At 44.0% G+C, this 140,732-nt stretch overlaps 3 protein-coding genes across 4 annotated transcripts; 2 read left to right on the plus strand and 1 right to left on the minus strand.

Annotated features, from left to right (window-relative positions):
• Positions 1-7,011: 7,011 nt before the first annotated feature.
• Positions 7,012-106,792, plus strand: LOC147014484 (uncharacterized). 2 transcript variants are annotated; one of them, XM_085852472.1, is made up of 26 exons: positions 7,012-7,075; positions 7,208-7,277; positions 19,769-19,839; positions 38,320-38,389; positions 40,784-40,890; positions 52,490-52,520; positions 53,230-53,346; positions 53,909-54,044; positions 54,346-54,571; positions 54,793-54,925; positions 55,011-55,138; positions 56,364-57,204; positions 62,576-62,764; positions 63,378-63,492; positions 66,574-66,735; positions 66,835-66,995; positions 74,008-74,062; positions 74,735-74,794; positions 76,774-76,802; positions 77,043-77,358; positions 78,778-78,960; positions 81,199-81,499; positions 86,336-86,398; positions 86,886-86,991; positions 105,440-105,536; positions 105,633-106,792. In XM_085852472.1, the coding sequence occupies exons 2-26, from the start codon at positions 7,212-7,214 to the stop codon at positions 105,671-105,673; spliced, it is 3,804 nt and encodes a 1,267-aa protein (XP_085708598.1). In that variant the 5' UTR covers positions 7,012-7,075; positions 7,208-7,211; the 3' UTR covers positions 105,674-106,792. The 2 variants fall into 2 exon arrangements, with proteins under 2 accessions (XP_085708598.1, XP_085708599.1); XM_085852473.1 differs by having other exon boundaries at positions 7,030-7,075; positions 40,758-40,890.
• LOC147014485 (uncharacterized) lies at positions 57,419-60,470 on the plus strand. Its single transcript, XM_085851422.1, has 2 exons — positions 57,419-57,439; positions 57,699-60,470. Exons 1-2 carry the CDS (start codon positions 57,419-57,421, stop codon positions 60,468-60,470), a joined length of 2,793 nt encoding a protein of 930 aa, XP_085707548.1.
• A 20,443-nt stretch (positions 106,793-127,235) lies between the features above and the next one.
• LOC147014486 (uncharacterized) lies at positions 127,236-131,515 on the minus strand. Its single transcript, XM_085852474.1, has 2 exons — positions 131,378-131,515; positions 127,236-131,204 (listed from the first exon to the last, which is right to left on the minus strand). Exon 2 carries the CDS (start codon positions 131,072-131,074, stop codon positions 128,801-128,803), a length of 2,274 nt encoding a protein of 757 aa, XP_085708600.1. The 5' UTR covers positions 131,075-131,204; positions 131,378-131,515; the 3' UTR covers positions 127,236-128,800.
• Positions 131,516-140,732: the final 9,217 nt, after the last annotated feature.

Raw genomic sequence — 140,732 nt, forward strand, 5'->3', positions numbered from 1 at the left:
ACACACTTCCTAAGGCGAAATACTTGTGACTCAGTCACACCAAGTTGTTCAGCCTTGAGGAGGAGACGTCTTGAAGAGGTTATAAAGCCAGACAGGTTCGGGAAGAAGGTTATAATCTTCACGTTTTTCTTTCGAAAAATGTCCTGAAGAAGCTGGAGAATTTCCAAGGGTGATAAATCATCATCACCCTCCAGTTCCTTGGCTATTGCTGGGTCATTCCAGACCTCGCTACCAGCACTAGAGGCAAACGACGAGGCCCCATCTGAGTCATAATCCGAATGGTTTTTATTTTTCTTTTCACACTGAAGTCGATGCTCTCACAACGGGAAAATCGTCTTCTGCTAAAGGTGAAGCTGTTTCCACAGCGGGAGTTTTAAAGACCGTAACAGGGATTACCGTTTTTGTATCAGAGGCTTCGCACTCTCCCTCTGGGGCTGTTACTTCTTCCTCCTCCATTACCTCAGACACTTCGTTCTCAGCAGGGCGCGCGACGACAGCAGGTTTGTGGTTCTTGATTTTAATGTCAGTGACCGGGGTGGTGACCACATCTTGGGGCGTTGTGCTCGGTTCTTGTTCGTGAGAGGAATGAACGGAAACGTCTCCTCCCTTTTCAGCGAACACACTGAACCTATTCTGCAGCAGAGGACCAGCTACAGGAGCTTCTGTTTCTAGGATAGAAACATTGCGTTCATTCGACGGCGCTATCTTTTTCGAACAGCTCGCCTGTGTGTCCTCACTTCCGCTTCCTCTTTTATAATTCCTCTTGGAGGACACGGTAATAAAACCCGCGTCATCAGCCGGGGAATTATCGGTTTCCGCGCTCAAATGTGAAGGTCGATCTCCCGTTGCAGACGCGCCATTATTATTTCGAATATCGACTCTAGATGTGCCACTAGGATCGGCGCTTGTTCCTAACTGTCTAGATGTGCCACCGGATATATACTTCGGGCAAGCACCTTTTAAATGTCCGAAGGCACCACACGTGAAACACGTCATTGTCTCTGTTACAATGTACATTCGGTAATTTCGATTTTCAACTACCAACGTAGCTGAGGCATCGAGCGATTGAGCGTTGTTTTTTAACACCATGTAACAGTGCCGCCGGAAGGTCATGATATGGCGGACTGTGGAATCCGAACACAAACGAAAAGGAATCATGGAGATTTTTGACACCACCGTGCCAAACTGTTTTAAAACGGACAAGATCTGCTCGCTTTTAACGAAAGGTGGCAAATTTGATAAAGTGATTTTCACCGCCGGTGAGTCCAACATACTAACGCCAACGAAAATATCTGGCGGTAAAGACAAACCGGTTTCAACCGCCTGAGCGACGAAGCGCTCCTCGGAAAGAAAAACAACAACTCGTTGGTTCATCTTTGATAGAGTCCCTTTATCGAGAGAGTTGCGACTGTGGTGTAGTCATGCCCATGGGGAGGGGCATGATGATGATGATGATCTACATTACATGACTACACCTCGCGGAGGGCGAGGCTCTGGCGGCGGGGGCCGCGTCGATGCAGCGGGAGCCACCGTTCGTTGCTGCCTGCGGCGATGATGTGCGCTCCAGGAGCGGCGAGAGCCATAGCAGCTCTCGCGATGAGTTCCCGCGCTTCGTTCGCGATGAGTTCCCGCGCTTCGGCAGGGTTCGTGAGGCAATGCGCATCGGTGTGGTTCAGGCAGCTTCAACAGGTGGCGGTGGGCCCGTGGCGTTAAAGGGAGTCGCGAGTCGCAGCATCAAGTCGACAACCAAGAAGCGGACTCGTGATGTGGGTTGTGGGTTGTTGTTCATGGCATATGTGCTTTTCCTTGCTCTAGTGATGCAGTTTAATGTTGTTGAAATAAATGCCAGCAGTTCTCGTGTAAAAGTGGATTTGGCGGAGATCAGTCAATGGAGTTGGTGTTATGATCAATGTGATGTGGGGGCGAATAAAGAAGGTTTGTTAGCCTCCAGTTGCTCCAGGCCGCAGGTAATTGCTTTGTCTTGTACTGGGATTTTATCAAAAAAGCGCGCTGTACGGAAAAATGAATTCGCAATGGTTCGAATGTTATTCCTATTGATTTATAACGAGCTTATGGTTGAAGTGGGGTTTAAATGGAATTACTACCGTCTAACTGTCGTGTGGGTCTCGGAGATCGACTCGGAGCCGGGGCTCGTGCGCTGGTCAGCGTTACCCCCACCTCTGCTTTCAGCGAGGTCAGACGTGCCTGGCGCCTGGGGCGTGGCTCTCTGGGTGCGCTCAAGGCCGTTTTGGCCATGCGGTGGAATCTTAACTGATTATGGTGCATGAAGGTTGGGGAGTGTTTGTTGCTTCCGGCAAAGGGTGCTGTTCAGCGCCCCCACCAAGGTCGGTTGGGTCTGTCGGTGGCGCCGCGGGTTCCAGACAGCGGGGGTCCGGCCTCGAAAGGTTTATCTGTTTCAGGTCTGCCTGGGGGCGGGTTTGCTGAGTCGTGCTGTTGTGCTTCTCCAGTAGCTCGCTTCCACGCATTATATGATGTGATGTGCTGTTATACTTCGCTGTTTTCATTTTATTTGCATGATTATTATACCGAGGTTCTTCGTGTTGTCTATGCTTCTTATAATACTGATCATGTAATAATCATACTTTTAGGAGGGAGGAGTGTGGTGTAGTCATGCCCACGGGGAGGGGCATGATGATGATGCATGATGGGCGTGATGGTGGAGGAGTGGCCGTGGGGGTCGGCAAGGGATATGAGGTGTGCACGCCGCCTGAGGCGTCGTAGTAATACTGGAGTCGGCCGGCTCGTGAGTGGACGGCGTACGGAATAAAGGGGAGCCGCGGGCACAGTACGCCCTGGCTCGCACTCGTGCAACACAGCCCGGCTCGACTGTTCCTCCGCTTCGTGTCTGCCTGCTAAGCATCTCCCAATTCAGTACAGCACAGCGACAACTAACGATTTGACGCCATTTTGAGTCCATTCAGTGCGGCGCACGTGCAGAGCCGCCGTATGGCGCAAGTTCATTGAACCGTGTATTCCATGATGTTCTATGTATGAGAGATGGGAATGGTCTTTTCCATGTTGATAATGGACAAATTATGTGAAGATGACAAAATAGAAGATTTATGACAACGAAGAGCCATATGATAAAGGAGAAATTCACAGAGCTGGTTGTGATTTAACAGTCACAGACATTTAGAATCATGACAAGTCCACGTGCTGCTTATTTCAGCCTCATTTTAATTTCAGGGAGGCGAGAGCGAGACTCGAACTCTCACCTCCCTGCTTATACATGTTCATGTACAATACAATGTTAAGAGTTATCTTTGTATTTCTGCAGTTGTTTGACCTTGTTTATCATGTGTGGGTATATATTTGTGTTTGTTTAATTTTCATATTTAAATTATTAACCTAAACTTTGCTGCATGTTGCCGATCATATATTAATCCCACCAAAAATAGAGTAGCCCACCCCACCCGGCCCCTCATTCCCCGTTTCCCTCATTTCCCTCATGTTTTCCTCATTCCCTGAAGGTAAAAGCCAGTCCCAACCATTCTACACTCAGAAGTTAGATGGGCTCCCTTCTATGCTTCTATGGGGTGTCGACCTGTTTCGTATCCTGAGATCTGGCAGTCTACACCCACACCAATACATTTTAAATCTTTGGTATAAACTACTCTTAAAAGTTAGGGTTAGGGTTAGATTTAGGTTTAGGGTCAGGTTTAGGGTTAGGGTCAGAATTAGGGTTAGTGTTGACCCTAACCCTGCCTTTGCATCATGGGCCGTGTTAGCCCGTGGGCAGAGTTAGCCCGGATCCGTTCTCCGTTCATTCGTCTTTGTTTTGACTTTGAGTCTGAGTCTGACTTTGGAGACATGATCTAGACCCTATATTAATTGATCTAGCTCGAAGACTCTAACTCAAACTTAATTTTAAATAAAGATGCCTTCCCCTTCAAGTGCTAATTAATCCACGAGCAATGGATAACAAGCGTGGAAAGCCAAAGCAAAGGCCAGTCTCACTCGCAGCACACAAATACACGCATATGGGAGCATTACCACCATCACACTGACCTGGCAGAGAACTGACCAAGAAGTTGCTTTCCATCCAACACGACTGACTCTGTCCTCCCAGATTTTCCGTCTTTTAGCATCAGATGGAAATCTATGCATCTTGAATCCCTTCTCCGTTCTATCTGTGCACCCAAAGGTGCAACAACCTGTCATTTTTTCGTAAAATCGATGTAAAACACGAATGAGAACGCTGCGTACAGCGGGAACGTTAAAACGCTGACCGACGTGCGTCCGATCCTGTCCGCGATGGACTCAAAATGGCTCCACGCAATCACGTGACTAGATTTTTCCGGACCCTCTATGTCGCTACTCTCTCTATAAAGGGACTCTAATCTTTGAAGCTGCTAACACATTTTCGAAACCAACGAGTACTCCCAAGCCCGTCACGACGTCCTCGACCCGAACTCCGTCGGGTGGACGAACTATCACCGCATTCTTGCGAGTAAGTGACTCGTAAACGCCATTCTGCAAACGACTGTTCGCCATAGCTGAAAACAAAGGAAGCAAAGACCTGTCACGAGCAGAATTCACAGGCGAAGGTAAAATAAAATAAAGAATGAAAATATAAGGAAAAAGAAGAGTACAAGGAAGAAGCTAAATCACCGGTAAACGGAAGGCCTATGAAAACAAGGCAGATGGAAAGTAGGCCCGAAAACCGAAGGTTTCAAGGAAAACCCACAAAGCACCAACCGTGCGTGCTCTCCCTCTCCCTCTCGTCTCAACAGGAAGGGAAAACAGGGGGGAAACGTCCACAAACACGAACAGTGATACAGAGGGAAACGAAATGGGGATAGGATCGACAACAACACAACACAGTACTCACAGCTGCACACACGAAGCCGCCATGACGCCACAACCACGCACGACTCACCAACGACAGAGGAGAGGAAAGAGGAAAGAGGAAAGAGGGAAAGGGAGAGGGAAAGGGAGAGGGAGAGGGAGAGGGAGAGGGGAAGAGGGGGAGGGGAGGGAGAGAAAGAGAGGAAGAGGAAAAGAGGGAAAGAGGGAGAGGGAGAGGGAGAGAGGTGAGGGAGAGGGAGAGGGAGAGGAAAAGGGAATGGGAGAGGGAGAGGGGAAGAGGGGAGGGGAGGGAGAGGGAGAGGGGAAGAGGGGGAGGGGAGGGAGAGAAAGAGAGGAAGAGGAAAAGAGGGAAAGAGGGAGAGGGAGAGGGAGAGAGGTGAGGGTGAGGGAGAGGGAAAGGGAGAGGGAGAGGGAGAGGGAGAGGGAGAGGGAGACGGAGACGGTGAGGGAGAGGGAAAGAGGGGGAGGGAGAGGGAGGGAAAGAGAGGAAGAGGAAAAGGGAGAGGAAGACGGAGAGAGGAAAAGAGGGAGAGGGAGAGGGAGAGGGAGAGGGAGAGGGAGAGGAAAAGGGAAAGGGAGAGGGAGAGGGGAAGAGGGGGAGGGGAGGGAGAGGGAGAGGGGAAGAGGGGGAGGGGAGGGAGAGAAAGAGAGGAAGAGGAAAAGAGGGAAAGAGGGAGAGGGAGAGGGAGAGAGGTGAGGGAGAGGGAAAGGGAGAGGGAGAGGGAGACGGAGACGGGGAGGGAGAGGGAGGGAAAGAGAGGAAGAGGAAAAGGGAGAGGAAGACGGAGAGAGGAAAAGAGGGAGAGGGAGAGGGAGAGGGAGAGGAAAAGGGAGACGGAGACGGTGAGGGAGAGGGAAATAGGGGGAGGGAGAGGGAGGGAAAGAGAGGAAGAGGAAAAGGGAGAGGAAGACGGAGAGAGGAAAAGAGGGAGAGAGGGAGAGAGGGAGAGAGGGAGAGAGGGAGAGAGGGAGAGAGGGAGAGAGGGAGAGAGGGAGAGAGGGAGACGGAGACGGAGACGGAGACGGAGACGGAGACGGAGACGGAGACGGAGACGGAGGGAGCAGGAGCAGGTTTTGGTGGAAGAATTCCCAGGCTGAGTTCACATCAGGTGCAGTAGATATGGGAGACCATTCCCAAATAGAGAGATGGCTGGTTGGCGTCCCTGCCATTGTGTTTGAGTAAATTGCCAGACTCGCCGGCATTGAGGCAGCTCTCTGAGAATAGCCAGAGATGTTACTTTTCAGTTCGTGCTCTGGTCTCTGTGGTCTGAAGGGCTCGTGAGGGAAACTTGCAGTTTGTACGTGTTATGTGGACGAACACCACGTGCCAATCAATAAACATCTGATCTCCTGCTTTGTTTTTTGACGTGGTGCACAAGACGTGCTGTATGGTCACGTGTTGTCAATGAAATCGATTTCTTTGCAACTTCTTACACCTCATGTAGTTACTGTACTGTTTATATTAAACTCTACTTAGTGACTGTTTGAACTAAACTTGACTCTCGTTAAACTTGACTCCATGACCGATATACAATCCGTTCATGTAGTTTTGTCCTATTTTTTTTCCCCTGAACATTTCGCTTTCATATTGTAGATATCTCTTGCTCGCGACATCATCTCAACCCGATCAAATCAGGGCTGTGATCGGCTAAATGCTGTTGCCATGGCAACCGTCTCGGTAACTTGGCTTGTTGTACGTCAAAACAAACCGACTTGCCTCCTGTACTTCAAAGCCAATTTATTAACTCGACTTGCTTGCTAAAGTTACTATTAATCGATTAATTTTAAACTAAAACGTGGAGCCATTATTAAGTTCAAGAAGTCGTTTTTTGGCACGACGGAGTCAGTTTGAACAGGTAACTGATCAGGGAAGAATATGTAACGGAACGAGCACCTGCAGACGAAGCACGAAGAACGAAAGGAATCTGTGACGTCAGGAATAATGGGAGGGGCACAATTCACTCCACGACTCGTTTGAGAATCCCTTTCACCCTCAGGCCCCGCCTGAGGTGCCGATGGGGGCGTGGCAGAATCCCATGACGTCACTGCAGGTGGGCATTTCCTTCGCGTGAAGGAGAAGTCGCGTTTCAAACTGAGACGGACGGACGGACGGACGGACGGTGTGTGCAGCGGCTTGCACGGGGTGGTTGTGGTTGTGGTTGTGGTTGTGGTTGTGGTTGTGGTTGTGGTTGTGGTTGTGGTTTGAAGGGGAGAGGTTTTGTGCCGTGAAAACAGGTGATAAAAGGTCGGTGAAAGTTTGTGCGAAACTCGCGTGAAGAACGTTGAACAGTGATTATGTTTGGTATTACAATCAGGAGAGATCGGGACTGGTATTTACGTTTACACCTCGACCCCCCACCCCCCCCCGTGCCCTCAGAGCCATGAGTCTCCTAACGGAGCCCTACACCTTACGTGAGGTGTGTGCGGAGGCGCAGCGATGGATCCAGGTGAAAGTGGAATTTAATAATTAATAAAAAATGTGACGAATTATAATTATCGGCTTTGTAGTTTGTTGTTGAACGAATCATTTGTTTAAACTCGTTGTGGTAGTTGTTTCCTTGATACCTCTGCCACCGAAGGTGGACGGAGGACGTGTTTTCGTACCTGTCTGTTTGTCTGAGCAGAATATTATCGAAAGAGGTTGAAGAGCGATTCGGTGAAACTTGATGGACGGGCTGGGAGTGGGGCAAGGACGGGCTGGGAGTGGGGCAAGGACGGGCTGGGAGTGGGGCAAGGACGGGCTGGGAGTGGGGCAAGGACGGGCTGGGAGTGGGGCAAGGACGGGCTGGGAGCGGGGCAAGGACGGGCTTGGAGCGGGGCAAGGACGGGCTTGGAGCGGGGCAAGGACGGGCTGGGAGCGGGGCAAGGACGGGCTTGGAGCGGGGCAAGGACGGGCTGGGAGCGGGGCAAGGACGGGCTGGGAGCGGGGCAAGGACGGGCTGGGAGCGGGGCAAGGACGGGCTGGGAGCGGGGCAAGGACGGGCTGGGAGCGGGGCAAGGACGGGCTGGGAGCGGGGCAAGGACGGGCTGGGAGCGGGGCAAGGACGGGCTGGGAGCGGGGCAAGGACGGGCTGGGAGCGGGGCAAGGACGGGCTGGGAGCGGGGCAAGGACGGGCTGGGAGCGGGGCAAGGACGGGCTGGGAGCGGGGCAAGGACGGGCTGGGAGCGGGGCAAGCACGGGCTGGGAGCGGGGCAAGGACGGGCTGGGAGCGGGGCAAGGACGGGCTGGGAGCGGGGCAAGGACGGGCTGGGAGCGGGGCAAGGACGGGCTGGGAGCGGGGCAAGGACGGGCTGGGAGCGGGGCAAGGACGGGCGGGGAGCGGGGCAAGGACGGGCTGGGAGCGGGGCAAGGACGGGCTGGGAGCGGGGCAAGGACGGGCTGGGAGCGGGGCAAGGACGGGCTGGGAGCGGGGCAAGGACGGGCTGGGAGCGGGGCAAGGACGGGCTGGGAGCGGGGCAAGGACGGGCTGGGAGCGGGGCAAGGACGGGCTGGGAGCGGGGCAAGGACGGGCTGGGAGCGGGGCAAGGACGGGCTGGGAGCGGGGCAAGGACGGGCTGGGAGCGGGGCAAGGACGGGCTGGGAGCGGGGCAAGGACGGGCTGGGAGCGGGGCAAGGACGGGCTGGGAGCGGGGCAAGGACGGGCTGGGAGCGGGGCAAGGACGGGCTGGGAGCGGGGCAAGGACGGGCTGGGAGCGGGGCAAGGACGGGCCGGGAGCGGGGCAAGGACGGGCCGGGAGCGGGGCAAGGACGGGCCGGGAGCGGGGCAAGGACGGGCCGGGAGCGGGGCAAGGACGGGCCGGGAGCGGGGCAAGGACGGGCCGGGAGCGGGGCAAGGACGGGCTGGGAGCGGGGCAAGGACGGGCTGGGAGCGGGGCAAGGACGGGCTGGGAGCGGGGCAAGGACGGGCTGGGAGCGGGGCAAGGACGGGCTGGGAGCGGGGCAAGGACGGGCTGGGAGCGGGGCAAGGACGGGCTGGGAGCGGGGCAAGGACGGGCTGGGAGCGGGGCAAGGACGGGCTGGGAGCGGGGCAAGGACGGGCTGGGAGCGGGGCAAGGACGGGCTGGGAGCGGGGCAAGGACGGGCTGGGAGCGGGGCAAGGACGGGCTGGGAGCGGGGCAAGGATGGGTTGGGAGTGTGGAAAGCACTGATTGATTCGATTTTTGGTGAAGATCCGAATCCGGATCCAAGGATTTTAATTAGTGATTCTTCAGCATTGAGAGATGGGACCAAAAAAACAAAAAAATAACATCGAGCAAGACATTTCAAAACGTTGTGGACGAGTTGTGATGAACCTTGGTGCATGAGTTTGGTAGGTGATGAGAACAAAATGATTAGGTGTTGGTTCAGTGGGATACAAAACGTAAACTGTTCAGCCTGGTGGAGGTATGCTCTCCACCGAGTACCCTTCGAATTTTCTAGTTTCTCCCTTTGGTTTACTGGACTATCTGTTATCTGTTCCGAACCCCTCTTCCACCCCCCCTTAAACATGGAAATGACCCGCGAACCCCGAACAGTGTGATGAAGCTGCAACCCCCCCCCCCACTCCACCGTGGGATGAAGCCGTGAACCCCCTCTCCACTGTGGGATGAAGCCATGAACCCCCTCTCCACTGTGGGATGAAGCCTTGAACCCCGTCCCCACCGTGGGATGAAGCCTTGAACCCCGTCCCCACCGTGGGATGAAGCGGTGAACCCCCTCCCCACCGAGGGATGAACCTGTGAACCCCCTCCCCGCCGTGGGATGAACCCGTGAACCCTCTCCCCACCGTGAGATGAAGCGGTGAACCCCCTCCCCACCGTGGGATGAAGCGGTGAACCCCCTCCCCACCGTGGGATGAAGCGGTGAACCCCCTCCCCACCGAGGGATGAACCCGTGAACCCCCCCCCCCCCGAGGGATCAACCCATGAACCCCCTCCCCACCGTGGGATGAACCCGTGAACCCCCTCCCCACCGTGGGATGAAGACGTGAACCCCCTCCCCACCGTAGGATGAAGCGGTAAACCCCCTCCCCACCGTGGGATGAACCCGTGAACCCCCTCCCCACCGTGGGATGAACCCGTGAACCCCCTCCCCACCGTGGGATGAACCCGTGAACCCCCTCCCCACCATGGGATGAACCCGTGAACCCCGTCCCCACCGTGGGATAAACCCGTGAACCCCGTCCCCACCATGGGATAAACCCATGAACCCTGTCCCCACCGTGGGATGAACCCGTGGACCCCGTCCCCACCGTGGGATGAAGCCGCCCCCCTCCCTCGCCGGATGAACCTGTGGACCCCCTTCCCTGCCGGATCCGCTGGATCTGAATTTGTCCTGATTGCCCCAACGCAGAGGGGAATGAAATAATTTTTTTCGTCTCGGTCTGCCTTTCAACCAAAATTGAAAATCATTCCAAACAGGAAACTCCAAAAAGTTTTTAGCGATGTCATGGAGGACACAAACTAGAGCAGGCATGAAGAACTGATGTCATGTGTTAAATAAGGTGGTGTAAAAGATGTTCCATCAACGGCGGAAAACTTCCGAATATATATATATATATATATATATATGTATATATATATATGTATGTATGTATATATATATATATATATATATATATATATATATATATATATATATATATATATATATATATATATATATATATTTTTTTTTTTTTTTTAACAGGCTTTAAAATCATTTTTGTCTTTCAATTGAATTATATACTTGAACAATGTAGACCACAAATCAATTTATTTGCACTTAAAAAAAACCCCAAAAAAACCTGTTTCGCCATTCTTGGACAAAATATTACATTATTTTACATCTCAACCAATCAAATTTGCTGCTTGCAAACCCCGTCCATTACCTTTTTATTATTTTTATTTTTTATTTTTATCTTGCCAAAACGAAGTTTTGCAAGATATGTTAGTCAGCTTGTATGTTTTTTATTTTTTTTATTTTTATTTTTATTTGTCTGTAATCACGTATAAAAAAAATTCTGCAGAGCACAGTTATCATTGGAAATTTTTGTAACTTCGCATATCAGAGGCCTATAGAGGTCCCTTTCAGTGCACAAAATTTTGAAGGTCAAGGTCAAAGGTCAAGGTCACTTTGTCGCAAATCAGGGAGTCGATGAAACCCTTATTTTTTGAGTAATTTTGATCGGATCGTCTTCAAACTTCATGGGAATATAGTTCATGTTCTGGTGCTCAGCTGATTACTTTTTGGTGGCGATTGGCCTTGACCTTCAGATGTTTTTTTTTTTTTTTTGGTCTGTAATCACGTATAAATCACTCTGCAGAGCACAGTTATCATTGGAAATTTTTGTAACTTCGCATATCAGAGGCCTATAGAGGTCCCTTTCAGCGCATAAAATTTTGAAGGTCAAGGTCAAAGGTCAAGGTCACTTTGTCGCAAATCAGGGGAGTCAACGAAACCCTTATTTTTTGAGTAATTTTGATCAGATCGTCTTCAAACTTCATGGGAATATAGTTCATGGTCTGGCGCTCAGCTGATTAATTTTTGGTGGCGATTGGCCTTGACCTTCATGGTAAGCGCCTCAGGTCAAACATATTTGACCCCAAGGTCAAATTTTCAAGTTTTAGGAACCATATTGTGCAGTACCTCAAATTGAACACCTCGATGAGTGCTTTCTAGATATGTCAAGCTTGAGACATTATGACGTCATTTGGTGACGTTATGAGGCAAAAGCATATTTTTCATGGTTACTCTAGAACGATTCTCATCGGAATCTCTCGTAGGCAGATATTCCTCAAGGAGCCGCTCCTGGTGGATAGCAGCTCTGTTCACCTCAGTGTGACCTTAAAGAAGTCACACGTGGTCACCTTTTGGCAAGATACGGGTCACCCTGTGGGTGACATTGGTTTATTTTTTCTTTTTTGTGCAGACTGTGCAGGATAAGATGTTCTATAAACTCTCTCTTTCTACAGTTTCTTCTTGACTCCTGACTGTCTTTGAGCCGCATATCACATGATCACTGTGTTACTCGAAGCATCTTCTCTGTCCATATTTTAAAGCGATATAACCGCTTCAATATTCGTTTGGTATGTCTGTCCTTCCATCCTTCCATCCATCTGCCCATCAAAAACATAGAAGAACCTTTCTAATCCACCTTGTTTGATTCTAAAGTGTAGTTCTGGAGGGTTCAAAGGGTAATTCTAATGAGTTCTACAGTCATTCTAATTGGTTCTGGATGGTTCTACAGAGCAATTCTAATTGGTTCTGGATGGTTCTACAGAGTAATTCTAATGGGTTCTGGATGGTTCTAATGGGTTCTAAAGGGTAATTTTCTAATGGGTTTCGTTCATTTCTTGGCTTTGCCTATTTCATATTAAAAATGCCAAACTGAACCGTTTCCTTCGGTCATGAGTGCAATTTATTTTTATTTTTATTTTATTTTATTTTATTTTCATTTTTGACATTTTAGCTCACCTGGACTTTAGTCAGGTGAGCTTATGTGATTGAGCAGTGTCTGTAGGTGTCAGTCAGTCAGTCAGCCACAGGATTCATATCTGATGCCTAACAAAGGTGTAATGACCGCATCAAAATCTGCGCTCATTATGGGGTCTCTGTAGGTGTTTTTTGACCCTCCCCCCCCACCCAAAAAAGTATTTGCTCTCTTCTCCAAAACTGCACACACAATTTCAATGAAACTTGGCGACAACCTTCATCACTCGTGATGTACTAAAGCTTATCGTCTGCAGAAATATCTGTGCTCATCAAGGGGGTCTACAGAGTGGGTGGGGGGGGCGTTTGACACCCCCCCCCCAAAATAGGTATTTGCTCTTTTCTTGGAAACTACAAACACCATTTCGACGATACATGACCACAACCTTCATCACCCTTGATGTACCAGAGTTTTTTTCATGGCATAAAAAATTCAGGGTCTATGGGAGTATGTGGGGGTTTGAGTGACTGTTGCTCTCAGATCCAGGTGAGCTTCAGCACAGGTGGTCCTATTTTTATAAATGCTTTTTCTCTTTTGTTCCTGCCATCATCTTGGTAACCACCTTTCTCCAAGGTTTATCATTTTATGTGATCACGTATCTCAGCTGGATCCAAGAGAGCACGTTGTGGTAGTGTGTGCAGACTGACATTGTTATTCCAAGATGTGTGCAAATTGTAACAACTTGACACTTTTGCAACTTCAAATTATATCCAGCATAGCGAGCCACTCAGGTGTTGGACCAACACCCCTATCAGCTTGAGACAATATTACAACTACCTACGACTACTTTTACCTCTAATTTAATGGCCCAAATGTATTCCTAAATTATGGGGTCATCCAGGGAACTTTTTTGGCCCCAGTCTTTCACAAACTGGCTGGTCAGGCCTGATATTTAAATGAAGGTGATTTCAGTAGGAAAATGTATTTGGTCAGGATGCCAGCTAGAACTCTTTCTTTTCATGAACTACCCCATAAGTTTTGATGTTGACCATTGACCAGTTCTGGCAGACTCGATCTCTGGCTCCGATCCTCCCAGTGGATAGTTTTCCACCTTAAAGTCTTTGACGTCCTTTTACATTGATCCATCATTCTGCCTATAAAACACCAATATGACATTTTGTGGTCGGGTCGACACTTTCACCCAGACTAGATAACTCGGAGGTGAGTGCACTACCTCTGAGTTGTGCTACCAGCTATAACAAGTCATGCTACTGGTAGCCACAGGAGAAGTAGCCTTCAAATTTGTTGTTTTGCCTGTATTTTTTGTTTATTATTTGTATATATAGTTGAAGCTCGTGGACGAGCTAGTACTAGTATGCTGAACAGATAAGGATGCAACAGGACAAAATGAACAGCAGAGAAAGGGGGAAACACCAACAGCAGTGTTTAATGCCAAGGTAGAGGGAGACTTGGACAAACAATAGGGGGGGAGGGGGCAGGAGAGGATGCATGGGGTGGACAAGATGATGGATACCGAAGGAAACTCTCAGGAGGGAAATGGGAATTTGGAAGATGGGATTGGGGTGGAGAGCGGGGTTAACGAGGGCAGAAAAGATCATAGTTTTGGATTGGGGACAATCTGAGATGGTGGTGAACAGTTGCCTTGAAGATTTGGGGTGAAGAATGAAATTGAAGAGGATGTGGAAGTTGGTTCCACAAGCAGGAAGAAGAGGAAGCAATGAGTGGAAGTGGGCAGCCATCTTTGATTTAGTTCGCTTCACCAGAAGGGGGTTGATATGGTGGACTGTATGTGCCCTGCAGAAACCTGGGGGTGGGGGGCGCAAAAGAGTACGGAAAGAGCAGAGAGTGCAAGAAAAGAAAGGAAGTGGTAAAAGACAGAGAGACCACCGACCTGTCTGTGATGGAAAAGTAATAGGCCCATAAACTCAGCTTCATCGTGGGGGATTCTAATACTCTTGAAGGCCTTGATTTCCACAGTGTCAAGCTGAGCAAGATGGGAGGCAGGGGAGCCAGCCCAGAGGGGAGAGCAGTACTCCATCAGGCTGCGGATGAAAGCTTTGTATAGTCAGGAGCTCAGGTGGGCTGAGAAAGGACTTTGCACGACGGAGGATTCCCAGTTGTCGACTGGCTTTGGAGGCCAGGTTGGAAATGTGGCTTTCCCAGGAAAGGTCATGGCAGATAGTGAGACCCAGAAGCTTGAAAGAAAGGACTTCTTTCAGAGGATTGTTGAGAAAGTGGATGGGGAGGGGGGGGGTTCTAAACGATCCTTTCGGAGAGACATCGTGAGAGTGTGAGATTTGTCAGGATTGAAAGACATGTTCAACGTGTTGGACCAGTTTGTGATTTTATCCAGATCTGCAGAGAGCGAAGAGGCTACTGCTTGCCGATCTGAGGGATGACAGATGTCACGGCAGAGGGTGGGGTCATTGGCAAAAAGACAAAGACGATTTTCCAGAGAGTCAGAGCGATCACTTTTGAAGAGCAGGAATATTATTGGGTCCAGAACATTACCTTTGGTCACTCCAGCCTTGACAGGGAGAGGAGACTAAAGGATTCCATTGAGCACCACACGGCTACGATAGTAGGGGAAGATAGGAAGCCATATGTGGAGTTGGCTTTGGATGCCAAAGACAAACAGTTTTGGAGAGAAAGGCAGGATGCCAGACTGTATCACAAGCACAATATATGTCCAGAGAGACGGCCCTGGTCTCACGGTTGACATTGAGGTTGTCCATCCATTGTTGGGTGGGTGAAAGTAATTTGTTCAGGATGCCAGCTCAAACTTGATTTTTAAGACAGCATCCTGGAAGAGCTTCAAATTAATTGTAATGTTTGTGCTCTTCCATGAGCCTCAACACCTGTAAATATGGTGTCGCAGTGCACGCACACACACACGCACACACACACACACACACACACACACACACACACACACACACACACACACACACACACACACACACACACACACACACACACACACACACACACACACACACACACACACACACACACACACACACACACAGTCTTGCGTGGTTCACTCTCTTCACACTGATTTAGTCATCCACATGTTTGAGTGAGTGATCAGGGATGTTGGAATGTATTTTCAGAAAGACCAAATCAAGGTACACACAAAAATGCTGAAATTATCTTACCTATCACCCGTCTTCATTCCTCGTTAGTGTTATAATCTACCTTTCCTTGCTCGTGTCGTCCACCAACTCTTTCCTTTTACCAAATCTCCATCGTCCTACGTGTTCTGTGACCTACTTACAGAGAAATGGAAAACTTTTAGTGGTTTGCATGAAAAATGATTGCTCGCAAGTGCACACAAACTTGCAACAGTTTGGGGGCATCAGCTGAGTTTCTTCGTCTTTGTGCTCGTAGTTGTAATCAATGTTAGGATAAAATATGCTTTTGGATAATGCACTGCTGATTAAGCTTTCACGAGAGATGGACGGTGGAATGCTTCATGGCGGTTGGTTTATCAAATGGAATCTTGTGTGCACCCTACCATTTACAAATCTGTTTTCCATGTCGTTTGTTTCACACTTCTCTTTATCCCTTTGTTTTGTCCCAATTAGGTGGCTAATTGAGGCTCTAATGGTCCTCGGCTTGCTGTGAGTGTCTGACCCTCCCAAGTAATGTAATTTGATTCCTGCAGCAGCGTTCCCATTCCAAAAGGGATGTAAGGATGGTGGGAGCGATGATGAACGGTTAGTCCAACCGTAGACGAGCAAAGTAATTCTCCCTCTCATGGAATCTCTCATCTTTACTTGGTCTTTTCCTTTTATCTCCTCTTGTGAGAATCCATAACCGAATGACATTCCTACAAAGGTATCATCTAAAATGATGTGAGATCTTGTGCTTGTTCTGTTCCATTTTATTTGTTACTTGCTGCTGTACAAATCTGTTTACCAAGACCTGACGTTTTTAATTTGAATTGGATGGGTACCTCAAAGCAGTGGGGATGGAGGGGTATGCGCATGTTTGCAGGATTTCGCAGGCTTTATGGGCGTAATGGCCGCCTCCTGTGTTGCAATTCCTTCTGTGAGCTCCGATTCACTGTACTGCTTCAACGTTTGAGCACCATGTCATTTTCACTATTTTTAATCCTTGCAAGACTTCTTCTCTGGAAGGGGGTGGTAGGTGTCGGATCACATTTCCCCCCTCCCCTCCCCTACCTCCACAATACCAACACTGCATACTGTTTTATACCCTGGATTTTCTCCATCTTTTCCCTGCCACCTTTGGGAGCAAATTTTAGCATGATATCTTCTGGGATGACACAAGTCTATTCGATGAATTTTCGAACCAAAACTTGGGAGAGGGATGTTAACCGGCATGATAAAGAATGTGAAGTGACATTTTTGGTCTGAGGCCTCTTGCTTTGAAGAAGGGGCTCACACCTGAAATGTCCTGACTCCATTCTTTATGAAGATTAGTTTTCCAGAAATTTATGAAATTATATCACCAGATTGGGTGGTGAAATGGTCATAGTGTCTGCCGTTGGTCTGGGAGGTTTGCAGATCAGACGCTGGCCAGGTCATCCCAAAGACTTTAAAAATGGTGCGTGCTGCTTCCTTGCTTGACGATCAGCTTTTAAAAGGTTAAGAACACGCACAGTCCCCATCGGTTGGCATCCATAAGGAGGAGGAAATTCCTCGCCGAGTCTGATGAGAAAAGCAGCACCATTGATGAGACGTTATTGGTACCTCGAGTAACCCCAGGAAGTGACGGCACTTCCCCCAAGCTCAGTTGTGTTTGTGTCATCTGACAGTCTTGTGTTGTCGTGTATGCTTATCTGTACGCCCATGTGTGGGTGTGTGACATCTCCACTACGAGCCCTAGATCATGTATTCTATGGAGCTGATGATCTACGTTCCCTGCATTTTGGGTGGTATGAGGAGTATCTGTGTACTCTCTCTCACTATCGAGTGCAGCCTGTGGCTGCTGGTTGCATCATTGGTTGGGACGCGGATATGCCGCTGATGCAGTGTCCCCCTTACCAGTACACTGGTGCTCATTTTGCCGACCTCGGAAGGATGACCGGCTGAGTCAACCTCCTGGTGTATTTTTAATTCAGCGGCCCAACGGGGCTTGAACTCAGGACCCTCGGATCTCAAGCCACCACCCTAACCACTAAGCCAACACCAGGCTATCTGTGTACTATGAAAGTTAAATCTTGAGCGGTTTTTGAAATGTTACATACACAAGCCGAGTTTCCGAGATGGTTTCCATAATGACCTAATGGGGCTCATTTTAATGTCCCTTGTCAAAGGTGTGGTGCACAAAACATTCTGGTGGCAGAAGGGAGTACAATTTAGTTTGCCTGTAGGGGTATGGGGGGGGGAGTTGTTGGAAGGGAGGGGTTGAAATGGATCTTGCTAATCGTTACTGTACGATTATGTTGGAATGAGGAGTGGTGAGGGAGGAGGGAAGTGTGAGCACGTAAAAGAAAAAGGGGTCTATGTATGGGTTTGGTGGAATTTCTGGCATTTACTGTGCCAACAGTTTTCTGCCAGATGCAGTTATCACGACCTTCTCAAGGTCTTCGCTGAGCATTTCACTTAGCCAAAATAGTTTTAACTGGGAAACCTTAAGATTGTCTTCTGGAAGATCTGCAGGTCCAGCAGGCTCATTTTGGGCTTTGGGTGCTTGACCAGCCCTGACCATCCCTCTGAATTATTTTTCAATATGATAAGCTCATCCCCTTTGAATATTTGACAAAGTTGTTCTGTTTGGAGGTTTAAAATTTTGGAAATCCTGAAAAGGAATTTTAGAGAATGCTAATGGTCGATTGTGAGGCTGGCAGGAAAGCTTAGTGGTTTGCACACTCACCTCTCAGATGTGAGCCTCTGTTCCTATCTAGACCCAGCTATAAACTGTCCTCCTGGTGTTTCCCATACAGAACGAGGGATCATCGTGTGCAGGCCGTCCATGGGATGGATCTTTGGCCGGAGGACTTATCTGCTGGTTGTTGGTGATTGTTTAAGATCCTGCGAAGCTTTTCACAGAATAGGCGGGTTATCTCTGGTACCCTGACCAAATTGCAAATTCCTGCCCAAATCACCTTCAGTCTGATGTCACACCTAGCCAATCGGTTCGTGAAAGACTTGGGCTAAAAACGTTCCCGACTGACCCCACGATGTGAAAATAATTAGGGTGGTGGTGGTGGTAGTTGTAGGTCTTGTTGCCGTTCCTCTTCCTCCATTTTAAAGGGGATTTAGAAAATGTGGCGATGCACAAACATAGAGACGTGGTGCTCTCGATGTCAGCACCAAGCTGCATTGTTTGCATTGATTACCTAAATTAGACCAGGCCATGTCAGGTGACCACCAGTCGAGAAAATTAATACAATGAGGAAGTTTTGTACCTTGTGCGTTCAGGGTGAATCCAGAGCCTCTCTGGGAATGATGAGGATAAATTAAATAAGCACGTACCTGTACTTGAGATCTTTCTTGCAAACCTTCAGCCTTTGGTGCCACTCGTTGTGGTGGTTTAGTTGTCCACTGTAATCGGATTGTACATGGTGAAATGGCTACAATTTTAGCTTTCTTGTCCCAGCTATCCTGCTCTGACTTGCAACCGGGATGATCAGATATCAATGTTTTAATTTAAAACAAAACCATCCAAGAGGAAAAGGACAAACTGCCCTGAAATTCCTGTATGGCCTTGTTTCTTCCTCTTGGATGCGAGAGACAGACAGACAGACAGACAGATACAGTATTAAAAGGAATTGCCATTCGGGGTCGTGAAGTGAACCTTCCATTCCGAGCTCCCTGCCGTTGTTCGTGCGGTCGCTTGTCTGGTTAACCTCCGCCATCGAAGATGGACGGAGGTTACTGTTTTCACTCCTGTCTGTTTGTTTGTTTGTGAACAGTATTACGGAAAAACTCCTCGACGGATTTCGACGAAACTTGGTGGGGGGATTAGGTCTGATCCACGGATCATGCCATTAGATTTTGGACTTAGTCCAAAGTCCAATATGGCCACTATGGCGGCCATTTTGAAAAAATATTAGAATTTTTGTTTTTTCATTTCTACATGTTATAAGTGATTTCCAACAAAAAACATGCTAAAATTATAATTTCAGCTGATTTTGGAACTTCAGGTGGATATACCCACGTAAAATCAATTTCTGTCTCAAGGAATCTAGTTATGACGAATGAATTGAGTATGTAAAAGGGAAAGTTGCAAACTATAACTCTGTGAGCACTGTTGACGTCAAATTGAATGAATAGGATATCAGGTTCACTTGAGTGACCAAGCAGTATTGGCGGCGGAGGTTTTGCACTCTACCGAGTGCTCCCCCTCGAGTTCTCTTTGTATCAGTTTCTGTGCAATTACCAGTTTGTTTTAGCAGCAGAGGGAGCTGTTTGAATGTTCCCATCATCCTCCCCAGTTTTGAATACCTGAACCTTCCTCCTTTGGTTGTAGATCCGTTTTGTATTTGTTTGGCATGCTGGATGATGCTTGATGATTTGGGCTTGAGGTTTCTTATTGGCATGACGTGCTTGCAGGCCGTGACGGAGTGCTCATTTGGGAAAGAAGGGTTCCGTGCAGCGCTGGAGGATGGACAGCTACTTTGCGAGTGAGTACATTGTTTGAAAGAGTGGGTATTATAAATCAGAATTGGTTTTATATGCTTTGATATACACGAGACTTGTATGTGGATACATTTAGGATAAATTGCTGATTTTTCTGGAGGATTTACCAAATCTCTGTCTTTGCTGTTCATAAAATGAGTGATACACAGTGGTTATGCGAAGCTTTTTTGCTCTTTGTTTGGGGAAGGGTAGAGGTAAATAAATTCCTTTTTCCACTCTTTACTTTGGTGGCAAAGAGGAAGGGATGCTGGTGTAAAGGGAGGAGGAGGAGGTAGTAGTAGTAGTATTTTATTTCCAATTCACTGATCAACACGATTTCTCTTGCATGGGGGTTTTCAACGGATTCTAGATAACTTTTGGGTGCTGAATCCAAATCTGTCATTAGTTTTTTCCGATCACATCAGGTTTTTTGAACGATGAAAAAAATCATTATTTTTGAGAAAACAGCAATTTTACACTCAAAGTTGAAAAACACTGTTGCATTAGAAGATCGATAGATGCAAAAATATTTACAATGAAAGGTACCTACTTCAATTACAATATTCAATCATACATTAACATATAATCCATGCTTGCTTGCACATATTTTTAGTGTATGAAAAGTTGACAAATTTCACTAAACTAAGTTAAATATATAGGTGGAAAAGGTTCCCCTTAACATGGTGTACATCACTTAAATACAAGGCATCACTCACGCTCAAAGCATTTTTCTGAGTTTTGTGACTTTTCACGACATTCAGAATGCAGCAATAAATGCAAAAATATGCAAATATAACAAAATAAGTACCAGTACTTGAAAGCGCAAGTATCCAAAGGCACAGGTGTAATCGTATTACAACATAGTAAACCTCGTCTTTGTGGACAATCTCTTATGTACAGCATCTGGGACATCCCTCATCAAACTCCAGCAGTAATCTGCCATCATATTTGAGTCCCAACGACCTTGATAACGTTCTTCCATCACTTTAATGTCTTGATGGAAACGTTCACCCTGTTCCTCGCTTTACATCTCCAAGGTTATCTGGAAACTCGCCCAGGTGACTGTGCAAGTAGTGCACCTTGATGCTCATTCTGCACCCCAGCGTTCGCAGACTAAGGAGCAGCTCCTCCACAATCTCTCGGTAGTTGTCATCTTTCTTGTTCCCAAGAAAATTCTGCACCACATTAGTGAATGCATTCCACGCTCGAGCTTTGACAGCGGTCATCGTCGTAACGAAGTGTGGGTCCTTGAGTAATGTTCTGATCTGAGGTCCGTCGAATATCCCTGCTTTTTTCTTCTCGTCGCTAAGACTCGGAAAGTTTGAACATATGTAGCCAAAGCAGTCTCCAGTGTGATCAAGAGCTTTAACAAACTGCTTCATCAGACCAAGTTTGATGTGCAATGGTGGAAGGATGATATTTTTTCCGATCAACCAGTGGTTCATTAATGATGTTCTTGTCACCAGGTATCAAACTATTCCTTGATGGCCATTCCTTTCTCACCCAGTGCTCCTCCTTCGCCCTACTGTCCCAGTAGCATAGGAAACAAGGTTATTTGGTGTAACCTCCTTGTTGCCCCAAAAGGAACTTCACCATTTTCAAATCCACACAGATCAACCATTCATGATCGTGGTACTTCAATCGTTCAAGTACAACCTTGATGTTTGCATACTTCTCCTTCAGGGTCACTGAGTGTCCTATAGGGATGGATCCATAGATGTTCCCATTGTGAAGTATAACACATGTCAAACTTCTTTTCGAACTGTCAATAAAGAGTCTCCACTCACTTCAATGATACGCAGGCAATCCCATAGTGAGAAGAAGCCCTTCAACATCATTGCAGTATACAAGTTGACCATCAGAGTGGAAGTACTTCCTCAGTTCTGCCTCTCTGTTGCGATAAAATGAGACACTTGTGCCTGGTTTGAGAAGGTTTTTCTCTTGCAGTCGGAAGCCAACAGCTCAGCAGATTGTTTTGGCAAATTCAAATCTCAGATCAGATCATTCAATTCAGGCTGACTATACAGAGAAGGTTGATCAAGAAACGAATCCAATGGCTTGTACTCCACATCTGCTTCTTCATCATCATCATCGGATAAAGATGTGGATGAAGCAAGTGCTTCCTCATCAATCTCTGTGAGCTCGGTAAAAACAGGTACAGCTATTTCGTCACAATGAGGAACTGGCCATATAGCAGAGGGTATGCTGGGGTAATTCATGTATTGCTTGTTTTTCTTATTGAATCCTTTGACATTTACAAGGCAGAAGTAGCAGTCATCTCGGTGGTTTTTTTTTGGTTCTCTCCAAACCATCGGCACACCAAACTTGAGCTTAGCATTCTTTCCTTGAGTCCATGATCTCAGAGATTCGACACAAGTCGTGCATACTTTATGAGGGGCCCAGTTTTTGTCCTGGTCTCCAAGCGGTACTTTAATGTAGGCACGGTACACTCTCGACGAATGTAGTGATGTTGCGTCTTTGAGGTGCTAAAGTGAAGCATCCACAGATATAGCAGAATATATCTGGGTCGTTACAGAACTTTCTTCTCTTTGAAGGTGTAGACATAGCTCGCTTCCAGTGTAAGGTACCAGGTACCGGTATAAACAAGCCCACTGAGTCAGCTGTGCCCGCCCACTGAGAATCGCGTAATACAGTAATGCTCACGACTCGCGAGATTAGATAGAGTCTTAACAGCAGATTAGGTAGTCTTCACAGCTGCAAGTCACAAATACGTCATAGATGTAAAATACTGATGCAGACGTTGATTCTTTTAAGAGAATCGGACAATAACCCCACTTTGCTCATGGCAGGCTGTTTACCATGGGGGCTGTTTACAGCTACGGGTACTTGGAATAATCAAGCTTTTGCTGTTTTATCCCCACCAAGATTGCCAGACTGGATGGTCAACTTTTGTAAAAATCCATGAATATGGAGCATACAGATTGCACAAAAACTTGATGTGATAGAGCAAATCTGAGCTCAGATTTGGATTCAGCAGCCAAAATTAGCCAAAAACAGTTTCCAAAGTCCATGCAAGAAAAAACAAAACGATTTTTGTAGACCAGTGGAATTATTTGACAAATTGTGTTTGAAATGAATATTTTTTTTATTTGGTGAAAACCGTGATCAAAGATCAAAGTGATTCGCAGCAGTCATTCACCGTTCCCTTATAACATCGTTTTACCTTGAATTTAGTACCAAACTAATGGTTTTCCTCGTTTTAATAATGCCACAGTATAAACCATACCATAAATACGGGTGTGTAAGCCCACCCAGAGTATGTGCAGTATCGGGCTTATATACACCGAGCTGTGCATTGATAAATTCAATGATGGGTCCAGGGCTGAAGTTATTATGGTGTGTGGTGGAGGTTGTTCCTTGAATGTGTCATTGACTTGATGGGATTTAAAGATGTTGTCCTCGCTATCAAGAAAATTATCCTCAGCTTGGTCAATGAAGCAGGTTTTGATGAGGTGGAAGAAGCTGACGTGGCACAACTTCTGCAATCGCATGGAGAGGGGCGAACCAATGAAGATCTGAAGCAATAAGAGATGAGAAAAATGTATCAAGAGATGAACCAACTTGAGATGATGAGAAAAAAGTGATGAGAGATTATATTCAATTGTTTGTTTGAAATTATTTAAAACTTGTACTCTAAATCTAAATTTTTTTTTTTATTGTACTCTAAATGTAAATAATCTCTTTTTTTTTGTCTGATGATAAAAAAAATTTCCCTGGAACCAATATCCCCCCCCCCCATAGTCATTTCAGTTGGGTCACACTTTTCAAGAACTTAACTCCAACATTAAGTGAGGATTTACTTTTCAATTTTTTGCAAAAGGAATTTTAATTTTTTATTTTTTATTTTTTTGGTCGTCATGAGTTTGTCACCATTCTTTTACAAAACAGTGTAATATCTGAGCCTTTTGTAAGAATTCTCAATTAGGGGTGGGGAGCGGAGATGGGTGAGACTGTTCCACAGGGGAGTGTCAGGGAGGGGCTTCCTCGCAAAAATATAGTGTGAGGGTGATCCAGAGGGTGGTGGAGGTTGATTCGGAGGGGGGGGGGAAGGGGGTCCATTGCCCAATGGAAACACTTTGAATTTGGAGGTATCAATGCCAACACATTCCACTCATCCCAGGGTCACAGCCCAGCAACCCCTTTCTTAGGTTCTCGTGGACCACCCCCCCCCTTCCCATGGTATCCATGCCCAGCAACCCCCTTCCTCGGTTCTCGTAGCCTAGCACCCCCTTCTTGGGTTATCAATGCTCAGCACCCCCCTTCCATGGTGTCTATGCCTAGCGTTTTTCCATGCCAATGATTTGTGCATTTCATTATAATGTTTATCTTTGAGCAGAACAGTTTATGGGGTAATTACCCTTGCCTGGGAAGATGGTATTGCATTTGGGTCAGTTTTCTTTGTTTGTTTGTTTGTTTCTGTCTGTCTGTCTGTCTCACAGAACATGATAATGCTTCTTAATTACTACTATTGAGTCTATTAATTACGTGCCATTAGAAGTGAATACGTCTACTAATTATGTACTATTGGAACCAACTATGTCTCTTAATACGTGATTTGAAATGACATCTGCCCCTGAATGCTCGGTGCACATGCCCAGAAATTTCTAGTAGTGGGGTCCATTGGGGGAGCCAGATGTATATCATGTGTGCCATATAAGGCTTGTCACATGAAACTGCTCACAACACTTTTAAAGAAGCTGAAAATGTTTGGAAACGTACCTGTGAGAAAGGGGAGTGCCCATACACACCAAAAAATTTGGATAACTTTCTGATCAACTTGTCCAAAAAGTTGATATCTTACAGCCCATACTGCAACTCCCGATCTTATGGGCCATGAAAGGACCGAAGGTTTGTGGACCAGTGTGTTCAACCAAGCCTTCATGCTTCTTTACACAGATGGGAAGGTCTTATCTGTGATCAATGCAAAGGGTACATTAGAAATTATGTTTACTATGAATCATGTTTGGGAGTGGAAGGAGGAGGAGAGGGAGGGGGTGGTTAGAAGTGGGAGTTGTGTGGGCTATGTGTGTCGCTTTAGTAAATATATTTGTGGTTTTGGAAAGAATACATGGACATGTAGGTGACCCAAGGATTAGTTATTTTATTAGTCTTTGTGTATATCTCTGTTCTTCATTGCATGCCCTGTGAGCTGCTGGCAGTTGCTGGTGGCCTAAAGTGTGGCCCCCTGACGTGCGGCCGATAATACACCAATGTGAAAACGCCCCATCATAATCCGCCATAAATGCTATCAAATTCACCCAATGATTTCAAATGAGTGTTCCAACATGAAGCATAAATATAACATAACTACATCAGATGGCAGTATACAAACAATGGTGCTTGCAACCCAGTTCACCATGCAACAAAGAGGAGTATGTGTTGCCGGGCCTAATAGCTGCCATTATGGAGTCCTGCAGTCTGTGTGGCAGCTCTCACACCGACGTCTTACCGGCAAAAGTGGCCCCCTTCTAAAACATGGTGAAGATCACTGGTGTAGATAGTCTTTGGTCCCTTGTCGAGGGGTTGTTTGCTGGGCATGCATTGGTTAGGATGTACTTCCTCAGTGTAATGTCTTCCCTCCCTCCACCCCTCCCCCACTGTGACTTTCAAGCTTACCGTCTTCACACCCTTGGTTTGTTTTCCCCCTCCGCCTTTATCAATCCACCAATAACCTCCCCTTCACCAAACATCCTTTCGATAATCCCTCCTTCACTTCATCAGTTTTACCTTCAACCCCATGACCATTCGGTCATCCCTCGGTCTGGCGGAATCTCTCTGTTTTTGCTCCATTCTTACATGCATGTTTGTGGTGCAACACATGACATTTGTTGTTCGTGGTCTGCGACGTGCGGCACTTTTCGCAGGCGTGGTACAGTGCAGGACTGTATGAGTGAATGCTGGCACATGAGGGAGGGGATGGGGGCTTCCGTTGCAGTCTTGGGCATGTGAAGGGAGAGGCGGGGCTGTGCCGGATATTCCGTCAGTGACCTGGTATTTTCCACGGGCCATGTTGTGCGCCTGCCCCCATTGGTTGCGGACCAATGAGGGACAGGCTCACACAAGCCAGGTCAAAAAGAGCTCATGAGAGGAAGAAGGAGAGACGCAGAAGGCTCAGGGAGTGGTAAGGCTCGTGAGAGAAGGAAGGAGCTCACGAGCGGAGGAAAGCGAGACACACAAGGTTCAGGCTGAATATAACATCATATGAAAGCACCTGTACACTGTGACTGCTGCTCTGGTTTCAGAATTAAAACGTTGTGAACTGTTTTTATGTGTTCTTGCTTCGTTAAGGATAGGTTTAAGGTAATTTATTGTATGGTTTATAATTAGGCTTGTTGGTGTTTGTTTGTTTGACTTGTATGCACTCCTAAACTGCTGGACGGAATTAGTTGAAATTTGGTGGTTGTACTTGGAGTGTTCCTGGGAAGGTTTAGGGTGTTTCATAGTCATGGAGTTTAGGAGTGGGGGGGGGAGGGGTGCAAATTCTCAATGTAAATTCATATCGTGTCGCCGGGAGAGTGTATTACAAGTCCCAGCGGTTTACGATGTTATGAAGTATCTCTGTATGAAAACCTTATTATAATTGGAAACTACTTTGCCAATTTATATATGTGCTCTGTGTTTTACACACTCCGAAACCGTAGGACGAAGTAAGTTGAAAAGTAGTGGTTGTAAAATCTGGGTGTGCCTCAGAACGTTGTACTCGGTTGGGATAGCAATCTCCGACTTGAGTTTTTATCCCCCCATGCTTTTTAACAAAAAAATGGGGTGGGGCGGGGATATTCTAATCAGCTCCTGTCTGTCTTTCTGTCTCCTCACGCTATCTACTCCTAAACAGTTGGGCAGAAATTCACGAAACTTGGTAGTTATTTTAAACACATTGCAAGAATGTGCAAGAGCAGTATCATTTTCGGCCCCACCCCCCCCCCCCCCCCAGAACACGGTCAAAAGGTCAAATACCAAAAAGTGCAATTGCGGGCGCATTTTCAAATGAAACCTTGTATGTGCAATCGACATTGGTGGGACTCATGAAATACAGTATAACAAAAAATTGGCTTTGGAGGTACCTTGGCTTGATGTACTCAAACCCATTATTTTTTCCCCATTTAGGTCCCTTTTCCAATTTTTATGTGGTCAGTCATATGTTTGAATCGATGGAGACTAGCATAACCCGCGCTTTGCGCGACATGTTGGGGTGGGTGTGTTTGAGAAAGGAACTGATGCAGAGTATCAGTATTAATTTTACTTTAATGCAGTGAGTGGAATACGATTTCACTGTTTGAGAATCATTTTATTTACTTTTTTTGTACCATGCACCTCATATGGTCTTTGAGATAATGTAAGCCGAATATCACGTTACTCGAGCGCAGAACAAAGTCAAAGATAGCGCGACACGAAACCACAAACTCAGAAATAATATATAAGATAGTATTTGGTACAATAGGTATTTTTCAAACAGGCCCATTGCTGATGCAGATAAACATTTGTGTTGGCCGTTTTAAGATTATACAAGGACCAAAGGTCAAAAATTGTCACAAAATGAAGGTTTTTGGATTTACCATGCCTCAGTATTTGAACCAATCCAGACAAGAAGTGGTGAAATGATACTGTGCCTCCACAGAGTAAAGTATCGACATTAGTTTGGTGCTTTTCTTTATAGGGGAGGTTGAAGGTCAAAATCTGAGGTTTCATTAATGTTCCTGGCCAGCAAAACTTTTACATTACAGCCAATCCAGGCAAGATTTGCAACAACACTTACAACAACGGATAGATTTTGGTCTGGTGCGTGTTTTCAATTCCACAGGGGTTAAAGGTCAAAATTGGTCATATTATTGATGGTTTTGGCATGCTGAGCCTTTAATATTTAAACCAATACAGACAAGACTTGGCACGAATCATCTTGCCAAAGCATGATCTTCAGACCAAAGCCGGAATATATTGGTCTTATGGCTTCCTTTTTGACTTTACAGGTGTTGAAGTGGATGGATGGGAATGGGGTGTGGGGGGCGGGGGGGGTGCAGTGCTGGGATTATGGAGGCATGAGACCTATTACATTTGTTTGTGATTCTTGTTACCCTCGCCGAAGCAGAGGGTATTGCATTTGGGTCCCTTTGTTCGTTTGTCCGCACAGAACTTTTGTGTTTTTCTCCGCAACCACTTGTTGGATTAAGACAAAATTTTCACCATTGGAGCGACTGTTCATGTAGAATGTTTTAACGATCGTTATTAACGTCATAAGTCACGTGATGTGGCAGCCATGTTGAAAAAAGTAAAACTGTGGACCTCTGTATCTCTGAAACTGCACCAAGGAAAAAATTGAAACTTGGCACATGGCAAGTACTCATCATGGGGAAAAAGGTGTGATTATTTTGATGACATCATAGATGCCTTCGTTGTGATGTCATAATTGCATATTTAGAACGCAACAACTGATCAATATGAAAAATTTTGGGGGTCATCTCGAGATGAAATTGTCCACAGGAAAAAAAAAATAAATGACGTTATCCGTCGCGTGATTCGGCAACCATATTGTTTAAGAATTTAATAAAACCTTCAAAAATCTTCTGAAGTGGCTGAACGGATCCAGGCGAAGCTTTGCACCTATGACCGCCTATCCATGAGGAGCAAAAGGTTCACACAAATGATGTCAAAGGTCATGTGGTTTTGCAGCCATATTGGATTTACCCTAAAACCTATAAAAACCTTCTTCTCCAGAATGTCTGGAGATATTGAGGGGAGACTTCACATAAATGATCCCCAAGCCTTGGGGATACCAGGGAATTCATGAATAATTGATGTCGCATGTTATGGCAGCCATATTGGATTGAGCGAAGAATCTTAAAAAAATTATTTCTCTTGAACCACTTAATCAATCAATGTGAAACTTCACAATTATGATCTAGAATTGATGGGGAATATATTTTAAGTTTCAACCTGATCGGTCACATGGTCAAGCAACCACAATTGTTTAATATTTTGATCCGGGTTCTTTTTGATATATATATATATATATATATATATATATATATATATATATATATATATATATATATATATATATATATATATATATATTGTTGCTTTTCGACAAAACCGCATGCCTCTAAGCAATGGCGCCCAACATAGTGATCTCCAGGCCTTTAATTTGTTTCGTGCGGTTAACCCACGACATGCGGGGGGTCCAACGGGACGAAGTGCATTGTGTGGGTCTCATCGGTAGGTCTATTAACTATCACATTCTGATTTCTACTCCAACCCTTTCCTTTCAGCCATGGTGCAAGCAAGCAAGCACACATGCCATGCAATATGCTATTAAATAGCAAGCACACCATGATGCCTCCCGTAGCTTGGAATCACCACAAGCCATGACACACTGCACCACACGGGCATCGTGCCCCATTATTTCATTCAAATCTGCACACCAATTTACAATGGCATCTCACCTTGCTCAACCTTCGCTCATGAAAAACTCACCACCTCGACCACCAACATCTCCCGCACACTGGCAAAATATTCCCGCACACCCTCGTACCACTGCATTGCTACAATTCGCCACCAACTGGAGGTGTGCTGCACGGCCCAGGCCACTCGGACCGCATGTTGCAGGGAATGGCCAAGCGCGTTAGCAGCACCGGCCATGTCTCGCCGGGGATGCCCCGGATGGGCGCGTGGGAGCGACACGACCCTTGTCCAGTCACCAGAAAATGACAGAATGGGTGGTGAGGGACGGGGCCATGTGGAGTGGGGGGGGGGATAACGGTGCGAGGCTCTGGGCCGTGTCGCACCGGATGTGCGCATGAGACCACTTCCAGCCCCAGGAGCCTGGCAGGGTGGGGCCATGATCGCCGTGGCCCAATAAGGAGGCACGATTCGGGTCACGACACGAAGTATCAGGTCGTCACTCCACCCTTCGCCCGGGGCTTATAAAAGGCTGACCGCGAAGCCATCCGCTCTCTCTGCTCTACTACGCCTGCCTGCCTCACCCACTTTCTCGTCTACCTGCCTCGTACTCATCTCCGCCTGTTTGCCTCATCCTCTCCTTCGCCTCTCTGCTCCATCCTCTCTTCACTGCACCTTGTCTGCTGTCGCTGCATCCATACTCGGGGTTGGTGTACGACAGACGTTCCTCTAGGACCAGTGTGGAGCACACGTTTCCACGAGCCCTGGCAAAGTGATTAAGCAGGAGATAATGTGCCGATTCAGGACTCCGCTCAAATCGAGCATCCCCCAAAGCGTACTGGGTTGCACGGTCGGCCGACCGCACCAGGTATTGTGAGGCCGTTGGCCCTCATTTGCTGTCCTTCCTAGTGTGTGTGTGTGTGTGTGTGTGTGTGTGTGTGTGTGTGTGTGTGTGTGTGTGTGTGTGTGTGTGTGTGTGTGAGATGGCACCTATCGTAGCATAAGTTAAGATTGTAGAAGATATAATGGGATAAGTCTGCTTTGTGGCTGCTTTTGTAAATTGCTTGCCTTTTGTTGCACCCCACAAATCCCTTGCTATCCCTGCTGTGTATAGCAATAAACCCCATTTACTGTGCCACATACCTTTCCTCGCTTAATTGTAAATAAATGCTTTGTTTAGAAATGTTCCCAGCTCATTTTCATCTCTTCCTTCATTAGTCCAGCATGGTCTGTATCCCAGTTTAGTTGGGACGTTATCACCAATGATCTGTTTTCCAGCCGGTACGTCCTTTGCAGTTACGCTCGGCTACATCTGATCCGGTAAGGTGATCCGGTTTGAACAAGGTGTACTGAGGGCGTGTCCCCCGGTAATTAGATCACGTGACCATTAGGTAACCGGTATCTGGTAGACGGAGGACCCGAAGTCACGTGGTTCAGTTATTGGCGTTCACGGTCGATGAGTGACCCACCGTGTCATGGAGTTATCCATGTGCGATGGCCTGCGATTCCGGAGAGTCTGGTGGAAACCGGTGGTAGCTTCCCCCCTCGTGGTCTTCTCGCCCCGACCCCAGGTCCGCAACAATATATGTATTGTTGTGGATTCTCACCACTCCGGCGTGCGGGCGACCGCTTTTAGATAATTGCGGCCACACGCCCACTGACCATGGCAATCCAGTCATAGCTTTTCGGATCAACGCCGAAACCCAGCTACGGGTGTTCTTAATCGTACCATAAATCAGCCAACTCTTCTGTCCACGCATGACAGGGTTGATCGCCGAATTGTCGATTTACCTAATTATTCGCGCAGACAGAAATGCCGGGGATTTACACCTCAACGGGACCCGTACGGACACGAGCCGCTTTAAGCAGCTCGCTCCGTTTGCGATTGCCGAGCGGTTTATTATCGCCAAGCCCCGTCGGACCCGATTATCTTATCGGCTATTAAAAACCAGCTATTATTCTGAACGCAATTATGGCAGTTCAATGGAGGAAGGGACGTTACGAGCAGGTGAATTTCAAACAATGACATTTATTCATACACGTATGCAAGCAATGGGGGTAAGGGACAAGACACGAGCAAGAAGACCTACAGCCGTTCTATTACGTAATGTACAGGCACTTAACAGTTCTACTTATAGGACAAGGTGCCACAGACTTCCATGCAAAAAACCCCAGAAAAGAACAGGGAGAACTGGGCCCATAGGCCTTTAATGTTCCTCGGAGCCGGGATGACCGCAAGGCTCTGAGAGGCCGTGCAGGTTACCTGCCACCCTCGTGGTGACTCGCTGGGCGACCCTCGATGTCTCCGCCCGCACTCGACTGGACTCCACTAGCTCCCGACTCCACTCTCGACTCCAACGGCACCTCCAACGGAGCCTTCAATGTCCAATAAGAGAGACCAAGGAGAGGGACTCTCTCACCCACTCGCCAACCGCCAGCTGCCAACTCCCTCCTCAACTCCCCGACCTCAGCTCGACTGCCTTCTCGACGTTCCAACCCTGCCCTTTTATTGTCCCGGAGCATTCGCCCTCCCTTCTCGGCGCGCTGGGGGACATTCCAGGGGGTTCAGCTTGGCTCTTGTTTTGGTCCGATTACGGACATTCTTTCTTTTCGTCGTTCTGAGGGAAAATTCCAACAGAGCTTGGCTTGGCTCTTTTGGTCCGGGCGGGAGTTGTTGATATGCTGTTGTGGTGGTGGTTGTAGTGTGGTTGGTGCTGTGGTGGGGATGGCGTGGTTGTTGAGATGCTGTTTTGGTTGAAATAAAAGACAGAACAGAATAACTGCTAACTCAAAGATGCACAGCCCGGTACATGAATAATGCCCTTTAGACATTGGTGGGAATCTAATCTGGACACACTTATCGACATAACTGATCTTCGGGGAACCTGAATGGTGATCTGTGAATTTCCACAACCATAACAATATATATATATATATATATATATGTATATATATATATATATATATATATATATATATATATATATATATATATATATATATATTGTATGTATGTATGTATATATTGTATGTATGTTTGTATGTATTTATGTATATGTATATATATATATATATGTATATGTATGTATATATATATATTTTGTATATATATATATATATATATATATATATATATGTATATATATATATATATATATATATATATATATATATATATATGTGTGTGTATATATATATATATATATATATATATATATATATATATATATATATATATATATATATATATATATTTTGTGTATATATAATATATTGTGTGTGTATATATGTATATATATATATATATATATATATATATATATATATATATATATTGTGTGTGTATGTATATGTATATGTATATATATGTATATGTATATATATATATATATATATATATATATATATATATATATATATATATATATATATATATATATATATATATATATATATATATATATATATATATATATACAGGGGGCTGCAAAAGTAGGTATACAGAAATGAAAAACAAAACGTGCGCACAAAAAGTATTTTATTGATTTATACAAGCGTATCAATAATGAACATATTAATCTAGTATTAAATGAATCCTAGCACCACTATTATAATACTGGTAATACTGGTATAATCCTTATAGGCCAGCGGTAAACCTCGATAAAGGGCTATATTTTAGGAGTTTAATCAACCGGCTTGACACAAAGCTACAACAGGTCTCATATGAAAGATGGTGATCTCAGTCACACATTTAGCCCTGTTGTCCTCATATTTTGCTTTTCGGTCCATGAAATATTCACATTTGAAGGATACACCCGTCTGAATATTTGGACCATTTCAGAAAATCACAATTTCCCATAAACTACAAGACAAAGATCCCTCTTCCTACACGTTTGGTATTGAAATGTGTCGATTGGACAGGAGAATAATGTAGTATCACAACCACATCATTGTATGTAAATTTATATGCCTTTATTGACAAAATACGATAATTTTCTAAATTTTTAGGACCGCCATACGGAAAATATCAGAGAAGGCGATTTTTTTAAAACCGATGTTGACATTGCTATGTTCAGTAGTCATCCATTACAATATTAAAGAAGATATGATAAAACGTGATTGCATAATTATCATGCACCGAGGTTGTCCTGCATGGTTGTGCAAAAATGGACACTACTGAAAGGCTATAGCTAAGCAATTGGTAAAACCTATGGAGCGATATGGGCGTTGACTCGACTGTCATTCGGGATGCTAAGAGCAGCGGTGGCATTGTTGGCCTAATGAGAAAGGAGTCTGCACTACTTCGGTGGACAATCACACGACAAAGCTTGGGAGAATATGCATCTGCCATATGATCCAGAAGTGGGACCATCCACAAGGACGACATGGGTCATGAACAAATGCGCCCTGCAGCTCTGAACCATGATGAACAGCATGTACAGCGATTGATTTGTCATGTCAAAGACAATATGACACATCTGTTCCGGACCACTGATCATCCAGATGAACATCTTGTGAATATATCAAGTGGTATCATCGCTTCCAAGGATATTCGGAAGTCCTTGTCTGTCCACGACCTGGGAAAAAGACAGATGGAAGAGTACATCACAGAATCTGTTTGCACTGGGGGGCAGAGAAGTATGTACCAGCCAATCCCAAAATCCAAACTCAAAACGTTTTCGATTTCCAAAAGGAAAACAAAAATCCTGATTTTGGGTCAGAAAGCATTGGTTGCAATCAACCTGGAAATGGTTTTCCGCCGTGCTTTGCTATTGACTCAAATCCGCCCTGACCTGAACATGAAGCACGTCCTGAGCTAGCCCATTACGTCTGTTCCGACATCTATCTTTCATGAAGATGGAGCTCCACCGAAGAACACCAAAGCAGAACTCGGGCATATTCTCGAGGGCCTAGTCGATGAAGAGCACGAAAACACTGCCAGTGATAACCAAAATCGCAGCGTGTACATCAGGGATGCTATGGCTGAACTCCATATCCTGGGTGGAAATGGCGGTACGTTTGGTAACTTGGCGCAGTGTTACCTAAACCAGTTGCTTCATTGCATCAAAACACACCACACCCTCATCGACATCTTCGACCAATATGATGATGTCAATTCTGTGAAGACAGATGAAAGAACGAGACTCGTTGATGGTGGATCCTGAAGCTACCAAGTCATTGCTGCACGCCCAGTATCACAATGGACGAAATTCATGGCTCCATCATCAAACAATTCCACCTTGACACATTTCATCTGTAGTCATGTCACGCAACATGCACCAGCAGCAAAAGAACTTTCAGATCACATAGAAAAGCGGATCTATTTGGCTGGTGGCTTATCTGATGGTTCGCTTACAGCATGCCTTTCATCTGCAGGAATGTGTCATGACAGTCAACTCGCATCAATGCAGGAAGAGGCAGATTCTCGGATATTTCTTCATGTGAAGCATGCCGATGATTAGTTCAGACGCAACAATGTGCGTGGGTCCATTACAATCAAATCAGCAGACACTGATGTGCTTGTCTTAGCAGTCCACTACTTTCCACAGTTGCGGGACACTGCCGAAATATGGATAGAGAAAAGAACATCAGCAGAATGCAAGCTTATCCCGGTCCATCAGATATGTTACAGCTTGCTTCCAGAAATGGGTACCTGGCTTCCTGCGTTTCATGCCTTGACTGGATGTGACTCTGTATCAGCATTCTTCGGCTATGGTAAAAAGAAAGCATGGAAAGCTATGAAGACACTGCATCTTCAGAATAATGGTCCACACCTCGAAGTCCTCACCACTGACAATATCCAGGAGGCAGTGGCTGCTTCAAGACATTTAGTCAGTGCCATGTATGATTCTCAAGGGAAATATATGGATGAACACACAAATTTGAATGATCTTCAGGAGAAACTCGCAGCGACCAAAGATGTCCCAGTGCATAAGTTGCCTCCGTCCGAACGAGCTTTTCTCGAACATGTGAAGAGATCCATTCACCAAACCCGAGTATGGATGAATGCCCACCTGGCAAATCCAGAAATTCCCACAACAGAGGGTCATGGATAGTACAGAGGAGAAGGTGTGCTGCATCCCACATTGTTTGATGGACCCACATCAGCGGAGATGTTAGATGGTCTTGTGTGTTCATGCCGTGGTAGTGAACCATGTACCAACAGCTGCAGCTGCTCACAAGACAATTTGCCTTGCACTAACGAGTGCATGTGTGCCACCGGTGACAGGCAGTGTGGCAACGAACTGTCACATGGTGACCAAAATGACACGGACAGTGATGGTTGAACATATCGATGAGACTCGCTCAAAATATATATTTAAGTTCATTTCTTGTAGAACAATGTGTATTGGTGTAACATATAGTTATCACATCACTTGTGCAAACTTCAGTCACTATATCGTATAATTTGCTAGTAGCAAATTGTTTCAAAATATTCTCATTATATTGATATGGTAAACTGAACACATAAAATAAAGAGAAAATATGACAATTGGCAGATGTTTGTTTCTGTAGTTGATTTTCGAAGTTAGCGGTCCGGAAATTACGTCTTTTTCTATTAAAAGCACTCAAATGTGCATATATTTTATCTCAAAGTATTCCATAAAGTAACTAGTAGTATTCCCCTGTTCATTCTGCACATTTCAATACCAATCATGTAAAAATAGGGCGCATTGCTTTGTAGTTATGGCTAATTCACTGATTTTCGGAAATGGTCAAAATTTTCTAATGAGGGTATCCTTCAGGTGTGAATATTTCATGGGCCGCACACCAAAAAAAATGAGGACAACAGGGCAAAATAAGTTACTGAGATCCCCAACTTTCATATGAGACCTCTTGTAGCTTTGTGTCAAGCCGATTTATTAAGTACCAAAAAATCAGACCTATACCGCTCGCCTATTACTGTATTCATACTTTTGCAGCCCCATATATATATATATATATATATATATATATATATATATATGTAAAAAAATTTTTGAATAAGGCTCACTTGGCTGTGCCTGGATGGGTTTGAGAGTTGAGGAGTAGCAGCTGAAATGCAAATCCTATCCAGGTTCCTCCTGATGACTTCATCTTTGCTTTTTTTTCTTTTTTGGGTGCCTTCTGTTTTCTCCAATGCACGACTGCACCTATTTGGTCTCCCATTTGATTTTAATGGAATTTACTCTAATTGGTTCACGGGCACCAGCAGTGACCACTATTTTCATTTTGTCTGTCTATCTGTCTGTCTGTCTGTTTGTGACTCTCCAGAGTATAGCTCTGTGACGTTTGATGCGATCTTCATGAAACTTGGACACAAGCTAGATATCATGGTCTAGTTGTGTCTTTTTGTATGAGGGGCGTCCCATGCCTCATGTGGGTGGAGCTATGCCCACTCGAACTTTTTATTTATTTTTTTTTCTCTTTTTTTTTTCTCGCAATTTCATTTCGTAGAAGCTGTACGTAATGTCCATAAGTACAATATATAAAAAATCCGATTTGATTTGGTCAATTTTGACGGAAGAGATAGTTTTTTTTTTTTTTTACAGTAGGGCTTCCTCAATAATGCCCACGAACCATCGTCACCTCCCGGCTTGTACCATTCTAAATTCAATTGAATAATATAAAGCATCATTGCTCAGGGTCAGGTGTCCAATCAAAGTGGGACGTCTTGGTACCCGGTCAGCAGTTATAAAGTGGCAGTTCTAATTATGTCACTTATTAATTACGTAACACACCAGTACACAAACACCACACAAAACAAGTCCTGGTGAGGGTCTGCAATCTCTGATTGCTCTTTTTCTTGTTTGAATTGTTTTTACCTTCACCGATTTGTACCTCTGCCACCGAATTCGAATGGGAATTTTTTTTTGTCAACCCTGTCTATTTGTCTGTCTTTGACTTTAGATTTGACACTAAATCCACTTGTCTTTAATCTATAGTGGAACTCTAAAAATGTGTTTCTTTGCCATTGTGGAAGTGATGTCTTCCTTGACTTGTTGGACTTCATCACCATTTTGGACTTCTGCTGAGGACGTCACTTCCAAGCTCATCGACCTATTTCGTAGATTTTATCAAATGCAATCTTGGAACCCTCAACTTTTCGCAGCTTTGAAAAGCTTTGGCTGTTCTCTTGAGAGCACCTCCCGAGTGTGGGCCTTGATGCCTGCTTTGTACTTTGCACTCCTTGGCTCAGCAAAAGAAACGATGAGCTCTGGGAATTATTGGCAGTATTGCAAAGTACCTACCCGATGGACTATCTTGTTCCAATCGTGCAACACTTACTTCTGACACATCCCTTTATTTGGGCAGTGTATAGGCAACAGTTTGCTGCCTTGATTACTCTCACAAATAAAAATAACCTGGGTTATTTACATGAAGCAAAAACATGCCGACTGCTTATGTTCAAATATAATACACTGTGGTTATATAACTTGGATAATTCCCCATTCCACTCTCCCATAGGTTGACACCAGATGCATGAAGCCTGAATCCTATATTTACTGTCACCTTCACAAGGCCGATGATGCCTTTCGGCTTCAACCTTTCAATATTTGATGATCCTTTTAACAGTCACTTCGGTTGTTTTGCACTGGACGGAAAACTTGCAGGGAGAGCATAGCGATTGTGAATGTGACACTTCCGAAGAAGTCTTCGGCTATTCCAAAATGGTGGACGTATGATTTTTATATTTTTTTCATGTTACTGTTTTGGGTGGCATCATGGCCAGGTGTCCAACCATTGTGTATCGAGCGGACATTCATACATACAAGCACTTGTTCCATTTTATATATGGATTTCCCATCAGGAGGCAGAGGCAAAAGTCCCGGTCTTTTCCCCCAAGTACATAGTTGATTGGTTTCCAATATCATGTTTTGCACGACCTGCCTTTTCAATGGTTCCGAACCAATTCTAGGTTACAGATGTTCATCCATGATTCATCTCGATGCCAACCACCACACGTCGCATAATGATGCAATTAACGTGGCCTTTTAGTATGTTTTATTCTGAGCAATTGGTTACTCTTCTCTGTGTTGAATTTCCATCCACATGATGATGCCAAACCTGTTTTTGTTTTCTTTCAGGTTAATCAACCGCATTCAACCTGGATTGGTGACGAAGGTCAACCTTCTCCCTACGCCCATTGCTGGCTTGGTGAGCCCCCTATGCTCTACCTAATCCCATGAACCTGATTGCCCTTTCATTCCACAGTGTTATTTTTGGATTGTGTGGTTTTAAAATGTAATTTTTTATTTTGAGGGTAGCTCTGATGATTGGGGAATATGGGCTACCTGTTGATGCAAAATGTTGAAGCTGCCAGAAGTTATGCTGCCATTCCACTCCTCCCAGAAGGATATTGCTTCAATGGTCTTATGTAGAGCTAAAATGAGATCACCCAAAGCATAGTGATTAAACTTTCCCCTATAGTGTAGGGGAAGGTTTGTTTGTACAATTAGTGCCCCCAATTTCAATGGTACCCCAGAGTTTATTAAACCCCTAGGAGTACTAAATGACCATGTAGGGTTTGTTGTTTTTTTTTCGTCTAAATGCACTCTAATTTCATTTTTTTGTCATTCAATTTCTGAGCTGTAACTCCGAGCTGGCTGGGACTTTCTGAATCAAATTTTCCATCAATAATGTCAATAGAAAGTATACGGGGTTGACTTAATTTTCTTTGACCTTGACCAAATTTTAAGGTCATGACCCAAATGGACATTTTAACATTTTTCACCAAAACTGCTCAGGTTTGGCTAAACAGAACAAAATTGCTTTCTTTAGATAACCTTGAGCAAGGCACACTTATGCTTATTTTACATCATACCTCTCAGAGTTTAAAGGTTAAGGTCAAATGGTGGTCTGAAAAAAAAAAATTATATATATTTTTGCCAAAAAATTTTTTTTTTTTTTTTTGCCAATGCGGATTCTCAAAGACCGCTTGGCTTTCCAAGATGCTCTTGCATCATAATAGTGTACCTGCACTGAATTTGTACACCTGACATTTGATTGGTGTCTTTGACCTACTTTTTTGGATTGTGATCTAATAAATAAAAAACTCTTTTTGATCATAACTTGAATAATTTTCCTTCAATTTTCCTAATGTTGAGTTTTATGGATATATTGTAGATGGACACATTTTCTTGATTTACACACTATCCCGAAATGTTGAAGGTCACATGGCAGTCCAAAAAAAACAACAAATGGCCATCATTGGATCTAGGTCCAAGGGCAAGTTTATAGGTCCTATAAACCATTAATCCTCCAGCCCGAAGTGCAATGGAAAGGCATTCTTTGTGGTGGTGGTGCTGACAACATTGTTTTGGCTTATCTGTCCTATGTGTAAGTACCGATTTTTCTCCTGAAAGAATTAGAGGATTTGTAAGATAACCCTAAACATAAAACCCCAATTTTCATTGAAGAGGGAAAGGTAATACACCATGGGTTGCGACCAATGATCTAGCTACGCTATGGCAAATGGCTGCTCGTTGGAGAGGTAAGATGATGGTCGACCAACATGATTTGAGCCCTGTGTATGTGCTGTTCCTGTTTTTGGATTTGTTTTATTTTTCTCATCGGTGAGTTGCTGCCAAGATGCAACTAGGGCTGCAGACAACAGTTAAACATAACTCTTGATGACTAATATGAGAACGAATGGCAAGAGTGTTAATCAGACTCCATCGTCAACCAAATAACATGCATTTATGAGTGGAGTTATTTGGGCTTTGTATCCCCACCTGCCTCAGCTCCCTTTATTTTAGGCCTTTCTCGACATGGTAGATCTTTATTTATTTATTAGTTTAATTTTTTTTCCCCTTCAACAATAATTGCTCTGCACCGCCTTGCTTGGGTGTCTGTGGCATGGTGAAGCAGGGTGGGGTGAAGTTCCAGCATTTGGCGGTCCCACTTTTTCAATGGGTTCACTCACTGATCCGTGATTTAAAGAGGTAAAAGCGATTGGATAGATGGACATCCGCCTCTTGTATTCATTCGCAATTTAACTTATTTTTGCTGAATCGATAATTTCACGTTGGACTCGTTTGTTTTGTTGTATTGTGTTAATGTCAGTTGTTTGATTTAAATCTTGTGGTGTCCTCTAAGTGCACATATTGTGACTTTCACTCCTTCAATATACACTTTCTCACTCTCCTCCCCCCCCTTCATATTTCATACCTCCACTGATATTTCCCATCCATATCACCTTGAGCTCCAATAATGAATACATACAGGTTCAGTGAAGAAGGAAAAAAATGCATTTTGTACTTTGTAAAAGATAAAATGTTCACATGTACATCTTATTTGGTTTAGTTGCTACCTACCCCCATCCCCCAATCACCGCTTTTGTGCTACATGGGAGCCCCGCCCATCCCTTTGTCATTCATTTAACTCCACCCACCTGCACACCGGGTCACTACTTTACGTCACAGGTGGGTGCAGCCAGAATAAAAGGTGTTTATGCTTCAAACTGTCACCCTCGCATCACAGCGTGCACCTGTTCTCTTGTTCCCGCCGTAACCTGCTCGCTCAGCTTACCTGTACCGTCTGCCCGAGCAGGACAACTTGAGCGTATTCCTTCGAGCGTGTGAGCAGTTTGGACTTCATCCTGCTCAGCTTTTCCATCCTGGGGACCTCCAGGACCTTTCCAGCCGTGTCACCATCAAGTGAGTGTCTCCTGGTTTTGGCACTTCATCACACTACCTGCTACTGTTCATGTAATTTTTGAAGGGCAGCTGCTGTGTGTCATGTGAAACTCTCCTGGGAATCTTTGCAAGTCCTTGTGTGACTGGACTGGCGTTGTAATGTGACGCAAGTGTGGTTTGTTTGTTTTTTTGAGGGAAGGAGGGAAGGAGGGAGTGAGGTGAGAGGGTTGTCACTGTGTGCGTGCGTGCGCTATATACTGTACTTGCTGTCTTTGGTTTATTCTTTCATCCACTGTTTCAGTTTTGTTCTTCAAAAGGAAAGTTTTTGATGACAGTTCATGGGAGGAAGTTCTAATTAAAATAGTGACAGCTTCGCAGTGTGTGTTGGGTGAGACAGGTGCATACCACAATGACATGTGCTTATGGACCTGGGTGTGGTGGATGTGCATTCCTATTAATAAAATTTTATTAATACCAATGTTGAAAAGCAGATTATTGTACTCATCACATATGCTCTGGGTTCTGTGTCGTAATACTCCACAAGAGACCTCTGGGTCTCTCATACCTGGGGTTTCAAACACCTTGAACTACATTGGTGTTCCTAAGAATCGACCAATAGCAAGTGATGGATTGTTTACAGTTTCCCTATCAGTAGGACTTTGAACCAGGTGATAATTTGCAGTTTCACGACGACTTGAATCGTAAAGTAATAATATTGTAGTTCTAGTGACGTTTGGTTCTGTTTGTGATGACCTTTGAGATGTTACTTGTAGTTACCAATTTTGTTCTTTGTGGACTTTGATTCTGAGTAGAACCTAGGAAAATATCTGCCCCTCCCCCCCCCCAAACCAAATGTTGTTCCTGTATTTTAACCCCACCCATATTTTCTAGTGTCACCAAATGACTCAGAAACCTGATCAACTGGTGCATTCCTCTGGCTGTAAGACCCGAGGGTTTTCATTGGTCTTTGCGTCAGACAGCTTGGGCTCAGCTTCAGGCGTGGTCAAGTTTGTGACCTATTTTGTCTTTCAACTTGCTGCTAAGCCCAGGGTTGGGGGAGGGGTGGTGTGGCGTGAGGTTTTGAGGGGTGGTTGGGTGTGGGGGTGGTGGTGAGGTGGTGTGGTGGGGTGGTGTGACGGATTGGTGGATTGGTGGATTGTGACGGATTGGTGTGGGGGTGGTGGTGAGGTGGTGTGGTGAGGTGGTGTGGTGGATTGGTGGATGAATAGCCTTTGCATTTGATGGTAGGCAGAGTTAGACATGATTTATTGTTTCCTTTTTTTTTTTTTTTAATGGTGATTATTCAGTAGAATGGGATTACTATTGCACAACTTATCATTCAAATGCTCATGAATATATTTCAAATGGGACATCTCGTCATTGGCTGTGGTTTCATTTTGAATGGGTGGATCTAAGCGGGCATCACATGGAAAACTATATGAGTGGACCAATCCACACATACGATTATATGGGATTTCAACCTCATGTCATCTCATTATGAGGGCACCAAACAGATCGAAACCAAGTTTAACCTCGACAGGACAATGGAACTAATTTTTCAACTGCAGGAGGATGCATGTGTGCCTTGTTAGACGTAAATGGTTTTGTACGCTGTGCTGATTATGTCGTCGTCGTCGTCGTCACCATCATCCATCATCCATCATCCAGTGTTGTTGCTGCTGAAGCAACTGCCAAACTGCAATCCTGGCCGGCTCGTCACTTTGACTCATTAAGTCAGGTCAGGAATTTGGAATTTGTTCAGGGTGCTGGCGATAACTCACCCACTCTTCGCGAAGGACACCGTGAGATCCTTAATGTCCACCAACTAAAATCGGTGGATGGGATGCCCAGTTTAAAGTTCACCTGACAGGCAACACATACATTGATGAATAAATACCTGTGAAACACTGGAATGACTGTTTCTAGCTGAGCCAAGATTCAAACCGAGGCTAGACAGGTTGGAGGCGAGTATGTGTACCTCAAGACCATCCCAACAGCTGGGTATGCGATGTAGTACTTCATGCTATTATGTTTGTTGTTCTATTTGTACATTAAAGGCCACTCGCTGCACAGCTGGAGATGCTCACACACTTTGCTTCTTTCTTTGCTCTTGCAGACAATGTCATGGAAGTGACAAAATGATTGCACTCATCCCAATAATATGAGATTGTAGGTTTGGTTTGTGTTGTGTGAATGTGTCGGTCCTCACTCAATCGGTTTGGTTTGTTTGTCGGAACTCACTCTCTCGGTTTGGTTTATGTTATGTGTGTCGGTACTCACTCTCAAGGTTTGGTTTATGTTGAGTGTGTCGGTACTCACTCTCAAGGTTTGGTTTATGTTGAGTGTGTCGGTACTCACTCTCGAGGTTTGGTTTATGTTGAGTGTGTCGGTACTCACTCTCGAGGTTTGGTTTATGTTGAGTGTGTCGGAACTCACTCTCGAGGTTTGGTTTATGTCGAGTGTGTCGGTACTCACTCTCAAGGTTTGGTTTATGTCGAGTGTGTCGGTACTCACTCTCGAGGATTGGTTTATGTTGAGTGTGTCGGTACTCACTCTCGAAGTTTGGTTTATGTTGAGTGTGTCGGTACTCACTCTCAAGGTTTGGTTTATGTCGAGTGTGTCGGTACTCACTCTCGAGGATTGGTTTATGTTGAGTGTGTCGGTACTCACTCTCGAAGTTTGGTTTATGTTGAGTGTGTCGGTATTCACTCTCAAGGTTTGGTTTATGTTGAGTGTGTCGGTACTCACTCTCGAGGATTGGTTTATGTTGAGTGTGTCGGTACTCACTCTCGAGGATTGGTTTATGTTGAGTGTGTCGGAACTCACTCTCAAGGTTTGGTTTATGTTGAGTGTGTCGGTACTCACTCTCGAGGATTGGTTTATGTTGAGTGTGTCGGTACTCACTCTCGAAGTTTGGTTTATGTTGAGTGTGTCGGTACTGACTCTCAAGGTTTGGTTTATGTTGAGTGTGTCGGTACTCACTCTCGAGGATTGGTTTATGTTGAGTGTGTCGGTACTCACTCTCGAGGATTGGTTTATGTTGAGTGTGTCGGTACTCACTCTCGAGGATTGGTTTATGTTGAGTGTGTCGGAACTCACTCTCGAGGTTTGGTTTATGTTGAGTGTGTCGGTACTCTCTCAAGGTTTGGTTTATGTTGAGTGTGCCGGTACTCACTCTCGAGGTTTGGTTTATGTTATGTGTGTCGGTACTCACTCTCTCGGTTTGGTTTATATTGAGTGTCGGTCCTCTCTCAAGGTTTGGTTTATGTTTAGTGTGTCGGTACTCACTCTCGAGGTTTGGTTTATGTTATGTGTGTCGGTACTCACTCTCTCGGTTTGGTTTATGTTGAGTGTGCCGGTACTCACTCTCGAGGTTTGGTTTATATTGAGTGTCGGTCCTCTCTCAAGGTTTGGTTTATGTTTAGTGTGTCAGTATTCTCTCGAGGTTTAGTTTATGTTATGTGTGTTGGTACTCACTCTCTCGGTTTGGTTTGTGTTATGTTTGTCGGTACTCGCTCTCGAGGATTGGTTTATGTTGAGTGTGTCGGTACTCTCTCTCTAGGTTTGGTTTGTGTTATGTTTGTCGGTACTCACTCTCGAGGATTGGTTTATGTTGAGTGTGTCGGTACTCACTCTCTCGGTTTGGTTTATGTTGAGTGTGTCGGTACTCTCTCAAGGTTTGGTTTATGTTGAGTGTGTCGGTACTCACTTTCTCAGTTTGGTTTGTTTGTCGGTTCTCACTCTCTAGGTTTGGCTTATGTTGAGTGTGTCGGTACTCGCTCTCTCGGTTTGGTGTGTGTGTGTGTGTGTGTGTGTGTGTGTGTGTGTGTGTGTGTGTGTGTGTGTGTGTGTGTGTGTGTGTGTGTGTGTGTGTGTGTGTGTGTGTGTGTGTGTGTGTGTTGGTACTCACACTCTCGGTTTAATTTGTAGTGTGTGTGTGTCTACATGTTCTCAAGTTTTGGTTTGTGTTGTTTGAACGTGTTGGTGCTCATTCACTTGGTTTTATGTTTACATGCATTTTTGAAAACATTGCCGAGGCTCATATGGGAGTGAACACACAGAACATATAACATGGGTTACAGGAGACATTGGGGGGGGGGGGAGGGCAGGAAAAACAGTGTGGACCAGTGACATTAGGAGATCTGTGGAAGGGAGAGTGATGGGGCGGGGAACATGGGGTATTCAAGATGGACATTACAGGGACTTTCAGAAAGGAAAGCAGGGAATTTGAAGGAGGTGGGTTTGGGGTGGATTAATGGGAGTAGAAAAGATCAAGGTTTTGGATGGGTGAAGATAAGAGGTGGTGGTGACCATCTGGAGGGAAGAGTGCGATTGAAGAGAGTGTGGGAGTTTGTTCCAAAGGCAGGAAAAAAGAGAATTGGAAGAGTGAAGATGAGCAGTGATTCTTGATTTTGGTAGTTTTACCAGAAGGGAGTTGCTGGTAGACCTTGAGCGTACTGTGAAAATAAGGAAGTGTGGGGGGGGGTACATATCTCAGACATAGTGGGGGGGGGCAAGGCCAGAGAGGAGATGTTGGATGACAGACAGACCAGGGACCTGCCTGTGGTGAGAGAGTGAGAGGCCCAAAGACTCAGCCACATCGGGGGAGATACCAATGATCCTAAATGCCTTGGTTTCCACAGTGTGAAGCCGTGCAAGGTAATAAGTGGGAGCACCAGGCCAGAGGGGAGAGCAATACTCCATCAGGCGGCAGACGAAAGCTTTGTATGTGGTCAGAAGCTCAGGTGTGCCAAGGAAGGACTTTGCACTCTGGAGGATTCCCAGTCAGTGACTGGCTTTGGAGGCCAGGTTGGAAATGTGGCTTTCCCAGGAAAGATCATGGCAGATAGTGAGACCCAGAAGCTTGAAAGAAAGAAAGTTGATGGGGGGGGGGTGGGGTGGGGAGTGGTTTTCCAGACAGTTCTTTCGGAGAGACATCGTGAGTGTGTGAGATTTGTCACGATTGAAAGACATGTTCTACGTGTTAGACCAGCTTGTGATTCTTATCCAGATCTGCCGAGAGTGAAGAGGCTGCTGCTTGCCGCTGTGACTGATGCCAGATCGGTGGACAGGCAGAATGTGGAGTCATCAGCAAAAGCGATCGAGGATTTTCGAGAGTCAGAGAGATCATTGATGAAAACCAGAAAAAGAAAGGCCCAGAACACTGCCTTGAGAAACTCCAGCCTGGACAGGAAGTGGGGATGAGGGAACTCCATTAAAGGTCCCATGACACTCAAAATTTTCTGGTTATTTATATATTAACTTGACCTTCCCAGTGAAGATATCACCCATGTTTCTTTTTTAAAATCAATAATGGGATAATTAGACCAATATTTCGAACATTTGTAGTGCTTTTCACAACTTGCTATGCCCCGCTACTCAAAAGTTGACTTCAGCGAACCGCAGGTCACGTGACCGTTGACGTCATCTCCAGAACGCGACTCGCTCAGAGTGGATTGATTAGACGTCGTGCGCCATTTAAAGTACGTACAAATGCATTGTGCACATGTGTTTGCTATCTCACTGATCGTCTTAATTCCTGTTATTGTTTCGTGGAAAAGAAATTCTGCTTCTGAGCCGAGAAAGTACAACAATCACGAGGCAATTATTTATCCCTTTACTACCTTGTCATAGTTGTGTACAGATCCACTACATGTATGCACAATAAAAGGCTATACCATGTCCACAAAATATAAAATGTGACTGTTGAACGTTTCCATTAAATAAACTTACAGGGACATACAAGTAAAATACTAAAGATTAATATTGCATCATTTCAAGGTGCAAGGAGATAATTTTAAAATCAAACGATGTGAAAAACCTGCACCCACATTTTTCAGCTTATTGAATTGTTCGTTGAGACCAGCCTGCTGGGATAGGTACGATTCCACATACATGCAAGCCAGGTATGGCTGTACTCGACATACATGGGTTTATTCTAAACTGAAGGTACTGCTTCCATTGGCTTGCTATTCATTAACATTTAGCCAAAATGCTGTAATGAATGAACAGGGGAAAAAATGTTGGCACAACTATGAAAGACAAATTTATCTGTCCTATTACACGGCTTCATAGCCTCGGGACTCTTACGCATTGACGTATACATTGTGTGCATGCTAATACAAGTTACTTGTCAACTCTAGAGTCTAGACTAGTCCGATAAATCCGTCGACTGTCCGACTAGTCCGATAAATCTGACGTGCTGGAGCTTTCTTTTGTTATTCTCTTTTCTTCATTGTTTTCTACTGGCGCTACATGACGACAGTAGGAATAAAATAAATAAAAATGCAACAGAGCGTCAGATTTATCAGACTACTCTAGACAATTGTGTCACAAGGTGTTTTCTGCACACAAGTTTTCATCGTATCTAGACAGCGAGATTGCTTCGTTTTATGCGCGGAGAGATACGGCCGATGACATGGGCTGGCCTTGCTTGCGATTCATTCGCTGCAGTGCAACATGCCCGCTGTGCTGGTCACGTCACCTCAATAAAATATTTCTGATATCGAGCAGTATGCAAGTCGAATTTACATTATTGAATTGCGAATATGATTTTGTCTAACCACTTGTTGCCAAGTCTTCCTTCAATGTCCTCCCGATCATCATGAACTCCGGGAATTTCATCGCCAGTTTCCTCTGCTTGTCCTGCTTCGGGCTCGAACTGCTAAGGCCGTATTCCATTTCCAGCTACCTGAACTTCACCTCCCGCGACTACGTTATCCGACAATTCTCCATCTGATTCAGACCAAAATCCTTCATTTCTCTTACACTCACTGTCTTTACCAGACAAATGAAAGTCCATGTCATCCATTATTCAAAACCAAATGTTTGATTTTTTAAAAGCAGAAATGAACGAAGCGTTTGAGTCGATCAATCGAATGTGGAAACACACAGGAAGCCAATACAATCACGAAGACCACCAACCCGAGTAATTTACGTGCGTTTGTTGTTCTGGAGATGACGTCATGTGGGTTACGCCTCTTTCAGTGGATTTCGGCAGAATTTTTAGGGGCGTTCTCAAAGAGGTTTGTTTTTTAAATTTTACATTTTACAGAACGAGTATTGTGAAAAAACATTGTCAGATCAGAAATCACGATGAAAAACTCCTATAGGACATATATATATATATATATATATATATATATATATATATATATATATATATATATATATATATATATATATATATATATATATATATATATATATATATGCAATTTCAGTACATTTGAGTGTCATGGGACCTTTAAGGGCCACACGTTGGCTGCGACAGCAGAGGAAGTCTGAGCCATGAGTGGAGATGACTTTGGATACTATAGGAAGAGAGTTTGGTGAGCAGGGCAGGTGCCAGACCATGTCAAAAGCACATGATATGTCTCGGGTAGATGGCTCTGATTTCATGTCTGGCATTGAGGACCTCCATCCATTGTTGGGAGAGCAGAAGCAGCATATCCACGGTAGAGTGACCTGGTCTGAATTCAAATTTAAGATCGAAAATCAAGCCATGGGAGAAGAGGAAGGATTTAATGTCTGAACTGATGATGGATTCCATAACCTTGCTGAAGATTGGGAGAAGGCTGATTGGTCAGCAGTTGCAAGGATCAGTTTTTGCACCTTTTTTATGGAGAGCAATAATGTTTGTTGTTGCAGATGATTGAGCAAATGAGAGGGTGAATAGAACACAGAGAGGGTGAGCAAGAGCAGCAGAGCAGGTTTGAAGAACACGTGGGCCGATGCTGTCTGGAACAGTTACAGAATCTGAGTCGAGGTTTGACAGCAAGCTCTCCACCTTGTCAGGAGAAAAGGACGCAGAGTCCAGGAACAGCTGGCTATGACTGGGTAAGGTGGGTAGAGAAAGCGATGGGTTTGGGACACAAGATTTAGAAGCAAACACAGAGTTTAGGCATTCAGCGTTTTCATGTGCGGTGTCAACTGTGCAGCCATTTGAGGTAAGGGAGGGATGGAGGGGAAACATCCACCAGAAACAGACTTAACTAGATGCCACCAGGATTTGGAGTCAGGAGACAGGTTTGAGTGTTCAGACTTGAGATTAGAAAGATGTTTTCTGGCTCTCCCGAGGGTAGACACACTTGTTCCAAGCTTTGTGGAAGGAACTCATTGCTTTCAGCTGGATTAGCCTTCCATTAGGCGAAGGGAAGTTGTTTCAGGACAACTGCCTCCACACAAGCTTCAGTGAACCATGGGCGGGAGGAAGGGTAGGACAACTGAAGTCGAGATGGGATAAATCTGTGCATGAGAGAGAGCAAGTTTCTTTGAAAGAATTTCCAGGATGAGTTGATGTTGGAGAAAGTGGAGATGGAAGACCAGTCAAGAAGTTTGATGGCTGCTTGAAGTCCCTGCCAGTCGGCCAGAGTGAAATGCCAGACTCGACGGCGCTGAGGTGGTTCTCTGATAACAGCCATAGAGTTGTCCACTTTGACAAGGACGTGGTCAGATGAACCGATTCGAGCGGAGGAAGAACAGAAGATATTTTCAGAGAAATTGGTCAAAATCAGATCCAGAAGTGATAGAGTACTGTTGGTTGAGATCTGAGTCAGGAAGTTGACAGATTGTCAGTCTCAATGAGTCACAGAAGTCGTTTGCTGAAGTGCCATGGCAGGTGAGAGAGGTAACCACACCCAGCCAACTGGCACGATGACAATTGAAGTTAGAGAGAGTTTGGATGAGAGAATAGAAGTTGGTCCATGTTTTTGGAGAGTGAGATGTAAATGGAGTCATCACTGTTTGGTGGATGGTACAGCACACATATAAACATGAGGTGGGAGTGCAGTGTAAACCGTATGCAGAGGTATTCCTGGGGGTGATGGGAAGTGAGGGGAGTGCATGGTGAGTGAGGAATAGAGTCTTTGATGAAGAGAGCAACTCTGCTGCCAGGATGAGGCTCAGGTCTGTCATACCGAAGGAGGGAGTAACTAGGGAGAGATACTTGGGAGTCGGAGACATCTTGAAGGAGGAAAGTTTCTGTAAAGCAGATTATGTCTGGTTCATCAGTGGCAACCTGTGTGGAGAGATATGGCAGGTTTGACCAAAGGCCTAGATGTTTGAGGTCCACACTGCAAAGGAAGAGTGAGGGGAGGAGGTTTTGGTTGCAGGGGAGGGGAGTGGGAGTGTAGGATGAGGGAGGAGGGGGGGGAGGTAAGGAGAGTTGTTGAAAGAGTGTGGGGCGATTGCAGAAGAGCTAAGGGAGAGGGACGGATGAGGAGGAGAAAAGGCTCGTTGGCGATGGGTTGAGGTACAGTGGGGAGTAATAAGATAGTGGGCAGAGTGCAGTTGAAGATTGGCAGGGATGGGGGGGGGTGGTGGAGTGATGAAATGGAAGAGAGAGGTTAAGGGAAGGAGGCAGCTTCGTGGATGTGAGGTGGGCAACTTTGGGAAGGGGGAGTGAGGGTTAAAGATTTGAGGGAGAAGGGTGAGGGGAAGCTTGGAGGGGGAAAGAGTGTGAAGGTTGCTTTACAAGGGAGGGGCGACTATGAGATTAGGCACGGCCAAGGTGTAGGAGGGCAATGGGAGAGGTGAGGAGAGGTTAAGAATGAGACTTGGTGGAGGTATGGTGAAGAAGGGAGCCAGTCCGGGGAGGTACAAGATTTGAGGGGTTGGGCAGAGTGGGAGGAGTGCTGATTGGAATGGAGGAGCATGTTTGTGGTGATGAGTGTCCTCATTGAGAGAGTGAGATAACTGTTAGGTTAGAATAGAGCCCACAGATGTCGGGACAACAATGGAGGAGCTGTAACTGAAGGTATGGATTGTGTTGTGTGAACGTGTCGGCACTCACTCTCTCGGTTCATTTTGTGTTGTGTGAACGTATCGGTACTTTCTCACTAGTTTTGGTTTGTGTTTTGTGAATGTCGGCACTCACTCACGAGGTTTCGATTGTGTTGTGTGAATTGTTGGTACTCGCCCTCTAGGTTTGGTTTGTGCTGCGTGAACGTATCGGCACTCGCTCTCTAAGTTTGGGTTGTGTTATGTGAATGTGTCATTACTCGCTCTCAAGGTTTGGTGTCTGTCTGTCTGTCTGTCTGTCTGTGTCGGTACTCACTGTCTCGGTTTGGTTTGTATTGTGGCTCATCATAATTATGAATTGTGGCTTGAACGTGTTTGTAAGGCTAATCATATTGATTGCTCCGAGGGGGGTGTGTTTACCTTCCAGTTACACAGCCTGCCTGGTTTAATTTCCTCATGGATATTTTCAAGCTCACTGTCCTGTCTGTCAGTACATTAGCATTGATAATTCATTTTCAGAAGGGAGTTGGGGGGTAGTAGAGGTAGGCAGGTTCACCATTGTGTGCTGCTACTCTGCTCCAGATGCTGATTTAGTCTTATTTTATTCAATTTTTGCCAGTTCAACTCTTGAGGCAGAGCTTTAACACCGATCACACACCTGCAATCAGACATGAGACAACACCATACTTTACTTCATACACACAGAGCCTCTGACCTTGGGGGGGAAGTGATACTTTACTTCCCTTGGCACTCTGGGTACCAGTGGCATTATATTTTTGTTCCATTGCTTTTCTTTTTACACTCAGTGTTGCAATAAAGGACTAATCCCCACGCACTCCCAATCGATGCCATCCCATGGGATTTATCCGTGCTCTGTTCTCTAATTCCCCAACGTTGAGTGAGGAAGTAACACCTAATGTTGGTTATAAATAAATAAATAAATATATATGTTGTATGATTAGGCCAGGGTCCGAATCAAACGACTGATCTCCCAGACTCGGAGTAGTTTGGTGATATAACTATTCTTGCACCGGCTACTATAATGAAGGCACTTGTAAATCGGCCCTGCAGGGAATTCCTTGACGATGGTTAGTTTCATGTCAAGGAGGCTACTACATCGGATAATTTCTTATGCCATTAACCTCCGAGTCTAATGTGAAGGGAAATGATCTAGATGCCACTGGACTTGATCACAAGACAAGTGCAAACCATGAATGAAGCGGAAGGATTACAAAGTATCAGTCATACATTTGCTTTTTGGATTTACAATCAAGTCAACCTTATATATCCAAAGTTTGTATTGAGTCGTATTTTGTAGCAAATGCCTTTGCACGATACAGTATGTCGTCAATCGCCAAAGACAAAGAACATCAAACCCTATCCAACCCGCAACCTTCATGGTCATGACTTGCACATCCATTTTGATCCTTGACCTGGATCGATGCGAAATTTTACTTTTTCATTCCTGGAGCTCATAATAACCATAAAGCTTTAACACGTCTCGAATTGCACTGTTTGGGTTTACTCACCATACTGTGATGATTGTAGGGTGAAAGTTTTCTTCCTGAACTGTTGGGGTTGGGGTTTTCTAACCCTTTCATAGCTTTCCCCCCCCAAATATATTTGTCCTTTGATCTGTAAAGCATTATATTGACGTCACATGCCAGTGTTTCTCATTTGTAAGCCGATAAGACTTGTCTTGTTTGCTTTTTGTCTCTTCCAGTCCTTCTCATGCAAGCAGAGGCTTAGCATGTCACGCCAGTAGCCTTTGGGTGTGATGTTGAGACATAGGAAGGGGTGGGGAGAAGGTGATGATGATGATGATGGTGTCTGTTTCCACCTCCCTAATCTTCTCACCTGTCTGTTGGTTGTTTTGCAGAGAGTCCGAAACAAGTCGTCGCATTAAAAATGTAAGCACTTTCCAGACTATGACGTCAATATGTAACTATATATGTTCATCCTGCTTTGTTGTACCCCAGCGAATTGATGTATAAATATATGGTTCGCTGAATCTCCCGATTTATTGATGAAATTCGAGTTTAAATCCGTAGTTGATTTTTTTTCCCCGAGCGGAAAAAAAAACTAAAGGTAGTTTTATTTATTTCATGGGGTGGGAGTGTTAAATATTCGATTTTAATTGTTACAAATTACAATTTTGATTTGTTCAAACGTTGAAGGTTTATAATATCGAACACTGAGCGATGTTGTGAAGCTTCTATTTTATTTTTTTTTTATCCACAATTGGATAAAACGCAAGAGGAAAGTTTGTTCCTTATGGATTTAACATACGGATGAATGGTGTTGCTTAACGATCTCTGGGAAGCACTCGGTGTGGAGCAATGACCGTTTCAAATGGAGTCTGAGAACGTTTTGCTTGCGGTTTGTTGCATCAAGACAATTACTATGTTGGAAACTTGGTCCCCCCCCACCTGCTATGGCTTCTCTCATGACTACCTTGACTCTGATATTTTGTCGATTAATTTATTTAAGAAATTATAAATGAAGTCCATGTTCTTGGTGAGGAGGACGAGCTGTCGACGTATCTCGTATGTTTTGATTGTCACGTCTCTTTGTATGTCTACCTAAAGTTTGATTTAACTCCAAGAAATGTTCTTTCAGGTGCTAATTACCCTTTACTGGCTTGGTAAAACTGCTCGATCGAAGTCTGAATACCAAGGCCCTCAGCTGGACTTTGGCGCATTTGAGGCCTTCGTCATCTCCGCAGCCTCTGGAAAGGTTGGTATTGTCTTATCCACAAGGTGGCATGGTGGTAGTTCTTGATGATTTAAATATTTAGGTTTGTCATGTGCATAAGATAAAGTGATGCACCTGTCTCTTCTGCAATGTTAATGGCGTACGCCCCGCAATGAACCACCTGTTGGAGGTTAATGGCGAAAGCAAGTATAAATTATTTTCCGTTCCCTCAACTTGCACGCCTCCACCATCTCCTCATTCCTTTCATTACTGTTGTTGTGGTTCATGTTGGTGAAATGTTGTTTTTGTTCTACCATTGAAAGTGTTTGTTTTCCCACTTAGAGGTTTGATGAGTTGTTCTTACCCCCTCCCTCACCCTTCCTCCTCTTAAACTCTCTCGCCCTCAAGCAATTGCTCATTTTGAAATCTTAACGGTAATTCCAAATGTTTTGCTTGCAAACTATTATTCTTCATCAGTCAAAGTCTCTGGCAACTTGGTTTCATCAAAGCAAATTGATTTTTGTGATGGCGTGAGTGTCCTTTGTGCTGTTTATTCGTGGCATGTTTGCTGATGATCTCATTTTGCACTATGTACCTTCTTCAGAAAGTTCAGCCATTAGGGGGAGTGAGGAGCTTCAGTTTTGACGGAGGAAAGGACAGTCGCTCCGACCTTCTCGCCCAAAAGAGAACTCGTCGCTCTTACTCTGTTGACCTATTTGACCATTTTGGAAGAGGCAAAGGTACAGCTGTACAAGTGCTCCCTTCATCCCTCTGACCTGTTCTGGTCCTTTATCTGTGCCTCAGCCTCTCCCTTGCATTTTTGTGATTCCAGCCTCACCCACTGGACTCTGCACCCTCACGAGTCTTGTTTTGATATTGGTTCTCATTCCACATTCTGCCTGCTGTTGTACCGTTGTCATCTTATGAAGTTCGTATTGCTTTTCCTTTTGAGCCAACACATGTTTATTCTGGGTACGTCACACATTGCTCTTCCTTTACGAGCATCAGGCTCGAGTACCACGGACTGTGCTGTTGTTTCAGAAACCATGACGAACCGCCAGTCCACAGCTGCACAACCCAAACCTCCTACTTCCTATCACCAGTTTTTGCCCACTGGACAAAGAGCATCGAGCTCGGACCTGGTCGTACAGATGCCCGCGCCACTTCGGCGGAAACGAGGAGAGAGAATGGCCAAGAATTTGGATCGCCGGAGTTGGACCAATGCAAGAAACTTGGATAATGAACTAGATGATGGCGTGTTTAGCAGGTAAGTTGAAAAGGCTGAACAGAAGATGGGGATAAAATATGAAAGGTTATTAACCCCACCTCCCCCACCTTCCCTCCATCTTGTTATCATTGGTGAGGGGGGGGGGTATTTGTTATTGGCTCTGTCCTTGAGGTGATGGTGTTTTTTTTTTGTGTGAATATGTGTATATTTGTTGTTTTGAGATTTATTTCCATTTCTGCTTACCTTCCCATTTGTGTCAGGGCTCAAAGCATGGGCGACTTAACAAGTACTGATGAAGAAGGTATTTCATCTGTGTCATCACTGAAAATACGCGTTGAGCATCTTCAGCAAATCCGTAGCGCACTCGTCGAGGATGAGCAACGCTGGCAGACCGTCAGTTAAAGCACAACGCAACCAAGATTTTATTTTTTATCATGTAGTTTCTCATGTTTCTCTAACACAACTCTTGCTCACTTAGGACCTCGCTCGTTGGAAGAAGCTGAGGAAGAGCTCCTCCCGACTCTCTGAAATGGATGTGGATGAGGAACCAGTGGTCAGTGGAGGAATCGTTCATAAACGAAGTTACAATGACATACTTCAAGACAGGTGTGGACCTTGCATTTAGGTGTGGATTGTTCCACTCGATCAAGTCGATGTGTTGTTCTGTTTCTGTTACCATGACAGCTCAATACAGGGCTGTCGGGATAGCCTAGATGTATGTGCACTCCATTCTGAGCTGTCTCACCTGGGTTCAAATCTCAACTGTCATCCCGGTGTCTCGCAGGCAGGGTGATTCATCGGTGTTTGTGCCATCTCTCGGATGGACAATAAATTGGGTGGTCCCGTCTTGCCAGCATTAGTTGATGGACATTAAAGGTCGCACAGAAGAGTAGTTGACCTATCACTGGCATGCTAAACAATTTACAAATTCCTGCTCTACCTACAAGGGGCACTGCACCAGCGGCAGTGCCACACCAATGCGAGAATTGATGCTTACCTGCAGCCATGTGCTGCATATGACCATTGAGCTCGATACAACCAACTTTCTTTTTCTAGCGTTGTACCAGAGCCAAGTCGGGTCCAGATTATGCTTGATATATCTTGATTACACTTAAGTGTTCCCCGTGTCATGTCAAGGTGAGGTCTTTTCTGCAAGAGCTTGTGTTTCTACGATTTGTGAAACTCCCTAAATCCAGAATCGCAACTTATCTCCCCTCATTCGTTCCATCTTTTTTTTTCCCCCATGCGTGGAATGAATTTCCACGTTCTTTTCAATCTCAATCTTTCCTCCAGGTCTTCAAGATAACTGTTCACCATCATCTCAGATCATCCCAAATTCAAAACAATGATCTTTTATACCCTTGTTAAGCCGACCCCTCATTCTTCCCTCGTTTTTCTACCCTCGTCACCTATCCTGCCCCCCCCCCCAATCCTCTCTTCCAGCCCAAGCCCTCCTCCTTCCAAATTTCCAGTTTCTCTTTCCTGAGTGTTTCTGTGTCCATCCTTGGCATCCCATGCGTCCTCCCCTACCCCCCATTCCTCCCTTCACCCATTGTTTGTCCAAGCCTCCCTCTGTCTTGTCCTTCAACTTGGCTGTTCGTGTCACCTCCCTCTCTCTACTGTTCCCTTTTTCTCTACTGTTCCCTTTGTCATGTTGTGTCTTGATCAGTTCAGTGCACTATCTCTTCCCTGAACCTCAACTGTATACAAAAAAAAACCTTTTCCAACTGGCTTGTCAGGTTTCTCGCGATGTGATGCTTGAATGACCTTGCGTTTTTTTTATATTTCCTGAAGATTATTTTATACCTTTTTTGTTGTTTGTATATTTCAGGGAGCAACGAAAGCAAGAGCACAACAATGGTGACAGCACAGATGAACACTCTCTTGTGTCAATGCAGCGTTATGGTTCTCCAAAGCAACACTACTCTTCTCAACACAACATTGAATCTTTTGTCTCGACTCACTCCTATGTTTCTGAATCGACTCCACCAAAGCTGCGTGATTCTGCTGCCAATATCGTCTCAGGGGAAACTTCCAATGTTTCTGATTTGTGGGATGAAACCGTCACTTCGAACGGAGAACACCGACGGTCACCTGTCACGGATATGACTGTCAAGATGAACCAAGCTCCTGCACTGTCCTCGAGTAATTCCTGGAAACATACTAATGCCAAATTCTCACAAGGTCGTTTAGCTCCCGAGGGCACAGTCACTCCTCCCATCTCATCTCCATCAGGTTCACCAGCTCCTTCCCCTCCATCGTCACCTCCTCCACCACTTTCTCCTGAGCTGAGCCTCGATTCCAATGTCCAAGTTGACTTGCCTTTCGATGCTCAGCAGGCGCAAGAACGGAGCAGCTCTGCCAGCAGCCTGTCTGATTATTCAGGAACAGCCACAAGCCCCGATATTTACTCATCATCCAGTGTAATCCCATCACTCAAGGATCAGCCTAGTTTTGAGACGCGGGGGCCGATCGCCGCACCCCGCACACGGGCTTCAGAAAGCATTCCGAGTTTTGAGGCCACACCAGTTGCTTCACCTCGCAGCTTATCCTCCAAGTCTGGGGCTGTGCCAGCTCGCAAGTCATCCCCGTTCAATCGACCAGCTGCTAATGTCACTCCAAAACCCTACGGAGCTAGAGCCCAATCACTTTCTTTGACTCGTGGTGTCAAGGTGTGTTGAGATTGCTTTTTGTATGGTATTATTACTACTATATCTGAGCGTGGTGTAGTTCGTCGAAAGTTTGAAGGCTCGTGAGTTCAAAATCAGGAAGTGAAATGTTAACTGGTGAAGGGAGGAAAGCTTGATGGAAGGTGATTAATTAATTAATTGTGTGATGTGAGGAGGTTTATGCAAAACGAGGTGTTCGTGATGGGGTACTAGAAATATGAGTCAGTTGATTTATATAGTGAGCAACTGAAAAGGGTGGGTGGAGGTTGGCTGGGTTATTCTTGACTTGGGAATTGATTTCAGACTCTGGAACAGTTAAAATTTGAATTCAAAATTGCACTTGGATTACAAACTGGGTGGAACAGGTGTAACTTCCAAATCGCTTTAATCATTCTTGGAAATATTTTAATAGAAACTTGTAAGGAAGCTAATAAAAGTTTAAATAATTTAACTTTCGAGCTTTTCTCTGCCCCTTTTATGTACAAACATCACACTAGTCTCCGGCGCTTTACCCACAAACATCACACGAGTCTCCGGCGCGTTACCCACAAACCTCACGGGAATCTCCGGCGTTTCACCCACAAACCTCGTACGAGTCTCCAGCCCTTCACCCACAAACCTCGCACGAGTCTCCAGCCCTTCACCCACAAACCTCACGGGAATCTCCGGCGTTTCACCCACAAACCTCGTACGAGTCTCCAGCCCTTCACCCACAAACCTCACGGGAATCTCCGGCGTTTCACCCACAAACCTCGTACGAGTCTCCGGCCTTTCACCCACAAACCTCATGGGAATCTCCGGCCTTTCACCCACAAACCTCACACGAATCTGCGGCGTTTCACCCACAAACCTCGCACGAGTCTCCGGCGTTTCACCCACAAACCTCACACGAGTCTCCGGCCTTTCACCCACAAACCTCACATGAGTCTCTGGCCTTTCACCCACAAACCTCACACAAATCTGCGGCGTTTCACCCACAAACCTCGCACGAGTCTCCGGCGTTTCACCCACAAACCTCACACGAGTCTCCGGCTTTTCACCCACAAACCTCGCATAAGTCTCCAGCTTTTCACCCACAAACCTCGCACGAGTCTCTGGCCTTTCACCCACAAACTTCGCACAAGTCTCCGGCACTTCACCCACAAACCTCGCACGAGTCTCCGGCGCTTCACCCACAAACCTCGCACGAGTCTCTGGCGCTTCACTCACAAACCTCGCATGAGTCTCCGGCCTTTCACCCACAAACCTCACACGAATCTGTGGCGTTTCACCCACAAACCTCGCACGAGTCTCCGGCGTTTCACCCACAAACCTCAGAGGAGTCTCTGGCGCTTCACCCACAAACCTCGCACGAGTCTCCGGCTCTTCACTCACAAACCTCGCACGAGTCTCCGGTGCTTCACTCACAAACCTCGCACGAGTCTCCGGCCCTTCACCCACAAACTTCGCACGAGTCTCTGGCGCTTCACCCACAAACCTCGCACGAGTCTCCGGCTCTTCACTCACAAACCTCGCACGAGTCTCCGGCACTTCACCCACAAACCGCGCACGAGTCTCCGGTGCTTCACTCACAAACCTCGCACGAGTCTCCGGCGCTTCACCCACAAACCGCGCACGAGTCTCCGGCTCTTCACCCACAAACCTCGCACGAGTCTCCGGCCCTTCACCCACAAACCTCGCACGAGTCTCCGGCTCTTCACCCACAAACCTCGCATGAGTCTCCGGCGCTTCACCCACAAACCTCGCACGAGTCTCCGGCTCTTCACCCACAAACCTCGCACGAGTCTCCGGCCCTTCACCCACAAACCTCGCATGAGTCTCCGGCTCTTCACCCACAAACCTCGCATTTATCTCCAGCGTTTCACCCACAAACCTCGCACGAGTCTCCGTCTCTTCACCCACAAACCTCACACGAATCTCCGGCGTTTCACCCACAAACCTCGCACAAGTCTCCGGCGCTTCACCCACAAACCTCGCACGAGTCTCAGGTGCTTCACCCACAAACCTCGCATGAGTCTCCGGCGCTTCACCCACAAACCTCGCACGAGTCTCCGGCTCTTCACCCACAAACCTCGCACGAGTCTCCGGCCCTTCACCCACAAACCTCGCATGAGTCTCCGGCTCTTCACCCACAAACCTCGCATTTATCTCCAGCGTTTCACCCACAAACCTCGCACGAGTCTCCGTCTCTTCACCCACAAACCTCGCACGAATCTCCGGCGTTTCACCCACAAACCTCGCACGAGTCTCCGGCGCTTCACCCACAAACCTCGCACGAATCTCCGGCGTTTCACCCACAAACCTCGTACGAGTCTCCGGCCTTTCACCCACAAACCTCATGGGAATCTCCGGCCTTTCACCCACAAACCTCACACGAATCTGCGGCGTTTCACCCACAAACCTCGCACGAGTCTCCGGCGTTTCACCCACAAACCTCACACGAGTCTCCGGCCTTTCACCCACAAACCTCACATGAGTCTCTGGCCTTTCACCCACAAACCTCACACAAATCTGCGGCGTTTCACCCACAAACCTCGCACGAGTCTCCGGCGTTTCACCCACAAACCTCACACGAGTCTCCGGCTTTTCACCCACAAACCTCGCATAAGTCTCCAGCTTTTCACCCACAAACCTCGCACGAGTCTCTGGCCTTTCACCCACAAACTTCGCACAAGTCTCCGGCACTTCACCCACAAACCTCGCACGAGTCTCCGGCGCTTCACCCACAAACCTCGCACGAGTCTCTGGCGCTTCACTCACAAACCTCGCATGAGTCTCCGGCCTTTCACCCACAAACCTCACACGAATCTGTGGCGTTTCACCCACAAACCTCGCACGAGTCTCCGGCGTTTCACCCACAAACCTCAGAGGAGTCTCTGGCGCTTCACCCACAAACCTCGCACGAGTCTCCGGCTCTTCACTCACAAACCTCGCACGAGTCTCCGGTGCTTCACTCACAAACCTCGCACGAGTCTCCGGCCCTTCACCCACAAACTTCGCACGAGTCTCTGGCGCTTCACCCACAAACCTCGCACGAGTCTCCGGCTCTTCACTCACAAACCTCGCACGAGTCTCCGGCACTTCACCCACAAACCGCGCACGAGTCTCCGGTGCTTCACTCACAAACCTCGCACGAGTCTCCGGCGCTTCACCCACAAACCGCGCACGAGTCTCCGGCTCTTCACCCCACAAACCTCGCACGAGTCTCCGGCCCTTCACCCACAAACCTCGCACGAGTCTCCGGCTCTTCACCCACAAACCTCGCATGAGTCTCCGGCGCTTCACCCACAAACCTCGCACGAGTCTCCGGCTCTTCACCCACAAACCTCGCACGAGTCTCCGGCCCTTCACCCACAAACCTCGCATGAGTCTCCGGCTCTTCACCCACAAACCTCGCATTTATCTCCAGCGTTTCACCCACAAACCTCGCACGAGTCTCCGTCTCTTCACCCACAAACCTCACACGAATCTCCGGCGTTTCACCCACAAACCTCGCACAAGTCTCCGGCGCTTCACCCACAAACCTCGCACGAGTCTCAGGTGCTTCACCCACAAACCTCGCATGAGTCTCCGTCTCTTCACCCACAAACCTCGCACGAGTCTCCGGCTCTTCACCCACAAACCTCGCACGAGTCTCCGGCCCTTCACCCACAAACCTCGCATGAGTCTCCGGCTCTTCACCCACAAACCTCGCATTTATCTCCAGCGTTTCACCCACAAACCTCGCACGAGTCTCCGTCTCTTCACCCACAAACCTCACACGAATCTCCGGCGTTTCACCCACAAACCTCGCACGAGTCTCCGGCGCTTCACCCACAAACCTCGCACGAGTCTCAGGTGCTTCACCCACAAACCTCGCATGAGTCTCCGGCGCTTTACCTTCCATGCCCTGTACGAGTGTCCTGCACTGATTGGTTTTGGACAGTTGGTGTTTTCCCGTAGACTGTCTGAGTGAACTGCCTGTTATTTATCACATTGTTATTTTTGTATGCCTGGTGTTGGCTTTATGGTTTGGGTGGTGAGCTTGGGATCCCAGGATCCTGAGTTCAAATCCCCCTTGGCTGTTGAATTAATACCAGGTGGGGTTGATTCTGCCTGTCATCCTTCCGAGGTCAGTAAAATGAGTGCCAGCTTGCTGGTATCCTGTGCCGGAGTGGCGACCCTTCCAGGATTGTGCTCAACAGCCAAGAAGACTGCTTAGGCAGCACCAATGCTCTGTACAGAGACGGGCCCAATGGACGGATGGTGTTTGTTATTCAATGCTTAAAGGCTCATCCTTGGATTTATGATCTGTTTTGGATATTTTTTAAAACTTATTCCAATATATTCTCAATTGTACAAAACACTTTTTTTTCTTTCCAATTGTTGAGACTTGTGGAGGAGCCAAATGATAAAGGGCAGGAGGTTTACAGATATCCAAGGGCTATGAGAGAGATGGACATGAACAAGGAGGAAAAGTATTAAACAGTTTTCTCTGATCATGGTAACTGAAAGCATTAACCCTCAGCATCAAGTATTTTTTTATTTTCTGCATCGATTCCTGGACTCTCTGTGTAGCCTGGTAAAATATACCATAGGCAGGACAAGGACGTAGAGACATGAACGTACTTTTTATAGAAAATGGACCAATTGGCATCATATTTGAGAGTTGAACACAAACGTCTGCAAAGGCGGAGAGCCCCAAACTCGCTGGCCGACAATTCGACGCATCCTTTTTATAAAAATAAATAAATAAAGGAACCTTTTGGTCAACAGGTTCGAGTTCAGAGTATGTAAATGCAGTCAAATATATATTTGCTTCTCGTTTAATGTGTCCATCCGTTTCTGGCCTCAAATTGATTTGTCACTCCAATAATGGCCACAATGAATCCCACCTTGTGGAGTCGGCCACAGGAAGTAAGTAGGGTTAAGTCTTTCATGAACTGGCTGGCTAGGCCTGATGGTCAACTGAATGTAATTTGTTCAGGGTGCCAAAGATGACTTGGTGTATGTTAATATCCCACGGTTCCTTTCATGAAAAGTAGCCAATTGATGTTAACAGATGGGACACCTGGCTCAACGTCGGTCTGAGGGATTGCACAGGTTGTGATGCAATGCCACACCTGTGAAACACCAATGAAATAATTTATAGTCTGATCAGGAATCTAACTCAGACTCGACTGCTCAAAGGCAGGTGCGCTGCCTCTACACCTCGTTGGATACTGAAATGTATTTGATGTATGTACAGTATATGCGCTATGATAATATCGTGATATTAATGCAGTGCTTCCTAAGAGATATTTCCTTTGATGCATAAATGGATTTAATGGTTTTTAATGATATTTATTTATAAACTCCAGATGGAAAACAACCAATTGTTAATTTTGTAATGCAGTTGGAAGCACCCAGTATGACATTTAAAAGCAACACCTTGCGGGGGAACAGTCGAGAAAGCTTGGACACACTGCAAGAAGACCTTCCAAAACCAGCAGCAAGCTCTCCAGAAGTGCCTTTGGTCTCGTACACCTCGTCGCCTGTCAGAAGTCTCCCCGAGGCTACCCCAAAGCACTCCGCCCTCAAGCAGGTGAGAGGGGAGTGGGCCGGTCTGCAGGCGGGGTCACATCAAGGAATACATCACGATGGCCAGTGGAATGTGGGACTCTTTCCGAGCTGCATATATGTGTAATTCCTCTCTAAAAGTTCTCTAAATGTCTACGATGCCTTTTATGTTGCGAGTTAGTAGTTGAGCACGAGCAGCGGTTTGTTGGGCTTTACGGATAGTTGATTTTATAATCTTGTTCATACGAGTGCGATGGGTGAGACACTTTGGTATCTCGGCATGAGATTTAGCTGGGGGGTAATGTGAATGTCTGAGCTCACCAACTGCGCTTCGTTTTGAGGACGTGTCATGGCACAGCACCTCGGCACAGCCATGCTCCGGAGGCTGTGCAGGCCGGATGTGGAAGAGGTTCGTGGTCTTTAGGTTTGATGTCATTACTCTCTTACTTGTCACCGTGAAGGATGTAATTTCATTCAATCGATGGGCAAAAGGCGACGTTTGACTGCGTTTAGTTTAGGAGGTTGCACGGTGGGAGGCGAATATGTTTTGCACTAAAGGATGTTGATTTTTCGCCATCAATGAAACTCGATACGATAATATTCTCTTATTACGTTGAACCCTCTTGTTACTGCAACAGCATTCAGACATGCGAGTGTATATGAACTGCCAGCCTGATGGACCCAAAGTCTATGGTTTCACTGCTGACTGGGGGGACAGTGGAGAAAGGGCGACTGTGGACTTTGTGCAACCAGGTGAGTGTTTGAATTTCGAGGGTTCATGTTACTCGGAGACAAATATTTGTGTTTTTCTGTCAATCCTCCTGAGAAATTTGTGAGGTGAAAAGCTTGGGCAGGGATGTTGTTTGAGAGCTAAAATAAGAAATGATGTCAAGGTCGTGTGAAGTATAGCCAACTGCAATTTTATCATAGTTTCGAGAAGTACGACGAGATATATGCATGCATACCATATAAGGTGATGCAGAATCAAGTTTGCATTTTAAATATAGAAATACCATGTTGTTGATGTAAATCCAATTTTGTTTTTTTTTTTTCCTGCAAGGCCAAATACACCAAAATATTTTTTAAAACCTCAAAATATTTTTTTTCACACACATTAGCTCTCTCCGAAAGGACGGTCTGGCAAACCCTCCCATCTACTTTAACAACTCTCTCAAAGACGTTCAGTCCCTCAAGCTCTTGGGTCTCACCATCAGCCATGATCATTCTTGGGCAAGCCACATTTCCAAGTTGTCCTCCAAAGCCAGGTGCTGACTCGACATCCTCCGCCATGCAAAGTCCTTCCTTGACGTACTTGAACTCTTATCCACCGACGAGGCCTTCATCCACAGCTTTATGAAGTACTGCTCTCCTATCTCAGCCGATGCCCCTGCCTCACACCTTGGTCGGCTTGACGCCGCAAAAATAAAACTTTCAAGATTATTGGAATCTCCTGCGATGAAGCTGAGTCTGTGGGCCTATCAATTTGCCATTGCAGACAGGTTGGTGGTCTCTGTCTTCTTCTGCCTTCTTTCTGGTCTTGCACCCCTCTGCTCTTTGTGTTCTACACCCCCACCCCCAATGTTATTGCAGGGCACATGCGGCTACAGTCAAACCCCTTCCAGTGAAACTCCCAATATCCAAAATCACTGTTCACCTCTACTCATTTGTTCCTCTTTTTTTCCAGCTTGTGGAGCAAACTCCAATGCTCTCTTCCCTCCAGGTCTTCAGGACAGCTATTCACCACCATCTCAGATAATCCCCCAAACAAAACCATGATCTTTTGTATCCTCGTTAATCCACCCCTACCCCCAACCCTTCCCAAATTTCTAGTTTTTCCTTCTTGATGCTTCTGCATCCATCTTGTCCATCCCTTGCATTCTCCCCTCCCCCTCATTGTTACCTGGTCCCTTGTTTGTCCGTCTCCATCTATCTTGTCACTTGGCCCTGCTGTTGGTATGCCCTCCCACCTCCACCAACCACCCCCCCCCCTTTCTGCTGTTCCTCAGTTCTGTTACACCCTGATTCATTCCATGTTCTAGCTCTTCTACGAGCCTTGAGTTTGTATACAAAATACAAAGGCCATTTTAATTTGTAAACATCATATTTGACACAAGCTCCTGTGTTCTCGGTGCATTTTTTTTCAATCGTTTAACAATGTTTCCTGATGAGCTCACTGTGGTATGTCTTCCTTATTTTCTTACGTCCTTGGTTGAACCGGTTGTTATAAACTTTTGATGACAGTTTTTAATCCTTTTTGGATGCAAAGTGGCATGTCTTCCAATTTTTTTCCTCCTCCATCTTTGAACTACAATTCCAGATTGCCAAACCTCATGCCATGCAACAATTCATGCTTTTTGAGTAACAGTTAATCTCTCAATCATAATGGATCAATCTGAAAGCAAAGGAAAATAATATCAATGGCAACAAACAGGCTTTAGAACGCACACACAAAAAAACAAGCCAACAAAAGTAGCAAAAAAATTTGATCTCACCAAACATCAATATGAGTCAGTGAATGAGCGGATAGAATGAGCTTTATATACGATATATATAATATATATATATATATATATATATATATATATATATATATATATATATATATATATATATATCTCACTGATTGATATTCATGTTTGGTACCTTCCGGGTGACATTGAAAGCTGAAATTTTGCCTGCGAACGGACATCAAAGCTGATACACTGGGAAAAAAAAATCACAGAAATGTCAGAAAATATAAATAAATTAAAAAATGCAGGTGTGCGACCGGAGACGATGGAGAAACATGGTTCGTTATTGCTTACAATGTGTAAGCATGCCCCACTGGACTTTATACATGTACTGGCTTCACATTCCAATTGTACATACTTTATACATATTGCTCACATTCTAATAGTACATACATCTAATATATATAGCACATTCCAACCACTCACTCACTGACTGATATTAATATTCGGTACGTTCTGGGTGACGTGGAAAGCTGAAATTTCGCGTGCCGACAGACATCGAAGTCAATACACTGGGAAAAAAAATCACACAACCATCAGAAAGCATCTGTAAATGGAAATGTCCGGAAATAAGTGCAGCCTTGTGCTCACTAGGTGAGTGACCAGAGATATATGAGTATATGTGTGTATATACACATACATACATACATATCCCACATAGCTTTATGAAATTGGCACCAAAGGGTCCTCGATACTTTAAAGGTGTGGACGAGGAGTTTGATGATGACTCGTCAATAAGAGATGGTGCATGGGTGTGTCTCAGTTCTTTCGTCATCACCAGCATTCTTACCGCATGCTCCGAATTCCAACATGTGCACTTTGGTGGTAAGCTGACGTGGCGTGAGCCATGTACTCCTACCCTACTGGTTCTTGTATGTTTGAAGTGTAGCCATGATCATCATGGTTATCTTTGCGCACATACTGGTAGTAGATGAACCGGTTTTGTGAAGTATCCAAATATATGGTTTAGGTTACCATATTCAGTCATCACAGTCTTTCTTTTGAACTTTGTCATCAATATTGAGGTGAAGCGAGGCACCCTGAAAGATTGTCAACATTGTGAGGAGCTTGAAAACTACTGATTGCCTCGGATAGTGGTTTTTATCAGTTTTTGACAACGCTTGCCTCGGTTTTTCTTCCAGAATGTCATCCAAGCCACCATTGCTTAATGGATGTGGATCAATGCTTGATAAATGCCAACACTATTGAAATTTATTATTATGGAGCACTTTTTACCAAAATACTGTTAAGATCATGGATGGTGAAGATTAAAGTGTTGTCTTTGCTCGTTTTGAAAGGTGTACTGTCTTTATTTTGTTATGAGGTGGGCCTGCTGACTTCGGGCAGCTTAAGGTTGGTGATGACATCCTGGTGATCAACGGACAAACGGTGTATTCGTTAGACAAGGTGCAGCGCCTTGAAGCAGTGAATGATGCTATGCAGTCTGGAAGTGTCATGCTTTCCATCCGGCGCTATGGGACCAATGGTGAGCACTGCTTTATCCCCCCCCACCCCCACCTTCCCTGGCAGTTATTGATGGACACCCATTTGAGACTTGATAATTGTTTTTTTTTTTTAAACATAGATAACGATGTATCATCTCCACCGGCTCGAAGCACCATTAACGTGACCAGCCAAGATCATGGATCTTCGTTGTCTGTCTGTTCCACCACCAGCTCCATTTCAACACGTTCTACCACACTGTCGAAGTCATCAAAGCTAATCTACGAGCCTGAACCAATTCAGGTTGGACGATTTGTATTTTCATTTGCTTGCTTGCTTGTTACCTCCGCCAGCGAAGGTGAAGGAGGTTATGTTTTCACCATTTTTGTTTGCTTGTTTGTTTGTTTGTCTGTGTACAGGTTATCTCAAAAAGTTGTGGACGAATCCAAGATGAAATTTTGTGGACAGGTTTGGTGTGTAACGAGGACGAGCTGATTAGGTTTTGGTGAAGATCCGGATCCGGATCCGACTAATATAATTTTTAAAGTGATTTTTCACCATTGAGAGATTGTCAAAAACGATATATATATATATATATATATATATATATATATATATATATATATATATATATATATATATATATATATATATATATATATATATATATATATATATATATGTATATATATATATATATATGTATATGTATATGTATATATATATATATGTATATGTATATGTATATATATGTATATATATATATATATATGTATATATATGTATATATATATATATATATTGTTGCAAATTCGTGCCCGCCGGCGTGCGATCGGCTGCTCGACTCGAATGGTGGCCGCCTCGCCCACCGGACGGACAATTCTGTTATGACCCTCTCGGAACACCGCCGGGAGCTCGTCACGGGTGGGGGTTTAACCCCACCATGACCGTGCCAATTGCTCACCCATGCAGGATAGGGTTGCTCGCCAAATTTGATCTACCTAAGTACCTGCGCGGGTGGTCGACCGGGCGATCGTACCTCGCCGCAGGCCGACTCCGGACACGAACCGCTTAAGTGGTCCGTTCCATGCTATCGGGATAACCGAGCGGTGTTATTGTCGGCCTCGACAGTTCCGATTAATTATCGGGCATTTTAAGCCCACTACGAACCCTTTTACGTGAAGCAGGATGGAGGGTCAATAACGAAAAGACGAAGCGAAATGGGAAAACAGTTCACACAATGCACATTTATTACGCGACACACGGAAAGCACACATATACAGCCAAACAGTCAGAATGCACCTATATCAGGAAAACAAAAGAAACAACGACGCAGAGTTACAACCGAATATGCGCACACACGGCAACACTTACGCAGTTCTACTTTACAAGACACGGCGCCAAGAAACATTTACTCAAAAGCAAAGGAAAGAAGCCACCCTCATAAACAAGGGGGCAGACGGCCCTGTCGGCCAATATGTGTGCGGGACCTGAAGGAGCGGCCAGGTCCACGAGACCAGGTGGGTCCTAACCGCGTCCTCGTGGCGCGTTGGCGGACGAGCTGCAGACGTGGCCACGTGGCTGTGCCCCGACTCCGTGCTCCTTCGCGGGTTTCGTTGGCACAACGTTTGGAGTGGGGTGGGAACGGGGCCCCCTTTGTTGCACTATCTCAGCGCGGGGAAAAGGGGGAATTGTTGATGCTCTGGGGGAGGGAGAATGGCTGGCTGGCTTTGGTCCCGCGATGAGCGATCTCCCACCGCGACCTCGTCGCCGACCGCCGTCCTTCTCGCCTCGGACCCGAGCTCCTTGGCCTCTTCCCCCAACTCTCCTCAGCCGACTGCAGAACCCAACTCGGTGCCTTCACCACCCGATTCCACTCTCTGCCACACTCCGCCGCTACCACACTCCGCCCGATGACTCTCTTACCAAAACTCTCACTCTCGTCAAAACTCTCTGCCACGATTCGCGTTGCGCTCGGCGTTTTATAGGCCGGCAGGAGAACCAATATGCAAATTTCCGGATCCGGATGAGCTCGGGGGCGGAGCCACGCTTGCCCATTGGAAGGAGGAAAAGTGGGCGTGAACCTCCCCTGATCCTAGAATTTGCATATTTCAATTTCATACGGACGCGCCTGGAGGCGGGGCCAAGCCGCTCCGCGCTTGCTGATTGGATGGATCAGAAGTGGGCATGTAGCATTCTTGATCCGAATTCTCCCCCGGAAAGACCGCTATTTGCACTCGCGGCTCGGTGCGTATTTTGAACGAGCCCAAGACAGCCCTACGCTCAGTGTTCACAGGTGGTGCGGGAATGGCCAAAGAAGGAGAGAGGTGAGGGTGGCGGAGGGTTTTTGGTGGTGGTTTGATGGTCGGTTCAAAATAAAGATAGAACAGAAAAACGCCTAACTCAAAGCGTCGCAGCCCGAATGAATCGCATAAATTTCCCTCTAAACAACGGGTTTGGGGCTAACTACACATGTACTTAGAGTTATCTCACCAAAGGGACCTGAATGGTGGTTTGCGAATTTCCACAGCCATAACAAAATATATATATATATATATATATATATATATATATATATATATATATATATATATATATATATATATATATATACATATCACAACTTCTCAAAAAGTTGCAGATGGATTCGGACGACACTTTGTGGACATGTGTGTGTGACCACGATTAATTGATTCAATTTTGGTGAAGATCCTAATCCGGATCCGACTACTATAATTTTTTAAGTGATTCCTCACCATTGAGAGAGTCAAAAACGATATTTAGCACAATATCTCAAAAATGTATTAGGCCAGATATGGTCTCGTGAATCGGGCATTACGGGGCAGAGGTATGCACTCCACAGAGTGCCCTTCGAGTTTTGTTTTGGTCATCTTCATGTGGATTTTTTTTTTAAGGATTCAACACGTGATTATTATTCTTTCATATGCAACACAAGGCTGTGGGGCCACATCATTGGCTGAGGGCGCAGCTGTGCTGCTGATGTAATGCCCTCTAAGTTATAGCAGGAATTTGTAATTTGTTCATGGTGCTGGTGATAGCTCACTTACTCTTTACGAATGACACCGTGAGATCTTTAATATTCGTCAACTAATACTGGTCGATGAGACACGCAGTTTAATATCCATTCGAGAGACGGCACACATATTCATTAATCATCCTGCCTGTGAAACACTGGGATAACAGTTTATATCTGGGCTGACTGGGCCGAGATGCAAACCCAGGCTCGGCAACTAAGAGGTGAGTGTGCGTAGCTCTGGGTCGTCCTGCCAGCCTAGAAATTATACAAATAATAAGTCTATAACATATGAAATACTTGTTTGAGAAATTTATTTTTATTGGAAGTTGATTGTAAACAATCAACACGGTGCAGCCTGTCAGACTTTGGATAAAAGGCTTTTGGCTATAAAGTGGAAAATTTGGGGTTCTTTCTCTAAAGGGGCTGTCACAACTTGACGATTTAGCCAGCGTATGCCGACGTATGAAAAATTTGTCTAAAACGCTGGCATACGTCGAATAAGTTATGGGTAAGTTTTGTATACGTTAAGAGCATGTCGAAGTATGCCGAGCTCGTCGACAAATTTTAACATGCTCAAAATTTTTCGACATATGCCAGCGTATGACTCGCACGTTCCGCATACGCTGGCCATAAGTTGTAGGCACGTTATCCGATCGTTGACACACGTGACTTGTAAGTTACTCATAAGTCGAAACATGTCTCGGTAAAGGCCCGGTCACACCTTGACGTTTTAGCCAGCGATGGCAACGTGTTAAAATTTATGTAAAACGCTGGCTTACGTTGAACTTTTGATGTATTTTTTTAAAGATTCGGACGTATTCATAGCGACTTGGTCTTATGTATAACGCATTGGTAACTACACAAAACGTTTCGTTGTGTTATAGATAACTTATACCAACGAATGCTGAACCTGTTGTCGGCCTACACAACCGATGCCCAACGATAGTCTAACTCGGGCATAGCGTGTTGCACGCATCGCCGACGATGTCGTGACGTAGCCTATTAAAAGGCTGACGCACAACGATTCGAATCATAACTGCCGTAGAAATGGAAGGGTCAAAATCGCGGTCACACCTTGGCGATCTTGCCAGCGTATGCCGACGTAACAAAAAGTGTGTCTAAAACGTTGGAGGCACGTCGAATACGGGATGGGTAAGTTTGGTATGCACGAGTAGAATGCTAAATACGCTATCATAAGTCGTAGTAAGTAGAGTACGTCAAGAAATTTTGAACATGTTCAAAATTTTACGACGTACTCGGCGTATGACACACGTTCCGCATGCGATGAGGATAAGTTTTACACACGATATGTGGACGCTTACACACGTCCACAAACGCTACTTATAAGCTACTCATAAGTCGAAACACGTCGCGGTAATGTCTTTTTTACGCGAAACTTATTTCTAACTTATGTTTGACGTGCTTTGAACCAATTCTTTACGTAGTCCCAACACACATTGACGTATGTAGACGTATTCCAATGACGTCTTCCGGTCGACAAAAAAAAAAAAAATGAATGTGTTTCTAGCTTACAACTGCCATATAAAGACGTGTTCCCAGCGGTTTTGGGAATTAGTATATAAAAATGGTGTTCATAAAAGGGGAACCCAACAGTGTTTTCGAGTCCTTTTTGAGTCGATGTCCATGTCAGCAGTAACAGTATCAGTATCAGTATTAGTATTAGTATTAGTATTAGTAGTAGTTTGTTCATGTTGGCAGTAGTAGGTGGGTGTGAGGGGGAGGGTGTGGGTTATGATGGATCGTCCTTGCGTCCGCGTGTCCACGGGTAGGTTCATAGGCTGCCACTCAACGATTCAAATGGCTGCATCTCCACTATTGAAAGTAGACGCTTGCGCTCAACAATTGGATTTTTTTACACTCAACGACTTTTAAACGGTACCACTCAGCTAGTTTCATTGTTTACAATGAACGATTTAAATTGCTGTCACTCGCCTTTGTTTTTTTTTTTTTTTTGACGTTGGGGTTTGGAAATTTGAAGCGTTTCTTCTGAACGTGTTAAAACGCTCAAACTCGACTATTTTAAATAGACGCTGCCGATGGACAATTGGAATCATAGCCAAGCTAGACATCGAAGTGTGAACATCCTTGTCATGCCGAAGAAAAGTTTGAAGAATGCTGCAAATAAGTGTCCTGGCCGTGGCCGTGGACGCTGACGCAAGGACGATCCATTATACCGACGTCTTTCAGCCTATGAGTAACTTAAAAGTAACGTCTGTCGATGTGTGGCAACGATCGCGTAACGTGCCAACAACAGGTTAATCATAGGTTAGAAATAAGTTTCGGGTACGCTAAACATTACCTCGGCGTGTCTCAACTTATGATTAACTTACAAGTAGCATGTGTTGACGTCTGTCAACGATCGCAGACCGTGCCTACAACTTGTGGCCAGCGTAGCGGAATGTGTGAGTCATACGCCGGCATACGTCGTGAAATTTCAAGCATGAAAAAATTTGAGGACAACCGAAAAGTACAATGTTTAAAGCCAACGTACAACGACGTATGGCAACGTACTACGACGTATGCCAGCGTGCTCTCAATGTTATCAAAACTTACCCATAACGTATTCAACGTGTGCCATCGTTTTAGAAAAAAAATTCAAAAATCGGCATACGTTGGCTAAAACGTCAAGGTGTGACAGGGCCTTAATGTTTAGCGTACCCGAAACTTATTTCTAACCTATGAGTAACGTGCTTTGAACCTATATGTAACGTATCTCCAACACACATTGACGTATGTAGACGTATTTGACGTCTTCCGGATGACCACAGAACTTACTGAATGTGTTTCTAACTTGCAGCTACCATATGATGGCGTATTGTCAGCGTTTAGGGGAATTGGTATATAAAAATGGGCTTCACAGGAGGAACCTGTCAGTGTTCCAGACTCCATGGTTTTTTTCTTTTTTTTTTCTTTGGCATGACAGTGATGTTGACACTTCGATTTCTAGTGCGGTTATAATATAATATAATTAATTGGCTGCCGCTCAACGATTTAAATCATAACCGCACTAGAAATCGAAGTGTCAACATCACAGTCATGCCGAAGAAAAAAACCAAAAAAAAACCAGGGAGTCCGGAACACTGACGGGTTCCTCCTGTGTGAACCCCATTTTTATATACCAATTCCCCTAAACGCTGCCAATACGCCATTATACGACAGCTGTAAGTTAGACACACGTTCAGTAAGTTATGTGGTTGTCCGGAAGACGTCAAATACGTCTACATACGTCAATATGCGTTGGAGATACGTTACATATAGGTTCAAAGCACGTTACTCATAGGTTAGAAATAAGTTTTTGGTAGCTAAACATTACCTCGACATGTTTCGACTGATGAGTAACTTACAAGCACGTGTGTCAACGATCACGTAACGTGCCTACAACTTATGGGCAGCGTATGCGGAACGTGTGCGTCATACGCTGGCATACGTCGAAAATTTTAAGCATGCTTAAAATTTGTCGACGTGCTCGGTGTACTATGACGTATGCCAGCGTGCTTCAGTGTGCTCTTAACGTATACAAAACTTACCCATAACATATTCGACGTGCGCCAGCTTGGTTCGGCAAATTTTTCATACGTCGGCATACGCTGGCTAAAACGTCAAGGTGTGACAGGGCCTTGACATTTCGATGTCTAGTGCGGTTATGATTTGAATCGTCGAGCGGCAGCCTTTTAATAGGCTACGCCACGTGATCGTCGGCGATACGCTGCCACGCGCTATGCATAAGTTAGACTATAGTTGGGCATAGGTTGTGAACTCCGACAACATGCTAAGCATTCATTGGTATAAGTTATCTCTATGTTATCGAAACGTCCTGTGTACGTTATGCATACGTCCAACTTGTTATGAATGCGCCAAAAACTGAAAAAAACATCAATAGTTCAGCGTATGCCAGCGTTTTATATACATTTTGATACGTTGCCATACGCTGGCTAAAACGTCAAGGTGTGACAGCGGCTTAAGCTATCTCTTCCATTCTCCTTGTGCTGGACTTGGTTTCCAGTATAGATTAAATGAGCCTTCCCCAGTGATGGACATCAAGACAAATACCTGTCGTGGAAATGTTTATGTCATCAATGGCATAACACAGCTATTTATATTTTAAACAGTTGCTCCTATTTGAAGTTTTCCACCTTGGTTACTGTACGTGTTGTTTGACTGGTTATGTGTTGTCATTGTCACTTTTAATCGTTGTATCTTGTTTACCACCCCCCTCTCCTCTCCGGTCCCCCCCCCCTTGGTGACAAATCAATGCAGGCATCCATCGACACCATTTCACACACGGAACCCCCCCGGCAGGAAGCGCACCACGGTACGTGTCATTCGTGTGGAGCTGACCATGATTGAATGCTTCTTGTTTGGAGATCTTCTAGCTAGGATAGTCATTCTATGTTATCTCCTCATCCCACTGAGTATGACTGGATGTCGAGGCCGAAGGCAGCAGCCATCCTGGGTTAATGCTGCATATGTGGCTCAGCCACGGAGTTTCCTAAATTTGACACAAAAAAAATCATCAGGAAATCTTCAAACTATTCCAAGTGTCCAAGGACAGCCATGTTCCATTCCCTAAAAGACACAGGAAGTACCTCCCACCCTCTGATGGGGGAATGAAATGAAACATTAGTTTCAATGGCATGATTGTTTGGCATATTAACCTGTTATTATTGTGAACCATATTTCAGTTGCACAAGAGTTTGCATAAGCTTCCAGCAACACTAAATGGATTGTCGAGCCAATACACTGTATGTAAATTCACTCAAGTGCTGGATTTTAGTTGCTCAGGCTCCGGTAAAACTTGGTATTCATTTACCTATACAGAGCACACCAGACTCCGGTAGAATATGATGTTATTTACTTATCTATTCAGAGTAGCTCGTACTTCTTGTTAAAAAAAAGAAGAAAAAAGATGTTATTAACTTACCTATACGGACTGTTGGTCCCTCTTATTCCCCCCCCCCTCCACCCTCTCTCATGCGCCCCTCAGATTCCTTCCCCATGAGTGTTCAAAACCAAATGAGACGATCTGAGTTTTTTGGCATCCCAGGTAACCCATTGTTTTTGTCTTGCTTTTTTCTTTTCTTTTTCTTTTTTTATGTTGATGTAAAAAAGATATTACAGTGATCTTCTTGCCAAAGTGAAACTAACTGGTTGAGCAACAGGGATGTCAAGTTTTGAATGAAGATTGATCTCAAAGCCTCGCCCGATAGAAATGAGGAAATGTCTCATTTGCCACGTCAACCAGAAATGCCTGAGCTCGTTCATATACCAATAAGCCTCCCATAAATGATCTACTAATCCAAATCAGAATTGAACTAGAACGGCACTTGGTAGAGCACGTACCTCCACCAGGCTGAATAGTTTACATTTTGTATCCTACTGATCGGCCGGATCTGGATGCGGACTCGAACTAATAGGCTTGTTCTTGTCACTTATCCAACTCTTCCACCTGGTTTTGTCATAAACTGTCCACAACTTTTTGAACTGTTATGCTATATATCATTTTAGTGCCATCTCTCAATGGTGAAGAATCATTTACATTCTCTGATCTGAATCGAGCTCCGGATCTTCACTAAAATATAATTGCTTCCTCCTTGTCATACACGTAAACTGTCCACCAAATTCCGTCTGAATCCGTCCATAACTTTTTGAGATATCCTGCTCACAGACAGACAGAGAGGGGTGAAAACATAACATCCATCCACCTTCAGTGGTGGAGGTAACAACCTTCATATTTTTCACAGACTCTTACTTGTAGATGTGATATCTAGAGATGAGCGCATTGGCTTGGGACTGGAAGATGGCTGTGGAGGGGGTGGACCTCACAATGAGAGCTCCTCGAGGGGTGACGTCGAGGAGATGGGTCATTCGTTTGGGTGTCGTATTGGCTGGGCATGGTGGTGGTCGGGCTGCTGTCGCTGCCAGTGGTGGAGCTGGGAAGTCAAAACCTGAGGGAGAAATGGACAAGACTAGCTCAGCATTTGTGGATTTTTCCCCAACCTTGCACTTGTTGAGTGACATCTGCTCAATCAATGTATTGGATGTTGTTTGTGGGTGATGATTGTATTTGTAGAGTGCGGGGGGGGGGGGGGGTGTGAGTGGGGTTTCCTGTTGCAATTGCTTGGTGGTGGCTTGTTTAAGTGCTTTGGTCGATAAAATGAGGAAAGGGTTAACATCTTTACTCGTTTTTTCAGAGGGGGAGGGGGGGAAGCGGCAAACAGAGAAGAAGGAAGGAAGCATCATTACCTACAATTAGAAAGGAAGGATGGAATGAGGATTGATAAAATGTGACATGGAGAGGATGACCCGAGGTGCTGCTGTACTCCCACCCTGAGGTCCAAGAGAAAAGTGTGGACTTGAATAGACTGAGGAATTAAGTTTGAACAAAGGAGTGGAAGTTAGTGAGCCTGGATTTTAGGAATTTCACAAGGAGGGGAGGTGTTAAAAGAACACGTGACCTGGAGAGCCGGGCGGGGGGGGGGGGATGAACGAGTAGAGGTAGCTTGAGGGGAGGTGGTAAAATAACTGGAGGGCACCAACACATCTGTGATGAGCGAGTGTCAGGCTCTGTGCTGTGATTTTATATTGTTTTGTGGGAGAAGTCAATGATTATAGCATTGGATTCCAGATCCTCCAGGAGAGACCGTTGTGATGCTGGGGCCCCAACCCACAGGTGAGTGCAGTCATCCATTGAGCTACAGACAAAGGTCTTTGTAGGCTGAGTAGTCCTGATTTGCCAAGGACTGTGAGGGATTGTACAAAAATCTTAGTAAACAATCACCAAAGAGAAGAACAACCAAACTAAAATAAAAATTTCGTCCTTTGTAGAAGTCAATTTTTTTTATTTTTTGAAAATTAAATGCACATCGCAGAGTACCCACCTTATGGGCAATCTTGTTCCAAGCATGCAACACAAAGTAGATGTTTGTGTTTCATCATTGTACTTTTAACAGTTTGGAATTCAAACACAAACCACAGGTTGTATTGCTGCTTGCCAGGATAACATTTTGGTTTCTTTATTTGTAGGTAATCACTTGGAAAATGGCGAAGGAACGGTGAGTTGGCTTATGTTTCACTTTTTTTTTTTTTTTTTTTTTTACTCTCTTTAAAGGCCACACACACACACTGTACTGTGGGAACTCTCCATTTGTCTGATTGTGGTTGGAGTGTGGATGCTCTGATATGGGTTTGTGATGGCTCTGAATTGTGCATCCAATTCCATACAGAGCCACGACACTCCCATGGTGAGCATTTCCTGGGAAGTGATTGCTCGTTGTCATGCTATATGTATGCAGGACAAAAAGGATGTACACCGAGAGAGGAACTTGCAGCTGCACAGACAAAAGGGGAGCGAACAAGATGATTATGAAGAGATGAACATGAGTATGGACTCTACACAAGATAGGGACATGCCATTTAGATCACAGACTGATACGATGGAAGACCGAGTGCCAAGGCTGGAGCATAGAAGAACATCAGGAGGTGCTGGAGATGCAGTTCAGGATCAGAGAGGGGGTCAGGTGTCTCCAGAAACTAAGGCGCGACCCTGGACTAGAATAAGCTCAACACCAACAGAGTCTCATGGGTTCCAGCAAGCGAGAGACCCTCTCGGTAATGGGATGTGACTGGAATTTGTTGAATTTTTGTTTTATCGGAAAAATGAATTTGCCACATTTAGTCATTCTGATAAACACTTCCGAAAAACTTTACTTGGAAAAAAAAAAATTGTTTCTCAAGTGAATTGAATCTATGTGAAATGTGAACTGGAAACTTGCTGGCTTTTTGATTATACAGGTATCCATGTTCTGAGAAAAGCAGAACAAAGATTGGGGGGGGGGGGAGTTTGGGAGGAAGAATAGGGGGGGGGAGTTTGGGAGGAAGAATAGGAGGAGGGGAGGGTGGGAAAACTATGTGACGACATGATTTTTCAATTATATCTTTAACCCTTGTAAATAATTCGGTACATTTTTCAGACAACCAATAAATCATGTTTCTACTGCAGTTATTTCCTCCATTTATCTAAGACTCACAGAGGAGCTTGCAGCTAAATTGTGCACAGGACATTATTCTGGCATATTGATGTACTTTTACTTGGACATTGTTAGACAGTGGACAAACCATTACAATATGTGGGGTTTGAACCCGGGATCTCAAACTTCATGAGCCGTGGGTTCGGATGGCAACAACAAAGAGGCCGACCCAATTTTTGGCCCAATTGATCTTTTTATTTCAATAATTGAAAGCCAATATGCACCAAGTTGCTGGTTCAAATTATGACCGCATTGGGAAGGTAATGGCAAACCACCCAATGTACGAGCCTTTAATTTGCCTTGCAAGGGACTTCAACAGCACTGTCACTTACATGACATGGCATTTGGACATACCTCTGGGCAGGTAGTTGATAATGTACAGTTTGAATAAGTACTCCAATAGGTCCTGGAAAGGTTCAGGTTTGTAATAGGTTAACAATAATAGTTACGATTACAAAACCGCGTCTCCCGCTTTTCAGAGGACGGGCTAATTATATAAAAACTAGCAAGCCCAGGGCCCCAGGCACACTTTTTGCTGTTGTTTTGTAGCACTTTTTTTTGTTTTGATATTCTAAGAACAGGGAACAATAAATAATTATTTAATTGTATTCATGTCACTTGCCGGGAGCCAACCCAAGACTGTGCATCTTGCCTCGCGCAGCCAATCGGCAGCATCTCGTGACTTGTTGCCAAGCCATGTGAAGTGTAATTCACGTTTGCTTTGTCTGAGCATTTATCGATGAGAATAATGAAAATGTTAATGACTGAATCAAATTATTTTGACCCTGCACTGCCTGGGTCCTTGGTGATTAATACGGTACCATTTTCAACTTTGTGCAACCAGTGGTTTTGGAGGAGATGCGAAACTGACACACAGATGCTGGATCATATTGTATAGATACATTCTTAGCATCGAATAATTCCAGTTTCGAAACTCTCTCTAGTTAGGATTATTGACCCATCAACAAATTCCAATTTAAAATGTGTTTGCTTGTTGCAGTGCGCCAGCATCCCACCGGGCTCCTGGCACAGCGGTTGTTGGAGGATGCTACATCTCGGCGTGTCTCTGACCTCAAATCCACCCCGGTGAGCATGGAGCCTCGATCAGCAGAGTTGCGTTCACACCGAGAGAAGGACAGGCAGAGTGCTGCTCTGCAAAAGAGCCACCGAAATACAGAGAGAGGTTGGTTGGTTTTACCACTTTTGAGGAAGAAATGCATGTGAAGCACAATCTTGATAGGAAGTGAAGCGATGAAGAGTTGGAGAAAAATTCAACTTTGACAATTATTGGAGATCAGCAAATACAAGCCGTCGCTTCGCTGATGGGGATATTAAGGGTGGAGGGTGTGGGGGAGGGAGGAAGGAGAGACAGAGACAGACAGACACAGACGTGTGGGAGGAGAGTTCTGCATTTTATTTTAATTGGGTGGGAGGAGAGAGGCGAGGGGAGGAGGGTGGGGTTAGCAAAGAGAATGTTACCTTATGGTTAATAACCAAATGCGCGCACGCGCACACACACACACACACACACACACACACACACACACACACACACACACACACACACACACACACACACACACACACACACACACACACACACACACACACACACACACACACACACTTGGATACTTTAAAGACCTTGGGCGGGAGCATTTAGAACCCACACTATCTACCTGGCATGCTTGCATGCTGTATGCTGCATACATGCAGCGACCTTTGCACCCCTCTGATTGGCTCACTCCGAATCTGATTCGTACATGCTGGAGATGTGTATGTATATATATATATATATATATATATATATATATACATACATACATATATATTCCGGCAGATGTGACGCCCAATTTAACGTCCATCCGAGAGACGACACACACATTGTTGAATCACGCTGCCTGTGAAACACCACGATGACAGTTTATAGCTGAGTCAGGATTCGTACCCAGGCTGGCCAGCTTAGAGTGAGCACGCATACCTCTGCTTTCCTGTCGTGATGTGGTGATTCATTACCTCATAACAACTGAAAGCATGTTTTACTCATTGTGATCTTACAACTTATTTTGCCTTCCTACTTCTGGTATCGGACCACAGTATCGCCAATGATTTGAAGCTTGAAGAACGCGCACCAAGTGGCTTCACCAAGCAATCCACAAAACGGTTGAAGAAACTTTTAAAAACGAAGCACTTAATTTCTATTTGTATTTATCTCTGCTGAAGTGATGGGTCATATAATGGGAGAGCACACAAAAAGGAGAAACGTTGTGGAAAATAAAATTTCACATTTTCAGTGAGCTAGCCACCGCCTGTTGCACCGCAGAACAACGCGTGGCCAACGTAGGTGAGTATCTCTAAACTTTATTCAAGTCGATCGACATACAGTATTCAGTGATGGTGTGAATATTGTTGAGCGCTCACCAAGTGGCTTAATCACTCCAACAAAACGGTTGATAAGAAACAGCTGGCTTGACGCGCGATTAGCAATCACCAACCCGTCATATTAAACATACAACTCTTGGAGACGTCCAAAATGTCAAATATGTCCAAATGAACACTTTTCTAAGAGTCGGAACTGCTGCCAAGTTCAATTCTGGAGCTTAAAATTTGTAATTCAGCTTAGTTTAAGAGATTCTCGTGATGATCGCATGTGCAGAAATGAAATAAAGCAAAGAACGCTGATGTCTCCGGGCGTTTATAAGCACTGCAATGTACCCAGCAATTTGTACCTATGATGAACAGGCATTCGATAATATGAGTGAGGAAAGTGGGGGGGGGGGTGAAACCTAAAACTTTATTGTTCAGAAATCATTGTGGCCTCTTCCAAGTCGAGGCATGGTTGAGCAAGCCAAAAAAAAACATGGTGGGTTCAGACCCCAGTTTGGTAACCCAGGATACACCTTAAGACCCCAGAGAGTGATGTGGCTGAGGGTCACCTGATGAAGGATATAATTAAATCAGGTTCGTTAATTATCTTCCAAAGGGGTGTTTTAATTAACCCAAACAACCAATTTTCATTCTTGCACTTCCTTATAGTTTTCTTAGTACACATGTAAAGTTTCAGGCTGCTCAGTTTTATAGTTTTGGAGTTATGGGGGAGATGCTCTGACACACACACACACACACACACACACACACACACACACACACACACACACACACACACACACACACACACACACACACACACACACACACACACACACACACACACACACACACACACACACACACACACACTGGCATTTATTAGTGCACATTCATGAAGGAATCATAAATGTAGCATCTGTTGAAGTCCTCTCCTTTTATTTAATTTTATTTTTTATTTTTTTCAGCAATAATTGTATGATTGAGAAATTAATTAAAATTATGCATTTTTCTGATAAAACCTGTTCTTTCTCCATCATCCCATCTTTATCAGAGTCTCTTGTGGGTCACCAATCTTTGGTCAAGGTGGAGAGCTCCTCAGCTGTGCAACAACGCAATAAAGTGATACAGGAGATGCGCAAAGCTGTAGCTGTCCAGAGAGACAGCAGCTGGATCCGCATAAATGAGTTAGCAGGCAAGGGGCTAAGTTACCATTCCAAACGTTCCACAATGCATGCAGATGACCAAAGCTGGATCCAATGTCGGAGTGAAATGTCACCGAAGGAGAGGCCAAGATCTCTTGCGGTGGAGCTCAGCAATCTCCATCTCAACTCTGAGGATATGGGATTACGAAGGTAAGTGTCTTCCTTTTTATGATAAATATTGGAGAAAGTCAAACTGCTATGTATTGGATAACTAGTATACATAGGTTGGAGGCTAAACTGGTATACAAGGTGAAGACCAAACTGGTACATGTAGTGTATAGGCTGAACTGGTATTTATGAAAAAAAGATTTATTTGTTTAATATTATACATTTATGATATCAGATTATTACAGTTGATATATATATAGTACGATTGTGATGTGCCCAGAATAACAAGTGTGGTCCTCGTATCCTCATTAACACAATACTTTGAGCCCCATTCTGTGCGAAATTGCTGTTGCGTAAATCTCTCAGGAACATATTCTTCGCACAAACCGGGGTATTGCTATATATCGGTTGTAGCCCAAACTGGTATATGAATGTTTTAGGATAAACGGCAATACTCTATTAATGCTTTAGGAGAAACAGTATCTCACAAAAGTGAGTACACCTCTCACAAATATGTAAATATTTCAGTGTAACTTTTTAAGCAGCTGTGCTAGAAGCAAAAGCTTAGAGTTGATGACTTAGTAGACATTCTGCAATATGTACGCAGGCACAAAACTGCCATTCCATAAAAACAATGTGGCATATTACGAATATTTCTGAAAGAGGAGTCAACAAAAGTGAGTACACCCCTGCTATTGTCTGCACAAGAAGTAAGTCAAGCATGGTAAAACAGCTTCCATTTTCATCATTTTCTGCATACTTAAGTCAAAGCGTGTTAAAGGTACAAATATGCACCAAGCAATACACACAATGTCCATAGAGCTGAAACCTCCCTGGTATGTTAAAAGTGAAGAAGTGTACTCAATGCAGTAATTGTCTATCTGCTTGCTGAAGAAATAATTGCATAGGAAATACGGTACCAATTGCCATTGAGAAAGCAGCCTGGCTCTTCATGGTAAAGAGCTCTCGAAAGATGTCAAAGATCAAATCGTTGCCAAACATAAAAATGGCAAAGGATGCAAGAAGATCGGTGCTTCTTTGAAAGTAAGCCCCAACACCATGGCCAAGGTCATCCAGAGGTTCTCCAAGAAGCGTACAACAATGAGTTGCGCTCACCAGGGCAGACCAGTAAAGATGACTGCACGTACTGTTCGCCAAGTTCAGAATCTAGTCCACCAAGACAGATGACAAAGTGCCGCCAAGATTGCTGAAGAGATTTCTCCAGCTGCTGGCCAGTCTGTTAGTGCGCAAACCATACGTCGCACACTCCATCGGATCGGATTGCATGGGCGGCGTCCAAGGCGGAAGCCTCTCCTGAAGCAGAGCCACAAGAAATCTCGCAAACAGTTTGCTGAAGCACATCAATCCAAGCCCCTGGACTACTGGCAACATGTCCTCTGGTCTGATGAAACGAAGATCAATTTGTTTGGATCTGATGGAGTGCAGCGTGTCTGGTGGCGACCTGGGGAACAGTACCAAGACAAATGCGTTATCCCTACTGTCAAGCATGGTGGTGGTAGTTTCATGGTTTGGGGAAGCATGAGTGCTGCTGGTACTGGAGAGCTCAAGTTCATCGAGGGAAACATGGATTCTTCGATGTACTGTGACATCCTGAAGGAGAAGATGTTACCCTCCCTGCGAAAACTTGGTAGAGGAGCTGTATTTCAGCACGAAAACGATCGGAAGCATCGTTCCAAGCAGACAACTGCCTTTCTGAAGAAGTCGAAGGTCAATGTGTTGGAGTGGCCAAGCATGTCACCTGATGTAAACCCAATAGAACACCTGTGGGGCATCCTGAAATGTAAGGTTGAGGGACTAAAGGTGTTGAGAAGTCATTGCAGAGGAGTGGACCAGGATCCCAGCAAAGACATGTGAAACCCTGGTCAACTCCATACCGAGTAGAATAGCTGCTGTGCTCAAAAACAATGGTGGACATACAAAATACTGAAAACAATAACGCTTCAATGTGAGAAAAGTACATTGGGTGTACTCACTTTTGTTGCCCCCCCCCTTTTCACAGATATGCCCAGTATGCCACATTGTTTCCACAGAATAAATGTTTTGGGCCTGTTCATGTATGACAGAATGTCTACTCTAGCATTTCTTTGAGTCTTGTGTTTATAATACATCGAAGTAAAAAGTTACAACAAAATATGTACATTTTTGTAAAGGGTGGACTCACTTTTGTGAGATACTGTGTGTGTATATGTATATATATATATATATATATATATATATATATATATATATATATATATATATATATATGTATATATATATATGTATATATATATATGTATATATGTATGTATATATATATATATATATGTGTATATGTATATATATATATATGTATATATGTATATATATGTATATATGTATGTATATATGTATATATATATATATATATATATATATGTATATATATATAATTGGGGCGGTTGGGATTACACATTTTTACAGAAGGCACTTCCAACCAAAAGTAAAAACTTGATCGACTGCTAATTTGAGCAACAAACCAAGAGCAGACCCGGTCTCAGGGCAACGTTTCGCCGGCTTGGTCTATTGTGCCTGATGAAGCCAGCTGTGAAGCCAATGAAACATTGCCCTGAGACCGGGTCTGCTCTTGCTTTGTTGCTCAAATTAGCAGTCGATCAAGTTTTTACTTTTGGTTGGAAGCACCTTCTTCTTCTTAAAAAAATAATAATATATATATTCCATGTCTTTCAATCCAGACAAATCTCACACTCTCACTATGTCTCTTCGAAAGGACCGTTTACAAAACCCCCCATCCACTTTCTCAACAATCCTCTGGAAGAAGTCTTTTCTTTCAAGCTTCTAGGTCTCACTATCTGCCATGACCTTTCCTGGGAAAGTCACATTTCCAACCTCGCCTCAAAAGCCAGTCGCCGACTGGGAATCCTCCGTCATGCTAAGTCCTTCCTCGGCCCTCTTGAGCTCCTGACCACTTACAAAGCTTTTGTCCGTAGCCTGATGGAGTACCCCTCTGGGCTGGTGCTCCTGCCTCCCACCTTTCTCGGCTTCACGCTGTCGAAACCAGGGCATTTAAGATCATCGGCATCTCCCGCAATGAAGCTGAGTCTTTGGGCCTCTCACTCAATCACCGCAGGTTGGTCGGTGGTCTTTCTGTCTTCTACCGACTCCTCTCCAGCCTTGCCCCCCCTGCTCTCTCTGCGATTTGTCCCCACCACATTTCCACAGGGCGTTCAAGGTCCGCCAACAACCCCCTTCAGGTAAAACTACCAAAATCACGAATCACTGCTCATCTTCACTCTTTCATTCCTCTTTTTTCCCGCCTTTGGAATAAACTTCCTCACTCTATTCTTTCCCATTCTTCCCTCCAGGCTTTCAAAACAGCTGTTCACCACCACCTCTTATCTTCCCCCATCCAAATCCTCGATCTTTTCTACCCCCGATAAATCCACCCAAGCCCACTTCCTTCATTTCTCCTGCTTTCCTTCCTGAAAGTCCCTGAAATGTCCATCTTCTCTTCGCCATGTTCCCCGTCCCATCCCCATCCCTCTCCCTTCCACAGTTTACCTAATGTGTCTGTTCCCCACTGTTTTGTCCCTTCCACTCCCGCCCCTCTTGTCTCATGCCTCCTTGCTGTGAGTTGTGTGTTAGCTCTCATACGAGCCTCGACCAAGGTATACAAAAAAAAAAAAAAAAAAAATTTTTTTATATACTGTATATATATATATATATGTATATGTATATATATATATATATGTGTGTATTCCAGTCTACGATGTCGCCCGCTCAATGTGCCGTCACGCACCAGTCCACTACAACTTGTGCTTTTGCCCTCTGATTTGCTTAGTTTTCTCCCAAAGCATGGACTTAGTTTTGTTTACAAGAGGTTATTGTACGTACTTATGTTTATTCTCCTCTCTTTTTTTTTGCCCAGTATCTGTCTCGTGTGCTTGAATTATTAATTATTAGAGACTTGCTTTGCCTGTGTTCCTGATATTTTGCTGCACTGATGGTTTTGGTGAATTGATTACCCTGGGAGAATTCAATTAGTTATAATCCTGAGTTTGGTCACCGACCTGTTAGAACGAGCATGGAAGTTTAAAAAATGTTAAACTTGGTGTTTTACTCATTGTTCCGTGTTTTTTTCATCTCCAGGTGTTGTTGTTATTATTATTATTATTATTATTATTATTATTATTATTAAGAATCAGTTCAGCTATTGCTTTGCTCCAGTTGGCCAGCTTGACATTGTCGTAAGATGCCTGGATACCTGACAGTGCTGTTGGGTTTACAGGATGGCTTGGAGGTATGTGCACTCACCTCTATGCAGTCCAGCTTGGGTTTGAATCTTGGCCCAGGTTTAAACTGTCATTCTGGTGTTTCGCAGGCAGATTCCTCCATGTGTGTGTGCGCCATCCCTCGGATGGCCAATAAACCGGACGTCCCATCTGCCGGCATTAGTTGGTAGATGCTAAAGATTTTTATGGTGCCCTTCACAAAGAGTTGCCGAGCTATCGCCAGCACCATGAAGAAATCCCAAATTCCTGCTCTAATCTACAAGGCGGCACTGCATCAGTGGCCTAGTCTCACCCTCAACCAATGATGCTAACCCGCAGCCTTGTGCTGCATTTGAAAGAAGCAGTGATGTTCAAGCATTTCCACCTTGTATATTTGATACATGGGTGGGTTGTTTGATATGCTATGATGTTTTTATGCTAAATGGTCTGGTTGGTGCCCATCCACCCACTTACAATTCGGTGCAAAATAGCCTTATTATTGTCCAAGATGATGATGATGATCTTGTCTGCCATTGTCCTGAAAATGTCATTTTGACCTTTTTGTTCTTGTTTTACTTTTGCTGTTTTTTTTCTTCAATGCCTGTAGGACAAATTCTAGTGATAACCTTGACATGATTCACCCAAGATCACCAGAGCCTTCTCCAGGCAGGTAAGGGTGTCTAGTTAATTCTGAAATCCACACAAATGTCTTTTAAAAACCCATTTTGGTTGATATCAACACTTTGTTCAACACTTGAACACACAGAGCCCTTTTGTGATGCTATGTAATCTCAACAAATAGCTGGAGGTGAAGAAGGATGTATTGATTTTAGAGATCATCATTTGCATGTCTGTTGAGACCAATACTTCAATGAAACAAGTGTTTATCTCAGTAACTTACCAGTGATGTGTGTAAATAAAGAATGGAAGTTTGAAATGGGTGGATATAATAAATACAGCCGTTGTGATGTAAGGACCATCGGATGCCCCCTGATTGTTGTCCTATTGCCTGACTGTCAGTGCGTTACCTTTTACCCTCAATCACCCAACTTGTCCATCAGCATATACTAATACACAAAATGACGGATTATTTCCAAAAGGTTTGGACAATGCCACTATTGAGCATACCTTTATCTCCACCATGTCCGCCCATACAGGGTTGCAGGTAGAAAAGAGTGCTGCGCTTGTAAGGAGCCAATAGGTCGTGGAGCTGCAATGTTTATCGAGTCGCTGAAGGCTTTCTTCCATCTTGACTGCTTCAAGGTATGATGGGTGGGTGAGACTGTAGAGTTGGTGATGATGATGATTCAATTAGTCATTACTGATGATGCCATATCCCATGAAGCTGGAGCCATTAAGTGTATGGGTGTGAAGCAACCCTTTTTCTTTCTCCATTATATATCAGTCTCCATGGTCTATCCACTTTTGGGAAAGTTATTTTGTTGCAGCACAAGCATTACTTGGTGAACTTTGTACATCTTTTGTTCATCTTATAACTCCACAAAACGAATGTTTTGGCCCAAGGCTTTCCTGTGTACTACTTGGGTGCTACTCTGAAATCCCTCTAAGAGATTTTTCCATTATAATGCAAAAATCCATGCTCTGTACTAGGCCAGGGATGTGTTCCATTACCAACCGTTTATTACTTACGGAATCTAAAGATTTCGTAAGTATATTGAGGACTTCCATTTCTGTTTGTTACTTATACTTACGTTACTATATACTTACAGAATCTTTAGATTTCGTAAGTATATTGATGACTTCCGTTTGTATGTTTGTTTGTTTGTTTGTTTGTTTGTTTGTAGGCACGATAACTCGAGAACAGAAGAAGCTACCAATGTCAAATTACACCACGTGATTCAGGAGGGTGATGGCAAGTGGTGATTAGAATTTGGTCAAAATCGGTCAAAGGTCAAGGTCACAGTGAGGTCAAATATTCGATTTTTGATGGTTTGGTACAGATAACTCGAACGGAAGAAGCTACCAATGTCAAATTACAATACGTGATTCAGGAGGGTGATGGCTAGTGCTGATTGGATTTTGGTCAAAATCGGTCAAAGGTCAAGGTCACAGTGAGGTCAAATATTCGATTTTTGATGGTTTGGTACAGATAACTCGAGAACGGAAGAAGCTACCAATGTCAAATTACACCACGTGATTCAAGAGGGTGATGGCTGGTGCTGATTAGATTTTGCTCAAAATTGGTTAAAGGTCAAGGTCACAGTGAGGTCAAACATCCAAAAAATGATAACTCGAGAACGGAAGAAGCTACGAATGTCAAATTACACCACTTGATTCAGGAGGATGGTGGCTAGCGCTGATTAGATTTTGGTAAAAATCGGTCAAAGGTCAAGGTCACAGTGAGGTCAAACATCCAAAACATTCGATTTTTTGATGGTTTGGTACAGAATCATCGTAGAAACTTCTGGTTTGCGTCGCTACCTTCTCTCGAGACAGCTTTTATTAGACAAGGTCAGAGGTCAAGTTGACGATTTCGTAAGTATCAGTCTATGACTGCTTGTTTGTTTGTTTGTAGGCACGATAACTCGAGAACGGAAGAAGCTACCAATGTCAAATTAAACCACGTGATTCAGGAGGGTGCTGGCTAGTGCTGCTTCGATTTTGGTCAAAATCGGTCAAAGGTCAAGGTCACAGTGAGGTCAAACATCCAAAAAAATGATAACTCAAGAATGGAAGAAGCTACCAATGTCAAATTACACCACGTGATTCAGGAGGGTGATGGCTAGCGCTGATTAGATTTTGGTCAAAGGTCAAGGTCATAGTGAGGTCAAACATAATTCCATAAATTCACGTGGAGAAATGGAGTATTTTTGCTTCGCTCGACGTTACGAGTTCGTTTTAACTTCGATTTTAATTTTGTCTTCGGTTTTTGCGATCGCTTAGGATGCTTAAAACTCGGTTGTCGAAATTCTCATAAAAATGGATGCTTTGGAGACGTTTTAAGATTGTATAAAAAATATTTCACTCGACGCGTCATGGGTCGTCCCATGATGCAGTGCGCTCGAGCAGATGCATCGTTGACTTGCGTTAAGGTTTTCCGTGTGCGCGCTGACGGTTTTTTTGATAAAGATTGTGTTTAAAATCATTTTTTATCCCAATAAAGGTTATCGTCACATGCCTGACTCGCTAAGCCGTCGGATTATGTAAAGATTGTTGGTGGATGGCCGAATATTACGGTTTTGTGACTTTCATAAAATAATATTAAATAAATGCTTGGAGAAATGGAGATTTTTGCTTCGCTCGACGTTACGAGTTCGTTTTAACTTCGATTTTAATTTTGTCTTTGGTTTTTGCGATCGCTTAGGACGCTTAAAACTCGGTTGTCGAAATTCTAGTAAAAATCGGATGTTTTGGAAACGTTTTAAGATTGTATAAAAATATTTCACTCGACGCGTCACGGGTCGTTCCATGATGCAGTGCGCTCGAGCAGACGCATCGTTGACCCACGTAAAGGTTTTGCGTGTGTGCGCTGATGGTGTTTTCGATAAAGATGTTGTTTAAAAGTCATTTTTTTTTTTATCCCAATAAAGGTTATCGTCGCATGCCTGACTCGCTGAGCCATCGGATTATGTAAAGATTGTTGGTGGATTGCCGAATGTTACGGTTTTGTGATTTTGATAAAATAATATTGAATAATTGTGTGGAGAAATGGAGATTTTTTCTTCGCTCGACGTTACGAGTTCGTTTAACTTCGATTTTAATTTTGTCTTCGGTTTTTGCGATCACTTAGGACGCTTAAAACTGGGTTGTCGAAATTCTGGTAAAAAATCGGATGTTTTGGAGACGTTTTAAGATTGTATAAAAAATATTTCACTCGCCGCGTCACGACTCGTCACATGGTGCAGCGCGCTGGAGCAGACGCGTCGTTGAGTCACGAAAAGGTTTTGCGTGTGCGCGCTGACGGTGTTTTCGATAAAGACGGTGTTTAATGTCATTTTTTATCCCAATAAAGGTTATCGTCACATGCCTGACTCGCAAAGCCATCGGATTATGTAAAGATTGTTGGTGGATGGCCGAATATTACGGTTTTGTGACTTTGATAAAATAATTGCGTGGAGAAATGGAGATTTTTGCTTCGGTCGACGTTACGATTTTTGATGGTTTGGTACAGAATCATCGTAGAAACTTCTGGTTTGCGTCGCTACCTTCTCGAGAGACAGCTTTTATTAGACAAGGTCAGAGGTCAAGTTGACGATTTCGTAAGTACCAGTCTATGACTACTTGTTCATTTATTTATTTTTGTTTACGTTGTCGAGGCTCGTTTGAGAGCTAACACACAACGCACGACAAGGGGGGCAGGAGACAAAAGGGGTGGGAGAGGGAAATACAAAACAGTGGGGAACAGAGACACGATGAGGGATGGGGTGGCATGCACAGTGTAAACAAGACAAGTCTGAAGACGACGATGGTTCACGAGCGGTATTTGACGACTTAGATTGTTTCAGAAGTCAAGGATGAGACAATGTGATAATATTTGACCAAGTTATAAAAATGATCAACATGATGTGGTACGAGTGACAGGTACGACAGATGTGGTACGACATCATATTAGTTGCAAAATGTCGAAAACCCAGTTTCGTTCAACAACTTTAAAAATTTGACCTTTGCATAACCTTTAAAGGTCACAAAACAATGTTGTGGACATTAAAATAAGGAAACAGGATACATGCTATAGCTTATTGGAGTTAGTTCGTCGAAGGTCGAAAACCCAGTTCGATTCCCACAACTTTGAAAATTTGACCTTTGTGAACTTTAAAGGTTAAAGGTCAAGGATTATGACCTGTGGTGCAAAACTTCCTCTGGAACATTCCAGGAACAATATAACGTCATATCGGCTATGTGGCATTTCGCACTCCTCAGATTATCCATACTTTGATGAAATCAGCGTAAAAACAAACTTGAAGGTGGCGCCACGGGCAAGGTGTTTGAGATAGAGCAAAATGGTTTCAAGACTTTAGGTGAGGAATGACCTCAACATTATGCATAAAAAATATTGTCATCCAAGCTCTCAAAGTTTGGGCGGTCGTCTGATTTTTATGTCAAAATTCGCAATTTTCTAAGTTCGTGACCTTGTGACCTTGACTCTGGGACGAAAATGAAAAATCGAGCTCCGTGGGGCGATGCAGGTGCCATTGGGCTAACCAAATGCCGAAACCCCTGTCAGATTCGACAAACCCCTCGGAGAAGATGGATTTTTATGTCAAAATTCACAGTTTTCTCAGTTTGTGACCTTATGACCTTGACCTTGGGACGAAAATGAAAAAGCGAGCTCTGTGGGGCTATGCAGGTGCCATTGGGCTAACCAAACACTGAAACCCCTGCCAGATTAGACAAACCCCCTAGGAGAAGATGCAAATTGAAATCGGCTACCCCCTAAAAACACGTTTTTTTGGCGTGGTTCCGCCCACAATGGGCGCACCACGCCCATTCTCAGGAAAACACAACTAGATCATGATATAAACCTCCCACCAAAATTGTCAGGATCGGATCAAAACCCACGGAGCTATGCTCGGGACAGACAGACAGACAGACAAGCCAGTAGGCGGGCATGGGTTGTCGCCTACCCAATATAACCTGACGTGATGGGCCCGTTCAATCGGGGAATGACATGAGGATTAAGCACAAGAAAATTCATGATTCTTGCTTCAAGGGTTAATGCTGCAGATTGTTTTTTCGTTGAAATACCCCCACATTTAGAGGTTTTTCGGCCATTGCTAGGCAACGGAAGGGTCCATAGCAACGGTTCTTTCTCACACATAAGTAGGACATACCCTGAACCTACCATACCAGTTTCATGTATATCTGACTCATAGTCTCTGAGATATAACGAACTTCGTTTTTTTTATTGTTTTCGATCAGGGTTCATTCAGTCTATCTTCTTCGACAGTTTTCATAGGATCCGGCTGGAAATTTTTGACAATATGGCTGAATGTACTGCCCACGGTCGCTCATGGCCCGATTTTTGATTTTCGAAAAAATTAATTTTTATGATTTTTCAAAAATTTCAAAGTCCCGTTGCTAGGCAACGGTGGTGTCCATAGCAACGGTTCTCATTTGCACACAACTAGTTCATGGTATGAACCTACCAACCAAGTTTCATCGAAATCGCCATTGTATTAACCGAGCACTTGACCGAACAGACGGACACACAGACAGACCTACAGACACAGACAGACCTACAGACACAGACAGACCTACAGACACAGACAGACCTACAGACACAGACAGACCTACAGACACAGACAGACCTACAGACACAGACAGACCTACAGACACAGACAGACCTACAGACACAGACAGACCTACAGACACAGACAGACCTACAGACACAGACAGACCTACAGACACAGACAGACCTACAGACCTACAGACAGACCTACAGACCTACAGACACCTACAGACCTACAGACACCTACAGACCTACAGACACCTACAGACCTACAGACAGACCTACAGACCTACAGACAGACCTACAGACCTACAGACACAGACAGACCTACAGACACAGACAGACCTACAGACAGACAAACATATCAACGGAAATACTGATAATAAGGGTAGAACAAATTTCACAATTTTTTTTTTGAAAAATTTTTTTTTTCGACGACATCGACTACCCAACAGACAGACACACAACAATAACGAATATAGTGGTCACTTTTTTTTTGTGAAAATATTTTTTCGTGAACCAATAGACATCACAGGGACTTTCAGGACCTTACACGACAGGGAATTTTTGAAAAGGAAGGCAGGGAATTTGAAGGAGGTGGGTTTGGGGTGGATTAAAGGTGGTAGAAGAGATTGAGGTTTTGGATGGGGGACGATAAGAGATGATGGTGAACAGCTGTTTTGAATACCTGGAGGGAAGAGTGGGATTAAAGAGAGTGTGGGTGTTTATTCCAAAGGTGGGGAAAAAGAGGAATGAAAGAGTGAAGGTGAGTAGTGATTCGTGATTTTGGTAGTTTTACCAGAAGTGAGTTGTTGGCGCCCCGCGGAAATATAGTGGGGACATCGCAAATAGAGCAGGGGGGCGAGTCTGGAGAGGATACTGTAGAAGACAAAGACCACCAACCTGCCTGTGGTGAGAGAGTGAGAGGCCCAAAGACTCAGCCTCACAGTGCAAGATACCAATGATCCTAAATGCCTTGGTTTTCACAGTGTGAAGCCGAGAAAGGTGCGAGGAAGGATCACCAGCTTAGAGGGGCGAGCAATACTCCATCAGGCTGCAGACAAAAGCTTTGTATATGCTCAGATATGCCAAGGAAGGACTTTGCACGACGGAGGATGCCCAGTCGGCGACTGGCTTTGGAGGCCAGGTTGGAAATATGGCTTTCCCAGGAAAGATCATGGCAGATAGTGAGACCCAGAAGCTTGAATGAAAGGACTTCATCAAGAGGATTGTTGAGAAAGTGGATGGGGGTGTTTTCCAAATGGTCTTTTCAGAGAGAAATAGTGAGACTGAGATTTGTCAGGATTGAAAGACATGTTCCACGTGTTGGACCAGTTTGTGATTTTATCCAGATCTGCAGAGAGCGAAGAAGCTGCTGCTTGCTGGTCTGAATGACGACAGATGGTACGACAGAGGGTGGAGTCATCAGCGAAGTGATAAAGAGGATTTTTCAGTGTCGGAAAGATCATTGATGAAAACCAGAAATAGAACAGGGCCCAGAACGCTGCCTTGAGGAACTCCAACCTGGACGGGAAGAGGGGATGAGAGAACTCCATTTAGGGCCACACGTTGGCTGCGACAGAAGAGGAAGTCTGCGAGCCATGAGTGGAGATGACCTTGGATACTATAGGAAGAGAGTTTGGTGAGTGAACAGGGCAGGGTGCCAGACCATGTCAAAAGCACATGATATGTCTTGGGATATGGCTCTGATTTCATGTCTGGCATTGAGGATCTCTATCCATTGTTGGGAGAGCAGAAGCAGAATATCCAGGGTAGAGTGACCTGGTCTGAAACCAAATTGATGATCGGAAATCAAGCCATTGGAGAAGAAGAAGGTTTTAATTTCTGAAGCGATGAAGGATTCCATAACTTTGCTGATGATTGGGAAAAGGCTGATTGGTCTGTAGTTGCAGGGATCTGTTTTTGCCCTTTTTTATGTAGTGCGGTAATGTTTGCTGATTTTCAAGCAGATGGCAGATGACCTTGAGCAAATGAGAGGGTGAAGAGAACAGAGAGAGGGTGAGCAAGAGCAGAGGAGCAGGTTTTTAGGACACGTGGGCTGATGCCGTCTGAACCGGTTGCAGAATCTGAGTTGAGGTTTGACAGCAAGCTCTTCACTTTGTCAGAATAAAAGGACAGGGTCCAGGGACAGCTGGGTATGACAGGGTAAGGCGGGTACAGAAAGCGATGGGTTTCGGACAAAATTTAGATGCAAATATGCAGTTTAGGCATTCAGCATTTTCACGTGCGGTATCAACAGTGTGGCCATTTGAGGTAAGGGAGGGGATGGAGGGGGAACATACACCAGAAACAGATATGATTAGACGCCACCAGAATTTGGAGGAGGGAGAGAGGTTTGAGAGTTCAGACTTGAGATTAGAAAGATGTTTTCTGGCTCTCCTCAGTGTAGATACACACTTGTTCTGAGCTTGATGGAAGGAACTGAGATTACCCTCAGTTGGATTTGCTTTCCATGAGGCAAAGGAAAGTTGTTTCAGCACAACTGCCCAATTAGTGAGCGCTCTCCAAAAAAATTGGTAATGGAACACACACACACACACACACACACACACACACACACACACACACACACACACACACACACACACACACACACACACACACACACACACACACACACACACACACCCCTGGTGAACCTCTGGCCCAGGTGGTGATGATTTGTTCTGTATTTTACATAGCTAACATGTTGGAAGGGCTGGCAGGATAATGTGGAGGTTTGCTGACTTGCCTCTGAGGTTTGAATCTTAACCCAGCTGTAAACTGCCATTCTGTTGTTTCGAATGGAGAGTCAAACTGTGATTCATCTATGTGTGTTTCGTCCTTTGGAAGGATGTTTAATTGGGTGTCCTGTTTGCTCGCATTAGTTGGCAGACATTAAAGAATCGGTGTCCTTCGTGAAGAGAAAATGAGCTATTGCCAGCACCTTGAATATATTACCAATTCCTGCACCTGCATTTTAATATCCTGTCTCGGAGTGGAGACTTGTCCGGGTTGTAACCCTTGGCAGCCCTTTGTGCCTGCTGGCACAAGGAGGAATTAAAAATAATCATAAGTGGTGCCATGCACAACAAATCCCGCCCATTTAAGGCATAAAGGTATTTTGGGGATAAAATTTAAATTTGATACATCCTTAACCTGAATTTGATTATAAGGAATATTTTAGTCTTAGTTTGAAGTCAATTAAAGCATTTTTGACGAAGTTATGACCGTAAAATGATTTTGACCTTTCAAGGCCACGTAAGGTCAAAGGTCATGGTGTCAAATGAAAGCCAATAAAGGACTTAATATATGTCTTCCATAGAAAACACGCATATTCCTAACCCTTTTTGATTCATCATGGAAAATTTGTAATTTTGACCGATGACCATGACCCCTAAAACTTCGGACCCTACCGATCTTCATAAATATGCATTTTTCACGATAGGAATGGGTAGGATTATAAGTGACAAATAGAATAAGGTTCACTATAAGCTTAGTTTGAAGTAAATCAGATCATTTTTGACGAAGTTATGAGCGAAAAACGAATTTGATCTTTTCGTGACCTTGACCTTGACCTTTGATCCAATTGGACCCAAAAGTTAATGGGGTCGTCCAAGGTTCATTGCCCACCTGTGGATTAAATTTGATAGTGTTTGCTAAAGCCGTTTTGCCGTAAAGTTGCTAATCTTGCATTTCTTGCTAATCTGACAGAAAACCCCGTTTTTTGAGATAAGAGGACTGTTTTTATTTTATCAACTTCACAGAGTATCCAAAGTCTACATGTATTTATATATCACTTTACATGTACTAGTATAGGTTGTATGAGTTACCTAGTTCAAATAGATTGGCGTTGCCATGGAAACGATCAATTTTGTGGGTAAACACGTTTTTTGACGGTAAAAGTTAAAATATTCATTGCTTGCAAGTGAAATAATATTTTTCAGAGATCTGAAGGATAAAACCACCCCGATGCACACGGGAAGTTGTTTATTTCAATGTATAGGGCAGGTTGTCAACAAACTATCTCGTTTTAGGGTGAAACCATCAACTATTCAATAGCATTCCTCGATAGAATTGTCAAAGCAGAGATTTTGAGAAGTCGTTGGTTTTAAAGATTTTCCAATCGTACCATATATCAAAAGTCCATTTTGGCTAACAATTTATATGAATTCTCTCTTATGGCAATCAATAAGTTGAACTCGACTGACGTTTCCATGGCAACGGTAATTTTGTGGAGAAACCATTGTGAAGTGTATTTAAATATTACAGTGTTTCTACATCTTTTTTTTTTCTTTTCCGGTGACCGACTGATCATGGAAGAGTCATTGCCTCCCCCAAAGCAGCCACGTCCCGACTGTGTTATCCACTGCACTGATGACGACACTGATCTTGTGTCACCAATAGATTTTGTTTAATGGACAACTCTATTAAAGGCTGCAGAAATTCGAGGTCATGGACAAACATTATCTGCTGCAAAAGGTTTATCCGAAGGAGAGATTGCGCCAGTGAAATATCATCGCAGGTGCCGTTCTGTGTTTACCAACAAAAAGGATCTCAATAGACTAACACGTGAGAAAACAGACATACACGAGCAACCCAGCCGACATGGGACACCTAGGCAAGGGGCTGTCTCATCCCTCATGTACGAGGCAAAGTGCATATTTTGTGATAAAGTTGCAAAATATTTGAAAGGACAGCGTTCTAAGGAAACCCTTGTGCAGTGTAAACAGCTGCGAGCAGACACAGCTGTCAGACAAGCTGCTGTGTGAAAAATGGACAATAAGATTCTTAGCATAGTCAGTCGAGAGATTGTTGCAGCTGAAGCACATTACCATAGGTCCTGCTACCGGCAGTATACAAAGGCATCGACTACCTCGGACAGTGGAATTGCCGCAACCAGTAAGGCATCAGCAGAAACTCTCTATGAATCAGCTGAAACTACCGCTTACAAAGAGTTATTTGACTTCATCAGGAACGAAATGTTTCCAAATCCAAAGGTTCTGCACCTCACTGATTTGACATCCCGTTTAATTTCACTGATGAACTCGTACGGTTTCAACGAGATCAGCGACTCGACTAAGACACATATGCGTCAAAAATTGGAGAGTGAGTTTGGTGAGTCACTCCATTTCATCCAAAACCACGGTCGCTGAGTCTTGGTTTACCCTGACACCTTGACAAGGGACGAACTTGCCTGCAGCATCATCAAACTTAGAACGAAAGTTGAAACATTGCTGGCTACACAAAGTAATTCTATGGCAGAGCTATCAACGGCCGCCCTGCTATTGTGAGGTGACATAAAAAGGCAGGAACTAATGGCTGAATGGCCGCCGCAACCCTTAGAGCTTGGAGCCAAAACTGCAAATGTACCTGATGTCGTGAAACACTTTCTGAAAATGTTACTAGTTGGTGAAGAAGGCGAGTCAAATGTGACTAGTTGTGCCAAAAGACAGATTTGTTCGATTGGCCAAGATCTGATCTGTGCTGTCACTAACGGTCGTCAGCGCCTGCCAAAGCTCTTGATGGCTCTTGTTGTGAAGTGTCTTACAGGAAACGTTGAGCTGATTCAAATTCTCAACCGCCTTGGACACTGTATTTCATACTCCATGATGGAACAGAGAGAGACGGCGCTGTGTATGCAGAAGTTGCATTCGCTATCTGACAGCACCAACGACGTCATTCTTCTGGCAAACATTCTGATCTCTATGATTACTACTCTTGTGTGGGACAATATATATATATATATATATATATATATATATATATATATATATATATATATATATATATATATATATATATATATATAAACTCGAAGAGACTCCGAGTGGTGTTGGTACCTCCCATCACGTCAATGGCATTAATTATCATCCAGGACAGGTTTATTGGCCCTTTACCAAAATAATCAAGCGCACCTGTCGTGAAGAGCAAAAAAAGATCGATCGACATAGAAGAATCACTACAATGCTGGAGAACGAGTTGGTCCGGCACCTGTCAAATCTCTACAGGTGGATCCACTTAATTCGGTTGAGGATGCCAAGAGAAAGAATCGAATTTGGGTACTATTTCGCCTGCAGAATCGCCAAGCACCAAACTGGATGGGGTTCAACATCCTGACACGGGGTGAAACCACCATTAGTCCGAACAAGATCAGCTACTTGCCAACAATTAACGCACCAGCAACTGAGATGACGATGGTTTTGGAGATACTAACTCGGTCTCAAAGAATCTGGGTTCAATTCCAGCTTCCAAGTTTGGTTCTCGTATTCGACCAAGCACTCTATGCGAAGGCTGCAGAGATAGTTTGGAAGCATCCAGACAGATTTGACGGTCTTGTTCTCTGCATGGGAGACTTCCACACCATGATGAATTTCCTGTCTATCATAGGCAAGTGATTCCAGGATGCTGGTCTGTGAGAACTTGCTGTCGAGTCTGGCCTAATCGCAGAGGGCTCTGTGCAGGCGGCGATGGATGAGCGACAGTACAACCGAGCTGTTGGACTTCACAAGCTGGTCTATGAAGCAATACTACTACTGGCATGGAAGGAATTTCTCCCATGGTTGACAACCACATATGATACTGCTGACTGCCACCTCTTAGATGATGCCCTCCGTTGCATCGAGGAGTCGAGTGATAATATCAACGAAGATTCCTTCAATACAGTTCTCCATAAGCCTAGTGTAAAACGCATTCTCCATCTCTTTGAAACATTCTTGCAAGCACTGCGAGATGGACAAAATGGTGACTTGGCCAGATTCTGGATGTCGTACTTGGACATGGTGGAGATTCTTCTGGGTTTGATACGTGCATCAAGAGAGGGAGATTGGCTTTTGCATCGGTACTGCATTAAAGAGGCAATCCCCTGGGCATTTGCATATGATAAAATCAACTATGCCCGTTATTTACCAGTGTACTATGCTCATATGTCCCAGTTACCAACAAGCCACCCAGAAATCTATGCTCATATGCTAAATGGAGGTTTTTCTGTCCAGTGAGGATCACAAAATCCATTTGGTAAAATTTCCGCTGACCAGACGATAGAAGAGACTGTCAATAGGGACACGAAAACACCCGGCAGTACGAAAGGGTTTAGTCTCAGATTCAAAGCCCTTAGCCGATACTACATGACTGCAGAGTATCACAGCACAGCATTATGTCAGATGCGTGACATGGTGCGACAACCAAGTCCAACGTTTTCGCACGCGGATCTACATGCTCCACGAATCCAAAAGGATAATGCTGATACCAAGGCACTGGTAGATCTGCTTGAGATTGACTGGGTAAACCCTATGAGCGGAAACCAGCCTGAGCTTACAAGTATGTCAACTGGACGGCAAGCTACTCCTGACATAAAGAACGACCTGACAAGTGCGCATGAGGTTGGCACTGAATCATATAAGACTTTCAAGGAGAACCGGCGAAAAGCAATGCCTCCAGTTGAAGTTTTCCATGGCAAAATCTCTAAACAAAACCTGAAAACTTTCTCCAACCTAATTAAAAAGAAGCGTGTGACAAAGGCAGATGGTAAAGAGGTAATCCTTCAGGCTGACAGACAACTGTTCGCCCACATGATTCTTGCTGCTGAGAGCCATCACCTTGATTTGCAGGAAGTCTTAGGACACCCTCTAGGGCCCATTCCATGGTCCTTAGCAATGTCTAAGGGGTCCTTGAGGAAAACAAAGCTGCTCTCGCCAAAGCGCTGACCAATGATGGCATGGTAGCCGAGAATATCCCTAGACCGTCTGCAACCATTATCGATGGAATGAGTTTTGGTCAGCGCTTGAAAGGGGACAATCAGACTTTCGCACAAGTTGCAGACAGTTGCTTGACTCATGCACTTCATGAAGGTGAAAATAGCCAACAAATCGACGTAGTTTTTGATGTGTACTGCAAACAATCTATAATGAATGCAGAAAGATCGAATCGTGGAGCAACGGAGGGTCTAGAGTTCAAGAATATCAGTCGAGGGCACAAAATTAGGCAATGGCGGAAATTCTTGCGCAGTTCGTCAAACAAAACCTGTTTCATCGGATTCGTCGTAGATGAATGGAAAAGGCCAGAGAACCGACTCAAACTGGGAATGAAAGTTCTGTACGTTACATGCGAGGAACGATGCTTCAAGCTTGGCAAGGACCAATGGGAGGAAGTCATTGAAATGAAGTCTATTCAGGAAGAGGCAGACACTCGTATCTTTCTGCATGCCGGCAGAGCAGCAGAAAATGTGTGCAACGCTATTGTGATAACTGCTGAAGACACGGACATTCTGGTACTTTGCATTGGTTTCAGCAAAATCATCTGTTCACCCATGTATCAGAAGGTTGGAACAAAAACTCGGCAAAAGTACATTGACGTAACCAAGATTGCCAACGCCCTTGGTGAAGATGTCTGCAAGGCCTTAATTGGCTTGCGCGCCTTTACGGGGGTGCGATACGGTCAGTGCATTTGCCGGAAAGGGAAAACTGAATGCACTAAAACTTACCAAGAAGACCGTGGATGATCAGCAGTGCTTCAGTGAGCTTTGACGGTCATGGCAAATGTCCAATGAACTGTTTGCAAAGCTTGAAGCATTCACCTGCCATCTCTATGTTTCTAACAGAGCTATCGTTGAAGTCAACCACTGTCGTTATCAGCTCTTCACATCAAAGAGGGGCAACATGATTTCAGCACAATTGCCACCATGCAGAGATTGCCTGTTCCAGCATGCCAAGCAGGAAAATTACCAAGCAGCCATATGGCGTAGATCCCTTGAATGCACTCCTGAAGTAATCCCACCAACAGATTGTGGATGATCTACAGATGACAGCGGTGACCTTGAGATTCTCTGGATGACTGGTCCACCAGCTCCATCAGCTGTTTTGGAGCTCATGAGCTGTAGCTGTGTACGCCACTGTGATGCAAAGGACTGTACGTGCATCCGAAACGGACTGAAATGCACCAAGATGTGTAAAAACCAGATGTGTGACAACCAATATGAGGATGACAAAGCAGACACAGACGTAACCGTATATGCAGATGATGAAAGTGATGATGATGATAGTGATCAAGGAATGTAAATCGAAGACACTTACACGACAGCTGCATGCAGGTTATTCTACCTATTGAACAAACAAACAGCCTTTGGGTGTCTGGGTGGTAGCGAGCATTCAAATTGCTTGAAAATATTACATTTCTACCAAGTTATGGATTTTTTAACTTTCACCGTCAAAAAATGTGTTTTATCCCAAAATTGGTCGTTTCCATGGCAACGTCAATCTATGTGAACTAGGTATCTCGTCCAACCTAGTATGCTAATACATCTACAGTAATAAATGGACTTTTGATACCTTATAAAATTGAGAAATATTTAAAATGCTCAAAAAACTGGGTGTCCTCTCCATCTACCGAGAAATGCAATTCAAAATGTGATGTTTTTACCCTAAAACGATATATTTATCTTAAACCTACCCTCATACTATGGAATTTAAAAACTGCCCAGATGCATCAGTATGTGTTTATCATTTAAATGGTTCAAAAATCATTTTTCATTTCTGAGATATGAATTTTTAAAGTTTCACTTTCAAAAACCATGTTTTGTTTTTTTTTACCTTAAAATGGCTGTTGCCATGGTACCCGGCGATTGAAACCCAACACAAAGCACACCAAAATGGTTGTACTTTACATCGCTATTTATTCCAAATCTCAAATATGTTGTTTTGTTGCTGATATTTTTTCTCCAGTTAAAATTTCAAAAAACACGATTTTACCCCAAAAATGCCTATTTTCCCAAAAAACTACAATAAAGCTACCGATTTGGAGTGGCAGTCGTACCAAAAAAGTTGGCCCAGACAAAGATCTTTCCAAAAAGTACAGTCAACCTTTGCCACCCGAGATGGTAATGAGAAGTCCATTTTGGGTGATTGACTCATGGCCTATAATGTTGTAACCCAAATTTGGTAGCGTTCTGACGGGTGGATCTGGAGAAGACGATTTGAAAGGAATTAATGCGATTTTCCGAAAAGTTGATTAAGTCGGCCATTTTGACACACTTCTGGTCATGTGATCCGCATGACTTCCACAGTATAATTAACATCCCTACCCTACCATAATGTTGCAACCAAGATTTGTTAGCATTCTGACAGGAGGGTGGAGAGAAGAAGATTTTGGAAGGAATTTGTGTGACCGCCATTTTGATACACTTCCAGTCATGTGATCGGCATGGCCTCCACAATTTAACATCAGGATCCTGTCCTAATGTTGTAACCCAAATTTGGTAGCATTCTGACTGGTAGATCAGGAGAAGAAGATTTTTGAAGAAATTTACTAAGTCGGGCATTTTGACATACTTAGTCATGTGACCGGAACAAACTTTGAAAAGCCTGTTACCAGTTAGGAGAGGAATGTTGCTGCAAAAATTCAGCCGGTTCGGCCCAGCGGTTTGGCTGAAGAAGTCGAAAAAGGAGACGGACGGGCGGTGCACAATGACAATACTAACAGCTCTGGAATGTAAATTCCAGATTAGCTAATAATAATGATGTGGTAACATGAAAAGTCACAATTTATTTCCAAAGAAATATTGTAACTTCTTTAATCCTCATTAGTTGTATATAACCACAATCGTCAGTCTTGGCAGGAATACGGGAAGAACAAGATTCACAACTACACACGTGCTCTGTATCTTATTACATATTGTTGCCAGTGTACAACCTTATTGTTCAAGATATAAGCGTGTCTGTAAAATAATTATTTTGTTTTACAATTGCTTTAAAAACTAGAGTTTATAGAACAGATACCCTGTGCAGTGTTCAAGTATATACAGTACAGTACTTCATTTTTAATAAAACAGTGATTTTAAAGATTGGTTGAATTTTTTTTTGAAAGTTTAGCGCTACTGTAGCAGTCTTATACACCACCCTTATACACTGAAATAAGATGACGTTGAATCACAGTTTGAGATGGGGGTTTTATTTATTTAATTTTTCACATGCAGTCTGTGTGGCTGCATAATTTTCTGGGTGTGTGGCTGAGCCGCTGATGCAATGCCCCCTGTTACCAGCAAGCTCGTACTCATTCGCTGACCTCAGAAGGATGACGGGCTGAGTCAACCTGCCTGGTTGTAGTTTAACGGCACAACAGGGGCTTGAACTCAAGACCTCATGATCTTAAGCCAGCCACCCGTATCGTTAAGCCAACACCAGGCTTGAGGCTATATTGATCACCATAGAATGCAGCATCAATCGGTGTTGTGCATCGCCATATCGGTAGCCTCTTCTTCACCCCGATACATCACATGCCACGTTGATATACAGCGTGGTTCATGGAAGTATTATTAAGTTGATTTGTGTTGTCCAGGGTTTCAAGTATATAATTCAATTGAAGTAAAGGTTTAAAGAGATTTAAAGGCAGAAAACAAGTTAATTCTGGGGTTGACTGCCGTTTTACCCAGTGTCTATTTAATCACCCTATCTTACAAGTGACATTAGTTCTTCGTTCCTGGTGTTTGCGTCCATCATGAAATCTTTAAAAACAGTAAGTTTCCTGTTTGGAATGATTTTTAATTTTGTTTGATTGTCGGGTGGGCAGGCAGGCTAATAATATTCTCTCACTCATCTGTACGCACATGCAATCGGAACAAATTCAGAACCAAACGACAGTAAAACGGCAAACTTGTCTTCATATTCATGTTCCAATTCGTGTTTAAAATATAACATTTGATTGAAATAAGTTGTTCCTCGATCATAAATTGATAGACAGACGGACGTGAACCAATTGCTTAAGCCCGCTTTTTGCTTTGCATGCATGTGGTAAACAGTCTGGACAGTTTGAGATTTTAAAAAGTGATGAAATAAGTGAATATTTTGTTTTATCACCGGTTCTGGTGGATAAAATGGCGAGCGGTAAGAAGCGCAAGTTTGACTCGGAGTTCCATGGCTTTTCAGTCAAAAGTCAGAATGATTAGTTGCATTACGAATCTGTGTATGTGGTGTTTAACCTGCTAACAAATCACTCAGCATCTATAAAGCCTGCACCAAGTTTAGCAATAGTTGTTCCGACCCTCTGATTAAGAAAGGTTGCCCAATTCTGCTCTGCACCATTTGTTCTTCTATTCTTGAGACGTCAGTTCAATGTCTCATTTCAGTCTGTTTATCATGATGTCCACAAGTCTACATGCGGTTTAAACAATTTATACAATTGCTTTCACTGTGTGTGGTACCGACTACAGTACACATGATAAATGAGTAATTGATCTTGGGTATAGTGGCTTGATAATACATCCCTGTCACAATAAAATGGATTTAAAGACCTTTTTTGACAAACCCACATTATCATTTGGCGGGAATTTTTTGGTCTGCAAAAGAGATCAAGAGGATGAAGACGAAAGCACAAATTGTACTGCTGTGGTTACCTATGCCACCGAAGGTGGACGTTGGCTATGTTTTCACCTCTTTCTGTCTGTTACTTGTAAAATCTAAGATTTTTCCAAGTATATTGGTTAGTCAATTCTATTAGTCTGTCTGTCTGTCTGTCTGTCTATCTGTCTGTGTTTATCACCGACAGATCAGAATTCCAAACCGATCATCATGAAACTTTACCAAGTTGTAGAGGTAGTCAACTGAGAAGCCTATTGACTTTGAGGTCAAAGGTCATCTTGAGGTCAAATTACAAAAATCGTCATTTTTCATCCGATGGACTAAGCAAATCTTGTTCAAATTTCAAGTCAATCACTGAATTGGGAAAGCAACTTTTTGAGGTCAAAAGGTCAAAGGTCAACTCAAGGTCAAACTTCTCAAATCATCAATTTTCATCGGATTAACCTGAAAATTCAACAGCAATTGCAGAATGCGTCGCTTATTTTGAAAACCAACTATTTTTGAGGTCAAAAGGTCAAACTTCTAAAATCATCAATTTCAATCTGAAAAATAATCAATTTTCACCCGATTGACCTGAGCTTTGTTTAAGATTGTCAATTTTAATCTTAACGAAATGGACAATTTGATGTATTCATGGCAACCTTTGGAGAGGGGGTGGATTTTAGAAGTATCGTGCTCTGCATGACATCTTTTTCTTGTTTTGTTTGTTTAGCTCTGTCTATCTGTCTCCTGTCTGTCTGTTTCTGAGCAGGATATCTTTAAAAAAAGGTTATGGACAAATTCAGACAAAACTCTGTGGGCAGGTTGGTTGTCTGATGAGGATGGATTGATTTGATTTGGTTGAAGATTCCTGATCTGGATACGAGGTTTTTAAAAGCGATTCTTCACCATTGAGAGCTACCATTGGGCCAAAAAAAACGATATATAGCACGATATTTCAAAATTTTGTGGATGAATTATGATGCAGATTGGTGGATGAGTTGGGTATGTGATGAGAACCAGGTGATTAGATCTTGGTTATTAGGTCCAGATGCAGATCCGACCTATTGGTGGGATACAAATCGTAAATTCTTCAGCCCGACAGAGCTATGTGCTCTCCTGAGTGCCATTCTAGTTGTATTATGAGGTGTATATCTGGCTGTTGTCCAACTGTCTTTCTCTGTCCTGGCAGTGTGGTGTGTGTCACAAAGTCCTCTCGAAAAGTGGATCCTCGATTGATGTACGACTTCAACAAGGCATCCTCCACTGCAAGGACTGCTATGACAACAGTATGGATGTCGCACACTCTTTCTTGCAGACTGGACCGGCTTGGATCAACTATTTCCTCCTCACATTCTCTTCTTTCCTCCTTTCCCTCCCCCCAGGTTCCATCGGCACAAAGGAAGAATGGGTACATGAAAATTGAGGGGTTGAGGAATTGCTGAGGATGGTGATGAAAAAGAAAGCGATGAGGATTTTTTTTTTCCTTGCTCTTCTTTCTTCACAGTATTTGCTTTACTTATTCTGAACTCATTCCCAATGCAATTGAATTTCCATCTTTATGAATGTTATTATTAGTATTATTATTATTGTTGTTGTTATTGTTTGCAACCAGCTCTCTCTTTTGCTGTGCCCATTCCTGTTGCTTTTTTGAATTATTTTGGTCCTGTCCGCAATGTTGCTTAGTCCCAGATCGTCTTGGGCTGTCGTTAGATTATTGTGGCACTTTGGAACAACCTTGGGGTTTATGGCACAGAACAGGGTGATTGTACGGTGACGGTTTGGGGATTTTTCTTTTATTATTGTTTTTATTATTATTATTATTATTATTATAATTATTTGCCATGGAAGGGGAAAAAAAAGATTCATGTTTTATTTTATGCAATTTAATTAAGGATTATTTTAACACTTATTTTGGTTTGACCAAGGTTTAACTTTGCTGCTAAATTGAGCAAAATTGTCTTCTCGTTACATTGACCCGATGGTTGCACTCGTTCACCAACTTTGTGGTTTTTTTCGTATCCAAGCAAGTCGCATGCATCGTGCTCGAAGGCTTGTGAATCAGGAGGCTTTATTCCACCCTTGTTTGAGAATTGGAAGGAGGAAGGGTGTTAGGTTATGCTACATTAGGTACAATATACAAGAGAGGTTTCCCTACTGACTTGTACTCCAATCTGTTTCATTCCCTATTATTAAACCTGCACCCCTCGCTTGTCTCATCATTTTCTTTTTCATTACTACTCGTATCTCAGATTTGTATATTTCAGTTTCTTGTTTGAAAAATGTGTTCACATGTTTGAACCTGTAAGGGGAAGCTTTCATGCATATTATTTACTTGTGTTTTGATCTCCTTTATTCGACTATAGAGTTTTATTGTGTTTTCTTTATTGCCCCTTCCTTTGCACTTCTCTTTTTTTGCCTTTTTCACTCCACTCCTCCTTTCTCGCCTTTTCACCTTCCAGCGCCTATCAACATTGCCAATCAGCTCTGCCATTAACTGATTCATGAAAACGATTTCCCCCCCTCAATAAATGGGGATTGTGCATCTGTTGTCGTTTTGTTTTTTTATCATAGAAACTTTAACTTTTCAAATTTTGTGGTGTGTAGGAATATTTTCATTGTTTAGTGATTTAGGCAACGTTCTTTTTTGTGTCGCTGCACTTTTAACAGCTACTGCAAAACACAGGCTTTGGCACAGGAGTTGAGAGTCTCCAGTCATCTGTTTGGCAAGGCTCTGGTAAGAGAGGGCAATCTCGGAGATGCTCCATTGTTTGAGGAGCTTTGGCAAACCTGTAAATAGTATAGCAAGAAAAACATACTAACAATACAGCTGTTTTGCAGAATGTGTTTGTAAAATTTAGGAGGGAGCAGGGGGGGTGGTAGAAAGTATGGGGGGGGCAGGGGGTGTGGTAAAAGTATGGGGGAGGGCAGGGGGTGTGGTAGAAAGTATGGGGGTGGGCAGGGATGTGGTAGAAAGTATGGGGGGTGGGCAGGGGTGTGGTAGAAAGTATGAGGGGGTGGGCAGGGGTGTGGTAGAAAGTATGGGGGGTGGGCAGGGGTGTGGTAGAAAGTATGGGGGTGGGCAGGGGTGTGGTAGAAAGTATGGGGGTGGGCAGGGGTGTGGTAGAAAGTATGGGGGTGGGCAGGGGTGTGGTAGAAAGTATGGGGGTGGGCAGGGGTGTGGTAGAAAGTATGGGGGTGGGCAGGGGTGTGGTAGAAAGTATGGGGGGTGGGCAGGGGGTATGGTAGAAAGTATGGGGGTGGGCAGGGGGTGTGGTAGAAAGTATGGGGGGTGGGCAGGGGGTGTGGTAGAAAGTATGGGGGGTGGGCAGGAGGTATGGTAGAAAGTATGGGGGGGTGGGCAGGAGGTATGGTAGAAAGTATGGGGGGTGGGCAGGAGGTGTGGTAGAAAGTATGGGGGGGTGGGCAGGGGGTATGGTAGAAAGTATGGAGGGTGGGCAGGGGTGTGGTAGAAAGTATGGAGGGTGGGCAGGGGTGTGGTAGAAAGTATGGGGGTGGGGTGGGCAGAGGGTGTGGTAGAAAGTATGGGGGTGGGCAGGGGGTATGGTAGAAAGTATGGGGGGTGGGCAGGGGGTGTGGTAGAAAGTATGGGGGGTGGGCAGGGGTATGGTAGAAAGTATAGTGGGTGGGCAGGGGTGTGGTAGAAAGTATGGGTGGGTGGGCAGGGGGTATGGTAGAAAGTATGGGGGTGGATAGGGGGTGTGGTAGAAAGTATGGGGGTGGGCAGGGGGTGTGGTATAAAGTATGGGGGGTGGGCAGGGGGTGTGGTAGAAAGTATGGGGGCGGGAATGGCATGACATGAGACAGCAGTGCACCACCTGCTTCAGGTGCTGGAAGGAAGAGAGGGATTGAACAGCCTCAGAAAGGCAGTTTCACAAGTGGGGGTGGGAATGAATGAATGGTGTGTTGTAACTTGGGATTTTGGAAGTTTAACCAGGAAGGGATTGCTATAAGAATGCAAGTTTGTGGGAACTGAGAGAGCTCGCCTGGAGGAGAGGCAGGAAAAACAGTGGCCACTGACCTGTCTGCAGTGGCAACTGAGATTACCAGGCCTGGTGTTTCAGCCTCATCATGGAAGATACCAATGTTGTTCAAAGCTTTATAATTCTACAGATACACGTGTGATACTTGGGCCTCATCCTGTGGGGGAGAGCAGTACTCCATTAAGCTTTGGATAAAAGATTGAGCAGTTGAGGAGTTATCCTCTGTTGTTCCAAGTTTTTGATCGTCTATTCTGAGGCTGACTTGGGATGACAGCTTTGCTTTACTATTGCCTCATGAGATACCTAGAAGTTCAAGAGACTGAACCCCTTCCAGTGGCTGACCATGAAAATAGACAGGTGTATTTGTTTGAACTTTCCAGAGAGAGAGAGATAGAGATAGAGATAGAGATAGAGATAGATTTTACTCAGATTGATAGACCAACATCTAATAATTTTCACATTAACAGAAAATGATGCAGCTGCTTTCTGCCTATCAGTAGGATGGAATCCTGTTCAACATAATGTGGAGGAGTCTGCAAAAGGAAGACAGGGATTCCCAGAGCATTTGGAAACATATTTTATGTCGATTAGGAAAACAAGGGGGGGGGGTCTATTGACGGCAACAGACTGATGGCATGAGTGTTGTGAAGGTCAAAGCCCATTGTGAAAGGAGCCTTGTGTACTGCAGCCAGCAGAGCTGAATGCCTGAACGATGTCAAGAGAAATCCTCCTGACCTCTGTGATTTGTAGCCTCTGACCATTGCTGAGAGAGAAGTGGTGATTGGGATGGAATCCAGACTGATAATAATCAGAATTCAGGCAGCTGGTCAAGAGAAACAAAAATGCTTGCCATTGAAAGTAAGCTTAGTGGCCTATAGTTGAGAAGATATGTTTTTCAGCACTTGCAAACTTATGAACACTGATTTTTGGCACACTTCTAGACAGCTAAAGGAATAGGACCGCCTGGAGAGAGCAGACAAAGCAAGAGCAGCAGAGCAGGATTTGAGAACGTGTGAACCGATGCCATCTGGGCCCCTCACCAATGAAGAGTTGAGGTTACAGGACAGGAGTTTTTCTACCTTCTCAGATGTGAAAGGCACAAGGTTAAGAGGGCAGTTGGTATGAGGGGGTAATATGGGAATGGAGCGAGTAGGGTTGGTTACATGAGATTTTGAGGCAAACACAAAGTTGAAACGTTCTGCCTTGTCATGGAAGGCCGTTTGAGATGTGGAGGGGTGGGGGAGGCAATGGTATACTATCAGTGTCCATATACAACAATGAAACATTTTCACCATACTCTTTCTTTAAGTCATTATACAAATAATCATACATCAATATCTTTGATATTGAACAAAAAAATCAAGAACTGCTGTTCCAATATAAATTGGTTTATCCATTACAATACTTTCCTTTTTCATATGAATTGCAGAAAAGTTCTCTGAAAAAACCTCTTCTCTCTCAAAACTTGGTTTATTTATCAATCTCGAAGCTTCTTTCCAAGATGTTGCGAATCTAATGTTTTGCCTGTTTCTAACATTTTCCATAGTCTTTCCAAATACAGCATTATTCATTAATTTATAAAAGTCCCCTTCAAATTTTACTTTTGTATTTGCTCTCATATCTGTATTGAATTGAATATACTTTTTCACCCAAGGATATTGTTAAAATTTTAAAACTCTGAATTTTAGCTACTCGCAATCCTTCTCTCAAAAACTTCTCTGATGTTTTAAGCTTCTCTGATGCAAAACATATCCCTCTTTATCATAGAATGTTGTTAATAACTTTTCTGTTGATTTGCCTTTAATATTAAAACTTTTATGATAATCACTGAACCATTCTTTCTTTGGGGTTTCTTTCTCACATGCAAAAGGAAGGTCTTTATGCTTATTATGAAGATCACTCGGGTACCTCAAATCAACTTCAAAATAATAACCTTCTTCTTCGTCATTCAATTTCTCTTGAGAAGAAATAACAATATTCATCAAAGCCTTTTCATAATCCTTTTCTTCCACCCACTCTAATTTACCATAAGGCAGAGATTGAGACATTGCCCATCCATACAAATTATTAGCATCAAAATACATCAAATAATTACTATCTTTTTCACTATCATAATTTGGAAGATATTTATTATTTGCTTTAGCATATCTTTTTGAACATACATGTGATATTCCACCTCTCTTGGACTTCTCAATCATCAAAAGCATATCAACATCACTGATTAAATCTATATCTTGTTTTGTCATTTTCAACATTGCACTCCAAGCTAAACCAGGAGCTGTGAAATAGTGGGCAGGATCTAATCCATAACAATTTTTATTATGACAGCGTGATCTAAAAGCTTCAAACACATCAGCTAACAATAAAACATCTGTTTTTAGATATAAATCATGATATTCTCCAAGGTTCTTTATCTTAAATATTTTCCATATTTCTTGTGCGTGTTTATATTCCTTATCACTTATCTCTTCTTCATAAAGGTTATTATAGAAGCTTTCTTTTGAAGGAAGTTGTGTTTCTTTAAATCTCGTAAATGCATCCATATAATCATAAGGATAAATTCCCTTACTTGTAAGAATTTTCTCTTTACTTTGAATTTCATTCCTTGTTTGAATTTCTTCTCTCGTGAGAATTCCTTCTTTAATCAGAATTTCATCTTTAATCTGAATTTCCTCTTTAGTGAGAATTTCCTCTTTTGGAAAGAATGAATTAAGATTTGGAAAAGAGTCCGTGGAGCTTATATTTGATGCGAGGTAGGCTAGTGGTGTTCCCATAAACTTGTAAGAATCAAGAAACCTAATAAGAGTTAAAGGTTTTGTGAATATCATTTTTGTAAATGAAATATACTTTTGACTTGTGTTTGTTATGGCAGAAATATTCCCAGGTGTTTTTGAAAGTTCATTTATAAATAGATGTGTATCATAGTTGGTACTGTTGTGAAGAAAGACTGGAATAAAAGAAGGTAATTTATAATTAAGATTACAACAGGAATGAGCGGAACCTCTATATTTACCAGTAAGATGACAATGATCCCTAACTTTAGACTCCTTAATTTCCCCCTCACAAATATGACAGATATTGTTCTTTCTAAATTCTAATTTTTCTTCTTTGGTTAATTTCATCGGTTCATTTGTTTCCTTCATTAATTTGGTGAGTCTTATACAATCCTTTTCTAATCGTTTTACAAACTCTTGTGAAGCTTTTTTTCCACTATAATGTTCAAGTTTGTTATACTTTTCTCCAACAGATGATTTGATATAATAACAGAAACCACAAGGAATATGTTTTTGATATTTATTTGTATATGATTCTTTTGGATTAGGAGAAGCAGTATTTATCTTTTTAAGGATACACTCAAAATCAGCGTATATCACAAATGGGTGCATGATAGATTTATTATAATCTTCAAAAGAAATCTTTTCACCAGGTTTAGGCATTGTAATTACAGCTGATTTATGATTACTACAATATTTTGAATGTTGTTCTAATCGTTCTTTTGTATGAAATGAATTAAGACATCGCTTACAAGGATATATTTTGTTTGCTGTTCTGAATACCTGAGAAGAGATTAATCTTGATAAATTATTGATGTATGTGTAATGTAAATTATTTCCAACACTAAAATATGTTGGATTTTAAGATTGGATCAATAAAATAAGATCAATAAAAAAAGACGGGAAAAGATCAATGTGTGTTTCTTCATTTTTATAGTTGTTTGAAATTTTTAATATTTGAACTTTGTTTGTATCCGTTAATCCATATACATTAATAGAAAGATTATTCTTTTTCTCAAATTTAGGAATATCTGTTAGTGGCATTGGGAATTTAAAATCTTTAATGTCCAAGGTATTCTCATATTTCATATATTGTTTTACTCTTTCTGAATTACATTTTGGTGGATGAAAGTGAGCAAGAACAGACCAGAGAAAACATTTATTATCATTGTTCTTAATATTAACAACTGCCTTCTTTAGTTTTATTTCTTTTGGTAATTCAATATAAGAAGAAGCTTTAAGAGGGTTTGATTTTAGAATCTGTATATCTAAAAAGATCATTTTTTAAAATATTGAATCCACTTCCTACCACTGTATTATCAACATCCTCCTCTTGTTTTGATAGTTCTTCATAAACCCCACTATTCAAAAAATCTTGAAATGATGTTATTAAATGAAGATCTGTTCTCATATAAGGAGTTTGTTCTTCATCTTGTCTTTTCATATTCATTTTCACTCCCATATAAAACTTTAAAGTTTTCATTTCTTTTAATGTCTTTTTAATAACTTTTTCAACATCAGGTTTCACTATTTCAATTGATTCAGCTATTGATGATGGACCGGGTTCTCCAAATTGAAAAATCCTTATTTTTATATGCCCTTTAAATGCCCCATCAGTGTTTTCAATATAATAGTCTCCCTTTACTTTAAACTCATTTTTCTTGTGTTTTTGTGATTGAAGATGTCTATTATAACTACTCTTCAAAACATCCTTTGAGCAGATATCACAATGTTTTCTTTCCAACTCAAGAGGAGATATTTTATGAAATAGACTAAATGTGTGTTTGTTGGTTCGGAGGTGTTTTCTATAATGTTTATATTTGTGATTACAAACATCACAGTATGTTGTATTCACCATATTTATATAATAAATCTTTGCTTAAACTAAAATTTTCTTGATGAAAATTTCGTTTATTTTACAGGTGAATCTGTGCTTAAAACCATTTTATCCTCCAACTTTTTCACTTAATAAATACAATGTTTCAAGACACAAAAGACAAGTTTCAATCAATCTCTTCATTTGTTAAAGATACTGAGAAATATGTCAAGGATGTAAAATTGAACAAAGATAAATATCACAACTATTGGATAAAAACTATTATGGTAAATAATATGAGTTCTTCAATTTCCTTCAGTGGAAGGGCTTTTAGTATACCTGGTAGAACATCAATTAAAGTATCTCTAACAAAAGTTTCTCCTCTCCTTCTGGTAATATATTCAAAACTAGAAAAAGCAATGAAACAAGAAAAAGTATCAAAAAACAAAAACCTTATGGATGAAGCTTTAGAAAGAAAAGATAAGACCATCTGTAATATGCAAGGAGAAATTTGTATTTTTTTCAACAACCCTAAAGATGTAAATCCTGATGAAATAAAGGATGTTAATATATCAGGTGAAATTACATTTCATTCAATAGTAGTTAACGATCATTTTAAAATTACCTTTAATATAAAAAATGTTGTCGTTGAATCTGGTAATGAAAAAAAGTATATTGATATCGATGGTAATATTATTAAATATGAGTCAATATACAACTGAAAGTATAGATGAATTTCAGTTTTATGTAAAGTTTTACTTTATAAATATGCTAGACTTTCCTAATTCTCCATATGACAAATTTGAGAATTGTCTTGCGTGTAAAAGACGGGGATTAAACACAGTCAAAAGCCTATAAACAATGTATATTCTGTGATTATCTTCTAATTAATGATAATGAAAAATATAAAAAGGAAAATAATTCTTTTAGATTTACACCAAAAATGAATTACTTTACAAGATTGATTAGAGAAATGAATGTAAAGTATGAGGGTGATAACACACCTTTCCTTACAAGGGAAGAAACTGAACGTATAAGAGAAATGTTCAAAGGATTGTTGTTATATATTATTCATGGATGTAATTTTCAGGGAAATATCAACACAAGATATTGGATAAATAAAATAATGGATTATCTTGAAATTAAACCTGAACTTAGGATAAAATATAGAGTTTCTAAAAAAGCCAATAATAAATTAAATAACCTGTTTTCCAAATATATAAATGAATGATTTTTTACCCATTTGGGAAAATAAGATAAAATTTAACAACCATAAAAATCTCCCAAATTCATTAAGATGTCTCATAGTTGGTTCAAGTGGATGTGGAAAAACCTGCTTACTTTTAAAGATGCTCCTCACTCCCAACTTTTTAGATTATGATAATTTAATAATTTTCACAAAGTCGAGTTTTCAACCAGAGTATCAACTACTCTCACAAGGTTTTAATGCTGGTCTTCAAAAAGAAGATATAATCGGTTTATTTAAACGTCAAAAAAACCTAAATGATTATAACATTGAAGATATAATTCAACTATTTTGTGATACACAGAGATGTAAAAAGAATTCAAATCCGATAATTTGTATTCTTAGTGATAATACGGATGATATACCGTCTCCCCAAGATTTGGATAAATCAAAAAAGAACCTCGTTATCTTTGATGATTGTGTTGATGAGAGAAACCAAACGGTAATGGACAGCTACTACACAAGAGGGAGACATTCTTCTTGTAATTGTATTTATCTTAGTCAATCGTACTTTCAACTTCCTCGTCGTTCCATCAGAAACAATGCTAATACTTTTATTTTATTCAAGTTAAATTCAATAGATATCAATAATTTTTGGAGAGATAATTGTTCTACATTATGTAGTAAAAAGAAATTTGAGGATTACATGAAGCACACGACTGAAAAATATAAATATATTGTTGCGGATTCGCGCCCGCCGGCATGCGAGTGGCCACGTAACTCGAATCGCGGCACGTCGCCCACCGGACGGACAATCCCGTCGTGACCCTCTCGGACTAACGCCGGGAACTAGTCACGGGTGGGCCTTTCGGCCTCACCACGATCGTGCCAATCGGCCCCCCGCGTGGGATAGGGTTGCTCGCCAAATTCGACCTACCTAAGTACCCACACGGAGGGTAGACCGGGCGATCGCACCTCGCCGCAGGTCGACTTCGGACACGGGCCACTTTAAGCGACCCATTCCGTACTATCGGGATAACCGAGCGGTGTTATCATCAACCTGGACGGTTCGATTAATTATCGGGCGTTTTAGCCCACGACCAACCCTTTACGTGAAGTAAGATGGAGATTCAATAAAGGAAAAGACGAAGCGAAACGGGAAAACAGTTCAACATAAAGCACATTTATTTCACGATGAACGGAAAGCACACATATACAATTACACCAAAGCAAATGTAAAAGAAGAAGAAACCCACAATAATACACAAAAAGCAAATGTAAAAGCAAAACACAATGCAGATCTAACCGACTACCGAGCACACGGCAACACTTATACAGTTTTACTTCACAGACGGCGCCGACAACACATATACTCAAAGCAAAAGAAAAGGACCACCCTCAAGGATGATGGAGGCGGACGGGCCTGGGGCCGAGACTGCGTCGGGCCTACCCGTCTGGTGATGAGCCGCAAAATGGCGCTGGCGCCCCGACTCCGCGGGCCTCGCGGACAGTGTCTGGAATGGGGTGGGAACGGGGCCCCCTTCTCGCACGATCTCAGCGCGGGGGGGAAACAGGAGGGGGTTGTTGATGCTCGGGGGGGTGAGGATATCTCGCTGGCTCGGGTCCCGCGCCGAGCGTCTCCACCACGACCTCGGTCGCGTTACCGGCCTCCCTCTCCGCAGCTCCCCGACTCTGACACGAGCACCCCTCGACTGCCTTCGCCGCCGCCACCTCTCCAACTCTCCACAGCTCCGTCCAACTGCCTTCTCCGACTCCTCTCTTGACTGGCTCCTCCCAACTCAACTCCGAACTCCACTTGACTGACTCAACTACGAGCGAACGCGGCCCTTTATAGCCCCCGTGGCTTCGCTCCTTCACCTTCGACCCTTTACCTCCGACCCTTCACCTCTAACTGGCTCCCCATTGGACCGAGGAAAAGTGGGCGTGAATGCTTTTTGATCCATGAATCTGCATATAGCGATATTACTCCGACGCACCTGGAGGCGGGGCCAAATCGCCCCATGCTCACTGATAGGACAGAACAGAAGTGGGCGTGAGTCATTTTTGATCCGATTTGTTCGGAAAGGCCGGCGCCTTTGCACCCGCTGCTCGGTGCGCGCCCTGCACGAGTCCAGGATCGGCGCCCACAAGCGGCGCGGAAATGGCGGTGATGTGATGGTTGCGAGGGCGAGTTGTGACGGTAAAGGTCGTGGCTGTTGGCGTTGTTGTTGTTGTGAAGCGGCATTGCGGCTGGTGGTTGTTGTGTGATGGCTGTTGAGACGTGGTTGGTGGTGGTAGTAATGGTAGTAATGGCGGCTGGTCCAAAATAAAGATAGTAAAAGAAAAACGGCTATCTAGAGGGGTCGCAGCCCGAATGAATGACATTTATTCCCTCGAAACAACGGGTTTGGGCCTAACTACACATATACTTACAGAGATATCTCACCTAAGGGACCTGAATGGTGGTTTGCGAATTTCGTCAACCACAACACTACCCCCTCCCCTTTTTACAGACTCGTCCCGAGTCGTCAAATTTTCGTGTGCCATCATGTGTAGTTTTCCCCTAGTACATTTTACCTACGGATCCCTGAGTGCGACATTCATGGTATTCGTGTCCCCAAAATAAATAACCTGAGGGCTGAGTAACTACCTAAACAAACCCACTCACACGGACGACTTAAATAAAATTGCCGGCGCTGAGACAGACATGCCGGGGGTGCACTCATATGTACAGTACATCTTACCTTAACTTACAAATTTTACACTAAACCATGGCCCAGGATCAATGGACTCTGCAAAAAGAAAGCAGTTAGCAGGGAGTCAGGCTGCTCGCATGCAGTCTCTGGCTCAAACAATGCAGGTGACAGGGAACGTGGCCGGCTGCTCACACGCAGTCCAAGGCCTTCCCTTTTGAACTGAAAGCAGTGAACCACAACGGTGCATGGGCTGCACAAACGCAGTCTCCGTGCCAGCTCAAGTGGCACACGCAATGAACACAACGAATGGATGGATGAATGGATGGACGCAAACATGGTGCACGGGCCGCCACTGCAGGCCCATGTTGTAGCTGCCAACAGGGCAGTTCTCGCAGCTTGCAAACTGTTGCCTTGATCCTGGCGCACATGGCAATGAAAAATTGAACGGGGCTGGTGAACAGGGGCAGTGGGCATGGCATGGCAAAGGTGATCAGGCAAACACAGCCTGCAGAACAAGGCCGCTGCAGGCAAACACAGCCGGCAGATGAACTGGCCGGCACAGGCCTTGCAGAAAACAGCTGCAGACGATCCGGCCGGTACAGGCCTTGCAGCACAGCAGCTGCAGCCGATCCAGCCGGCACAGGCCTTGCAGCAAAACAACAGCTGCCGATGAAGTTGGCCGGCACAGGCCTTGAAGAAAACAGCCAGCCGGCAGATGAAGTGGGCCGGCACAGGCCTTACAGCAACACAGCCAGCAGATGAAGCTGGCCAGCCTTTGCCGTTCAGTGGAGGTTGGTGGAGGGAGTGCGGTGGTGCTGGCCACTCGGAAGGCGGGCTCGGACCTACCCTACGGTCTCCCTCCCAACCTATCGCCTTTGCCTGTCACTGTCTATACCCACTCCCTTAATTTGTCAAACCCCATCTTAGCCCCAACTTATTTTTTTATTTTTACTTCCCCACTATAAATCGTCCCCTAACCCCCTTTATCGTCTTTGTTCGGCTAACCTATCCTGTCACCTAGCCTACTCCCAACCCCTACGTTCCTTTCCCGGAGGGGAATAAGGGAGAGCTAACGTCCTGTGTCGAGGCCCAACGAAGCCTCAGAATGGCATCCCCAGAGTTCAGCGATCTATAACACAAAGTGGGTCCAGCGGCCCACAACGAGAGCGAGGGGATGGATGGTGCGGAGGGGTACATCTCCTAATCTACCCTAACCATTAACTCTTAAACTACCCCGGGGCTTTCAACAAGCGCCTCGCGCTTAAACTATTGGTTCTAACAACCCAGATTCCCGTCGCCTGTGTTGGTGTCCTCACAATTTCGGGCCTCGCCCCCCAATTTTCTCTCCGTGCCCTCACACGGTCTCATGGCTGGGACACGTGGCTCCCTTTAGCAGGCACGACCCTCTGCCGAATCTCCCGCTATGGCACCCCCGGGCACTACACTGCCTCCGAGCCTACCAGCTCCCTAAACACCGGGGAGTGCCCCCCATGGCACCTCCCCTGAAACGCACACGTGGCAGGCTGGCTTCCCAGGCCCTTTCCGAGGGTCACCCGTGCCCACAACACTGCCCACGCGGCTAATGGCGCCCCGGGCCCCCACACCAAGCAGGCGCACCCGTGCCCACTATGCTATCCCGGCCCCCCATGGACCCTTGGCCTACCACGGCCGACTAGCCTGGTGCCCGGGGTACCCACTCAGCGATACTCACCTTTCGCAGCCACGCTCCCAGCCCGTCAACAGGGCTCCTGCACCCCTCCAAACGGGTTTCGAGCCTACTTCCCCACCAACAACAAAACGACTTCCATATTTGTTAATTTGACTAACCCACTAACTCAGTCTACACTGATCCCGGGGTCCCTTGGGCGGGAGTCACTCCTCCCCCCAATCACTCATCGCACCATGCATTCCCCATTCGCTCCACTCACACAGACCCGCTGGGCTCACTCACTCACCAAGCACATGCTTCCACTTCACTCACCAACTCTTCAACACACTCACGCTGAACTCTGCCATCCTTCTAACTACATCCCCTAACTAACTCGTGCTCCCACGTCGTCCCTTATACTATAGCACGTTCCATTTAACACTACGTAGCTAAGCTACGTCAACTCGACACATCCACAAGTCTGTCACTGTCTCCAAATAATCCCATTAATCAATTTCCCAACCTAAATCTGACTACAATCCCTCTAACTAATCCATTCCACGGACTCCATGAGGACTTACCCCTGCCCCATGAAGTCGGTCTAGCTAAGCTAACCCTTCCCCCTAACTAGTTTCCATCCTGTGCCCTGGTCAAGGGGGTCTTCCACCCCTTGCCCAGGAATCCTGTGCACCCGAAAGTGAGGCTTGCTTTTTTTTTTTTTTCATGCGCAGCACCAGCGTGGCAACTCGCAGCTCGCGCACTTTGCACCTGCCCGTGACGTCATGCAGCTGCACGTGTACCTCGTCCCTCCTTTTTTTTTTTTTTTTTTTTTTTTTTTTTTTTTGTATACCTTGGTCGAGGCTCGTATGAGAGCTAACACACAACTCACAGCAAGGAGGCATGAGACAAGAGGGGCGGGAGTGGAAGGGACAAAACATTGGGGAACAGACACAGGTGAACTGTGGAAGGGGGAGGGATGGGGATGGGACGGGGAACATGGCGAGGGGAAGATGGACATTAAAGGGACTTTCAGGAAGGAAAGCAGGAGAATTGAAGGAAGTGGGCTTGGGTGGATTATCGGGGTAGAAAAGATCGAGGATTTGGATGGGGGAAGATAAGAGGTGGTGGTGAACAGCTGTTTTGAAAGCCTGGAGGGAAGAATGGGAAAGAATAGAGTGAGGAAGTTTATTCCAAAGGCGGGAAAAAGAGGAATGAAAGAGTGAAGATGAGCAGTGATTCGTGATTTTGGTAGTTTTACCAGAAGCGGGTTGTTGGCGGAACTTGAGCGCCCTGTGGAAATGTGGTTGGGGCAAATCACAGCGCGAGCAGGGGCGGCAAGGCTGGAGAGGAGTCGGTAGAAGACAGAAAGACCACCGACCAACCTGCGGTGATTGAGTGAGAGGCCCAAAGACTCAGCTTCATTGCGGGAGATGCCAATGATCTTAAAAGCCCTGGTTTCGACAGCGTGAAGTCGAGAAAGGTGGGAGGCAGGAGCACCAGCCCAGAGGGGAGAGCAGTACTCCATCAGGCTACGGACAAAAGCTTTGTAAGTGGTCAGGAGCTCAAGAGGGCCGAGGAAGGACTTTGCACGACGGAGGATTCCCAGTCGGCGACTGGCTTTTGAGGCAAGGTTGGAAATGTGACTTTCCCAGGAAAGGTCATGGCAGATAGTGAGACCCAGAAGCTTGAAAGAAAAGACTTCTTCCAGAGGATTGTTGAGAAAGTGGATGGGGGGTTTTGTAAACGGTCCTTTCGAAGAGACATAGTGAGAGTGTGAGATTTGTCTGGATTGAAAGACATGTTCCACGTGTTGGACCAGTTTGTGATTTTATCCAGATCTGCAGTGAGCGAAGAAGCTGCTGCTTGCCGGTCTGAGGGATGAGACAGATGGTACGGCAGAGGGTGGAGTCATCGGCAAAGAGAAATAGAGGATTTTCCAGAGAGTCCGAGAGATCATTGATGAAAACCAGAAAAAGAACAGGGCCCAGAACGCTACCTTGAGGAACTCCAGCCTGCACAGGAAGAGGGGATGAAAGAACTCCATTTAGGGCCACACGTTGACTGCGACAGGAGAGGAAGTCTGCGAGCCATGAGTGGAGATGGCCTTGAATACCATGGGAAGAGAGTTTGGTGAGTAGGGCAGGGTGCCAGACTGTGTCAAAAGCACGTGATATGTCCAGGGATACAGCTCGGATTTCCTGTCTGGCATTGAGGACCTCCATCCATTGATGGGAGAGCAGTAGCAGCATATCTAGGGTAGAGTGACCTGGTCTGAAACCAAATTGATGATTGGAAATCAAGCCATTGGAGAAGAGGAAGGATTTCATGTCTGAAGCGATGATGGATTCCATAACCTTGCTGATGATTGGGAGAAGGCTGATTGGTCTATAGTTACAGGGATCTGTTTTTGCACCTTTTTTATGCAGGGGAGTGATGTTAGCAGATTTCCAAGCAGATGGCAGATGACCTTGGGAAAATGAGAGGGTGAATAGAACAGAGAGAGGGTGAGCAAGAGCAGAAGAGCAGGCTTTGAGGACACGTGGGCTGATGCCGTCTGGACCGGTTGCAGAATCTGACTCGAGGTTTGAAAGCAAGCTCTCCACCTTGTCAGGAGAAAAGGATACAGAGTCCAGGGACAGTTGGGTGCGACTGGGTAAAGTGGGTAGAGATAGTGATGGGTTTGGGACACAAGATTTAGCTGCAAACACCGAGTTTAGACATTCAGCTTTATCACGTGTGGAATCAGCAGTGCGGCCATTTGAGGTAAGGGGGATGGAGGGGGAACATACACCAGAAACAGATTTGATTAAACGCCACCAGGATTTTGAGGAGGGAGAGAGGTTAGAGAGTTCAGACTTGAGATGAGAAAGATGTTGTTTTCTGGCTCTCCTGAGGGTAGCTACACACTTGTTCCGAGCTTTGTGGAAAGAACTGAGATTGCCCTCAGTTGGGTTTGCTTTCCATGAGGCAAAGGCAAGTTGTTTCAGGACAACTGCCTCGCCACAAGCTTCAGTAAACCAAGGGCGGGAGGAAGGGTAAGACAACTGAACACGAGAGGGGATAAATCTGTGCATGAGGGAGAGCAAGTTTCTTTGAAAGAATTCCCAGGATGAGTTGATGTTTGAGAAAGTAGTGATAGGAGACCAGTCTGTAAGTTTGATGGCTGCTCGGAGACCCTGCCAGTCGGCTTGAGTGAAATGCCAGACTCGACGGCGGTGAGGTGGTTCTCTGATAACAGCCAGAGAGATGTCCACTTTAACAAGGACGTGGTCAGAAGAACCAATTGGAGCGAAGGAAGAGCAGCAGATATTGTCAGGGAAATTTGTCAAAATCAGATCCAGAAGAGATGGAGTACCATTGGTTGAGATCCGGGTCGGGAAGTTGACCGATTGAGTCAGTCCCAATGAGTCACAGAAAGCTTTTGCTTGATGTCCCATGGCAGGTGAGAGAGGTACCCACACCTAGCCAACTGGCGTGATGACAATTGAAGTCGCCACATAAGAGGAAGAGAGAGTTTGGATGAGAAGATAGAAGATGGTCCATGTTTTCGGAGAGTGAGGTGTAGATGGAGTCATCACTGTTCGGTGGACGGTACAGTACACATATAAACATGAGGTGGGAGTGGAGGGGAAGCCGAAGCCAGAGGTATTCCTGGGGGTGTGGGGGAGTGAGAGCAGTGCAGGGAGAGTGAGGAATAGAGTCTTTGATGAAGAGAGCAACACCTCCACCAGGACGAGGCTCAGGTCTGTCATACCGTAAGAGGGAGTAACCAGGGAGAGATACTTGGGAGTCAGACATGTCTTGGGAGAGGAAAGTTTCTGTTAGGCAGATAATGTCTGGTTTGTCAGTGGCAACCTGTATGGAAAGATCTGAAAGGTTTGAGCGAAGGCCCCGGATATTTGAGGTCCACACTTTTAATGAAGAGGTAGGGGAGGAGGATTTGGGTGCAGGAGGTGGAGGGGGCGGGGGAGGGTAGGACGAGGGACGAGGGGGAGGTAAGGAGGGTTGCTGAAGGAGTGTGGGGTATTGCAGAATAGCAGCGAGGGGAGGGGGCCGAATGAGGAGGAGAAAACGCTCTGTGGTGCTGAGAGAGAGGCGGGACAACAGACAAGGAAGATGGCAGTTGAGTATTTGAGGAGGTGGAGTGAAGAGATGCAGGTGAGAGGGCAGTGGAGGGAGCCAGGTTGCTGGATGACTGGGGGGGCAACTTAGAGAAGGAAGAGTGAGGGGATGAAAGGTGGGAGAAAGGTGAGGGGGGAATTTTTGAAAGAGGTGAGAGGGAGGCTTGGAGGGAGAAGAGTGGGATGGTTGCTTTGAGAGTGAGAGTGAGGGGTGAGGGGGGTGAGTTGGCACTGAAGTTGGAAAAAAAGAATGGTTGATGGAAAGCGAGCATCCATGGCAAACTGTGGTTTTTAAAAGTTTTAGGTCAGAGATGCGATTTAACACAATTCTTGATGGATGCAATGAAGGCGAATTCAGAGCATGGAGAGAAGAAGCGCTGTAATAGTTGGATTTTTTAGGCAAGGAATGAAGGAGAGGTCGAAATGAAAGCAGTCTGTTGAAATAGCAGAAGAGTAGTGCATTGTGAAACAGTAAAGAGTACCACATGTGAGAGAGAGGAAGATGAAGCATCATAAGATCGTTTTTGTTGTTAATATTAATGTATGAGAGAGTTCAACAGATTAGGTCATGGAAATGTAAAAAAAAAAAAAAAGAAATCGAGGAAGACGAGGAGGAAGTTAAGAGGAAGAAGAAGTAGCAGAATCGGGAGAAGGTGAGCGTGTTGTTGTTGTTGTTGTTGTTGTTGGGTATTTTTTTTTATTATTTATTTATTTATTTATTTTTTTTGAGATAAGAAAGAGATTAGTTGGGAGAATGGGGGATGTTTGGAAAGTGGGGAGGATGAAAATTGAAGGTAATGGGGAGGATAGAAATTGAAGGTAATGGGGAGAAAAAACAAACAAACAAACAAAAAAACGATCGAACACCAAGTGGAACCGGTAGGCCTCAAGCCTAGGACTAGGCCTCAAACACCAGGTAAGAACGTCGACATAAATACTCACAAAATAGCACGATTTTTGAAACAAAACCGAACTAGGAACACACATTAACATGTAGGTGAGAAAATTAAACAGTTAAAACGGGACAAATAACAACCGGAACTTAACTTTGAGAATGTCAGCAGGGAGCCCCGAAGGAGACCTCTTGCCGCTCAAAACCGGAACCGGAAGTCCATTCCTTGGACGGTACCATCCGGCAGGGATACCCCTCCTGCCGGATTCCAACCCCGCGTGCAGCCATGACGTCACCGTGCGCATAAAAAAAAAAAACACAAGCCCCACGTCTCGAGGGGTTCCCCACGCGAACACATGTGCTTTGCCCGTTGGAACTTAACACACACACACACACACACACACACACACACACACACACACACACACACACACACACACACACACACACACACACACACACACACACACACACACACACACGCCCGCGTGGAGGTCCCGTCCGGTCCAAATCCGTAATCCTGCCAAAACTTTGTCCGTCCGCGGGATCGACAAATCCACCGCTGGCGTTTCTGGACCAGGACTTCACTCTCGCAAGCGAGCACGTGGGGGCCTCGTGCGTTGCACAGCACGGAACTCGTGCTCGCTGCTGGGTGAACCCGGCACAGTCCCCGAAACAACTACAGCCGCTACTCGGCTTTCTTTCCTCTGTCGCAGTCTCCGTCTCCATTCCACACACGCACTCCCGCGTGTTACGACGCTAACACACCTCACCATTAAACTCACACCGGGAGACGCGGCTGCACGTTCACACATGCCCACCGACATCTCCCTTACATACCGCTCTCTCACACACACGGTCTCCCTTGCACTCGGCCGTTCACTCACGCATGCCATCTCCCTCGCACACGTGGCTCCACTCACTCGCGGCCTTCCACTCACTCGTGCCATTTCCCTCACACAAACCATACCACTCACACACGCGGGGGCACTCGTCCGCGGTGCCTCACTCATACACCGTGCCTCACTCACACACACGGCGACACTCACACACGGTGCCTCATCCACACACGGCATGCTGGGAAGCACACACTCCGGCACACTCGCCACCACACCACTCACACACGGGGTCGCTTCCACACACGGGGACGCACTCACACCTTGCACCACACACACCGGGACAACCACACTGGGGATTCGTGTCCCCACAAGGGTCTCCGGGGCCTCTATACCACCCAAGCTCTCCGTGCACCTGCCCACAGCACTCCTCCCCTCGACCTCGCAAAGCACGACCGAACCCACCTGGTCGTGACTCGCCTCAAGGGGGCATACTCCCTCCCCTCGTTCCTGGAGGAGGCCATCCAACTGCTCGCACCGGGCCTCCACCCAGTCCACCAGCTCACCCCCATTGTCCTCCACTACCTCCGTGTGTGTGTGTGTGTGTGTGTGTGTGTGTGTGTGTGTGTGTGTGTGTGTGTGTGTGTGTGTGTGTGTGTGTGTGTGTGTGTGTGTGTGTGTGTCTCTATCCCCGTCTTCATCGTGTAGTCTTCCCTCTATCGTTCCCATCTCCCGTGTCTCTGCCAACTCAGTCACCTCTTCACCCTTTACCTCCCTTGTCTCAACTATTATTTCCGTCTCTTCCCTTATCTCCCTCGTGCACGTCTCCGTCACCCCAATTAGTTTGTCCCTCTCGGTTACCGTCACTTTTTCCGTCACGACCCTCGCCCAACACGTCCCCCGAATTATTTTTTTCTTACCCGCCTCCACCGCGGGCCCGACAGCCGTTGCACTCCCTCCCAGCTCGTTCGTTCCCACACGTGGCGTCGCCATTTTGAACTCCCCGGTTACTGCCTTCATGCCCGCCTGCAGGCTTCGGCCCATGTTCTGCGTCTCACCCCGCAGCTTTTTCATTTCTTCCTTCATTTGCTGTGTATTCGCATCCATCTTTTCGTTCATGCCTTTTATTTCGTTCATTTGTTGTGTATTCGCATCCATCCTCGCTGTCATTGCCGCCAGCATGGCGCATAGCTGGGCCATGTCGGGTGCGCTTGGGTGAGCCGTTTCGGCAAGGATCGGGGGGTTTTGGTGGAGAGGGGGGGGGGAGGGGAGGTGTCATACACCGCGGCCGCCGCCGCACCTATTTCGGGCTCTGGGTTCAGTTGGACGAGTTCGTGTTCCTGCACAACCAACATTTCCTGCACGGGGATTTCATCCTGGACCATGGATCCTACATTACTACACATATACATTCCTAATACCCCCGGCTCCCGCTCGCCTTGAGACGCCATCTTATTTCTCGTAAAGGGTTAATTTGAATCGCTCGTAATTTGGAGGGAATCGGGGGTCGCTCCTCTCACCCCTGGACCGATTCCCGTGAATTTAGCTGGAGACACGAGAGCCCGTTTTCCCGTTCTCCGATACCAGTGCTGCGAGGAGGGCGATGAGTTTATATCGCACGACCTGACACCAGTGTTGCGGATTCGCGCCCGCCGGCGTGCGAGCGGCCACGTAACTCGAATCGCGGCACGTCGCCCACCGGACGGACAATCCCGTCGTGACCCTCTCGGACTAACGCCGGGAACTAGTCACCGGTGGGCCTTTCGGCCTCACCACGATCGTGCCAATCGGCCCCCCGCGTGGGATAGGGTTGCTCGCCAAATTCGACCTACCTAAGTACCCACACGGAGGGTAGACTGGGCGATCGCACCTCGCCGCAGGTCGACTTCGGACACGGGCCACTTTAAGCGACCCGTTCCGTACTATCGGGATAACCGAGCGGTGTTATCGTCAGCCTGGACGGTTCGATTAATTATCGGGCGTTTTAGCCCACGACCAACCCTTTACGTGAAGTAAGATGGAGATTCAATAAAGGAAAAGACGAAGCGAAACGGGAAAACAGTTCAACATAAAGCACATTTATTTCGCGATGAACGGAAAGCACACATATACAATTACACCGAAAGCAAAGGTAAAAGAAGAAGAAACCCACAATAATACACAAAAAGCAAATGTAAAAGCAAAACACAATGCAGATCTAACCGACTAACGAGCACACGACAACACTTATACAGTTTTACTTCACAGACGGCGCCGACAATACATGTACTCAAAGCAAAAGAAAAGGACCACCCTCAAGGATGATGGGGGCGGACGGGCCTGGGGCCGAGACCGCGTCGGGCCTACCCGTCTGGTGATGAGCCGCAAATGGCGCTGGCGCCCCGACTCCGCGGGCCTCGCGGACAGTGTCTGGAATGGGGTGGGAACGGGGCCCCCTTCTCGCACTATCTCAGCGCGGGGGGAAACAGGAGGGGGTTGTTGATGCTCGGGGGGGTGAGGATATCTCGCTGGCTCGGGTCCCGCGACGAGCGTTTCCACCACGACCTCGGTCGCGTTACCGGCCTCTCCTCTCCGCAGCTCCCCGACTCTGACACGAGCACCCCCTCGACTGCCTTCGCCGCCGCCACCTCTCCAACTCTCCACAGCTCCGTCCAACTGCCTTCTCCGACTCCTCTCTTGACTGGCTCCTCCCAACTCAACTCCGAACTCCACTTGACTGACTCAACTACGAGCGAACGCGGCCCTTTATAGCCCCCGTGGCTTTGCTCCTTCACCTTCGACCCTTTACCTCCGACCCTTCACCTCTAACTGGCTCCCCATTGGACCGAGGAAAAGTGGGCGTGAATGCTTTTTGATCCATGAATCTGCATATAGCGATTGTTGTAGTAATCAACAATAGACCTTTTCGATCGGCTTTATTCTCACAAAACCCATACGCATATCTACAACAACATAAATATACATAGGGTAAGAATAACAAAATACAATAACTTGTACACATAATACTGAAGGCAAATAGCACATACGCATCACATAATAACGAAGTTAAACTCCATACTCTAATCCCAATTACATTCCTCAGAGTACATTATTCCTAATATAGTATATAACATACCATTACTGTTCCAGCATGACTTTCCATGGAGTACGTGGTATACGTGTCATCACCAGCCATTGACCTTCATATGCAGTGCTGCCACATCCGCCCAATTTCAGTTGCCGCCAATTACAGTACGGCACTTTATTATCACAACATTCACCCCCTTCCGAGAAATCTATCTCTATAAATCTAGTCTAATAGGAGGACGAATGGTGCGACCGGATCTTCTTGGCACTGGAGGGTTATCCACAGCATCTGATTGCTGTGGAGTTGCAGGAACCATATCAGGAACGAGATCACCCCCCTCTGAGCAGGGTGCGTCTTGGGGACTACCCTGGGGAATTACATTTTCTTCAGAAGCCTGAGGTAGAATTTGGGGTTCACTCTTGAATGGGGTTCCAATTGGGGCTAAGTGTCTAACAGAGACCGTAGTTTCCCTGCCATCCGGGTAGCGAATATGGGCATAGTGGGGTCCTGCTTGGAGGAGGTCGACTTCATCCACAAGGGGATCAGTTTTATTCGTGTGTACGTGACGCTTCAGCAGGACTGGCCCAGGATTGCAGAGCCAAGTAGGCACCGAGGCTCCCGAGGAAGAATGACGAGAATAGTTCAGAAGTCTTTCATGAGGGGTAGCATTGGTTGCTGTGGACAACAGTGAACGAATTGAGTGGAGAGCATCAGGCAGAACAGTCTGCCAGCATTTGATGGGTAGATTACGGGATTTTAGAGCCGTTGTGATTGCCTTCCAAATGGTACCATTGAACCTCTCCACTTGGCCATTCCCTTGAGGATTATAGCTAGTAGTTCTGCTACCAGCGATCCCCCTACTGGCAAGGAAGTCTTGTAATTCCTTGCTCATGAAGGAGGGTCCCCGGTCCGAATGAATGTAAGCCGGCATTCCGAAAATAGCGAACAGCTGACAGAGGCACTTGATAACCGTGGAAGTGGTCATGTCGGCACAAGGAAATACAAAAGGAAACCGTGAATATTCGTCCACAATGTTAAGAAAATACTGATTCTTATCTGTACTCGGAAGAGGCCCCTTGAAATCTATATTGAGACGCTCAAATGGCTGAGTAGCTTTTATGAGTCGAGTCTTATCTGGTTGGTGAAACTTGGGCTTGCATTCTGCGCATATTCTACAAGATCCAACAACCTGCCAGACATCCTCCACAGAATATGGCATATTCTTAGATTTCACAAAATGGTATAAGCGGGTAACCCCTGGGTGGCACAAGGCTTCGTGGAGGTTAAACAGTGAATGTCGATCGTGGCATGCCATCCCACTACAAGACCTGGAGAATGTATCAGAGGGAATGTTTTCTCGACCAGGACGATACACAATGTCAAAATCATAGCAAGATAATTCCATCCTCCAACGCATGAACTTATCATTCTTTATCTTATTTTTATGCTGCTTATCAAACATATAGCTCACTGATCGTTGATCTGTCTTTATAGTAAAATGTCTGCCTGTCAATTACTGTCTCCAGTGGCGAACTGTTTCAATAATAGCCTGGGCCTCCTTCTCAATAGAAGCATGACGACATTCGGGTCCCTGAAGGGTTCGGGAAAAGAAGGCTACCGGACGTCCTGCCTGGGTGAGGACTGCAGCAATTGCTACATCCGAAGCATCGGTCTCAACTTCGAAGGGTATGGAGTCGTCAATCGCCCTCACCACTGAACCTTCAATGTCTTGCTTAAGAAGATGGAAAGCCGCTTCTGCTTCCCTTGTCATGGGAAATGTAGTAGTGGCACACAGTGGGCGGATCTTGCTTGAGTCGTCATATATCCACTGTGAATAATAGGCAAAGAAGCCAAGGATGCATCGGAGCGATTTCATGTCCCGAGGAACAGGCAAATCCTGCAAGGGTCGGAGTCGTTCAGGATCCGGGCGCATTTCCCCTCCTTCCACCACATATCCGAGAATACTGAGCCTGTTAGTTGAAAAGATGCATTTGTCTTCATTGTAAGTTATATTCTTTCTCTTCGCAGCCTCAAGAAATTTCGTGAGATTAGCATCATGCTCTTCCTGAGTCATGCCGCAAATAGTAATGTTGTCTAAGTAAGCAAATGTTCCAACCAGTTCTTCTTCTTGGATGAATGAATCCACGATACGTTGGAAGCAAGCCACTCCGTTGGTGACGCCAAAGGGAACCCGAGCAAACTGATAAAGGCGTCCACAGGCCTCAAAAGCGGTGTATGGCTTATCTTCATTTCTGATGGGGATTTGATGATACGCACTACGGAGGTCAATTGTACTAAAAACACGGTATTGAGCAATCTTGTTAACAGTGTCATCTATACGAGGCAGAGGATACCCGTCAAGAAGTGTAAATTTGTTGATAGTTTCTGAATAGTCCACGGCTAAGCGTTTCTTGTGAGTTTCGTTCTTAATGACAACAACCTGTGCACGCCAAGAGGAGTTACTGGGCTCTATAATACCTTCCTCCAACATTCTATGAATTTCCTTTTCAATGAATTTACGATCATCGGGAGAGTACCGGCGTGATCGAGCAGCAACAGGATACCAATCAGCTGTCAAGTTGGCAAACAGTTCTGGAGGGTCAACACACAGTGTACTGAGTCCACAGATAACAAGAGGAGGCAAACTACCTCCATATGTCAGTGTAACACTATCATACAGTCCCTGAAAATCCTGGCCCAAAACTATATCTGAACACAGCTGAGGGAGTATGGACAGACGCACATCTTGGTAGCACCGACCGTTTACTTTGATATTGACTCGACAGAACCCTGATGTCTGAGCGGTGAAGGAAGTAGATGCCATGGAAACATTGCCTTGGGTGTGATGTACACTTAAGGAATGGCACTTAACGAGGTCGGGATGGATAAAACTTTCTGAACTACCACTATCCATAAGGCCATCCAATTCCACTCCATTGAGCGTGACCCTCACAACCGCCTTTGATAACACCCCTGGGGCAGCGGCAGAAGACACAGCCGCTAGCGTTGCCTGATCAGAGGAAGTTGCACAAGCACCAGTAGCTACTGATGAAGTACTACGGCACACCTTAGCAAAATGACCCTTTTTCTGGCACTTATGACACACAGCCTCTCGTGCCGGACATTTTACACGTGGGTGTTTTAAAAAACCACAAAAGAAACATTTAACACCCGTAGCAGCCATTACAGTTGTGGGTTCCACTTCACCGGTATTCTGATTGGATGAGGCAGCACCCAATGAACGGGAGGGTTGAATAACACAATAAGATTCTGAATTTCTTTGGGCTGAATCTAGAGATCTCGCCTGATCAAACATGGTAGCTAAATCTAAAGTCTTATTCTCTAATAGACGTTGTCTGATCAGTGGTGACTGCAGGCCGCTAATGAAGGCATCCCTGATGGATTCTTCACAATGTTGAGTTGCTGTTACAGCCCCAAAGTTACACTCTTTACTTAACGTTTTCAGAGTCAGAAGGTATTCATCTAAGGACTCTCCGACCTGCTGGCGGCGAGTTGCAAGACGATGGCGTGCAAACACTTCATTAGTGGGCTTTACGTACTGTGACTGTAAAGTACGGATAGCCTCATCATAAATGGTACACTCTGATATAGTTTCGTATAGTCTTGGTGAGACAAAATTTGTAAGCAGACTCATCTTATCCAGATTATCCTGTGGTAGAGCTCCCAGGAAGTTTTCGAACGTCTTCAACCAGTGTTTCCATTCTTGTGCCGCCATGGGTGAACTGGGATCCGAATCCAGCCTCTCTGGTCTCAGCAAACGCTCCATTCCAGTGTAGGCCTCGGCGCTCTTCTGGTCCAATCCAACCAGGTAAGTTTTGTGAGAATAAATTATTGTTGTAGTAATCAACAATAGACCTTTTCGATCGGCTTTATTCTCACAAAACCCATACGCATATCTACAACAACATAAATGTACATAGGGTAAGAATAACAAAATACAATAACTTGTACACATAATACTGAAGGCAAATACCACATACGCATCACATAATAACGAAGTTAAACTCCATACTCTAATCCCAATTACATTCCTCAGAGTACATTATTCCTAATATAGTATATAACATACCATTACTGTTCCAGCATGACTTTCCATGGAGTACGTGGTATACGTGTCATCACCAGCCATTGACCTTCATATACAGTGCTGCCACATCCGCCCAATTTCCGTTGCCGCCAATTACAGTATGGCACTTTATTATCACAACAGCGATATTACTCCGACGCACCTGGAGGCGGGGCCAAATCGCCCCATGCTCACTGATAGGACGGAACAGAAGTGGGCGTGAGTCGTTTTTGATCCGATTTCTTCGGAAAGGCCGGCGCCTTTGCACCCGCTGCTCGGTGCGCGCCCTGCACGAGTCCAGGATCGGCGCCCACAAGCGGCGCGGAAATGGCGGTGATGTGATGGTTGCGAGGGCGAGTTGTGACGGTAAAGGTCGTGGCTGTTGGCGTTGTTGTTGTTGTGAAGCGGTGTTGCGGCTGGTGGTTGTTGTGTGATGGCTGTTGAGACGTGGTTGGTGGTGGTAGTAATGGTAGTAATGGCGGCTGGTCCAAAATAAAGATAGTAAAAGAAAAACGGCTATCTAGAGGGGTCGCAGCCCGAATGAATGACATTTATTCCCTCTAAACAACGGGTTTGGGCCTAACTACACATATACTTACAGAGATATCTCACCTAAGGGACCTGAATGGTGGTTTGCGAATTTCATCAACCACAACAATATTGTTGTGAAACAAGATGAGATATTAAGGGATATATTTTTTGTTTTATAAACAATTACATATATAAATGACAACTATTATTATACATCTTGTGGGTAAATCTGCTTCTGGAAAAAACTTTCATAAATCAAGGTTCTTGTGTAGTACAAATGAGAATATTGTAAATTTACTTAAAAAACACCCCGTGATACGCATTGTATCAACAACAACTAGAGCAATAAGACCTGGAGAAGTAAAAGGTGAAGATTATCACTATATTTCAGTGGAGGAACATATGCGATTGAGGAATGAAGGTCAAATATTTGAGGAGGTTTCTCTTGGTACAACAAAATATTCACATTGCAAGAGTGAGTTAAGGAAACTAAAATCTGGTGGTCTTGGGATATTAGAAACTAATCCAGAAGGAACGAGACAAATTATTAAACATCTGAGCGGAGTGAAGATTTTATCATTCGGTTTTGATGTTGATGAAGAAACTCAACGCAAACGTATGAAAAGCAGAGATGCAAGTATTAGTGAAGAAGAAATTACAACTTGCATTAATGTTAATAAAGAATTTCATGAAATATTTAAAGAAAAGGATTTATTTGAACACATCTACTTGAATGATGAAGAAAAGGAAAATTTCCCTGTTGATCTTTACAATTCATTAAATGATATTTTACAATAAATAAATGGATGCAAAAGAAAGAGCAAGAAGATTTAAGGAACATCAAGAGTTGGTTTCAAAAGTTGTAAAACAGCAGGAAGACATAAAGAAGAAACGCAGACAGAAACTAACGGGCGAAGAAGCATTTGAAAGAAAACAAGAGAAATTTTTTAAACCACTTTTAAAAACTTCCCAAGAAAAAATGAAAGATGTTTCCCCAGTTCCCACAGTAGAATATACTCCTAAAAAACTTCAAATGTTTAAAGATTTTGATCAAATGACGGAGGAAGAATTAGAGCATTTAGGAGAATTAAAGGTATATGATGATGAAGGTTTATTTCAACAACTGGAAGAGATTAATCGACCCCCTGATTATATTGTGAATGCTCTTCAAAACAATGAATATTCAGCGGATTCAAAAACCAAAGCAGGACTCATTCCAACAGAACAACCAGCAATATTTCATCTTGTTCAAGAAAAGGTATTGATATTTAATGATGAATTAAGGTTCTTGGGTTCTGCTCAACCCCCTGTTAAACTAACTCCGAGATTAATGTTTCTTCTCACAAAAGATGGAAGACAAGGTTCAACTGTGAGGGATGAATCAAAGTATATTGATAAACCATTGGATATGAAAAATAATGATGATAGAGTATATATTGATCTGCTGAACACTCTAAATTATAGGGTTAGTATTTCTAGTAAAAGTAGGAAAAATGAGAAGGAGAAACACATTATACAGGCTTTAAGTATCCTTGGTTCAGGTATTAGTTTTCTTCCAAATGACCCATCGCAATTAGTTAATAGACTGTTATTGTTGTTAGGTAGTAAGAAGGCTGGAAATAACAATTGTTTTCATGAAGCATCAGCCATTTTAGACCAGTTGATGAACATGAAAATAATTAATAAATATTAATATAAAGACATTTTATCTCATATTAAATAAGATGAGAAGCACAATCCTTAGTTTCAATTTCACAACAAGCGACCACACATCTTCATTCCCATACCCACTACAACTTGACCCAACAAAAGAATATGAGGCATCTTTATTGTCCATGGAAACTTATAATACCTTATTTAATATAACTGATAAAAATGACAAGTTTAGTTATAATCCTGGAAGTGGATACAAAATGATAACAGTCTCACCCAGAGCATATGAGATTTCTCAAATATCTTCCGAAATTGCTCGTCTTATGAAAGAACAGGGTGATGAACCAAAAAATATTGTTATAGACATTCAAAAACATACTTCAAAATCAACGATTAAAGTTAAAAATAACTACAAGGTTGATTTCACAATTGATAATTCATTTAGAGAGTTATTGGGTTCTCCTCAAAAAAGATTGAAACTAATGGGATGTTTTACAGTGATAATGTCATTCAAATATCCTCAGGAATAAATTCGGTGTTAATTCACTGTGATTTGATTGATGGTGCTTATAATGATGGAAAAAAAACAAATGCAATATTTTCATTCAGTGCATACTCAACCCCAATTGGTTATAAATTCAATATGGAACCCAAAAATTTGGTTTATCTCCCTGTGTCAGGAAAAACCATACACAGAGTAAATTTTAGGATAACCGACCAAGATAATCGTATGATTTCTTTTAATGGAGAAGTTATATCCATCAGAATTCACCTACGTGAAGTTTTCCAATAAATAAATACGATGGTTATTGTGAGGAAACACGAGTTGGGAAAATATAAAATAATTACAGGGGATGGGATGTTCCTTTCCCCATACTACAAGGGTGAAGGTATGTATCTTGGTAGAGGATACTATAAACCTAAGAGACAAAGGGGTGTTGGACATCAATTTAGAGGAGATGGGATAATTGATACTCTTATGGGTATTGGTTCAACTATTCTTAAACATAAAGATCTAATTTGTTCAACTGCTTCTGCTGTGGGAAATGTAACAGGTGCTGTAAAGAGCATAAAAGATGCCCAGAAGGAATCTCATAAATTACAAGCAATAAAAGAAATTAAGAAAGGCAAAACTCAGTTGTCCCCCCAAGAACGACAGAAAATAATTCGAATACTTGGATCAGGGTTTCAAAAGTTTTAACATCTTTTTTCATAAATAAATAAATACAAGTATGGAAGCAATTGATAGTATCTATGATTTGGATGATACTATTATTATCTCAAACTCCACTAAAAAAGAAGATTACTTCAAGGTAAATGCAATAACTGGAACAGACTGGAATACGAATGGTATAAAAAGTTTTGAAATAAATAATCAACAACTCTATTTGAATCTATCCGAAAGTTTCTTGTTGTGTAAATTTAAATTCACTAAGGCTGCGACTAACACAAACGCTACACTTGTAAATGATTTCTTCTGGAAAATGTTTGATAGTGTGCGTTTGTATATTGGAACACAAGAAGTTGAAGCGGTTGATTATGTCTCTGCTGTATCTGAAATGATGAAATTTACACTCTATACATTCAGTGATAGAATGGGAAAGGGGTCTGTCGAAGGTTTTATTCCTGATATGTCAACGGGAACAAATACAGACCCTGGATATACTCAAAGGAAAGGAGCGTATAATGATGATACAAAAGCAGAAAATAGTTTTACTGTGGCAGTTCCTCTTAAAGGTATATTTGGATTTTGTGATCATGATAAAGTTCTGTATGGTCTTAAAATTAGATTTCAACTACAAAGGAATGATAATGAAAATAGATTGCTTTTTGGTGTTGGTAGTGCTTTTGGTGAACAGAATAAATTTGTAATTGAGGAGATGAGTTGGTATATCAGTGAATATACTCCTAATCTTAAAACAGAAGAGATGTTGAATCGAAGACTTAACACAAAGAAACCACTCAGTGTATCATACCTCAAAAGAAGATGTCAACACGTTAAACTCAACCAAACCACTTACACGTGGAATTTGGATGTTCTGGAAGGAAAGCCACGATATCTGTGGATCATTTTTGAAAAGCCAGATGGTGATACTGCGACTGATAAGAATAATGCATTGAGTGATAATGCTAAGGTGAAACAACTTCGCGTTTCTCTAGATGGAACATTTTATCCACGAGATAGATTGGAAATTAATTGGGAAAAAAATGATTTTGCTGAAGCATACAAGTCTTACCAAAAGGTGTGTGAAAGTAATGGAAATAAAGAACCTATTTTGGATATGACAGCATTTAAAAGTTTGTATACAATCTATGCGTTTGACCTGAGCGCTCAAAAGGAAACTATAAAGTCTAATCGAGTGGATACTTCCCTATACATTGAAAGAGGAGAGAGTGAAGAAGTTGATACATATTGTTTGCTTTTGGAAGAAACAGAATTGCAGATTAATACAGATAATGGTGTGATGATTAGTCTCACATAATTTTTTGTTAAATAAATGAGTGGCAAAGTACCAACTGGGGTATATGTTAATCAAATCAATCTTCATAAACTATCATCTTGTGTTCAAAATCAAAAGCCTTGTACGATTAACGTCAATACAATTCAGAGAAAAGGAGCAGTAAGAATTGATGTTTTGCTCACAAGAGAACAGGTTAAAATCTTGAATGACACTGGCTCACTTAAAATTAAAATGACAAAACCAATGTTGAAAAAATATTCAATAAGAGAGACGAGTGGAGGATTTCTCCCATTTCTATTTCCTTTATTTGCTGGTTTAAGGGCGGTTGGAGCATTGACGGGTGGTATTTCAACAGCGGTGAAAACTGCAAACGAAAGGAAGGCTCAACTCCAGGCTCAAAAAGAATTGGAAAGACATAACAAAGAGTTGGAGAAACAAATTAGTGGAAGTGGTGTAATTGTAGATTTTGCTGAAAAACTTGAAGGTCTGCCTGATAAAGCGAGATTGTTAGTTGGAGATATGCTTTCTTCTATAGCACAAGCAGGTGTAAAATTAACGAAAAGAGGTAATGGATTATATCTTTCTAATAAATAAATGAGCAAGGATGAGTGGTTTAAAGAATTTGGAAAGTCAAATTTACAACTTGTCAAATATTGTAAGAAATTAAAAATTCATCATGTGGTTATTTGTATGAGAGATGAATTAACAAATGTGCCGAAACATACAAAGAATATTATTATGAACTTAGAAGATAATAATGGGAACGGTTCTCATTGGGTTTGTATTTTTAATAGTCAAGACAAATATTATTTTGATAGTTTTGGTCTTCCACCACCTGTTGAAGTCATAAAATTCTTACAGAATGGTGTTTATCAAACATTTCAAGTCCAAGAATTAAATTCCAAGTGTTGTTGTCAATTATGTCTATATGTGTTATTTCAACTCAACAAAAATAAAAAAATTTATGATATTATTTTTAATCTAATATAAATGACTTATGTTGATAAAGATGGTTCTATCTTTGGTGTATCTCAAGAACTGGATATTGATTTATCAAATTATTACACAAAGGCACAGGCTGAACGACATAAATATAATATAACCAAAAATATTAACATGAAAAATGCTTAGAAATTAAAAAATTATCCAAGCCCGACTGACGCGAATGACTTGGTGAGATTAAGCGATTTATCACAATATATATCCTTAAATAAAACGGCCGTGTATTCCAAAGATACAGAAGTGTTGCTATTATCTCCAGGTCATACAGAATTCACAGTTCGAATTAAAATAATTTTTTATAAAGAAGGGCATATCGTTTGTATGAGAATAGAACAATCGGGGTATGATATGAATGATTTAGGGTATAATTGGTCATTTAAAATTAACCTCGAAGACCTGGAACAATTAAATCAGTCTCGTAAGGAAGATATTATCCACTTGGTATCGAGAATGAGTTTTGTGGGGCCACGATTAGTAAACAACAAATAAAAGAATTTAACAAGGGTAAATATAATAATGGTTTTGCCCTTGTTTATATCATGAAAACAGAAAAAACAGGATTATATATAATAAGTAAGGAAATACAAAATGATTTAACTATGGGAAGATGGGGAGGTGTTTCGTGCCATAATATTATTCTAACTTATATTTCTAATACATAAATGATGGAAAGAAGGCTTCAAGAAAATTATCATTTCTGTGTCCAAGCATACCTTCAAGAAAAGGGTATTCGGTATTTTAATAAATATGTTCTACAACATAAGAATGAGGTATTTTCAATAAAAGATTGGCATTATGCTGATGTTGATAAACCAACAACTTTGGATTTAATTAGAATGTTAAATAATGAAAAAAAAAATATGAAGTTAAGAAAACGTAAGGCTCTTTTAGAAATTCAAAAGAAATTTTATTGGTTTCCTGTTGTAAAAAAAATTATTTTGGATACAGGAATAACAAGAAATCCTGATGAATATATGTATGATATTCTATGGGGTGTAAGCGATTCAAGGATAATAAGGGATGAGGAAGGAGTTGAAGAAGAGAGGAAAGAGGAGAAAAAGGAGAAGAGAGAGAAGGAGGAGAGGGAGAAAAAAGAGAAGGAGGAAAAGGAGAAGAGAGAGAAGGAGGGGAGAGAGAGAGAGAGAGAGAGAGAGAGAGAGAGAGAGAGAGAGAGAGAGAGAGAGAGAGAGAGAGAGAGAGAGAGAGAGAGAGAGAGAGAGAGAGAGAGAGAGAGAGAGAGAGAGAGAGAGAGAGAGAGAGAGAGAGAGAGAGAGAGAGAGAGAGAGAGAGAGAGAGAGAGAGAGAGAGAGAGAGAGAGAGAGAGAGAGAGAGAGAGAGAGAGAGAGAGAGAGAGAGAGAGAGAGAGAGAGAGAGAGAGAGAGAGAGAGAGAGAGAGAGAGAGAGAGAGAGAGAGAGAGAGAGAGAGAGAGAGAGAGAGAGAGAGAGAGAGAGAGAGAGAGAGAGAGAGAGAGAGAGAGAGAGAGAGAGAGAGAGAGAGAGAGAGAGAGAGAGAGAGAGAGAGAGAGAGAGAGAGAGAGAGAGAGAGAGAGAGAGAGAGAGAGAGAGAGAGAGAGAGAGAGAGAGAGAGAGAGAGAGAGAGAGAGAGAGAGAGAGAGAGAGAGAGAGAGAGAGAGAGAGAGAGAGAGAGAGAGAGAGAGAGAGAGAGAGAGAGAGAGAGAGAGAGAGAGAGAGAGAGAGAGAGAGAGAGAGAGAGAGAGAGAGAGAGAGAGAGAAAAGAGAGAAAAGAGTGAGGAAAGAGTGAGATTAAAAAAAGATTGGTGGTATTACAGAAAATAACTCAACCACCGAGGAAGAAAACAAAGAATTGACAAGTCAATTTGCAATACTTTCGACAAGACTATTGACATCGACAAGATATGGATTTTAATTCAAGTTTTTCATTTTTTTTCTTAAATAAATGGAGGAGAGAGTGAAGGCATTTCTTAGGATTCTTTATGTTTTAAAAATTAAGATTCAAATGTGCATGTTGGAAACTAAAAAGGTTTTTGCACTCTGCAGGAATTTTTCACATAAATAAATGAGTTATTGTCTCAAATGTAAAAAGAAAACTAATACTAAAAATATTTCATATATTAAAAGTAAAAATAACAGGGTTATACAAAAAGGTATATGTTCGGTGTGTGGTTCAAAAAAAAATCAATTTATCTCCAAACACAAACGAGGAGGAGATATACAAAAGTTTTTATCAGGAAGTAAATTTACAACTACTGGAATACCAGGGGAATTATATCTTCCAGGGTATTCTTTCTGTGGTCCAGGCACAAACTTGGATAAAAGATTAGATGAGGCAGACAATCCTAAATCCTGGAGTAAACCCATCAATAGAGTTGATGAAGTGTGCATGAGACACGATATTGATTATGGGAATACCACAACGTTGGAAGAAAAGCATGAAGCCGATAGAGAAATGTTGTATAATTTGTCTCTGAAACAAAATCCAACCTTGAGAGAAAAAGTTGATCGGTTCATTGTGAAGAAGATGATCAGTGCTAAATTGAAACTTGGACTTGGAAATTCAAAAAACTTATAGGCTCTAATGATGTCATTAAGACTGAAGAGCAATTAGCTGATGAATTACATAAACAAATATTCACAAAGTTTCAGAGAAGGAAAGTTTATTCCAAGGAAGTAGATTATATCTGGTCTGCTGATTTGATTGAACTCAATAATGATAAGGGGTACAAGTATGCTTTAACCGTTATTGATTTGAGGAGTAGATACGCATGGGTTGTACCATTAAAAAACAAAACAGGTAATACTCTTATGTTAGCCTTTCAACAGATATTTAATAAAAGTAAGAGAAAACCTAAAAAATTGTGGACTGATGAGGGTAGAGAGTTTTATAACAAGACATTTATGAATTTTCTAAAAAATAACAGTATTACATTATACAGTACCTTTAATGAAGGGAAGGCAGTTGTTGTTGAACGTTTTAATCGTACCTTAAAAGAGAGACTATAAAAAAATTCACACAACTCGGTTCACAACAATGGTCATCTTTTATTCAGGATATTGTGGATAAGTATAATGACACGATTCACATGTCAACAAATATGAAACCATCAGAAACATTTACAAAATTAAAATATGAAAAAGAGATTAATGTCAGAAAACCTAAGTTCAAAGTTGGTGATATCGTAAGAATATATAGGTGGAAATCTCATTTTGAAAAGGGTTATATTAAACGATGGACGAACGAACTTTTTAAAATTGTTGATGAAATAGATACGGTTCCTTGGACTTATAAGATATATGATTTGGAAGGGGAAGAGATTTTAGGTTCATTTTATTCACAGGAATTACAAAAGACAAAGATAAATTGAAATTTTTTGACTCCGCCCCTTTTTGACTCCGCCCACACAAAACCCACCCACCTAAACCCCACCCCACACAAGCTCCACACAAACCCCACACAAACCCCACACAAACCCCCCACAAGCTCCACACAAAAACTCCACACACACAAACCCCTCACAAGCTCCACACAAAAACTCCACCCCACACAAGCTCCACACACACAAACCCCACACAAACCCCACACAAACCCCACACAAACCCCCCACAAGCTCCACACAAAAACTGCACACACACAAACCCCTCACAAGCTCCAAACAAAAACTCCACCCCACACAAGCTCCACACACACAAACCCCACACAAGCTCCACCCATATTCATCATATTCACATAA

This window comes from Eptatretus burgeri, chromosome 13 (assembly GCF_056783735.1).
Source record: "Eptatretus burgeri isolate ZD-2024b chromosome 13, Ebu_testis_v1, whole genome shotgun sequence".
In the NCBI taxonomy this organism is placed as follows: domain Eukaryota; kingdom Metazoa; phylum Chordata; class Myxini; order Myxiniformes; family Myxinidae; genus Eptatretus; species Eptatretus burgeri.

What these genes read in the sequence shown, in the direction of transcription:
- LOC147014484 (XM_085852472.1), top strand. Translation starts at nt 7,212, where the DNA reads ATGAGTCTCCTAACGGAGCCCTACACCTTACGTGAGGTGTGTGCGGAG. An exon ending in CCACCGAAATACAGAGAGAG is followed by an intron (nt 78,961 to 81,198) that starts GTTGGTTGGTTT and finishes CATCTTTATCAG; the next exon opens with AGTCTCTTGTGGGTCACCAA. An exon ending in GAGGATATGGGATTACGAAG is followed by an intron (nt 81,500 to 86,335) that starts GTAAGTGTCTTC and finishes CAATGCCTGTAG; the next exon opens with GACAAATTCTAGTGATAACC.
- LOC147014485 (XM_085851422.1), top strand. Translation starts at nt 57,419, where the DNA reads ATGAGTCAGTTGATTTATATA. An exon ending in TGAGTCAGTTGATTTATATA is followed by an intron (nt 57,440 to 57,698) that starts GTGAGCAACTGA and finishes ACATCACACTAG; the next exon opens with TCTCCGGCGCTTTACCCACA.
- LOC147014486 (XM_085852474.1), bottom strand. Translation starts at nt 131,074, where the DNA reads ATGGAGCGTTTGCTGAGACCAGAGAGGCTGGATTCGGATCCCAGTTCA.